This window comes from Lytechinus variegatus, chromosome 7 (genome assembly GCF_018143015.1).
Source record: "Lytechinus variegatus isolate NC3 chromosome 7, Lvar_3.0, whole genome shotgun sequence".
Taxonomy (NCBI): domain Eukaryota; kingdom Metazoa; phylum Echinodermata; class Echinoidea; order Temnopleuroida; family Toxopneustidae; genus Lytechinus; species Lytechinus variegatus.
The window spans coordinates 19,309,329-19,453,507 of record NC_054746.1 but is presented as its reverse complement, the minus strand read 5'-3'; the positions used below and the strand labels follow the sequence as shown (position 1 = coordinate 19,453,507).

General features: G+C 35.6%; 5 protein-coding genes across 6 annotated transcripts in view; 3 read left to right on the top strand and 2 right to left on the bottom strand.

The window, feature by feature from the left end:
• Positions 1-2,911, bottom strand: part of LOC121418671 (cation channel sperm-associated protein subunit gamma 1-like) — a 23,088-nt gene extending 20,177 nt beyond the window's left edge. Inside the window, exons 1-4 of the mRNA XM_041612655.1 lie at positions 2,852-2,911; positions 1,928-2,144; positions 1,008-1,148; positions 192-413 (exon numbers count right to left, since the gene is read on the bottom strand). Coding sequence (XP_041468589.1) covers positions 192-413; positions 1,008-1,148; positions 1,928-2,140 — 576 coding nt within the window. The 5' untranslated portion in view covers positions 2,141-2,144; positions 2,852-2,911. The remainder of the gene's footprint in view (positions 1-191; positions 414-1,007; positions 1,149-1,927; positions 2,145-2,851) is intronic.
• A 25,001-nt stretch (positions 2,912-27,912) lies between these two features.
• LOC121418669 (activator of 90 kDa heat shock protein ATPase homolog 1-like) lies at positions 27,913-41,871 on the top strand. Its single transcript, XM_041612651.1, has 10 exons — positions 27,913-28,078; positions 29,574-29,653; positions 30,066-30,176; positions 34,554-34,639; positions 35,669-35,789; positions 38,807-38,892; positions 39,454-39,609; positions 40,222-40,323; positions 40,610-40,661; positions 41,072-41,871. The coding sequence occupies exons 1-10, from the start codon at positions 27,999-28,001 to the stop codon at positions 41,242-41,244; spliced, it is 1,047 nt and encodes a 348-aa protein (XP_041468585.1). The 5' UTR covers positions 27,913-27,998; the 3' UTR covers positions 41,245-41,871.
• A 5,538-nt stretch (positions 41,872-47,409) lies between these two features.
• Positions 47,410-52,637, bottom strand: LOC121418668 (distal membrane-arm assembly complex protein 2-like). 2 transcript variants are annotated; one of them, XM_041612649.1, is made up of 5 exons: positions 52,553-52,637; positions 50,197-50,381; positions 49,658-49,875; positions 49,134-49,296; positions 47,410-47,984 (listed from the first exon to the last, which is right to left on the bottom strand). In XM_041612649.1, exons 1-5 carry the CDS (start codon positions 52,559-52,561, stop codon positions 47,693-47,695), a joined length of 867 nt encoding a protein of 288 aa, XP_041468583.1. In that variant the 5' UTR covers positions 52,562-52,637; the 3' UTR covers positions 47,410-47,692. The 2 variants fall into 2 exon arrangements, with proteins under 2 accessions (XP_041468583.1, XP_041468584.1); XM_041612650.1 differs by having other exon boundaries at positions 50,197-50,376.
• Positions 52,638-56,378: 3,741 nt separating this feature from the next.
• On the top strand, positions 56,379-85,093 carry LOC121418075 (Fanconi anemia group M protein-like). The gene is made up of 24 exons (XM_041611780.1): positions 56,379-56,689; positions 58,706-59,015; positions 59,598-59,716; positions 60,032-60,204; positions 61,295-61,372; positions 62,228-62,386; positions 63,615-63,746; positions 65,298-65,706; positions 66,622-66,830; positions 67,376-67,582; positions 68,264-68,519; positions 68,981-69,126; positions 69,511-72,568; positions 73,914-74,119; positions 74,768-74,906; positions 75,475-75,587; positions 76,370-76,532; positions 77,238-78,556; positions 78,888-79,065; positions 79,710-79,845; positions 82,318-82,397; positions 83,398-83,495; positions 84,391-84,485; positions 84,940-85,093. The coding sequence occupies exons 1-24, from the start codon at positions 56,569-56,571 to the stop codon at positions 85,046-85,048; spliced, it is 8,013 nt and encodes a 2,670-aa protein (XP_041467714.1). The 5' UTR covers positions 56,379-56,568; the 3' UTR covers positions 85,049-85,093.
• A 6,953-nt stretch (positions 85,094-92,046) lies between these two features.
• Positions 92,047-102,464, top strand: LOC121418666. The gene is made up of 2 exons (XM_041612648.1): positions 92,047-92,221; positions 99,621-102,464. The coding sequence occupies exon 2, from the start codon at positions 100,071-100,073 to the stop codon at positions 100,893-100,895; it is 825 nt and encodes a 274-aa protein (XP_041468582.1). The 5' UTR covers positions 92,047-92,221; positions 99,621-100,070; the 3' UTR covers positions 100,896-102,464.
• Positions 102,465-144,179: the final 41,715 nt, after the last annotated feature.

Below are 144,179 nucleotides of genomic sequence, written 5' to 3'. Positions count from 1 at the left end.
TGTGTACAGTAGATTACAAATTGAGTCATTGCTTATTTGTAATTGGCTAATGCACTACAGGATATGTTAGCAAGAAAAAAAATACCTCTCACCAATCTCTTCATTCAATTAATATTGCATGATTGTCAGTAAAAAAGAAATTACTGAAAAAACAGGAAATCTTTAAACTATTCAATGATTAGCATTTGTACCTCATATCTGATTGTGTTGTTTAATTTATACTTGAAGAAATGTGCATCGATTCCAAGAAGTTCATCATTGGACACTTCGACAAGAGCTTGTAGGTTCTCAATATCCACACTGCCATGACTGATACTAATTTCCAAAGAGATGGCAAATTCAAAAATTTCATTTTTGTCGAGGTAAATGGTAGATGGAAGTGTTTTGGTGTCCTCTGGAGTGTTTCCATATGGCTGTGAGGTAAAGAAAAACAGATATATACACATTCACATGTAGTTGGAACACACTAAACGGACAGATAAGAAATGGAAATTCTTGAATATTCCGATTTGCTAACCATAAGATGTCAATCACACAAAAGAATACAGTTCATATAATTCATTATCAATACAATAAATATGTTTCTTATCGTTGTGACAACCCTGGCTTTATCACTGCTACTCTGATCATGAGCTTGAGCATTCAAGGAACTTCTTCATACTGGGTACCCAACTACTATACCTGGAAGGAGAGTGGCAAAGGTAGACAAATGCCTTGCCAAAGGATGCGAGTGCCGTGGTGGGATTCGAACCCTAGACCTTGTAGTTCAAAGTCCAGAGACTTATCTATTGAGCATCAAACCTTTACCTTTCCGACCTTTTACCAAAGCTTTAGACAGGCTTTGGTGCTCATGGGAAAAAACTATTCATTTTTCATAGATTTCAGAGTCCTGCTTATCATGCAGGCTCTGTGATTTTAAATCAAATAATAGGCTAAATCAAGTAATAAGGCAATATTTACATGTAGGATCTACTCATTATTATCATTCTTAAGAATTTACAACTAACCTGCAAGTGGTAAGCATAAGGATCAATATGGATGCTTGATTCCATGTCTTTATTTCGAAAAAGATACTGATGAAAGTCACGATATGTGTCTGTTTCTCCATACCACCTGCGAAAGGGATTGTGGGAGACTTCAGCAATTTCCTGAAAAAAAAAAATAGAAAGATGTATTCCTCAGCAATGATTTTTTCTGAAATAATGATCAGTAAGGATAAGTTTCTTTTTAACAAGCAATACATTTGATTTTCTTTGAAATCTGACTTAACAATGAAATGGTTTTACAATTTAACTAAGAAATGGACAAATAAAGCAAGTGATAAAATTTCAAGTTCAATCATGGTTGATCCAAAAGCATAGTGATATCCAGGCAGCAGTCAAGTGATATAATGTGTTACATTGTGTTATGTGTTACAGTGGTATAAAGAATTAATATTAAAGAACCATTAGAAATTTAGCAATACAAACTGAAAAAATTTCTCATTGTGTGTCAATTTTAATGAAAAAAAATATTTATGGGAAAGTGACTACAGTTTGAACGATTACTCTTGATAACATTTATGGAGACTATAATAAGTCACAAAAAGAATAGAAATCCTGAGAAGCATAGAAAATGTGCAATATGGAGTTCTGTTTTATTGAAATCCTTTTTTCCTACAATTTCATTAGTACTCAGGTGAGTAGCATAAGGATCACTTCAATATCCAGTCATGAAATTATGATGCTCGTTACTAAGTTCACAGCATTAACAAGTTCACTAATTTTTTAAGACAATCTTTATATATTTATCTTTGTTATACATGGAATTTCTTTTTTTTAATTCAGCAATGAAAAAAAATCCCATGTTGCTTAATTGAAGATTCAAGGTGATCAATAAATACTGAAGATAATTCTTAGTCTAAATTGAGTATTGTCAGATGTCTTACATTGTCCTTGACTGTCTGAAGTTCATCTTTTTGTTCCAGCAGATGATGCACAATAACTTGGTAGATCATTAGGGATTTCTCTGTATGCCTGTTGCTCCCTGCCAACTGGGGTGCAGCGAGATAATATCTTTCTCTACGCTCAAATAGAAAGCTTCCAAGGTTTTCAAAGTTGACTTGACTGTATGGGCATTCATATTCCAATAAAGGTGACATTCTCCTGTGGGATAGGCATGAATATCAAGAATTAATTTTTCTTGACACTGTAATCTGACCACTGATTTAAGTCTGTTTTCACTTTAGTTTTTACTTCTGCTGCAGACCCATAATGAAGCATCATAAAAATTACCTGATTATCATAGTTTTATGAAAATTTCTTAATTTGTATGCAGCTGTTATGAATTATGGTTATAGCTATCTTATTTATCAACATAATCATCCATTTCATACCAATTATTTCAACTGAGTTCACCGAAAATACTATAAACCTATTTGTAGGCCTACTAATTGGGATTTTCGATCATTCGCCTTCCCCTAATTTTCAAAATGCCAAATCACTGTTCTTTGTCATTTTACAGTAATTGATGCCAAGGCCAATTTTTCAAAAAAGGATGAACTTTCAACTGGATAACTAAACACTCATTATTTCATATTTAGCAATTTTAACACATGGAATAACTAAAGCTGTCATTTTTCTTTCTTGAGGACAGAAATCAGCCATATAGGAAAAACAAATGGAAGGGTAGCAGAGTAAAAAATACATTTTTGGTAAAGTGGCTGTTTTTCTTCAACTTTTTATTTCAAACTACATTTTGTATTGAAGCTTTTAACAGGGCTCTATTGCAAAGAAGATTTTAATCTGTAATTTCAGGGATGAATCGTTATCTCATGTCTTTTTTTATGAGGGCTAAAAATGATTTTTCTCACCCCTGATCATCTCCTTCATCATGACCCTCCTCCTCTTCATGACCTCCCTCTTCTTCATGATGATCCTCCTCCTCTTCTTCCTCTTCTCCATGATGATCCTCCTCTTCTTCTTCTTCTTGTTCTTCTCCATGATGATCCTCCTCTTCTTCTTCTTCTTCCTCTCCATGATGTTCCTCCCCCTCTTCTTCTTCCTCTTCTTCCTCTCCATGATGTTCCTCCCCCTCTTCTTCTTCCTCTTCTTCTTCTCCATGATGTTCCTCCCCCTCTTCTTCTTCTTCCTCCTCTTCTTCTCCATGATGTTCCTCCTCCTCTTCTTCCTCCTCTTCTTCTCCATGATGTTCCTCCCCCTCCTCTTCCTCCTCTTCTTCTCCATGATGATCTTCCTCTTCCTCTTCTTCCTCTCCATGATGATCCTCCTCTTCTTCCTCTTCTTCTCCATGATGATCTCCCTCTTCTTCTCCTTCTTCTTCTCCATGACCACCACCATGACCTCCTCCGCCATGACCTCCTCCACCACCGTGACCTCCTCCTCCGCCCTCGTGATCATGCTGTAGCTCAACCGCAGCATACGCATACATACTGTTTGCAAGAATTTCACCAGGATCAATTCTCCTTCTCATTAGGTCCGTCTCATTTGAGCTCCTATAGGCAATGAACTATAAAATAATATGATATATAAAAGGGAAGTATATAAGAACTGTTGTGAGCAAGTTTTTAAATGCTATGATGACATATATATATACATGTACATATAAAAAAATAATCTTGGGTTCAGATTTTAAGTTGATGATACTGATATCATGCCTGTGCTATGCAGGCATGGGAAACAAAGAAACATACAATATTTTGGTGCGAGAAGGCTGTTTATAATCTCTAATCAGGTTGTTTGTTTGTTTTATTTCCGTAATCAGATTTAAAAAAATATACAATATACAAGAGAGATACATACGATAACGGAGGATCACCCAATTCAGCTGTATTTGCAAAATACTGCTGTTCTTCCTTGGGGTCCTACCTAATCAGGAAGATCTTTTGGGGCTGTTCTATGGCCTGAGGTTAAATCAACCTCCTCTGAGATCTTGCTTATGCTTATTTAATTGTAAATCATACTGTTTGCTCTTATACACTAAACAAAGCTCCTAGAATGCAGAATTTTTTCATTAAAATATTCTTTGCATCATTCTTACAACTTTGATTAAAGAAAATAACCTGTTGAAAATTAGTTTATCCATTTGATCACTTGATGAATTACTTATACAGATCTTTGTATTTAGATTTGTTTCCCTCCTTGGGGTGCCAAATTTATTGCACAAAATTTTTTAAGCATAATTGTGCTAAAATCAATGAATTTTAGCCAATGGCCATGAAACGATCATATCTTTATCCATACATGTAAGTATAGAAATATCCATTTGCATATACAAAACCATGTTTTGGAGCATCTTTGGGAAAATGTTGAGGGGTGGTTGAATCATATCCACCCTCCCCCTCCGACTTTTTAAGGTCATAAACACCTTCAATATATTTAATCTTTATGATTGTAAATGGTTATTTTGAGGTGATTAAAGGCTTTGCAAACTCACTGTACACTCATTACTAACTTTTACAGTATGAAATTAGGCAGTTAAAAGCATTTTTGAAATGAACACGTACAAATGTCCTATCTAATTATACCATATCACTGAAATACAATATAACAGGCATACATGATAATTTGCATTGACTGATTAATGCAAAATGATAATTATACATATAAATGTGTTTGACATATGAGTACAGATGAAGTTTTATTTATCAAAGTATTACTAATTATCTGATATTTCTTGATTTCCCATTCCTATATGTAATCAACAAATACTTTCAAAATATGACATCCCTTTAATAATACAAACTAAAAAATGTGGTCTTTCACTTCGGTCTCTATACTCAAGCATTTTTGCTAGTCATAAGTGATCCAGACATTTAGATTAAGTGTACATGCTTTAAACTACACTACAACAATTGTGTTTTCTGCATTCATTGAAAAATAGAAATACAAATTCACAATCGTCAGTTTAGTTTAACAATTATCATTGTGAATTTGTATTTTTTTTTCAATTAATGCAGAAATTCCTGCTTAAAAATATTACTGAAATCAAATCTTTGAGAAATATGTACCTCATAAAGAGTACCCCAGGCATCATAGTAGACAGAGATTGTGACAAACACATCATGGGAGGGGTCTGCAAGCTGTTGGCCAGTGAGTCGAAGCATTCTACCCCAGCCAGGAGACGGCCTCAGCTTCTTAAGATAAACATTGTCTCCAATCTCACCATACCAGATCTAACATTTCAATGCATGAAAACATTTTACTGATGATCAATCTTTATGTTAAATATCCTTTTTAAAAGATTATATTTCACAGGTGTCAAAGATAATCTCGAAATCTGTAGCTACTAAGCTTCTCTGATATCATCAATATTTGGTACATGCTCTTATTTCCTTGTCATGAATTTTGAATATTCTATTTACAATTTAGCTTCATTTATATATGCAATTGTACAACTGAAAACCAATTACTAGTATCAGTAATGATAAAAACAATCTAAGTTAAGAGTTTAAATTTATATTTACTCAAAAAGGGACAAACTTAATTAAATTTTGTTTTCTGCAAAAGTAAAATAGAAGATTGGAATGAAACTTATGTTTATACAAAGAACCAATCAAATAAATTTGAAAGTAAAGCAACAGTTGCTTCAAACCATCCAGTCAATTAACATTTCAATCATTTTCTTAATGACATCCCCTCCCGTCTCTCCTATCCCTTATCTGACAAATACTAGTAAATAAGGCTATACCTCCTGATCTTCATTGAGTAAAGCAAATGAAGGATCTTTGCCAACTACAAAGATTGAGATTGCAGCATCAGATGTGTATTCCAGCAGGACATATACTGTCTTTCCATTGTCAGGACTAGAAAAATGTATTGGTAAAAAAATACAAAGAAAAATAAAACTTCTAGAGAGAATTTGATCGAGAATGAATCACTACTGTACTTCTGCAACCATCAAATATGTTTAAATTCTGTATGATATACAGTAGCCAGCACAACTAAAAGAAGTTACATAAAAATTACATAAAAACAATTTTAGATAATAACATCATGCATATTTCACATGAGAAATATTTGATGAATTTGTAGTTTCTCTTGGAATATTTTGGCATGTATGATTTTTTTCAGGTAAATATATATATATATATATATATATATATATATATATATATATATATATATATATATATATGTTATATATAACTTTATTTGTTGTTAATTTATCATGATAGAATGAAAGTCAGCAATATATTTACAGATGGAATTTTACAACCTTGTAGAATCTTATTTCTGGTCATAAAATTGAAGTGTGAATGAAACTGTCCCAAAGTAATTGGAAAAAGGTTGATTATAATGCCCCTCAAAATAGGTATTTCCCATAAGATTTTGAACTGGCTACAATAATAACTTGATGCAATCCTGTCAATGGTTAATGCAAAAATGAATGTATATAGATAATAATGATAATAATAATGATGATGATAATAAATATTGATTTATTAAACGCATAACAGGAAAAGCTCTCGCTATGCGCTTTCCAGTGTAAGACATAAATATATATTAACATAGTATGAATCAAAGTAACTAAGAATGCAAACTAGCAAAAGGATAGAAATTACTGATATGAGAGACTAACTGAAAACAAATATTTTAAGAAAACAATTTCAGCTGATTTTTCATCATGATAATATGAGAGCATTAAACCTGTTGCAGTGCCACACTTTTCCCACATAATCTTGAAAAAAAACAATGAAAGTTCACTTATTTCTTTTATAACAAGGTGCCCACTACTTGATATCACTGTAACTATAGTACCATTAAATGAAAGCAGAGTAAAATAATACCTGTGTAAAATGCTGTTCCCCCAAAAGAAGAGATGCTTAGAGACATAGCCACTGAAGGTCAAGCCAGTTAGGCTTACGGTCATACAGGTACCATCATGCTCGTCATGGTGAATATCACATTTGCTCAGCCCACCAACATCAATCCATTCTCTGTCTATTCCTGACACAGCTGGAAATGAGAGTCAAGAAATTATCAATAAAAAAATGTAATGAAATGCTACATTCACTGTTCTATGATAAAAGAATGAGTTATAGGAGCTAAGATAGCAGAAAGAGATGCGTTTGAATACATCTCAGAAGATCGCAGTACCTTCAAAATGATATGATGAAAAAATATTAAAGTTATCCTGAGAGCTACATGTCGATGGTATTGAAGCATATATTCTTTTAGTACAAAATGAAATGACAATGTTTATAGTCAGTTACTTTGTATATTAGGTGATGCAAATTTTATAATCACCTTTAAATAACATTTGACGTGCAGGTCTGTAAAACTACTTGCAATATAGGGTAAGCTCTTAAACTGCATGTCTAAAACAAGGTGGTTCATGAGAGGCGAGTCTCGCCTGATTTTGTGATCAATAAAATATGCAATATGATCTCTTGACTCCAAGATGACCTTTGACCCATCATCCTCAACAACACACATATTACCCAAGGTAATAATGATGCAGAAATAGAGAAATGAGAGCAATTTGAACAAAAAGTTGACATCTTGACCCATACATGACCTTTGACCGCATCATCCTCAACAAAACAAATGTGGTATTACTCAAGGATCATTTGTATCAAGTGCGAACATAAATGATGCAGATATAAAGAAATGTGAGTAATTTAAACAAAAACTTGACGTTTTGACCCTTAGATGACATTTGACCCCATCATCTTCAAGTAATACACATTACCCAATGATCATTTTAATTAAGTGTAATGAAAATTGATACAAAAATAATGAAAAGAAAAAAGAACGAACATGATCTCTTATCATTTGAACTTTTGCCCTCTACATGACCTTTGTCCCCATTATCCTCATGGGCACACATGGGGTACCCAAGGATCTGTACCATTTGTGAACATAATTGATGCAGAAATAAAGAAATAAGACCAAGTTGAACAAAACTTTACTTTTTTACCCCTAAATGAGCTTTAACCCCACATTTTGCAACAACACACATGTGGTTTTACCCAAGGATCATTTTAAATAAGTGTGATTAAAATTGATACAGAAACAAAGAAATGAGTGTGATTTGAAAAAAACGTTTTTAAAAAGGAGGAACATAACCTCATATAATTTGACCTTTTGACCCCTAGATGACCTTTGACCCCATTATTCTCATTGGATCACATTTGGTATTATGCAAGGATTATATGTACCAAGTATGAAGATAATTGATGCAAAAATAAAAAAGAAATGAGAGCAAGTTGAACAAAACTTCAACATTATCGGACAGACCAAGGGACAAACAGACTAACAGGATCAGTGATAACTTGGCCTTTTGTCAAACCTCATTCAGGCAAGACAAAAATGAATAAACAATTTTTTTTCTAAATTCAAGAGCATCTTATTTATATCCATAGAAGAAGTCCTACATATATGGATATAATTGAAAATTTAAATTTGCTTTTTCTAGCTATTTGATATTGATACTATTTTATTTCCAAGCTAGGAATTAAACAAACCTTTCCAAAGAGAATGAAAATAAATTGATCTTACCATGTGGAATTGTAAGGTTACCATCCAATGTTCTTATCAGATTCCATTTGCCATACCCTGGAAAACACAATGATAATCAAATATTTCAATTATAGTGTTTAACCAAACACGTCTCTATATTCAAATAGATATTTTGGACAAAAGTTATACATGTATGATTTTGAAATATAAATTGAAAACAGTCTCGCCTTCACCAGGCTCAGATCGAGCCGGATTAGACACAATAGTTTTGAGAGACCGACTATCGTTCAAAAACAATATGGCCCCTAAAATGGTATTGCGTGTTATCTGGCTAGATCCGCACTTGGCCTTCACCTGAATGAGACAGTAATTAAAGATTAATAAATTGAACACATTTTTGTTTCCAAATGACACTTACCAGTCAGTTTGAGTAAATGATACTCTGTGGTCATTTCTTGTTCCACAATCTTCACCAAAACATAAGTCGACTCCATATCAATATTTCCAAATGCAGCATCAATAATAAAACAAGATGATTGACCTGATGCTGAAAAAGAAATGAAATAAACAATTGGCATATGAGAATAACATTACAAAAAGTGAAACAATGTCACAATATTTCAACTGAATAGTAATGTATCAAATCATATCAATCTATAAATAATTCTTACTTTTTAAGAATGATGGATTCATTCAATTTTGTATATATAGGATATTTTTTTGAGAAATTGCCTTGTTTTTTCCAAAAATTCATAGGTCTGAGCTGGATGATTTCAAGCTCTATTGATATTGCAGACATAAATACAGCTACAAAGTGAGGAAAATTTTTGAAGAATTTAAATAAATGCAATTCCTTCTACACACTACCAAATTTGGTTCAAGCTTTTTATATTGTAGAAAACTTAAATACATCAATGTCAAAACATTTCCACTACATGTGTACCTCCTAGTTAAATCTTAAATTTTCATGGGCTGGATTGATCTTGCTGGACTTCAATTGCCTTTTTGCCCACTTTATGCATTATGAAACTGTTTTTTGGCATATAGAGATTGCTGAAAGTATCATATGGAATGCCAGTTAATAATTCCTGCTTGCATAACACGCTTGCGGAAGTGCATGTTACAATATCACACTAATTTTCAACACAGTCTAATGCTTACAATGAAAATGACAATGTTTAAGTTTAACCGATTTCAAATAGGAGTTATCACCCTTTGATAGGCACCCTTAAAGCATATTTAGTAGTATACAAAGAATATACAGCTACTTAAGATCTAGCAAAGTGGAGTCAAACATATTTCAACCCTATATAGCCCGGGGGGGCCTAAAAGGCCCCCCCTCAACATTTTTCGCGATAATTTCTAAATGCAAAAAATAATAAGCTGAAATTTCATGACTTTTTCCTTTCACGTCTCCCGCACATTTTGCGACCCTGTTTGCGAAAATCGGGGGGGTGTACTTGCGGAGATATAGCACATATTCGTGATCAATGTCACCGAAAATGGCAATTTCCATTGACTTTTGTGTGTACAATGTATGGGTTTTACAAGAAGTGTTGTCAGATGAATGTTTTTTTCTGTTTTTTCCTCACATAAATTTCTTTTGGGCTATCACCAACTAGTCTAGATTTAAAAAACAATAAAAAATAGAGATTTCAAAACAAAGAAATACATAAGAATTTGGAAACACGGAAGGAAACAAGAATATTATCGCGAAAAATTAGCATATGCGCATAATTAATTACTATTATAATCTAATAATTTTACAATTTCAATACAGTTGAGTGAGCTGTCTTTTAGATTACATGACTGGCTACTAACATGCTTGATTCCATTGCATTTTCTCAAAAAATGGGGGGAAAACTACAAAAAAATGAAAATTCCTTGAAAAAATTTGAATATTTGCATAATTAATTAGATAAATAAAAAATGATATTAAAATATCACAAATTTGACAACGCATTCTTGTAAAATATATAATGAGACACCCACACACCAAATTTGGTCACAATCGGTCGATAAACGACCGAGATCTGAGGGGGGGGGCTAATAGGCCCCCCCGGGCTAATAGGCCCCCCCGGGCTATGCAAAATAGCCCGGGCTATATAGGGTTAAACCTTTGAGGTTATTGTGTAAGCTACATTAGGCCAGGGAGAGTGAGCTACAGATTCCAGTCTCTAAATGCATTCTCTTTCAAATGTGATGAAGATTTAAATTATTTTCATATCTACTCTAGATGTAGCTTATTTAATATCATGTATTAAATTAATAATAATACTTATTATGATTACAATGATAGACATTTATGAATATTAGTACTCAGATTTTTTTTATACAGGTGCAGAATCATTTTTTTTACAGTAGCTTTAGCACAAGCTAACATTTCTAACACTGAATAAAAGATTTCCTAAAACAATACTAATAGCTTTTTAATGTCATGTACTTGTATGTAAGATGACCCAACTGTCACAATTGTCAGCTAGCTAATGATTTTATCACACCATAATAAATTTTTGTCAAATCAAGCTCATTTTCTGAGTAAGTCTACATCTACTTTAGATAATGAGAACAAAATATTGTACAAAAAATTACAGCTTTCAAGGAAGAAAAATATCAAAAATGGCAAATCGGTAGAATATGGTTGAGGTAACATGTCATATTTCCTTATTTGGCTTTTCATAACACTAAACCTAAAGGTTACAAGAGTCCCCATGATAGGTTTAGTTCGTTCATTGAGCTCTGCAGTGCCCTACCATAAATCATACATGTATCTAGTATAAGCATAAAACAAAGAAATATCTTCATGTGCTCACTTTCATTGCATTACTATTTGTTGTTTTTTTTCCATTCTCAAATTGGCAACTTTGGAAGTATGATTCATCCTTTTTGTCCATTAATGTTACTGGATGTACACAAACATCTAAATCAAAATAGCACAATTACATAAAATCAAAAACGTTCGCAATTCAAAAAGGAAAGCTGTTCAAATAAGATGATTTCAATTCTTGCCTTGAATGGGTTAAGACAAAAATCTTGTTTGACATAGATTACACAGAACACAATTCAAAGCACAAAATATTTTGAAATTTGCCCTTTATAGTTCTGAGATTAGTTTTTGGTATTCATAAATTGACTGATAATTTTCAATAAGTTTGATTTCACCTTAATACCTGCTGAATATTCTACATTCTAGAGTACCTCAAATATCTAATTAGCCTAGATTACCAGATTTGTACAAATTATGTTTTTATCATCCATTTCAATCTTTTGATGAGGTTTTGTTGCTTGTTATTGTTTTTGCTTCTAAAAACAGAAATTAGACATTTTCTTTATGAATTTTATTGTACAATTATCTTTATCGAAATCAATAACAGTTTTTCCAAATCTCAATACATTGAAAAATATATATCTATATGATATTTTGATAAAAGTGTTTTAGAAAAATAATGCAGTGTCTTACCAATCTGATCACATGCACTGTTACCACTGGAATCTACCAGTTGTTCTAGTTGTGTAGGAGCACCTGTAGAAAAAATTGTAAAAGGATTGAAAAGTCAAATAGGCACTATGTTTGCTTACTATTGAACATGTATCTAAAATTCTTTCTTGCTAAACTTATATAATGTTGTCAATTTTTTATGTATATAATGCTCTTCTTCAGTTCAATGTAAAATGACGATGTAAATTAGAACATACAAAGAAAAAACGCCAAAAAGTATTACACATTAAAAGATACAGAGAATGTCTACTTGTGTTTTCTTACCAATAAGTTGCAATGGAAATTTTGATGTAAGGAAACAAAATACGGAGGAAGCATGAGTGAAAAAGCAGCTTGAAAGTATTTGTACTCTCTTAAAAGTGACAAGTTAATCTTTCATAAGTCTATATTCTTCTCACTAAGTCCACCTTCCTTAATCTTTTTCTCTTTTTTTTCTTCCCTACCCTTGTCTGCCCCCATTCTTTATCTTTATCATATGGTTTGATAGTGTGCAATATTGTAATTCATGTGACCTATTATATGTACTACTCCATGAATTATAATGATTGTATTTTTTAAAACTTGTAAATTGAATTGTACACTGAACGCAATTCAGGCTGCTATGTTCAATGGATGCAACCATACTACCAGTATGTTAATACTATTACTACTACATAAAGTGCTTTGAAAACATGGAACACTACTCACCAAATTCAAGATTAGAACTGTAAAGCTTTTTGCCATCGTTACCAACAGACAAAAACCTTGGTCCTTGCCTTCCATGTGAAGGCACTATCAGGTGGTGTATGCACTGATCAAGTTCGATGGGATGATAGATACCAATATCTGCCTTGCTAGTGGCATAGTGCGCTGCAAACATTTCAAAGAGTCCCCAAGAAGTACTAAGGACAATTTTGTCCGGGAAGGTGGCAGATTCTTTGATGGGTGGTCCTATGAGACAAGTTGGTGCTTCATCACCAAGGGCAACCTATAGATGATCAAAAATCAGTTTATGATAGCACTTTCATAAACTATTCATTTCCCAGTAACATTGTATTTATACCTGCAGAAAATGCTTAAAGATGAACTTTTAATCAACATCAGCATTTTTGTCTTATGAAGCAATGACAATATATCAATAATAAGAAAGCTCATATCTAATTCAGCAGTTATATGCATGAAAGATACACTGAAAAAATTGTAGAAAAAACAATCATTCAAGAGTTCAGACAACACTCTTGAATAGGTTGTGAAAATTCAACACTTCATACAGATATTTCCCCTTCCACTTAAACTATACAGGAATAGCACAATTTTTTAATACAAGCATTGTTCTTCACTTACTTCTACTACCCCGTAATGTCGGAAGAAGTCAGAGCTCTTTAGCGTGATTGGTCTCTTAACAAATCCTGCCATGGATTGTATAGGTGTGACACCTCTGACAGTGTGAACAGGAAGTATCTGGTGGATCTCATTTTCAAAAAATCCCAACCCAGATAGATCTGTATCAGCTCCAATTCTAGTCTGGACATATGAAGAGTTTTCTGACACACGCTCACTGTATCCATCTAATGTTATTGTCCGCCTGTCCAAATAGAGACATGATTATATACTAATGATTTAGTTTCAATAAATAATGTAATTAATAGTGAGAATGACCAGGCTATTGCATGTATCAAAGCTACAAATGAAGTTCAATTGATGAAAAATGGGATAAATTGTTTACAGAACAAAGCTAAACTTTGTGCTCTATAGAAAAATACAAGTTTATCATTTTTTACACAGTGCAATAGCTGTATATTTCTCTTCCTTGTCATATTTCATATTTCCCCTGTACGAACTTCAATATTACCCCCTAGAAAATTGTTTCCAATAAATTTCAAAAGTTAAAATTGTCTAGATAATGGAATTTTTGGTACCACACAGGATCATGTTACAACATTCATTTGTTTTTCATTTATGATAGTAGAATGCTCTTTGCTTGAATTTAAGTTTTTTTTCCTTATATTATATAAGTAAATATACAGTGTAACGTCTGAACCTTTAACATTCCCCATGATGTTTTACCATAATACAAATCTGAACATAAAGGAGTATGCATACATGTACATTTCAAGGAAACTTCAAATGTCTCATTAATATATGAGAACCAATTGTCCATTTATTGGAAGAAAATATTACTCTCATATCAATTTTACTTTGAGACATATTTGCTAGGGTATCAATTGAATAAAACTAGTGTCCCGTTTTTCTGTAAGAACTGAAAAAAACAATTAAATCAGAAAAGTTATAACTTGCCGAGATGTGGCGACAGCTTTGACAGAGCCTACTGTTTCTACACGGACATGTATTATCAGGTACTTGTCATTTGTCGGCAAGGGAACCAGCCAAACGGGTCTGCAAAATCCAACATCACAATCTGGATCCATGTCAACAAGGGCACCCTCAAATACATAATCAGTCCAAGTGTGGTAAGAGAGGCTCTGATCTTGTAGGGAATCAAATGATAACTTGATTCGAGGATAGGATCCAGCTGACAGTAAAGCCTCTATTGTACTCGAACTGGTTTCTCCATTACACTCAATTTGTACTCGCACAAAATATGGGTACATATGTGGCTCCACCTAGAATAGGTAAAATGATATAGAAAATATATTTACTTGAACATTTTATTTTATGTCTGTGTCAAAATGATTTTGACAGCTCATTCAAAAATGCATCTCCTTGATTTTTTTTTTTTGGGGGGGGTGAGGAAAACCTGTGCTCTGGAACATGAAAGATAAATAAATTGTACAAGTGTAACAAACTCTGTACAAAGTTTACCATTATTATGTGTATCTCCTCACATTAACACCCCCTTCAAATGTTGTGTGCTGTGATTTAGCTATCAATTACAAATGGTTTGAAAATGCTTTATGGTGAATGAAAGAACTTTTCTTTTGGGGTTTTGTCCTATATCAATAAGGAATCAGACTGTTACCTTGTAAAATTTGGCTCTTTAAACAAAGCACTGATGGCATGTTTGTAATCAAAGAATTCTTCTGAGAAGCTTAATCAACAATTTACTGAATGTATTTTGCTTGATCTTCAATTCATTCAACATACAGAAAAGCCTAGACGGGAGATTTTTTTCATAAATCCCGCAATAAATTCAAGAACTGTAACCATACAATAAATCTTCAAGTATCTTTATTGATTAGATGACATCAATACATACCTCTTCTGCTGAAAAGCTTCTTATTGTTACTTCCTGATAATCCACTACTACATGAGTTAATTTGTTTTGAACTATTGGTTCAAATATATATGGGAACTCTGATCGTACAACATCTATGTGCCAGGTGCATGATCCACAGGTGTAAGTTATCAAGGCAGCCAGGCCAGTTAAGACAGCAGTCCATTGATGAAATGGTGACATATTTGACTTTGAAGGCATTGCTCTACAACAAAGTCATCTGCAAGGTAAAAACAATTCAATTATAATCAAATCAACTGATTTCTTAGACCTTCCTATAAATACAAAGCATGTGATACAAATCAACTTGCCTGTTTCACTGGTTTGGTGAGATGTGCATACATGTATGATGTAGCTGAAAAAACATTTTTTACATCCAAGAACCAACAAATTTCAAAGCTTTTAAGGGCATTTCCATTCAAAATATTCCTCAGACTATCACTTAAATCCCAATCATTCACACTTCACTCTTGATCTTTTTTCTCCATAAATTTATGTTGTAATTGGGGTTGCATTAGGTCAAAATTACCTTTGAAACGAGGTGTTGTACCCCATTTTCCATTTGGATCTCCTAAAAACCATTTCCAAGCCCTTATCAACCGCGCTTGGCCAAGTAATCCAGGGGTTATTTCCCGCTCTCTCAATTTCACCCCCACAGGCCAGTATATGAGCATTGAGCAAAGGACGAAAAGATAAACAAAAGCTGCGCTATTACGTAAGACTTCTCTGCCTGTAGTAGGACCTTCAGAATGAAAATATTGTATTCCATATTTAATCACGTTTTCAAAGGCATATTGTATTCAGTAACCCAATGTTAGTCCATTTTCAATTTCGAACGAAGAAAATCGACCTCGGAATAAGGAAAGTAAGCGAATAAAAATGACGGCATGCTTACAGGGACCGCACTCAGCGCTGCGCATGCATCCCATCGTGTGTGGCCCCCTGCTGTGACTGTATGTGCTGGGCTGTTGTTTTATGTTCGGACCAACGTCAAGAAACAGGTGTTTTGATACTTAAATTGCTTTCTTGAGGCAGTTACGGCTGGAGAAGAGAATTGATGAGAAGGGGAACTGGGGTATAGTGTTCTCAAACGGAAGTTTTTTGTCATGGTCCTCAATACATTTACATGTCACATTCAACCTAATCACATATAGTTTGGCATATAATTTTCACATGACAATTAGCTGGATATAATTCTAGTTAATGCAATTTATTCTTAATTTATTTTATATTACATTACTTGTAGATTGAATATCTTGTTTCTAATATAATGGCATATTTAAAAAAATCAATTGGCTCTATTCTATGCAGAGCTGCCAACTTCGTGCAACTAGAATAAGGAATCATAATAGCAAAAAAGGTTGAATTTCCAGCAGAAACAGGAATTCGTTGACACAAACTTTAAACCAGACCTGCCAACCTCTGGGAACAAGACATTGTAATCTGTGATCCCCAAAATTTTATTTTGAAATATTGAACCCCAAATGACCTTTGACCTTGGACAAGTTGAACTAAAATTACTTCATCTAATCACCTTTACTTGGGTAATTTTGAAATAGAGACATATAGAGACAATTTTCCTCAATAAATACTTTTAATTTCTTTAATAAAATTCTAAGTAAAAAATTTATGACTCATAAAGAAAAAATGTAATGCCATTCAGGAAATAACTTTGTGTCAATAATTTTGCTTACCGAATTGATTAAAGCATTGTTTTATCATACAAGAGAAGCTCACAACTAAGTGCCGTACATCTGCAACACTTGAGATGTGGTGCAAGCTGCAATGCAATACCAGGAAAATGTTTCCCTTCCCTTTATGGTTGCAAAAACTTAAAGGTTGCCACCTGAAAGGCATCTACCTTACAACTTTATCAGTTCTTTTTAGTTTTATATGTAAGAGCTCAGGTAGATAATTGTACAAAATCAGTCTGAAAAAGAAAAAATCTATCTCCTTGTAACTACATTGATAAAATAACTTGACTGAATATCCTATTTTAAGATAAGATATATATGCAGTTTAATGTATATGTCTACACTCTATTGTTAATCATTGGGCAGTGGCATCCGAGTATCTTAATGATGCCATTGCCAAAAAATATGCACCATCCCATTATCTCCATTACCATAACATAGCTGGGCATTCCTTCTTGCCTTCAAAACTTGAAAACTTACCCTTTTCCTCCATAAAATTCTTATTGTAGTTTTCTACTTTTTTCTTTCAATAACTTAAAAACTTCATCTTCAGTTTTCATTATGTCATCAAACTATGATTTTAGGCAAAAAAAATAATGAATGAATTTTGCTCTGGGACGAAACCTGTTTTGCTTCAGTTCCAGTGGTAGCAGTCTGAGAGAGAAACCTAGTAATGCTAATTCTTTAAAGAACAATTCCTTCCCCCAAAAAAAGTTTATTTAAATAAAAAGAGAAAAATCCAACAAACCTAACACTTAAAATTTCATCAAAATCAAATGTAAAATAAGAAAGTTATGACATTTTTAAGTTTCACTAATTTTCACAAAACAGTTGTATGATGGTGGTCCCCAAGTCTGTGCACCTATCAATTTGAGTTAAGACTTAACATGAATTTCTTTTTAATTCACAAAATCTTTCAGTTAATAATGTTCCTTGTTATAATGAGAAAGTGTACCAAATATCTCATAAAAGTTTGAAAATATAGAATTTTCTTGGAAAAAACATTGGGCAGTCATTTTCAGATTGAAAAAAAATGGTACCTCATGTCTGCGCACCCGTTCACTTTGCACACGATTCAGAGATTTTGATGAGAAAGGTCATCACATGAATTGCCCTAAATTCATTATTTTCCCACCATTATGATTCAGATTTTTTCATGAATATGTATTGCATGTGTAAAGTCTGTGTTCATTGCGTATCTTCTTTACTAGAATTGCACTGATACGCATGTGTGCAGACAAAGGGGGACCGCGCAGACTTGGGGGAACTTGCCATATATATGCACACCATGATTGGTAATGTTAGGCAAATGAGGAAACTGATGACGTCACCCACTCACTATTTCTTTCGTATTTTATCAAATGAAATATGAAATACTTTAACATCTTGCTTAGATTTTATTAAAGTTAAAGCATTACTTTGTGTTCAGGCTGGGGGGGGGCGATTCATCAAAATTTTCATGAACATTTAAAAAAGGAAGGAGTTGTCAGACATTTTATCCGACAAGTCCCAAATTTATGACTGAGTGACAGTTGGTCACCCTGTTATATGGTATGATGGGGTGTCCAAACTTCGCAGACTTTTCAAAAATATTCATCAGGCTTAAATTTGTTCACAAAATATTCATAATTCATACAAAACCAATTAACGGCAAAATCGTAAACTATAAAATCACGGACGAAAATGTAAAGTAGGTAAAGGGGCTTTGCGGGTATAGCGATCGGCGAATGCGCACTGTGCTGGAAATCCATTCTGAAAAAGTATGACCACACTTCTCAGACCAAAGTTTTGTGGAGATTTAAACAAAAAATCAAGCTCAAAAAATGAAATATTTGTATCAAATTGACGGCAAATTGCTACAGAATCGGTTAGTACTACATTAACTCACAATTCTTATGATTTCTGCTTGCGAAATGGTGATATCGTGATACTTGTTGAGAATTATTTCTTGAAAAAACAGGCGTAAATTTGCCGATCTTTTGTAAATATTTTCATGAATACTAAACTCATCCTAAAGAAACTTACACCAAAGGGTAATTTTAGGTCGCTTTTCATGTTGATGTCAGATTTTAAGGATATTGGCTATTTTTTTAGATGACCATCCATGAAGTATGGACATGCGCAAAGTTTGGACTCAGTCTCAGGTACCGATACTAGCTAGTATAATAATAATATAAATTGTTAGGCCTACATATCATCACTTATCAGCATCAAGGAAATTTAACAGATCCAACAGCTAGTTGTCGAACAAACGCTTCCCTGCCTGGCCTGGGGACCGTTTCATCAACATTTTTTTTGTCTGACAAATTAAATTGTCTTGACTCTTGTCAATGTCAAATCTCACAAACATTTGAAACAATCATTCTTTCTAAGTTTCTTTATTATTTATTTTATTGGCTCAACTCAACAACGGCCCGAGACTAGTGTAGAGACTAGGCCCTAGGCCTAGGGTGAGACTGAACTGAAGAATGAGAGGCACTAAATGTCGGATAAAATGAGACTTGTGGATAAAACGTCTGACAAATTAAGACCTTTCATTCCTGGACTTTCCGGATTAAATGTCTGACAACTTTCATGAAACGCTCCCCTGAGCCAAGGTTATGTAGCCTAAGCTAGCCGCGGTACCGGTAATCGGTACGGTACCGGCCGGTAGGGCTACCGTACTCGGCTACGGTATTGCGCCGACGTTAGCTGAGACTACCGGTACCGGTACCGTAGTTAACGTCGTTAACGTACGGTACGGTACAACGGTTAGATCTAATTTAGATGTTGACTTGTTTGGTCTAACATTAGACTTTAAGATTATTACCGGTAGAATGCCTTAGACTAGGATCTGTGTCTGATAATTCGTGTGTGTAACTCGTGCTACAACTATATTTTATAAGATGATTTCGTCTAATAAAATGAAGGAGATCCACTTTACCTGATCACAAATTGTTGTTCCACACTATATATCGATCGCACAGTACGCATGCGCAACAACTAGCACGCGCTACAATCGATTCCATATCAATCGATCGTAAGAAAATTAAGTCGGTCACAGATCCAAGGTCAGTGTCCAAAGTTGGTGCCCCCCCCCCCATAAAAAAGGGGTAATGGTAGTAGCAATCATTTGTTTAAAAAAACCTAACGGAAAGAAAAATTAAATGTTGTTTAAATGATCCAAATCATCCATATACAGTACAAGGCCAATATATACAATCTATTAATCAGCAGTGGCGTAAGCTAGCGGGGGGGGGTTAAGGGCCCCGAGTGCCACTTTCAGGTGGGGCACAAAAAAGGGAGATCAATCGAGAGGGGCACAAATAAAGAAAAGGAAAATCAAAAAATAAAGAGAAAATGCAAAGGAATTAAGGCGCAGAAAAGGAATACCACTGAAGGAGATTATTCCTCCGTCCTATGCTATTACCATGGTAAAGCAGTTTCGAACACGTTTTAGAAAATGAATCTTGCATGTTTTTTACCCAGGGATGAATATTCGTGCCAACTATAACTCATTATAAAGGACCCCTCAAATATATATTTTTTCTGGTTTAATTCAGTGGCGTAGCTAGGATTTTTTTCATGGGGAGCACTGGAAGGTCCATGCTTTTTTCAGGGGGGCAACATTTTTTTTGTGTGTATACACTATGTCACGGCAAGGGCAGATCCGACTTTCACCAATGGGGGGTTGGGGCCCGAAATTATCTTCACCTATTTTACCCCCGATCAGTCACTTCTTAGCTTTATTCTTATAAAATAACATAAATATAAAACAATCTCATAAGCCCTGTATGAAAAGTGCGAGCGTGAAGCGCGAGCGATTTTTTTATATTTCATGTATTTTATCCTGAAAATTGAACATTCTGGGCACTTTTTGTGATCCTGTACAAGATTCGTTTACAACTAGATAATTACTGCAAACGCGAAGCTCGAGCAGACATTTTAATAAATGTTATAGCATGATAGGAAACGGACATGTTAAGGACCGTTTATACAGCTACCCATGAATACGGTACATATTTCAATAATGGCAGCGCGATTAAGCGCGAGCTAAAACATTTTGACATTTTGACCTAAAAAATTGACATTCTAAGCACTTTTTAACCATAAATGTGATAGGTATGTGTATAACAAAACAATTAATGCGAGCGCAAAGCGCGAGCGGAAGAAAATTGAGAATTTTAGATCTAAACGCGGGGCACTCTATTCATATTTTGTAAATTATGAATAGGATATGGTTAATTGGGTATCATTAATAATGTGAGTGTGAAGCGCGAGCAGATAATTATTGATATTCTGATTTGAAACTGGATAGGCATATTTTGAATACAGAACATGCAGGCTATCTCAATAAACATGCGTGCGCATATTTTAGATTTAGACCTAGAATCTGGGCATTCTGAATACATTTTTTTTAATCATGAAGATCAATAATGCGAGCGCGAGCTAAAAACATTTGAAAGTATACGATCTGAAAAGGGTAAATTTAAAAACTATTTCAAGTACTGTGTAGGAAAATTGTGAAGTGGATGTGGATCACACTTAATTAATGGCTGATGCGAGCGCGATCTGTTATCTTTTCTTTTTATTTTGATAAAGGGCATGCAGGGACAGACATTTTGTCAGCATAATTATGAAAATGGTGACTATCTTCCTATCATTCCTAAGCTTGTCGATATTTCATTCTGAAAAGACCCAATTATCATAAATTCATGAAAATGTTATTTTCCTTTTTATTTATTTATCTACTGTCTCTGCGTAATGACAGCGTGGAAGTTGTTGATTTCAAGGCTTGAAAACTAGAAATTTTGAGCATTTTGTAATTATGAATACGCATTACTAACAGTGGTTACATTTTCAACAATAAATGCGTGCGCAAATCGCGAGCTGAATATTTTTAAATAAAATGTAATAAAAAAGGCCTAGGGTTTTTTGTTTGCTTATATACACAACAAAAAAAGTAAGTCCCCCTTTGAACAAACATCAATAATTTCCGAACCAATTCGAATTATTGATATATTTTTACATGAGCGTGTAGGTAATTTTATAGGCTACCCTCTGAGTAAATGTTATGGACGTATTTTACGTCATGCTTCAGTGAGCACCGTCAGAAGGCAAAAATGTCACTTTTCAAAAGTCACAAGCCAAATATCATGACTTTGATTCCATTTTACTGGAACTAATTCCACATTCTCATCTTGAAAAATAGTCAGAAGGCTTGTAAAAGGTACTTTCTAAAGTACGATACAACTTTTTTTGCTAAATTTCATGGTTGAATAAACACAAGTCCAAATTTGCAATAATTGGATTTTTTTTACACATTTATATCACTAAGAATGAAAGAATATGATGACAGTTATTTTTGGGAAGAGTATCTTCAACAATATTCATCGTTTCACGGTTCAATGAACATTTATTAAAAACAAAAAATACGATTTTCAAATATCATAGACAAGTATTGTTTCATTTTGGTAACTGAAAATGATCTTTTCTCAACTTTTTCGTTCTGTTCACGACCATTTAACATGCTTCAATGATTCAAAGGCGTTTAATTAAACATTCACGCTTGAATAAACATGTGGAATGTGATTAGCTCTTTTTTACGTTATTGGAAAAAATGCGATTCGTAACTGTGGATATCTGTTAAAAACTTCCTTGCATAGTTCATTTGATTTGATTTTTATGAAAATCCCGATGTTTAATGCATAAGTGAGCACATAATATTCGAAAATTATGCAAATGAGAAGAAAGTTTAAAGCCTTGGCCCCACTCTGTGCCGTGTTGAATGGTTATTTTGGTGTGCGCGCCTTTTTGATAGTGTTACTCTGAAGCCATGTGCGAAGTTTCATGAAAAAACTGTTGGCAGAAGTAGCAAAAACCGTCCATGAAACAAACCCTCATATCATATTTGTGAAAATTTTGACTTCTTCTCTCATAGACTTGTGTACATTATGAGTGCATATGTTTAAGAATAAGTAAACCCTCATTCAATATGGTGGAACTTTTTTTCAAGGCTGTCTTTAGCAATGTCATTTAGAAGTAATGTTAATCAACCTATGGGCAGAATTCTGTGCAAAAATGAAATCGATATGTTTATTCATGGATGAGTGAGCACGCATCAAAGTTGGAAAATTGGTATTTACAATGTCACAGACTCATTTTAAAGGGTCATAAAGTGCATATTGAGGGCAAATTCGGTTTCAAATGTTTTTGTTTTATCATCCATCATTTCTATCACCACACACTTTTCGAACTTAAAACATTTTCATGGTTGAGCGCGAGCACATTCAAAAACTTAGGAATAAATACTCTTAATACGGCATAAATGTATTCTTTTCGTAACAATTTTTCATGATCAGTTTAATTTATGGGCAAACTTTGTGGACCCAGAATTTTAAAATGGGGGAGGGGCCTATAATCAGGGGAGCCACCAACATTTTCAAATTTTAACATGATCTATAGCAAGTTGTAAAGGATACTACAATAACCCCCTTTGATGATACGTCACAATACAGGGGCCGCGGAACGGTTTTCAAAGTGGGGGGGAGGTGGGGGGTAGCTGAGCCAAAAGTGGGAGGGTGGGGGCTGACCATGCAAAAAATCACAATCGTATGGTCATTTTTACATTTTTGTACATGCTTTTTGAAAAAAGTGGGGGGGGCTGAACCCCCCTCCCCCTGCGGCCCCTGCAATCCAATGTGCTCACTCAACAACATACGATATCAAAATTGTGTGTGGAGTGGCTAAATGATGGATAGTAAACCAGTATAACACCATAAAATTCACCTAAAAACAACTTTTGTCCAACATTGTATTTGCACAATCTGAAACACGACTCTTGTGACTTTCAAAAATGGTCATTTTTAATTCAATCTTTGATTATTCATGCATGACTAAACCGATCAATTTCATATTTCTCCAGGAGTTGCTTATAGAGTGTAGAAATCCACCTACGAAATATATCTCAAAATAATTCCATTCAAAAATTACAGCAATTTGATTTAGGGGGGACTTACTTTTTTTGTTGTGTATATATTAAATTTATAGAGTACTCACCAATCAAATGCGAGCGCGCAGCGCTAACTTATAGGCCTACTTTTGACTGTCACATCTGAAAATGGATATTTTGATAATGTTATGGAATACACGAAGACAATATAGGAACTTGGCAAATCAAATAATGCGACCACACAGTTGCGGAGTTTAAAATGTTGATATGTAGACCATATTAGCAGAAATTTTACAGAGTGCATTAAATTTTGAATGGAAAAAAATAACTAAAGCTTGATGTCCGAGATGAAATTGACTTCAAAACTTGATATTTTAAGCTCCATATCAGCCTGTTGAGAAAGATATGATTCTCATCGCAAAGGCAATTCAAGCGCGAAGCGCGAGCGAAAATTTTATTTAGTAACATGAAAGATTTTGATTTGCAAGTCTTCCCACAATATTATTTTATTCACTCGTCTTTCTCCTCTTATTTTCTTCTGTTTTTTTCCTTCTGTCTTTCCCCTTCTTTATCCTTTTTCTTTTCTTGTCTTCTTTCTCTTTTTTTTGCTCCGTCGGCCATTTTTTCTCAGGGGGGCACCTGGGGAGGGGGGGGCTCACATATTCTCAGGGGGGCACGTGCCCCCTATAGCTACACCACTGGTTTAATTGTCAAAACTTATCATCACGCACTGAAGGGAGATAAAAATCCTCTTCATTAATTTGACTTTGTATAAAGACCAGCAACGGAATCTGACGAAAAAAAAAATAGTTTTATGATATGACAATGTTATTATAGACTACTTTTCAATATCTTGTCACTGTGAGCTTTGTATCCCTGACGAAGAAGTCAGGTTTGTGTTGAAAATTTGGAGAAGACTACTTGGAAATAAACTTTGTTTTTTTGGTGTTATAAGACGGAAAATTCTAAGTCTTTTTAATCATGAACGTGATTCGTATCCAACGTAAACAATGAATGCAAGCGCTATAGGCGCGAACTGAAAATTATTGATGTTCAGACCTGAAAATGAACATGTAAAACTGAAATTATTTTTAGGAAAGAGACGATTGGTGTCTCAGTATATCGACCTATACGAGGGCGAAGCATGCATGAGCCTATTTTTTTATATCAAGATCTAAAGAATGAATATTCTAAGCACTTTTTGTAATCAATAACAGATGCGAGCGCGAAGCGCGAGCTGACCTGAAATTGGGATATTTTAGGGAGAAGGAATTTCACGATGCCTATCTCACAGATGACAAGATCCCGGATCTCATCATGTCAACATCCTTTTGAAGAGATGATCAGATGACAAGATCTTCGATCCATGAATATGTCATTTGATCATCTCTTCAAAAGGATGTAGACATGATGAGATCCGGGATCTTGTCATCTATCTCTTCTAAAAGATGTCGACATGATGAGATCCGGGATCTTGTCATCTGATCATCTCTTCTGGAAGATGTGGACATGATGAGATCCGGCATCTCGTCATCTGGTCTTTTCGCTCGTAAGATGTCGACTTCCCAAGATAATTATCTCAACATATGCATGGGTGGCACTTTTAAGCTTCCATAGAAAATCCATTCAAATCAAGCCACTGCTTCTTTAAGAGGAAATTGAAAGAATATCTTTCACTTGAGAGTAAAAAAGAAGATGCAAATGATATGTTATACGGTTGATTTAACCTGAATACTGACCTAGTTCTTTTCTCTTCTCTACCATCAGGTATTGTATTTTACATAGTTTGATTGAAGCTTCGATATGTCCTTTCTTCTATTCTTTCTATTTCTTTTATCTCTTCCTATTCTCCTCTTCGTGTTGTTATTGTCGTAACCGTTTTTGCTGTTCTTCTCCTTATTTATTTTCCTTCGTTTCTTCCGTCTCCTTCTCCTCGTCCCCACTCTTCTTCTGTACCTCCTTTTCCTTCTCCTTCTCTTTCTTTTCTTCTTCTTCGTTATATTCTTGTATATATCTTATTCATTGTCTATATATCTAATTTATTGGTAATACTAAATTCTGTTTTTTTTTCTTCATTTCTAATATGTAAATAGTATAATTATACCATTTTATTATCTTAATTCAGGACGTCGACCCCACTGGAAATAAGCTTTCGTGGGTCATCCTGTGCAAGCCTGTTGTTTTAATGCTACTGTATATATGTTATGGTGACTTGCCAAATAAAATCAATCAATCAATCTTCATTTTTTTTTTGTAATTTGTGTATAGTGATGATGGTTCTGTGAGATAACATGGTTTGAGTCGTGGTTTTAAATACCTTTTGTTTGTTTCTTATGTGTGATTGTGCAGAGGTGCGTTACATATTGCATGTTAATGTTGATGTTAAGGTGCATGAAAACAATTATAAGAAACCGCTGAAAAATCAGAAACTCACTCATCACCACGGAAAAAAGAACAGTGACTTTCAATATTGTGTCATTAACTTTTGAATTTTGTTGTAGGACATAAGCCTGTTTATCGATCAAGTCAATTGCTGCTCTCCTTCAGACAAAATTAGATGCACTACTTATGTTGGCAGGGAGGGGTGGCAGGGGTATCGTAGACAGCAAAAAAAAAGGTCATGAAAAACACACGAGAATCGAAAATCAATCAACATCATAGGTAAACTTCTCCCAATGCTTATCCAGTCTATTCTTGAATAAATCACTGAACAAGCAGTAACTACATCTTCTGGGAGACTGTTCCACACATCTATCACTTCTTGGTTAGCAAAGAAAAGACGTGAATGCTACAGTTTCTTAAGAATTCAAATTAAAAATTTTATCGATATAAAATCCTGACAATGGAAGGATCATCATCAAAACAAATAAACAGGGGCACGGAAGTGGTGAATGAAGCCTCCCCCCCCCCAACAATAGTGTTCAAAACGTAAAAATGACAATCAGATTGTGTTGTTTTTTTTTGCACTATATCCCCCCCCCCTTAATTATTCCAAGCCCATGCATCTATCAAAACCGTTTCGCGGTCCCTAAGATAGAATTCGTTGTTCCTTTGGCATGTTTGGGCGCTTTTGTTTGTGTGGGTTTTTTTTGTAAGATTGTGTTGTTGATAGGAAGTTACTGCATGCACATCTACCAAACAGACTCCAGATTGACCAAAGCTACAACGTTACATCGAATGGCATACCCCGGTGGGAAGTTGCTGTCCTCTTTTGCCTCTTTGTTTCACTAGCGGTATCGTGACTTCTGGTATGTTCACTCGGGTGTTCACTATGCTATTTTTTCTAGATTAAGTTTTGTACATTGATCGTAATTATTGAAATGTTTCAATCATATCATACCACTGACTGTTAGATACTACTCCAGAGTTGGGATTTTAACTGGGACTAATTTTGTTGCCCTTCTATATACTTCTATGTGAATTCTGAAACTACTTAAAATCCCTCTTTATTATTTATATCAAAAAGCTTCAGCTCGCACTTCGCGCTGGAAGCCCGGCTCGAAGTAATCATAGAGATATGGTACACCGGGATGGTATATACACCAGTATAACTCAAACTAAGATATGGTCATCAATCATCGATGGTATACGAAAGTGAACCACTCTATGCACTGTACCATGTGCAGTAATTGAGAACCGTGTGTGTGTGTGTGTGTGTGTTTGAGTTTTGTCAGACGTGTCTCAATCAGATATGATTATTTACGTCTGGGACCGACCTTTAACGTCACCATCCGAAAGACGTGACCAGGGCTCGAACCTCGAACCTCTGCATCAATTTGTAACTTCCCCACATAGCTTGGATTACAGGCGCACGCCACAACGCCCACAACCCTTGCGTCATTATTTTAGTCTACATTACAGACAGTTTTCTTAAATTTTCGATTGAACTAAAAGTCAAACCTTACATTTTTGAAAATGTGATTACGTATAAACATAGATGAACGTAATGAAATATATGTAATATCATAATAGAACAAAATTAAAGGGTTAGCAATATATTGTAAAAATATGAAAAAGAAAGTAAAAATAAGTGTTTGATTAAATAAGACTACCGGTATTAAAGTATAACAATTCTAGCATTTTCTGATATACGTACGTACGTACACGTACGTACACACGCGTAGCTGTAGATTTCGATATCTCACCTCATTCTCACTCCTCGATATATACAAAGAAAAGTCATATATTTTCCTTATAAATGGCTAAGTGGGGACAAGGAGATCCTCGATGGATTGTGGAGGAACGAGCAGATGCTACAAACGTCAATAATTGGCATTGGTAAGTGGGATTACACGCTTTTTTTTCGAACGTAGTCATTGGCAGTCGTACTCGTACTAGAACTTAGTTAGAACTTGGTACCGCAGCACTCATTGGGAGATTAAAGTGCCGGGCCTGTCGGGCTGGGTTGCCTTGACCTTGTGGTGTCCGCCTCGTAACTTGCGTTTGCGTGTGATTGTGTTTGTCAGGGGCGCTACGCCATGTCCGCAGTCGTTTCATCATGGAAAATAGTATACTAGTAACTTCGTGGAATTTCCTGGATTCCAGGGGCCGATTGCACGAAAGGGTCTTTCCAAGGACCGTCTTTCGTGTCGCCCATCTTTTATCATACGCTATAAGCGGGGTGTTTCTGAAATTTATGATAAAGAATAAGATTCGTTAGCTTGCTTTTAAATCAGATTTTATTTTTATACAATTTCATGATATATCACATCATTTTATAAATATATATTTTGTTTATTTTAACGGACGAATGAAATATGTTTGCAGATGATTTATTTAAAATGAGTTTCACATGGCGCATCATAAAAGATGGGCGACACGAAAGATGGTCCTTGCCAAGACCCTTTCATGCAATCGGCCCCATGTAACACTAACAGCACTATGTTTGTCATGTGTTTCGTTCACGAATCAACAGCCCCTGGCCCTTTATTCAACAGATTCATTCTACATGTAAACAAGGTCTAGAAAGGCATTTCCCCATCTGGCAGATTGCATATGCAATCAAATCATTGCATTCTTTTCTTTAATTATTTATATTGCAATGAATCAATTGAAATGATGATTGCTGATTGATCCATTGTACATTTGTTTCCCTCAAATTAACCGTTGCTAGTTTCAGTTTCTCTTTATATTCTTTACTGACCTGGATGGAGGTAAAGGTGTGTGGGAAGGAAGACCTGTGGGTCATGGTAATTTAGTTAACCTTTTCCAAACCCAGACAGCTCCTTCATCTCTTTTCCAGGTCCCTTGTACTATGTCATGTATGTCCTATTGTTTATATAATTTGTATTGTACTATAATTTATGTATTGTAAAATGCCGAATAAATAATAATAATAATATAGATTAAAGTTTATTTTAGGAATTGTGAGAACATTGCTGAGTGATTTTCTAGATCTTTTTGCATCCATCATCTCACCTTTTTTTCATGGAAAACAATCGCACAGTCGTTACATGCCAACTGCCAGCCAGACAATTGAAACCATGCAGCTTTTTTTTTCAATCATCTCAGTATCCGCCCATTTACATTACTTTCCATGACAAATGCCAAGGTGGCAGCAGATTTGAATTTCCTTTGGTCTTGCATTTTGCAAAGGAAATGAAGGTTTTTTTTAATGTCATGTTTTCATAACATGCAGAATAATATTTATGGTATTGCAACAAATAAATTTTACCATCTGATCTATGGATAATTTGTTATAGAGTAAAAATATTATTAAAAAAACCTTATATTGCATTATTCTTTGATGTTGTCCATACTTTTTTATGAACAGGACAGAAAGAGATGCATCAAAGTGGTCAAAAGAGAAATTGACTGAACTATTAACAAATATCAAGGTGGAAGATGAAAGGGGTAAGTTGTAATTTCTTAGAGAAATTTGATTCATTTCACAATGAGGTCCTTTGCTTTATATGCATCAAGCCCATTTGTTTTTGCCTTTTTTTCTCACATGGAATGCACACAACTCTCAGAATTTAATTGGAAATCATCTTGAAATTACAGTAATGGAAGGACAAGGTAGATTTGAGCAGGTGAATTAAATGGAATTTTAAAGTAATTATGAGGACTTATGAAAATATTGTGTGTTTGACTATTTTGTGGAGCCATTGAGTCACTAATTGAGTTATGGTCAGCCCCCCACTTTCAAACCATTCTTTGGCCCCTGTGATTTAGTTTTGCCGAGCGAAAGTATTTTTTATATTAGATGTTTGGGATTTCCAAAATTCTTATCCTTGTTTTGGATTTGATTTTTGTTTCTTTTTAGGTCAGTGTGAGATTTATGAAGTGAAGGAGATGAATGGTGAAGCCTCTGCCAGCAATCGGAAGGCAAAACTGATCTTCTTTTATGAATGGGATGTTAAGTTGAAATGGAAAGGTGGGTTTGAGCAGTATCCATAACCTTATTACCTTTTTTGTCTTGTTTTCTGCTATAAAGGGTTGATATATTACTCCTTTTTTGTGTGTTTTTTTTGATGATTGCTGCCACAGCATGAAAAACCTGATAATCGATGTAATAATGCCTCCTGCACCTCTCCTATCAGAGGAGATATCTACACAGTATATGAAGTGCCCCATCTACACGTACATTGAAGAACTACATGGAGAGCTTTGCAAAAATAAATATGTATGCGTCAAATTTTTACACGATTGAAAATTCCTGGTCTTTTTGCATTGTTTTGTTGTATTGGTTTCTGCATTGCTCTTTAATGACTTCAAAAGAAAAATCAAGTATCAGTGAATTTATTCATTTTTCCTTAATCAAAGTGAAAAGTATCTCATCCAAAGGAACATTATTTCATTTGCATTGGAACGAAAAGTATAATTTGTCCTCTTTATATCCATTCTTTAGGTTTATTTGTTCATATAAAAGACAGAAATCTTAACCTTCATTATGAAATAAACTAAAAAATAGATGGAAAAATTATAGTGGAAGGCGGGGTAAGTTGAGCATAGGGGCAAGTTGAGCCACCAGCCCCAGGCCAATAATGAATGAGTCAGACATTGTGGTGGTGTCATGTATTGATGACCCATAGCATAACCCTTAACCCCACCACCACATTGTTTTCCACTTTGAAACAAAAAGTAGTTTTTTAGAGGGAAAAGTATGAATTTCAGTCAAAAAAGTAAAAAGGAGTGTGAAATAGATAAGTGCTTTATTCACACACACGTCTTTAAATATAGTAAAGACATGATAACAACATTGTTAGTCCAGGTATGGATCTTCATTCTTGTCATAGTCTTTTATATGATGGATGCATAATAAATGTGTGGATACAAAATTATCGCACTAAGTTCGGACTGGGGTAAGTTGAGCCAAACAGCATGGGGCAAGTTGAGCCATGGTAATTCTTATGGTAATGTATCTTAAAAAACAAACAAACCATAAAAATCGATTGAAATACAGGCTGAAAGGAGCAAATTTACATGACTGCTTTTTTCCTTTTAAAGGATGTTAGTATTTATAGAGATTTAGCAAGTGAAAAGACTTTAAACAAAAAATTGACATGCTGGTTCTCCCCCCATACATTTTGTACGTAGTTTTTGTGGCTCAACTTACCCCAGACGGTGGCACAACTTACCCCATATATGGGGCAAGTTGAGCCATTTGACATCGGTTTTTTCAAAGGTCACGATGACTTTCAGTGTGGGGGTAGAAAGTTATATGTAGGTGAAAAACATTTCCCAAGAATCAAATTTAAAGGCAAGGTACTTATTTCTACAATTGTACAAGTCATATCAATTCTAACATGCAAAATGCAAAAAGTGTCACAACTTACCCCGCCTTCCCCCTATAGAATACAGTAGTTACTATTTCAAGTCTAATAGTATAGCATAAGATGCAGAAAGATATATTAATTATTAGCGTCATTAAAAAAATACTAATGGAGCTTTGCAAGAAACTCGCAATCAATTGATAGTCAATTTAGTATCCCAAATCAATTGCAAGTCTTGCAATTATTAGCAGTCTAATATTCAGTTTCTGGTCAGCTTTTTGATAAAGAAAATTGAAATTAATTGGCTTTAGGGCAATTCCACGATAACACCGTGACATTTTGGAACACCTATTTACTCATTAAATGTGGAATACCAACAAACTATTTATCTTTTGAAAAAAATTGGATTATGTAACTATGACTCTAATCACAAGTAACCTACAACAACAACAAAAATCTTTAACTTCATGCTAATTAATGAATTATGCATAATTAATTTACAACTGTAACACCGTGACTCAAAATGGACATGCATTTTCTCGTACTTTATTCATTTAATAAACTCTGTGAAGTTACTGAACATTTTAAAAAGAGATTATGTTGTTGAGATAAAGTAGAGACTTGACAGTAATAACTAAGTAGTTTATAGAAAAATAATCAATAAACATGACAATGATGATACATATTATAAACAAATGCACTGTAACACCGTGACTGTAACACCGTGACTTCTGAACTGCATGTACAAAACGTATGTAGAATTTTCACATCATTCTTCCTTAACCTATAGTAATCTAAAAGGTATCATTGAGCAATCTTTTATCAATAAAATTTATGTCATACATCAGAGTACATGTAATTAATGAGGATGAAAAATCTAGTTAAAAATTTCACTAACAAAAACAACAAAAAATAAAACTATATACACTGTAACACTGTGACGGTTCTTGTAGGCCCCCATGTTTCATTCATAAGATACGGGAAAAGTTTTACTCAAAAAAGTTATGAACTCTCTCTAATGCAGAAAAACTTTAATGTAAATATGCAGATTAATTGAAATACAATTTTACAAGAAGACAAAGAAAAAAAGCTTAATAGAAACACTCAGCAAACTGATATATACTTTTAATTGCAACTTTATGGTAATTATGCATGTACATGTACGTATACAAAGATAAGTTGAGCCCATAACGATTACAGGAAGAAAAATTAACACACAGCATCTACAGACTTGCATGTAGATATTCGCTCAATTTCCAAGATGTTATAGAAATTTGTAAGATTTCTTGAAGTCCTTTTTAGTTTGCTTCCTGGATTGGCATTGCAAAGTGGTACTGCTCTCTGTTATCCATAACAGGTGCTGGCAACTTTCTCACTATTTGTTTTTCTTCAACCCAACCATACTTGTCAGTGACATCCTTTGCAACAAAAAGAGTACCCCTTTCATCACTCTTATGATAGTGTATGACATGAAATTCACCGTCTTGGATATCAATCAATTGTGCCACATATTTGAGCGATTTCTGCCGAGTACCTTCATACTGCACCAAGATGCAGTCTCCGATCTTGATTGCATCCTCAGATGGTGGTGCATCAGTCATTCTTGCGTTGATGTATCCAAACCCGGGGGGGGGGGCCACTTCCATTTACGAGTGGATACCATGCGCGACCATGGGGTCTCGAAAAGCACCCTAAACACGTAATTTCCATATTCTGAAAATGCACCCCTTAACAAGTATTGGCGTATGAAACCCTACCCTTAACAAGTATAGGAAACAAATCGATACTCTTGGCAAATATTCCTGAAATGAACCCCTAAACAAGTACAGGAATGTTTTATTGTTACGGGTCCTTCGGTCGTCGGCTTTACCTTATTTGGTTTAGTACGACCCCACCTTTTACGCCTCGCGCAAAACGGACTCTAAACACGAAGTGTTGGGGCAAAAAGGACATCCTTTATAAAACATGTTAATTTTGTTTTATCATCCCCGCAAAATCGACCCTTAACGCGTAATTTTCCTAGCGAAATAGATACCCTTTTTTCATAATTTTCGTGTTTTTGACACCCTTATCACGTTACGTACGTAACGTGCCCTATCGTCGCGCATGGTATCCACTCGTCAGTGTAAGTGCCCCCCCCCCCAGAATCCAAACCCGCAATAAAAGCATGGGTTTCATCTCTTCTTGTGATTTTCTCCATGGTCTCTTTGTTTATACCTTTCCTGGAAACAGTCAAGCCTCCATCCCAACTGACAGAAATCAGCTGGTCACTTCAACAAACATCATTTGGCAGGAACCTACTATGCTTTCTGTGCAATAGCAATGTAGGTCACGGTGTTATAGTCACGGTGTTACAGTTATTGTAACACCGTGACATGATTTAAGTAACTTTTAATTAATTAACAAACTGACTAATTAACTTGTAAGTACTTGTATATGATAGTTATATGTGAGAATGATTTGGGCACTAAAAGATTTTTATATTGTTTGTGTAGTTTTCATAAAATTTAAAAAACATCAGTTTTTACTGTAACACCGTGACATTATTTATCATGAGAGTTTAAATGTTCGCTGAAGCATAACGCAAAGAAAATTTTGAACTTTGGTGAACCTGTTATGAAATTCAGCCCTAAAACTCAGAAAAACACATTTAGATTTTTATGAATCTTTCAATGGAACACTTGCTACACATATTTAATTTTAATGCATTTTTCACACATTTAAACAAAATTAATTATGCTAATTTAATTTGCATATTTGGCATCTTAAGGACCAAATTTTTCGTTATTATGGACAGAATTGAAAAATTCAGTCTTTTAGCTTTAATATGATACCAAACTTGTTCAGGTTTGACCATTTCTAAAATTTGATGGTCATGTCCACTTAATCATGGAATTGCCCTTTAGTAAACTTGATCCATCAATTTTATACAATGAAAATTGCAATTGGTTGCAAATATTTTCTTACCACACCCCATTAGAAAACTTGAACAGATGATCAGGTATAAATGTTTCTTGTCTGTCTGTTGTTATTGATAGGTACTCTGAAGGATTGCACCACTGAATTAGAAGGGACCATCTCGATGCCAAATCTCAGTGATGAAAATGGAGTTGATGATGTTAATGTATGTATTTATCGAACATGAAGAGGTTTTCTTTGTGTGTTTTATTAAACTGAAGAAAACCCCACAGTGCATACTTTTCTTTATGAAAAGTGAAGTACATGTATTTCTCTGGCCAGCCAGAGTTAAAGCCATTATTTTGGTTTATAACATAAGTGGTATATACATGTATTTACTTCATTTTGAGTCTTCTCTCCTTGTAGAAAGAAACATCAGTGAATTATACTCTTTATATACAGTTAGAAAATCTTAAATAAATTTAATTCAATGGATTTATTTAGAATTATGAATAGAATTTCATCACAGTATCTGTAATTCTATTTCTGTCACTATCCATGTGTATCTTCAGTGTTCATGATGTATTCTTGTGGTTTGTATTGTGAGATAATAGAATGTGGCAATCCTGCGTGCATAAGTCTTGAAATTTCAATCTTATTTTTTGTTAAATCATTTTATATTTCCATTTATGTTGGTCATGGCCATGCCATGTAAACTAGTTTCATGTAATCATGCAGAAATGAATGATGGAATTGAAATAAGACTTGACTGGGTTGCTTTCGCATGCTGTCCCAGTTTTTGTATGTCATCTTCTTTATCATACATCCTGGTATGATATTGCATTTAAAGCTTAGTGGAGGTAGTTGCAGCAAAACACTGATTTCGTGAGAAAGTCTGTAAACCAAGGTTAAGTAATATTATATCATTGTGGATCTAGATCTGGTATAAACTGAACTTTGTGAAATCATGAAATCTAAGTTGAAAAACGATCACACTGAAGATCGCAAACACAGATAGGCACACGTGGGACAGTGTATATTATTATTGCTGGAATAAAGATCCGACGTAAGTGCCTGAATCCACGCTTATTTTGTTTATTTCTCAGCAATTACACAATTTATTCCAGAATCCTTTACCACATATTTTTTATTCACTCTAGACACTTGGATGGTCATTATATTGGATTCTGTAAAAAGTCATTTCAGATCATTACCACAACTGGCATTTATCTTTAACTTGTAATTCTTTCTACAGATTGACATTTCAACAAACACTGCAACACCAGAATCAAACACACTGAGAGAGGTTATGAAGAGCAAAGGAATCCCAGTCCTTCGACAGAAAATAGGAGACTACACAAAGGCACTGAAAAAAGGTAATACTCAAAGGGAATTTTGGCAACAGAATACTGAATACATTTGAATTATTTTGAAATACAAGGTTTTGTTGCCCTGACAGTAATGTGTGTTCTGAATTTACAATTATAATTTCCTCTTGCTCTAGGAGTAATAAGCTATACAGTGCGTCCCAGAATAAACGAAACCGAGATTTAGCGATCATTTATCATAACTTAATCATAAATAGAATAGACAAATGACCTACCAATTTAAAGCTTAGAATCTCCTCTTTCATCTGATATTTCTTAGGTTATTTTTTAGTCACGCATGAGTGAGCAAAAACAATTTGAAGAAAGGATACCAAAAACTCATTTGGTGGGGGGTATCTGGGTTTCAAAAAGAAAACCACATTTCTGAAAAGTTCAATATCTGCTCTTTAATTTGGTACCTCAATTACAGAAAATGGTCAAGAAATAAGAAAGTTCTGGTCATTTGAAATAAGGCTTGTATTTCCATAATTTCATGAGATAAATGTGTTTTCACCGGTTTCCCACAGAAGCTTTCGCATGGTGAACAAAAGATTTAATGCATGGCTGATCGTCAACAAAACGGAATATCGAGTGAGTTTGAAAGCCAGCCTGGAGAACCTCTTCATTTTATGAAATTATTGAAATTCAAGCCTTATTTCAAATGACCAGAACTTTGTTATTTCTTGATCATTTTCTGTAATTTAGGTATCAAATTAAAGAGGAGATATTGAACTTTTCAAAAATGTGGTTTTCTCTTTGAAACCCAGATACCCCCCGCCAAATGAGTTTTTGATATCCATTCTTCAAATTGTATTTGCTCACTCATGCGTGAATGAGAAATAATCTAAGTAATATGAGTTGAAAGAGGAGATTCTAAGCTATAAATTGGTAGGTCATTTGTCTATTTTATTATGATTATATAATGATAAATGATCGCTAAATCTCGGTTTCGTTTTTTCTGGGACGCACTGTATATCACTGTTATCGCTTCCCTTCCTATGCTATGAACAATTCCAAATAAACTAGTTTTCTGTCTCGCCTGCATAGCAGAGCGAGACTATAGGCGCTGCTTTTCCGATGGCAGCAGCATTGTCAACATCCTAAAGTTAAGTTTTTTTTAAAATGATATCATAACTTGAAACTTGGACGTCACATGACCACGGTCAATGGTCATTTAGGGTCAGTGAACCTAGACCATGTTGGGGAATCAATATCGAAATCTTAACCTAAGATTAAGATTTTGAAATGTCATAACTTAGAAAGTAAATGGACCTAGTTTATGAATCATACGTAAGGGTAATGAAGTATTACTGAACATCCTGCCCGAGTTTTAGGTCACATGACCAAGGTCAAAGGTCATTTAGTGTCAGTGAACTGTTGAGGGTATTTGTTAAATTTCCATCATAACTTTTTAAAATTATGGAGCTAGTTATAAAACTTGGACATAAGAGTAATCAAGTATCACTGAACATCCTTTGCAAATTTCAGGTCAAATGACCAAGGTTAACCCTAAATAGACTGGGCTATTTCGACGCCTAAGAAGACGGGGGGGGGGGGCTGATTCAGCCCCCCCCCCCTTATGATCTCGGCCGTTGATCGCGATTGTGACGAAAATTGGCACGCGTGTTACCCATGGCATTTTCTACAAAACTTTAATATCAAATTCTGCGAAAAATCTCATGTGTCATTAATTATGCTAATTTCTGCGTAAAATCATTAGTTTGCTCTAATTAATAAAAGAATGCCCATAAAGTGCTAATTTTTGTTTCACATACTCTAGATAGGCATCTGATCAAATTTATTTTTAAAAAATTTCAACATCAAATTTTTTTTCTTATGTATTCTATTGTTTTATATATTTTTTATGTATTTCTTTGTTATACGACTTTTTGTTTTATATTGTTTTTTCAATGGAAATTGTCGGGGACATTATTTTGACCATAAAAAAGATAAAATTAATTGATTTTAAGCAGCAAAAGGAAAAATACTGATACATTTATGAATTTTGGCTAAAAACACTATTTGCATTGGATTTGTACACAAATTCACGTTTTTTAGTAATTTTGGGTCTGCATGCACTTATGAAATGTTGCGTAATTTCGGAACCGCGAACCCGGGGGTCACAATTTTGGTCTCAAAAGTTGCAAGAGACTTGAAAGTAAAGAGTCAGTGAGCCACGCGGTCAAAAAATTTCAAGCGGCGGATTTATCACGAAAAATGGCGAGGGGGCCCCCCCCCCCCCGCCTTTTTAGGGTTAAAGGTCATTTAGTATCAATGAACATTGGCCATATTGAGGATATTTGTTGAATTACCATCAAAACTTTGAAAGTTTATGGATCTATATTCATAAAACTTGGACATAAGAGTAATCAAGTATCACTGAACATCCTGTGCGAGTTTCAGGTCACATGACCATGGTCAAAGGTCATTTAAGGTCGATGAACTTGGCCAAGTTGTAGGTAATTGTTGAATTGCCATCATTACTTTGAAAGTTTTATATGGATATAGTTGATTAAATGTGGACATACAGGTAATCCAGTATCATTGCTCATCTTGCACAAGTCATAGGTCACTTGATCAAGGTCAAATATCATTTAGGGTCAATGAACGTAGTAGCATATTATGGTATTTTTGTATAGATAATGATTTTATAGTCATTTTCGAAGTCAGTGCTGCTGCTATATTGAATGCAGATGAGACTGCCAGAGGTGCTCCACTTGTTTCCCACATGATTATTAATTTAACCTGCCATATTTCTTTATTCATTTCTTTTTAGTTACGTGATATTAATATATGACCCTTCCTAATTTTCCCATTTCCCTAGCAGAGGACCTTCTGTATTCATCATGAAAAGGTTGCCTTTTTTACTTGTTTGAACAAAAATTAGTACTTTATCTATCTCACTCTCATTCTTTCCCCTCTCTCACTCTTACCCCTCCATCAATCTCCCCATCTCCTCACACTGTCTCTCCCATCCCTCCTCACTTTTCATGTTTTTTTTCCTTATTCTCAATATGATCATGTAGAATTCAGTCAAGGGATGATCCTACCATCGAAAGCCCAGGACAGCTCACCAGTCAATACCATTGATGCCAAGAAATCATCATTACCAGTATGGGTTTTCTCATTATATTTCTTATCTAATAATTCATCAAGAATTTAAGAAATCCTTATTGAAAGAATACAAGTAATTGAATCTAAACTTCATTTTGTGGCGTACACCTGTGGTCCCACTGTGTCTGGTATAAACCAATTTAAACCTATTTTTAATTTTGGTAATACCCTCCAAAAATAGCTGTCACTATTTCAATTCATTACTAGTTCATTTGAATATGTACTCCATAAAAGCAATTAAAATGTTGAGGATATGAAATAAACATTTGCTTTTTATTCAATAAATTTAATTTGTTTGGGTTCCCAGTCACAATATCTACATATTTTGTTTATTGTATAAACCACTTTTAATCATGAAAGGGGCTGGAAATGATCATGCTGATAAACTTTGTCATTGGCTTTCTGAGCTCCAGGAATACTAAATGTGTATATTTTGTGTTCCAAGGCCCCATTTAAAAAAAAAAGAGAGAGAAAAAACATTACAGAAAGAACTGAATTTGTTACCATAACAACAGCTAGAAACAATAAAAAACATTTCCCTTTTTCATTTTAATTACAGGAGCCGATACCAGTAAAGAAAACAGACAATGACACAAGTGCATCACAGATGAAAGGGCTCAACCTAGGGGTTAAAATAGATACACGTAAACTGGAATTATCAGAAGAATTCAAATGTGAATCTGCTATGCTCTATTTGGCATTCACTGAAGTAGATGTAAGTACATGTACATGAAAGTATTTTTTTCAAACTGAACCATGTAAGTGCATTTTTTTTTGCTCTATGCCGGCTAAGAGCTTTCCAATTTTTTAATCAAACAGATATGGTCCTAATATAATATAATATGAAAATATAATAATATGGTTTTGAAGAAATTTCACGATATATAGAGCTTCTTAATCAATGTATCTCAAACTCTGAGAGAAAATTGTGTATTGCCTTTTTTTTAATATTTGACATTTTAATAGACGTTTGAAACATAAATGGATTGGGTATGGCAATTTAAAGTAATAAAACCTTTCACCATGAAATAGTTCATTATTATCATTGGATGATACCGTGATACCATGTACCGTGATATCAAGAGGAGTAAACAGAAGAAATTCAAGTGCTTCAAACTGTTGGTTTGTGTAATTTGGCTTTTATAGATATATATGTCTGATATGATGAATAACATTTGGCAATGACCCTTGCTTTGAACCCATTGTGGAGATAATCCCTCAACCAATTTTCTGGATGGATTAACCTAGTTTACTGAAAATGAAAATCCTATAGAAATGACGGAATTCAATAGTCACCTGGTTGATCACTGTTTCTCCTTATTTGTAGCGGTTGCAAGCCTTCACTCAAGCCAAAGCTACATTGAACGCCGAAGCTGGAGGAAAATTCACCATGTTAGATGGCAACATCTCGGGAGAGTTTGTTTCATTAGTAAGTAAATTTAAAAAATAATTGTTCCATTGTACTCGCCTTCTTAATAATACACAATTGATGAAACATTTGGGCACACTTTATAATTAGTCTCATACATATATTTTTTAATGTGACTTTCAGCAGGAAGGAGTCGATTTATGATTTTGGTGACAGTGCCATATAAACCATCTTTCAAAATAACTTTGAGAAAGTTTCTCCACCTTTCAAAATCATGACAAAAACTAAGTTTGATTATTGAATGTACATGTGCTTTATTTTTTACAATCTTTTCTCATCATTATAGGAACCCCATTCCAAGATTGTCATGAAATGGAGATTCAAGTCATGGGATGAAGGTAAGAACTGTGCAGTTAGTTCAGTCAACATTTCAATGACCAAGTTCTAAACTGGTAAAATGGCTTCACAAACTGGCTGGACAAACCTTGACTTCCAGGGGTTAAAATATTTTGTAGAAAATAAAACGGTTCCATGACATTTGCTCCAGCGACAATTGCTCCGCTGTGAATTCTACACACTAATGGAATAACCATTATTAACCCTGGATTTAACACTACACCCTATCCTAACCTCACCCTGTATCAGACGAGATAAAGCCCGGAGCAATTGTCACCAGAGCAAACGTCGTGTTACCAATAAAACTTGAGGTCTTGTGAAACTTGTGACACAAGTCTACAATTTAACTTGTACATTATTTTTTTCTGATTTAAAACAATGTGTGAATTGAATTTATCTTCTATCAATACAGGACACCACTCGCTGGTGACGCTACAGTTCAATCAGAAAGCCGACTGCACTGAACTCCTGCTCACTCAAAAGGGCATTCCCAAAGCAGACTATGAGCGCACAAGGCACGGCTGGCATACCGTCTTCTTCCAGAGGATAAAAGGCACCTTTGGTTATGGCGCCTCGCTCTTCTGACGTCAGAGCGGTGGCTGGACACTTGCGGATGCTTTTTCATGGCGAACATTGAGTACAGTGCCCCTGTGTGTTCTAGCCCTGTTCCTCTTTAAGAGATATGCCCTTGATCCTCGACGATGAGCTAATTCTGTGCCATGATGAAGATCGCTTCAAAAACATTTGGATCGTGGAGGATGATTGTCCCATTTTTACCCTGTAAATCTTTGCCTGGATTATGCAAGTGCTGTCGTACAAATTGTGATTTTGATTGGACAGCTGTGCTTATTTATATAAAAACTATTGAATTTGCTAGTGTCATTATTTCTACTGTATTATGTGCACATAAAAATGCCATTTTGTTTCTTAACAAAGTAGAGATCCTCATTGATTCATTTTCTTTGGGACTGAACTTGAATTGTGAATGTTGTGACTGTGAAGAAAAAAGGGGCCAATGCAGTTGTCAAGAGTGATTTTTTTTAATAACAAAAAATTATGGAATTGCCGATAACTTTGTCTCCATTAACAGTGCTATACATGAACATGAGATATGAATTGGCAATGCAAGATGCAATTTCTAGTCAGAAATATGTAAAGTAGATGTTTGTTATTCCTCATTCAGTGTGTGAATAAGTTTAATTTGATGATTAAAGGTCAAGTCCACCTCAGAAAAATGTTGATTTGAATCAATAGAGAAAAATCAGACAAGTACAATGCTGAAAATTTCATCAAAATCGGATGTAAAATAAGAAAGTTATGACATTTCAAAGTTTTGCTTATTTTTAACAAAATAGTTTATATGAAGGAGCCAGTTACATCCAAATGAGAGAGTCGATGATGTCACTCACTATTTCTTTTGTTTTTTATTGTTTGAATTATATAATATTTCAATTTTTACGAATTTGACGATTAGGACCTCCTTGCCTGAAGCACAAAATGTTAAGATAATGGAATTCCACGTGTTCAGGGAGGAATGAAACTTCATTTCACATGACAATGAGAAAATAAAAATATTTCATATTGTATATAATGAAATACAAAAGAAATAGTGAGTGATGTCATCACTTTCTCAAACCGACCGAGATGTTTTGTGAAATGAAGCGAAACTTTAAAATGCCATTACTTTCTCATTTTACATCCCGATTTTGATGAAATTTTCAGTGTTATGTTTGTTGAATTTTTCTCTTTTCATTCAAATCAAGTTTTTGTTGGGGTGGACTAGTCCTTTAAGGTATTTTTCCAAATATCAGCCAAAAGCTCCGATATGGTTTGAATAATCTAAGATGAAATACCACCAAATTTTTTAAATAGCAAATATTATTTGTAGCCACTTGCTAAAACAATGCTAATCAGTCCTAAAACTGAAACAAGTACCATTATTTCCAATGTTAATTACATGAAATAAAGAAGTCAAAATTGAAAAAGGTGTTACATTTATTTTAATACTCCCTGATTTTGGAAGTTTAAATTGATTGATATATCTGGTATTCTTAATCTAATTTATTTAACATCTTGGTTGGTGCTGAATATCTATTAAATGCATGTTTGTATTGAACCTATCCCTCAGGTTTATTTGCATGTTTTCAAACACATACCTCGATATTAAAGTGTGATGAGAAACCTAGAGAACCAAAATTTCTCTACTGCATTATTATTCCATTATGCTATACAGTTATTTGTATATTTATTTTTCTGTAGACACTCCCTTCTTTTAAAGGAATGAAGCAAATTTTCATTTAAAATCATTGAAACTGTCAAATTTTTTTTTATTTGAGAAAGAAATGTTCAAAAGTCTACTTAAGATAAATATTTATTGTATGTACCTCACAACTGTAAGTAATAAATTATATATTTATACTTGTGATGCAGTAACATGGGCATTTTAAGGTACATCTTGTCTTGTCTACACAACATTCATGTTGATGGCACGTATAATAGATTTACTAGAAACGTATTGGCAATGTTAATGTAGCTTCTTTTGCATGACAGTTTTGAACCCCTTGACCCTTACCGGCCACAGCCCGGAGACAATAAACCGAACTGAAAATAATTTCTAGGAACCAAGGAATTATATCAAATATACTGGACAATAATAAATTAACATATTAACTCAAAGGTTATCCTGAAAACCATTGATTTTAACTTGTGCAGTAAGTAGAAAGTCAGTCACAAACATTCTTTCGAAAGGTCTATTGATCTATTAAAACAATGAACAAAATGCAATTTACAAAAGTCATAATATTGAGGAATTTGTACCTGTCACAAAATTAAAATTGAAGAAATTCAAACCTCTCTTAGCCTCTATTGGAAATTTATGAAACCTTGAAATCTATTTTTCTGCTTTTATTAGAACCAACTTGGCATTCTTCCTCATAATTGTGATAAGTTATTATGGCCATAAGGCAATTCATTATTACTCATTTGATTCCTCTATCATTACCCAGGATATATTCCCACTAGAATGATAAATAATCATCTGCTACTCTTAAAGAAATTCATACCGCAATATTTGCCTCCAAATAACTGTAGTCTGAAGCAGTCCTGTTTAATAAATATTGATCAAATGACAATCATTTTTAAAACCAATGTAAACAATATATCAAGTATGGATAATAAATTTTCTTGAAGTTAATTTCTCCTTTAAATTGCTGCACAACTAAATCATGAACTTGTATCCATCTATTCAAGCCTTTTGTTTATCAAGAAATTATGTATCGAGAGAACAGAAAATAGACCCATAACAATAAACTTGATAGACTAATGAAAATCATTACCTGTTACTTGATCGTAAAATAGCAGCACGTATACAAGTAGAATTTGATTGTCAAATGAATTTCTCATCGATGTATTTGTACAATATTTATGGAGATCATCAAATTACAAGTCCGAAAAAGCTAAATGGATTCTATTGTAACATGACAGTGTTGACTGTATGTCTCAATAAATAAAACACTAAAAATGAAAATTGAATGTGCAATGCCTATCACACTACTTTGGTTAGTGTATTTTATATGTTTTAGTGGTTGTTTTGGTTTAATCCCAGATCCTATCAATACATTTGCTTATTTGGTCTAATTCTGTCTTCTGCCTGATGCATCACATCCCACAGTCTAATCCAGTGTTTTAACTTCTGCACTTAGAGGCTCACCTTGGCTTTCGTAATTTTGAAGGTCAATTTTTTTTTAAGTCCACCTCAAAAAATCTTAAATAATATGACAAGAAGAAGAAACTGTGTGGTTATTGTCTGCACAACCACATGATACGTGTACCTTTTATTTGTACATGTATGCACTTGTTCTACCAGCAGATGCTGATTGTAAGTCACCAGCATGGCTAACTCCACTTGGGGGTGTTTTACAAAGATTAAGTATGACTTGAGAGTCGCACTTAAATGTCTATTTGCATGCGGTATAAAAGACATGACTGCACTGATCAGATCATGCCCAGAGAACGCATACTACTGCATATTAATAAGATTGCGTGTTGCATATCTTATATGCGTTAGTATTTAAATGCGACTTTAAGTCATACTTAAATCTTTGTGAAACACCCCCAAGGTCTACTATGCAGAGCTGCCAAATGGTACGGATTTTCAGTATTTAGTACTGAAAAATGAGAAGAATACTGATGGTTTCATGCAAAATACTGATTTCTCAAGTTTCAGTTTTATGTGTTGTCCTATGGTATTTCTTTGAAAATACTGATTTTCAGCTTTAAAAATACTAAAATGTTCTTGTTCAGGTTGGCAGCTCTGACTATGAATTGGATCCAATTGGCACTCGGTGCAGCCATCAGTTCAACTAACTGTCGTTTAGTATATTGCCCAGATAGTTTAATCTCCACTTTGTCTATTAACTTTGTACTTTGGCAAATGAAATTTGGATCATAAAACAGCTTACCTAATAATGTAGGCTATTAAAGTGGAGTAAACCAAGAGGATATTGGACAAAGTGATGAAGCCAAACTGGAAATCAGACAAAATGGTGAAGTAGCAAATAGATCAAATGGTCAGATGAATTGGGTATAGCATGGACCTATGAGAACTGGACATTCATCAGTTACTTAATGATTTCATGAACATGTGACTGTCATTGTCATCTTAATTCTCTTTATGTTTATCTTTTGTGATCCCATCATTGTCGCTGTCAATTAGGGCATGAATTAACAAAAGCTTTCTGTGATTAGACATCAATATTGCACAAATTGTATGTGCAGAATATAAATCACTTAAATCCTGGAAAATCAATGTGCAGTTCTGGTTTGCAAAAATCAATGTGCAGTTCTGGTTTGCAAATAGTAAACTTAGTTCTGTGTTTTATTTTGGAAAACGTATATAGACTGCTGTTCCAAATCTGAAGCATGTTGATTGAAAGGCATATCCTGATACAGTACATCAGCCAACAAATGCCAAGATGAGGAAAATGTTTCCTTTGTTAACCCTTACCTAACTAGGCCGGGCTTTTTTGGCTGTTCTGTGGCTGGGGGGTGATTCAACCACCCCCTCCCCCTCTCCGTCCTGAGATCTCGGCCGCCGATCGCATGAGCGCCGCAAAAAATTGCACGTTAGTGTACGATGTAATCTACAAGGCTGTATGGTAGAATTTCCCCAAAAAATGAGATTTTATTCTATATGAATTAATTATGTTAATTTATGCATAAATCGCACTTTTTGCTCTAATTTACTAAATAAAGATCCTAGAATGCTAATTTTTGGTAAAAATATTCTTTGTAGCATTCTTAACAATTGCAATTGAAAGAAACTTTGGTTGGAAATCATTTTCTTATGTATTTTATTTTTTTTATGAATTTCTTATGTATTTATTTGTTTTTCAACCTTTTGTTTTTCTTTGTTTTTTCACCAGATTTATTGCACAACCTTTTTGAAACATAATTATGCTAAAATCAATTGATTTCAGCTGTTTAAAGTAAAATAATCATATCTTTATGAATAGAATGAGAAAACTCAATTTGCATTGACTTTGTACACAAAATCATGTTTTGGAACAATTTTTGGTCCGACATGCACTTAGCAAAATGTTGCGTAATTTCGGAACCGCGTACCCGGGCGTTGTAAGTTTGGTCTCAAAAGATGCGCAAGACTTAAAAGTATAAACTCTGTGAGTGGCGCAGTCAAAAAGATTCGCGCGGCAGAATGATCACAGAAAATATTGAGGGGGGGGTTGATTCAACTCCCCCGGCCTGTTTAGGGTTAAAGATCAGATACACCTAGGTAGCCGCTATTGTCGAAACACCTGCATGTTCTCATTAATATGCACATAATCAGGATATGGCGACTATTACTGCATCAAAAGCATGCTTGTGTTTGTCATCCATTTCTTATAGGTCCATGGTTGTAGGATTTGACTGGGATGAAACCAAACAGAAGTAGATAAAGTGCGTGTAGACCAATTGTAGAAATTGACCTTTACATTATTTACACCCACCCTCCCCCCGGTACTGTTCTGAATTTCGAGAGATTTTCTTTTTATAACCTCATAATAACCTGTATTGATTTCCTTTGGGGGTAAACTTAAACTTATTTGATGTGACAATGGTCTAGTTGAATACATGATTGGTCACATAACGAAAAATAATTCTTATTCTTCAGTTGCAACAAATATATTTGGCTAACCCCATGGTTCTCATTATCCTACATGCTGTGGAAATATTCACCCCATAATACACATCACAAGTGTCTTGAGAAAAATGTAAAATAATCCATGAGGATATTAGACTAAGTGGACCACAAGACAATAAGATCAGATTGAAGATAGGCCAATTGGGATTAACCAAATCATGTCCAATGATCCACCCGAACAACAAGCTAATTTGAATAAACAAATTAAGAGCATAACACTGAAAATTCTGACAATTGGATGTAAAATATGGCATTTTTCAAGTTTCACTCTGTGAACTTGTGATCCCAAGATCTAATCGTCAGTAGTGCCACTATGCATACATGATTCAAGTGCAGACCAATTGCTGTAATTCGTGATCCCTCCCCCTATATGCATACATGAATCAAATTTAAAGTTGACATGTAAAATTTGTATAAATTAGTAATCATAATACAGAGCAATTTAAAAGAAAATCATGACCATTAACCTGGAGATAACAGATTATCATCCATCCTTATATATGTAATCCCAGTTTGAAGTTCGTCCATCAAGCAGTTTTTGCGTTACTGTGAGAACAAATCTGGATAGACGGACAGGTAATAAGTACCTTTGGTACAATGAAAAATAATTCAAAGAAACTCAAAGTCATTGCCGAGAGTTATTTGTTCAGAATTCTGGCTAGTTCACTGATTCATCTCCAATATGAAGATGATTTGCATAAAACTGCAATTCATCTGTCACTTTAAATAGAGGGCAACTAGGCTTCAATTGCACTGATATGTTATTCTCATTAATCAGAACCCGAATCAAAATGTCACATTTCCTCCTGAGATCACTTCCTTATATATATTTTTTCATCTTTTATTTGAAATCCCAGGGTGCACTGGACTATCCTCGGCATGATCTCCATCCTTGATCCTATTCCTCAAATCTCCGAGATCATCTTGCAAGTTGTGATTAAGGCCAGCTTGTCTTCTATGATCTTCAATTATCTTGGCTCCTTTTCTTGCTTCCTCCACATATTTGTCCACTTGTTTGGTGACAAGGCTGATGCGTAACCGTGGTAACACGTCTTCCAGCATCACAGCAACAAGAGGCGCAAATTTGACTTTTGGCATATTGTTCATGTTTAACCTCTCCAGATTCCTAGAAAAAGTAATTCAAAACTTTGAAGAGTAACAAAAGGGAAAAATAATCTACATACAAAGTGTCCTTTTAAGAATGTGAATGATTTTATTTTCAAAAAAAGATCTAAAGTAAACAAAACAGTATCTTTTAAGATGGAAAATCTAACTGACCTCTTAAAGGTAAATGCTAGTTTTGGTAACAATATCAAATGAGTTCGTACAGAATCCAATGAAATGGCCATCAAAATGTCTGTGTAAATAAAACGCATGTGCCAAAGGATTCTGGAAGAAACTGTGTAATTGCTGAGAAATCAGCAAATAAGCACAGGATTCGGGTAGAGCATCGGGCCCAACATTTGAAGCAATAATTATACACTGTCCCATGTGCATCTGTGTTGGGGATCTTTAGTCTGAACATATTTCAGCGTAGATTTCAAGATTTCACAAAGTTCAGTTTATGTAACTGTACCAGATCTAGATCCTCGATGATATACTGACAATTAAGCCTTGTTTTACAGACTTTCTCATGAAATCAGTGTTTACTGCAACTACTGGAATTTCTCTTTAATATGTGATATGTCATACTTTCAGTATTTACAAAGAGAAACTAGTTTGGGAAATCAGCCCTGTTTGAATATAAAAAAATGGCAGAAACTGAATTTCAATTGATAGGGTTCAGTCCATCCACCCTAGCATCAAGTTGGTTTTGACAAAACCAGAAAAATTAATAAAGAGCTTGTGAAAAATCCATCTAAGAATAATAGTTATGAATTGTCAAAGTTTTGATTTTTATTATGTGAGCAGCTGTCTCATGTAATATGCAATATAACTTAAATTCCCACTTTGAAATTCATGACTGTAAAATGTTAGAGAAGGAACTGTAATTAAAATAATGAGATCAGTCTGTATATTCAATAAAAAAATAAAATAATCATTTTTTTATAGAAAGTTTAATTATACAGAATATGCATCACATGACGGATGGGGGAGATACTTGAATGTGACATCACAAAATCAAACCTACAAAATCTACACCCGAGTTGAATATTATTTGATAGATTTTCACCAAAACTTCATTCACACAATTCTCTTGTTTTTATACAGTGGTAAATTTCCCCCAACAAATTCATTTTGATGCGAAAACATAAATATGTAAAAAGAAAAATACCTTAGTTTGTGGAGTGTTGCTATCCCATTCTCTGTAACTTGCTCACAATTGTTAATATTGAGATGGGTTAGGGTATCTCTTAGATGGACAAGGCTGGCAAGGCAGTGGTCATCTACCATAGCACATCCTTCAAGGCTTAGGTATTTTACTGCAGATAATTTGACTGTAACACAATGAAAAGGAAAAATGTTTTGCAATGGTGTCATTAGCAGTTGTTCAATTGACCTTTGATAAGTGGAATCTACTGAGAATTTCAAAGCTTTTGACTAAGGATATGTTTTCTGTTGAACAAAACTCAACATCATGTTTTGACGTTATTGTAATTTTGCCGTTCAATGGTAACATCAATAAATTCCCTTACTTTTATTGTATGTTAAGCATAAATACAACTTTCCTGTCTCCACTGGATAATCATTATAAACAGGTTTTACTTTATCACAATTTGGTTTTCATGGAAAGATTATACATTGTGCATGATTTGAAATTATCTTGAAACTTAAGTAAGACAAATGCAAATGTCTTACCAACATCGGCCATGCTAAACTGGTCAAGGTCGGTGTCCATTGCATCAATGGCTACCACAGACTGACCCTCCAGTTCATCAAGTGGTAGTGACCCTCTCTTGATGTCCTGCTTGGTGTACCAATTTCCATTTGTAAACTGGACTCTGGCTCCCATTTTTACTAGCATATGGCCCACACCAACCTCAAGTCCAAACTTTTTGATGGTATCAAATGATTCCCTGGGTAGATAAAGCAAAAACTTAAGAATGTTATAAGAAGCCCTGCATTGTCCAAAAGCAGAATGTGACATTCTGATTAAAGTACAATTTTAGATATAGCGAATTGTGATTTTGAATATTCATCATTCTTTTATTCATTGACTGTATCTCATTAAACTTGCACTAAAATGTTATCAAAAACGCTTTCAAACATTTCTACTGCCATCTATAATGGTTAAAGAAATGTTGATGCAGTTTCATTCTCATTCTAATTGGTTATACTATTTCTAACTACTGCTACCACCACTATCACAACCACTACTATTTATTAAAAGATCTTACATTTTGACCTGTTCAGACCATGCACGCTGTATTCTCTTCTTTGCAAAGTACCAGATTGACATGTTCCTGCATTGATCTCTTCTCGTTCCTGTCATCATGGCTAGCTGAAGAATAGCACACCGAGGTGACCTCCATACTACAGCATGCCGTCTGAAGATACAGACACAGCCATGACCTATTCTGGACTAGGATATAAATTTTTTGAAGAAGTTTCAAAATGAACATTTGTATTGAACATTGAAAAAAGTGTAATAATGTAAGATGACACTCAAAACCAAACAAGTGTAGGCATATTGGGACTCATGATAGCAGACATCGCAGTGATTATCTCTTATCACTTCACGATCATCATTTAATATTGACCATTGTTTGATGATAGGTCCTCATGTTAGACTTTGTAGCAACTTGAAATGTCCACTCAAACCAATACTATACGAACCTCTCATTTGAGTGACTGCACTTTATATTCTATTGAATATATATGTATCAAAATTATCGATTAAAATTTCCACTAATATAATCTGACATTACTTGGAATAGCTTAATTCTAATGATGTTCATATTTCTATCAACAAATATATTACCAATATTCATCTGTACAACCAAGATTAGTTCATATTTTATTGAAACATAATATTGAATATAATTAAAGCCTTCTTGACTTCTAACATTAAGCATTTTACAGGTAAATTTGTCATATTCACAAAGTAATGATAAAACATGAAAAATTATGGTTACTTTTTTATTTTATTGGATGCACTGTAGTGTAGGTAGACTAATTTGGTTAAGACTTTTTTTTAGTTCCAGCGTAAATACAATTCAGCCTGTGTCTTAATTTGACTTTGACTTTTATGAAATGGGAAAACGAATTCACACTAGACCGAAAGCTGCAGTGCAGTTTGTTTTGTCGGTTATTCTGCTGGATTACACCTTACTTCACTACACCTCCATAGACTGAAATCATTCTTCTACACTGTATGTAGACCCATACCCCAAAATTAATTCTTAATACATATGTTTCATCTTTATTAATCAAAAGAAGTTAATACATTCAACCCAGGTCCATGGCATAGGACTATAACAATATAATCGTTATGTCATTGGCAGGGTGTAATACATATACAATACATACATGACATACATACAATAATAAAGATGCATACATGAAATATAAAATGACACTTTTAAAGATCTAAATTCTAATTTGAATAAGAGAGTATGCATTAATTCTATAACAATAACGGTATATAATGATATTTCAACATACTAAGAATTGTGTATGTTCTTCGTTAAACGATGATAATACTTAATATAATACATGCTTAATATATGTTTCTTAAATACTTAATTTAATACATCACTAAATTTAATACATCACTGTTGCCAGTGATTGAGTCGGTGAAGCCGAAGGCGTCACCGTCTGTGACAGGACAGTGAGTGATTTTCCCGGGGGGGCCACTTCCATTCACGAGTGGATACCATGCGCGACCATGGGGTCTCGAAAAGCACCCTAAACACGTAATTTTCATATTCTTAAAATGCACCCCTTAACAAGTATTGGTGTGTGAAACCCATCCCTTAACAAGTATTGGAAACAAAACTCTTGGCAAATATTCCCTGAAATGAACCCCTAAACAAGTACAGGAATGTTTTATTGTTTATACGGGTCCTTTGGTCGTCGGCTTTATCCTATTTAGTTTAGTACGACCCAACCGTCTACACCTCGCGCAAATCGGACTCTAAACACGAAGTGTTGAGGCAAAAAGGACATCCTTTATAAAACATTTTAATTTTGTTTTATCATCCCCGCAAATTCGACCCTAAACACGTAATTTTCCTGGCGAAATAGATACCCTTTTTTCATTATTTTTGTGCTTTTGACACCCTTATCACGTTACGTACGTAACGTGCCCTATCGTGAAAAAGACATCCTTTTTACGTGTTTTTTTGGTCGCGCATGGTATCCACTCGTCAATGTAAGTGGCCCCCCCGGGGTGATTTTTCATCTAAATAATCTGGTAACCATATCCTGGTAAATGATCAAACACCCTTTTATATATTAATTTACCTTGGAAGTACGTGAAATGGCTATATTTAACAACTCTCAGATATAACATAGCCTTACTAAGCAATCCAACTGATTCATCCAGTCCATTCACATCACAATCGAGAACGAATTTCATATGAAGTCAACTAACACCAAAAACTATATGTGGGGCAACCGACCCGCAACGGGCAGAAGTAGCAGAAGTCATCATAGACAGTTAGAATACCTATTCGTTTACGATACAATCATTTCTAGTTGTAAAACCAAAATATTAACCAGCTCACTAAAGTTTCAAGTGTATTCACTTACCATATTCATAATTTGCGTTGACTTTTATGTCGTTCCTTTCCTCCCTTCCTCCGAGAACATGCACCATACGAGGTATCGTTAAATCGTCAAATGAAAAATGAAAACACCGCCGCCCCTACCATATGCAACCCCCCCCCCCCGTGGTCATGGGTGGCAAGGGCCCCTCCACAGGGGCAGATCCAGGATTTTCCAAAGGGGGGGTAATTTTCTTTTTATGAAAATTCGACAAGGAAATAAAAAGTTCTTACTTTCAAGGGGGGCACACTAGGGTAAATTTACATTACAAATTTTGATTATGGCTCTCAAGGGAGGGGGGGGTACGGGTCGGCGGTGACCCCCTGGACATTGAGCCCAGCCCATTCAAAGAACCGAGCTCTATGGCCTACATTTCCACTTAGGAGAATTGGGTGGGGAACATGCATGCCCCATGTGGCTGCAAAAAAAGAAGGGGGAGGTCGACGGAATGATAGTAAAAAACAAAAAAAAGTTGATTTTAATAATAACTTGAGAGAAAATCCAACGAGCATAACATCGAAAATTTCATCAAAATCGGATGTAAAATAAGAAAGTCATGACATTTTAAGTTTCGCTTAATTTCACTTTAACATTTATATGCACATCCTGATCGGTATGTAAATGAGGGGACTGATGACATCACTCGAACTCACTATATCTTTTGTATATTATTATATGAAATACAAATATTCTAATTTTTCCTCATTGTCCTGTTTATTCCTCCCTGAACGTGTAGTAGTACCATTGTTATAACATATTATAGTTCAGTTATGTTTATCCTTAATGTCAAATTAGTAACAATTGAAATATTGTACAATTCAAACAATAAAAAAGAAAGAAATGGTCAGTGATGGACATCATCGACTTTCTCATCTGCATGTCACTGAGTTGTGCAAACTATTTTATGTAAAATAAGCGAAACTTTGAAATGTCATAACTTTCTTATTTTACATCGGGCCATATCCGATTTTTCTGCATTTTCAGCATTATGCATGTTTGATTTTTCTTTATTGATTCAAATAAACATTTTCCTGGGGTGGACTTGACCTTTAACTGCTTGGCTGGAGCACTGTTTGTAGTATTTGAATTCCTGATCCCTAGACTCACGGGCCTACATGCAACCATATTATGAACTTCTTTAATCTTAATATGTTCAGAACTTTATAATGTTTATGTATTATTGTATCTGGATGTCTAGGCCTAGTATAACAATATGGGAGGACTGGTGATGTATGTTCATTGTTGATAATACAAATCTCTCTTAATTCAGGAAACCGACGAATTGACGCCGATGATTCCATAATTAAAGTAAGGAAATTAATTATAATAGACGCCCTATACGAGGTGAGCATATTGATGGGATAGGATATTTTCTAATTTGCAATTGGTGTCAAAATATTTTATTATATTTTTTTCGACTTAAGATACGTTTTCCAAGTGAGCCTTTACTCGGGCTTTTCATAACATATCTAGTTTACTGGACCCCATAAAAAATATATCATCTGGCTAGGAGGCAAGCGCGAATCTCATTACTGGAAACCCCACCCCAATTTAGTTAGTGAATTAATTTGCTTTTTGGGGAACTTTTAAAACTTTTCCCAAACTTAAATTCACCAAGCAAAATGCAAAATGATTTCATCAAATCTGAAAAAACTCAAGTTATTGAATTTTCAACTTAAGCAATATTTTGTAAAAACTGATGTGCATCATAGTTCTTCATTAATATTCATCAGGTGGGCTGATGATGTCACATATCCCTTTTCCTTTTTATTTATATTACGTGAAATTATAATCATTTCATATTGTTTTGTACAAGTTTGAATGGTGCGTCTTTCTTTTGATGAAATAAGCTGCAGCATATTGAATATCGAATGCATTAAATGCATCCCTAGCTGGGTTATATATAGATATATATATATATATATATATATATATATATATATATATATATATATATATATATATAATTGATATATAAATATAAAGAATGAAGGAGATAATTAACGTACTCGATAAAAACAAAAAAACAAAATATCATGGGCCAAAGCAGACGAGTTAAAGATAACAAAATAACACGATCTGCCTCATGGATTATCTCGTGTGTCTTTTAATCACTTTGCTTTCAGCAATAAACAGGGCATCCAGTAATAAACAAACTTCCTTGCACATTTTTCATGGCAGTAATCTTTTGTTTGATTAATGACAATGAGTAAAGATGATCATAAGAGAAATGTCATTTGTCGGAATCGGATGTCTAGTTATTATCTTGGTCATGACAGTCCTGCTAAACATGATCTAGAATAACTAGTATTCCTTATTTTACTAGTATAGTAGTATACTCTTTTAAAAGTAGCGATATTGTTAATGATCAAACGAATGAATCAACAACTAAAGAAATAAACAAATAAACAGCCAAATAACTAAAAAAATATCAATTACAATTATAGTAATACGGGTAAAATAAAAAAAGCTCAACATTATATTTCTTATCCACGTGCAGTTATGCGGACACTAAAATGATAAGCACACTCTGTTTAAATTTACCATGATTACAAAGGCTTGATTGAATTAAGTATGGAAATGAAATAAACCTCACCGGGTTGTCGGAAGTAAACTGTATAGATAATTTTTATCGCGTAAATGCGCGAGATGATTATGTTTTTTGTCAAAGGTCCGACAATGAACACGCTGAGGGTCGAGTTAGGCTTGTTCTGTGATCTTAGACCATAAATTAATCTTATCCATGGATTGATTCAATCTGCCTTCGTGAATTAAGGCATGTCTATATATTGGATGATTCTACCTTCTTTGAAAAGCGCAAAGTACTCTGAAAAAATTAGTGAAATAGTTCACTCTTTAAGGAGTGAATATATGAAAGGGTGAATATTGAGTAAAAAAACCTCGGATATCACTGAGGCCATCCAAAATTTGCACTTTCATTCCAAAATCATTCATTTACTAATTCGCTCCTTAGAGACTGAAAATTTTCACCTTTCCTTTGCAAAGTAGGGGTTGAGGACATGGCCAGCAGGGAAAAGGGTCAGTGTATGTGTATAGGTAATTTCTTATTAATTCGTTTGAACAGTGTTAATGTGTTATGAAAGCAATTGCTCTGAAAGGGAGTGAGTAAGCGACACTTTCTTAAATCTGTAATGAAATATTTTTATTTTTTATATTTTATATTTTTTTATTTTATTTTTGCAAATACATAATTATTATAAGGAAATGTACTTGGTGAAACTCTGAATAACGATCCTCAAATGTATATGACGACGCAAGACAGTTGTTATTACTTAAAACTTGCAAGTTGTAAATGCATATAAGATGATTGACTCTGAATAAAAGTCCAATTTTGATCATGTTTGTCATTGCTGTACGTTATGATTATTACTGCTATTATTATTGATTGATTTTAACTAGCATTCATTGCTTTATTACTGTATAGTTTTGCTTCTTCCCCCACAGAAACCTGGGGGGGATGATTGTACACACCATCCCCCCACCTAAAATTCTGGGGGGATGCATCCCCCATCCCCCCCCCCCGCGCTATCTACGCCCCTGGTTGTTAGCCTGAAACTAGGCTTATAACCCCTTTAATTAAAGGACCTGCCTGCCTCGATCACTAAGGCCCTGTCATTTCCCATTCCCTTCTTCGTAAATATTCTTCTTCTTTTTTTTTACTGGAGATGGGTGATGGTGGTAATGGTGTTGGTGGTAGGGGGGCACTGGAAAATAGGGGGGAATGGAACTGGTAGCATCCATACCCCCTCCCCCGTACTATAGACTAGCGCTTAATTGGGGCTGAGGTTGCGCTATACCGAGAAGTTAGAAGCGCCATTGTTGAATTTGATGTGAACTTACGAGGCGTGTTTTTGTTCATAACTTCATGTTTATGTATTTACTTGATCTCGTTTTCATCTTCATTATGTATTAAAACTAATTTCACTTAATATCTTTGTCTTCCAAGTGTTTCTTCGAAAATAGTGGGATAGTTGGTGACGATGAACAGGAAAACGAGTGCGACCACTGCAGGCTGCAAGAGCAGCAAGCAAACAACTTTATTTCAGAACTGGAGTACGGATCAAAATGTCAGAGAAAATGAAGGATTGCTGTCAAAAACAAGTAAATTTACAATAATTCCGTGTATTATGAATCATTCAATAGAATTGCACTAATGAAAAATTGTTTAATTCCTTTAAATTTTAGAAATTTGTGTAATGGTAACGGTATAGATAAGCTGGCCTAAGCATGCTAGGCTAAGGCTAAGCCAGCAAGGACAGGTAACTCTATAGACTACGGTAATACAACGGTAAGGCCCGTTCTGCCCACCCCGCGCCTCCGGCCGGGGCAGTTCGCACTAACGGCAGGGGGTTGGTGGCTGCTGGTCGCGATCGACGGCTGTCTCATCAGTGTTTCTATTCTACCTCTCCGAAATGCAGGGAAATTTTCCTTCCCAGGAAAGGTCCTATAGGGGAGATGAAGTTGGCTCTCGAGCTCTCAAGTCAAGGTTTATCTAGCCAACAAGGTTAAATGTGTGTAATGGCTAAATTGTAAATATAAATGATTCAAAATAATGGGTGTCCAAACTTCGCACACTTCAAAAATATTCATCAGGCCTACATTTTTTCACAAAGTATTCATAATTTATACAAAACCAATTCAAGAAATAGTTACCACATTGACGGCAAGATCGTAAACTATAAAATCAGAGACGAACATGTAAAGTAGGTCAAGGGGTTTCGTCGGTATCACAATCTCAAAATTCCATTCCAATCGGCGAATGCGCGCTGTGCTGGAAAACCGTTCAGAAAAAGTGTGACCTAACTTCGCAGACCAAAGTTTTTGTTGGGATTTTAAAAAAAAATCAAGCTTAAAAAGTGAAATATTTATATCAGATTGATGGTAAAATGCTATAGAATCGGTTAGTACCAGATTTAACTCACCTTTTTGATGATTTTCTGCTTGCAAAGTGGTGATATCGTGATGCTTGTTGAGAATATCACATTTCTTCCAAACGGGCGCTAATGGTGACAAATTTGCTGATCTTTTGTCAATATTTTCATGAATGCTGAAATCATCCTGAAGAAACTTACATCAAAGGGAAATTTTTGATCGCTTTTCACGTTGGTTATGTCAGATTTTAAGGATATTGGCTACTTTATGAGATAATGGCTGTCCGCAAGTATGGACATGCGCGAAGTTTGGACTCACTGCTATACTTGGCAAGTTCCCCCAAAAGTCTCCGCTAGCCAGGGTTCTTCTAACAGTTAAAGATTACAAATCATTTACTAACGTATGCTAACTCCTTGAAGCCAAGAATTCCTTCCCATTCATCTGCGTATACCGCCAAAAAACCTAAAATTTTCGCCCACGAGATTTGTACTTCTGAAAGATCTAGCCCTAAATCATGTAAATGGGATACAACTTAATTTCCAACATTTCTACGCTATCAATTTCATTTTTAAGCAATAATTCATTTAAAACATGAGAAAAATATGAAAAGACAGTCCTCTCTCTGAGAGACTTGCTTGATGTTTACGCCACCATCTTGTTTCCTATTGTTCTTGCCCTACCTTACAGACGCATGCGTCCGTAACTATGTTATTCTAAGCCAACTGAAGAAATGCAAACGGGGTAGATTCATTTTAAAAATGAGAAAAATATGAAAAGACAGTCCTCTCTCTGAGAGACTTGCTTGATGTTTACGCCACCATCTTGTTTCCTATTGTTCTTCCCCTACGTTACAGACGCATGCGTCCGTAACTATGTTATTCTAAGCCAACTGAAGAAATGCAAGCGGGGTAGAGTTAGAGCCCCCCCCCCCCGGTGGCATTATTTTTGTATAAAGTTTATTCAGTTTAGTCAGCAGGGCAGTACTCTGCCATTTGTCATGGTTGGTGGTGGTTCATGCTAAAGCATGTCTCTAAATTGGACAGGGACAGACAACTGTTGAACTTCATGGACTTTCCAAGTTTGACCAGTTAAAAAAGGATAGTTGGATTCCTGTAAAATTAATTTCTTGATTGTTATTACAACTGGAAATGGATAATATTTGATTAGCTTGTTAATAACATTGACTATAATGTATTCACCATGATGAAGAATAGAGATTCAATGATTACCCTTTGCTCTTTCTAGATCAACAAAACGAGATGGATGAGCAGTTTGATGAGGAAACCCTTCTTGCAGCGTGCGAAGAGTGGGAGATGGAAGAACTGGGCAATGGCTCCACCACTGGACCTCATCCGCCGGAGGCTACACCCCTTGAGGATCTACCTGGGTTTGATGTCTCTGCTGGTCACATTTACATCTACCCTATCAACTACCCCCTCAGGGATTATCAGTTTAATATTGTTCGCCAGGCCCTCTTCAAGAACACTCTGGTGACATTACCCACCGGCTTAGGCAAGACATTCATAGCTGCTGTTGTCATGTATAACTTCTATCGGTCAGTATATTTTGTAACAATTAATTTCTTTTTCATGCTCATTCTTTTATTATTTTTGTATTTTCCTATATTTTTCCCCTTGTCATTTGGATATTTTGTTCTTAATTCTTCTTGCATTAATAATGTTTCATTGTAGTATGAACTATTGTTTTATAACTTATTTATTTATTTTTTTTATGTACTAGCTAGGTCATATGCAGGAACTGTTTCTTGGGGGCAAGAATATGTTACATGTATATATTTAAGGAATACACAAACAAAAGGGTTCCCCCCCCCCCCCGACTTTGATTTTTAGGAGCCTCCACAACTTCCATCCCTCCTGAATATAGTATTAGGGTGCAACATTCTCACAGACATTTTCAATGTAGAGTAAGCCTGATGTGAAGAGTTTGCATCCTTCTCACATGGGAGGGGGAAAGTGGCATGTCATACACTTTGCTGCACTTCATCCACCAGGTTTAGTGAATAAGAACAAAAATTCAAAGTTTTGACATTTTGATACCCTGGTCATCATGCTGAGACTGCCCTGTGATAATAATTCAATTTCACTTTCAAAATTCATGCTTTCTCTTCCAATGTCAGGTGGTATCCGAGAGGGAAGATTGTGTTCATGGCTCCAACCAAGCCATTGGTCTTCCAGCAGATTGAAGCCTGTTTTAACATCATGGGTATACCGCAAGAAGACATGGCAGAAATGACTGGTAAGTCTGTTTCTACCCATTGTCCATTCCCATTTCTTAACGTATCCTCCTTCATATTTTTATCTCCTGCTTATCTCCTTCTCTTTCTTTTTTTTTCTCTTACTTTCGCTTCCACATGTCTGTATAAATCAGGGACCCTTTGCCGAAAGAGTTGCAATCAAACAGAACACCACATATCAAACATAATTTGATTTTCATCCTACCTGAGGTGCTCATTTTGGATTTGCATTGAATAGTTTGACTTACAAGTTTTGAAATGTAAAACTTTCACAAAAATAGTCCTAACCACACCGTCTCATTTTTCAACTTTTACAGGGAACATGCATCCACCTGAAAGGAAGAAAAGTTGGCAGCGGCAGAGGGTGTTCTTCTTGACCCCACAGGTCATGACCAATGACCTTAGTAGAAGGGCATGTCCTGCGACAGAAGTGAAGTGTGTAGTCGTAGATGAGGCCCACAAAGCTCTTGGTAATCAAGCTTACTGCCAGGTAATTGGGAAGTCTGCATTGTCCAATCGCAAAGTGACAATGGCCAGTCGGCATCTTTGTTGCATCCAAAGACTGGCAAACAACCGATCGGGAGTGCTTTATCAAAGGTGCATCTGATTGCAAACCTTTGTTTAGCAGGTTCCATATTGTCAGATTCTTGGCAATAGAGTACCAAAGTGTGACGTCAGTTGCCATGGTGTCATGGCAGGCTGGTTCTAAACAGAGTCGCAGCTGACGATCGAGGTACACATTTGTATTTGCAAATGACTTTGGCTTGTCTGAAAAATAGGTTGCAAGCGATAAAATTCCGATAGCAGCCATTTTCTCCTATAGAAAACACAAGCTTTCATTCGGCGGGTCCATTTGTTTAGAACCCGGCCGCCATGACACCATGGCAACTGACGTCATCGCTTCGGTACTCTATATTGACTGGGAGACCAGTGGTATTCATTTCACTTTTTTTTCAAGTACAAGTACAAAAGCAGGTATTGATTTTTTGTTTGAGACTCGACACCAACAAACAATATTTTACTGGAAATGTGAATTGAGGTTGGTGTTTGGCTTGACGGAAGATGTGAACATATGGCATATTTCATGTAGTTCCTATTGAAAGCTGGGATTGGAAGTGGTTTGGTGAACGGAATTTGGTATCACAGATGATATTGACAGATTGTGTTTCATTTCCTAGTCACCAATACTAGCACCATAAAATGAGGGGGGGGGTCAGTTTTAAAATTTTTATGTTGCTGGTAACATTTGCGATCTCATGATTACAAATAAAATGAAATAGCTTGACTGTTAAAAAATAGTACTATAATCATCAGCTTTCAGATTGTTAATTATATGAAGAAAAAGATGGGATTCTTTTCATTTGGCAAAGGGATTTTATATTTTAAAACACAATGCAGAAGAGTGAGTTTCTACTTTCTAACTGCATTCTATTTATTCCTAGGTCTTACTTTTAAATGTTAACAGAACAAATAGATATGGACAAGTGGAATAATAGTACCATTTCAAATAAGTACAAAATGCAAGAAATTAATTTATTTTCTTTTTCCATTCTTTTGTCTCATTTGCTCTCATCTTTAAGGTTATACGTGAATTATCAAAGTATACCAATCAGTTCAGAGTGCTGGCTCTTAGTGCAACACCGGGTGGTGACATTAAGGTAAGTTGAAATAGCATGTTGACAATGTGCAGTGTGCACAATTTTGGCCTCTAACTCCAATGAATTTCAAAAGTACCAGAATGAGGGGTGGGGGGGTGAAACATCCCCCCCTTGAGATCTCGGCTGCCAATCGCGCAAACACTGAAAGTTGGCATGGTAATAGTGTGAGATGTAATTTACAAGGCTGTGTGGTTAATATTTCCAAAATATCTTAATATGAATTAATTATGCTAATTTGTGCATAAATCATACTTATTGCTCTTATTCACAGCAAAAAGCTCATAGAATGCTAATTTCCGGTGCAAATATTCTATATACCATTGCTAACAAATGACAAGAAAATTCTGGTTTGAAAATGAATTTCTTATGTATTTCTTTGTTTTTTACCTCTTGTTTTTCTATGTTTTTTCGCCAAATTTATAGAATAACCTATTCGAAGCATTATTATGCTACAATCAAATAATTTCAGCTGATGAAAGTAAAAATAATCATATCTTTATGATTGGCAGTAGAGATGAATGCTCCCCAGGGAGTTGAGAAGGTGCATACATTGTACGCGGGCATGCAAGGATCCAGTGACCGTGGTAATATGTCCGTAAAGCGCTTAGAGACGTCGGTTCGATGTATTAAAAGCTATATAAATGTGGAATATTATTATATTATTTTGTCAAATGGGGGTTGATTCAACAATCAACCAAAAATAGCCTGGTTTGGGTAGGGTTAAATGGAGTGCTGAGTACAATTAAAATTAAAACATTTTGATTGATTGCCTATATTTTTATTAAAACTTTGTCATTTTATACTTCTTCTTAACAAATGAAAAATGAATCTTTGATAATTCCCTTGTTGTTACAGGCAGTCAATGAGGTCCTAACCAATCTTCTAATATCTCACATTGAGATTCGATCTGAGGATTCTATAGATATCAGGCAGTATGTCCATGAACGGAAGGTGGAGAAAATAGTCGTGCCCATTGGTGATGAACTCAAGCAGGTCAAAGAACAGTATCTACAGGTAAATGCCATGACCATTCACTCTTATTTCCACTATGCATAGGGTTAGTGAAGTGTGGGAAAATAGTTGTGCCTATTTATGATGAACTCGAGCACAGTATCTATGACAATCACTCTAATTTCAACCAAAGAACATAGGGCTAAAGAAGTATGGGAAAGGAGTTGTGCCTATTGGTGATGAACTCAAGCAGGTCAAAGAACAGTATCTACAGGTAAATGCCATGATCAATCACTCCTCTCATTTCACGTGAAGTAGATTGTGTTAGGAAAGTGTGGGAAAGTAGTTGCTCCTAGCCAATAAATTCAGGCAAGTCAAATGCCTTTATCAATCACTCATCTTATAGAGTATATAGGGTTAGGGAAGTGTGAGAAAGTAGTTGTTACTTGAGGCAATGAGTTCAAGCAGGTAAAAGAACATTATTTATAGGTAAATTAATGCAACCATTCTATCACCCCCTCTCCCTAATGATCAGACTGTTATCCAGAGGAATGGAATTACCTGTACCTCCAAAAAAATTCTTCACTCCTATAATATGACAGGTCAAGGTAAATTCTCTCCCTCTTATTCCATCAAGGTATTCAGAAACAAAATTCAGAGGATAGAGCAGCCTTGAATCTGAAATTAATGGGCATGTTGATTTTATCGATATGAAATGTAGGCAAGCATGAAATATATATTCAGGCAGAGTGCGACATTTACAGAACTTATGTAACTGCTGCATGAGCACCACCATTTGTATACTTTCTGTGGCTTAGAGACTCTCTCCCAGAGGCAGAAATCAGTAATAAGTCGGGTGTAAAACAATAACATCAGCAGAGATGATCTGATTTTCTTGGATAACAGTCTGGGTGACAGGAAAATTTCAACTCCTTAAAGGTGTCAGTTATGCACAATTATTTTTAACGCTTCAGTGTGCTGTGATGAAAGCATGCTTTATTTATTGGATTTTTTTTTCAAATTAAAAGCCTAGTTAATGTATGAAAAATGCATTAATCATTGTTTCAGACTGCAGGTTCAAACCACATTGTAAATTTTGGTTAAAATGACTTGACCCTACTAGAACTTGTATCAAGTCTTACATTCTTGCTCCACACTTATTCTGCCATTTTATTTGTATTCAAATTTATATTTTATTTTGTATTTGTTTGAAGTGCTAAATTAATAAATGAATAAATGGATTTCATAATCCAGCATATTGCCTAAAATGAAGTCATTGTTCTTTTCATAGATCTTGAAGGTGTTTGTAAATAGGTTGGTGAGATGTCGTGTCCTTTTCTGTCGTGACCCTGAGAACCTGACAAAGTTCCAGATTCTGAAATCAAGAGAACAGTTCAGGCAGGATCCTCCACCAGAGATAACAGTAAGTCGTTCATCCTGTCCTTTAAATGACATATTATTGCCCCTTTAAACTGCATGGAAGAGAACACAATTTTCAACCTAAAGGACACTGCCTACTGGAAACAAAAACATTCTATTCTTGGCCCTCTGTGTCATTAATCAATATTGTAGTGGCTAATTAGGTCTGTTTCAAATTTGACCATGGATGTCTCCTGATATTTTCTGGCTGTGGCGGCTTTTTAACCACTTGATCAAAGTCAGTAGAGGAGAGATCTCTTTTAGCTGGCCAATAGAACTTTTCTTTACTGTAACTTGCTTTCCTAAGCAAATCTACTTCAAAGTCACCAGTAATACTAGTGTTAATTAACACATAGTGGCATGACTACCCTATTCCCTTCCTGTGATTCTTTAATGAAAGTGCATACATTTTTTACAAGCAGTAAAAGTCAGTAAATGAAAACACTGCAATTTATTTTACCCAAATGCTGTCAGCTAACTAGGGAACTAAAACTTAATACATCTCTACACTTTAATGACAAAAAATCCATTTACTCCTTGTATCTATAATAAACTGAACAATCATGTTATATGGTACATACGTGTATGAAATATCCCTCAGAAAAAACTAAAGACCACATGATGATCAGTATCCACATGTTCAAATATTGACATAATTAAAATAAGAAAAAGGAGCACAGTATGAACAACCTGGTAGATGAAAATAATCTCCTTGGAGATCCTGATCTTCATATGCATCTTCAGTAATTACCAAACCATCAAACCACAAATTGTTATCTATGTGAGACAGCATGGATGAACATCTGCCAATTTCATTTTACTTTGGAATGGGGATTCCCCCAACTGTAGGAATGCCTTTCCCACCATCGACATCAATTAAATAAAAACTGTCACTTTTTTCAGTATCTACAACCGACTTTCGTACCATATTTAATGGTGCAACCACTTCTTGCCTCAACCTGTAAGAAACAATCACCCTTCTGTTGCCCCTGTATAATAGCTGGAAAGTATGGGGCTGTAGTGTGCTGCCTCTAAGACGCATCGCCCATGGGCCCGGTCACGGCAATGGAGTAGCGCTGCTTTGATGCAGTAACATACATTTTCTTAAGTATGTGGGACTACACATTCACCCAAGTCAGAACAAACTCGAAATTATCACGAAATAGAACAATCGAGCTCCCTGTCGAATGGATTGGTTAGAATTCCCTTGGTGCCTGGATTCACTCTGCATCAAATTACCTAGGTTCAGATCCCGACATGTGCACATATTTACTATTGTACAACACATCTTCAGCAGTAAAACTTAAAATTGCAATGTCATTCATAAATGTTATAAAAATCTTATATATTGTGAATCTTGAAAATTTGTTTGGTATAAGCATAAAATGATGAATGGTTTCTCATCCTTATTGTGTGCTTTTGTAGTTTCTATTTAGATATTTTTCATATGAAGCACTGCTTCATGTAACACTAAATCCGTTGATATAGAGTTTGCTTGGTTGTGTAATTGGGTATTTTGTTTACATGAATAATTCTCCATTCTTTTTACCATGAGGCTGCAAGGAGAGGTCCAGTTGAAGGTGACTTTGCCATCTGCATGAGCCTGTACCATGGCTTTGAGCTTCTACTCCAGCATGGTCAGCGCTCCCTCTACAGCTTCCTTCAAAACATCGTAGACGGCACAAAGGCCAACGCGAGGACGCGCTCCGAGCTCATGAGAAATTCCGACTTCTCCAACCTCGTTGAGATGCTGGAGGCCAAGTACGCTGGCTCCATGATGAACTCCAGTCATAATATAAGTCATAACTCAAGCCATAACTCCAGTGGGCTTTTTACATCCATGGTGTCCCCATCGCTAAGGGCAACAGGGTCAAAAGTTGAAGAGGAGGAGTATGTCATGAGCCACCCCAAGATGACCAAGCTGAAGGAAGTTGTTTTAGAACACTTTGAAAAATTCACATCAGGTAAAGAATTATAGTATATTTACTAATTTAAAATCATAGATTTCATTACGTCAAACCCCCGTTTGGAGAAAGACCGCAGTTCAGACTGAAAACTGCGGTATTAGACCCCAAATTGTGTTTGAGATCATTTCCAAGCCCTGGGGGCCATTTCATAAAGCTGTTCGTTAGTTAAGAATGACTTTAAAAACGACTGGTGATCATCGCCAATGGTGATCACCAGTCGCTCTTAACTTACGAACAGCTTTATGAAACACCCGCCTGATCAACCCCGCTTGGCCAGGTAATCCCCGCTGTCTCAATTTCACCTCCACAGGCCAGATTATGAGCGTTGAGCCAGGGATGAAATGATAAACAACAGCTGTGCTATTACGTAAGACTTCTCTGCCTGTAGTAGGACCTTTGGAATGAAATTATTGTATTCGATATTTAATCACGTTTTCAAAGGCATATTGTATTCAGAAATTCAATGTTAGTCCATTTTCAATTTCGAACGAAGAAAATCGACCTCGAAATAAGGAAAGTAAGTGAATAAAAAATGGCGGCATGCTTTGCCGGGACCGCGCTCGGGCTGTTGTGTTATCTTCGGACCGAGGTCAAGAAACAGGTGTTTTGATACTTACTTGGGGCAGTAGGGTTTGTCGTACTTGGAGAAGAGAATTGATTGAGAAAAACAATGGAGTAGGTCCATGGAAAAACTAGGGTATAGTGTTCTCAAACGGAGGTTTTCATCATGAATGCTCTTTTGTGAGTTAGAGAAATAAAAGAAGAAAGAAGAGAAGCCATTTGTAAAGAAAAAGTACTGTAAAATTATTGGCTATCTATGGTAAACAAAATTATTCAGACCACTTGTATAGATTTTCAGATTATTCATATGCTCCACCGTCTTCAATTCTTGTTATGCTTTCATGGATCTAGGCAACCAAATGCAGGCAGGTCCATCAACCAGTAGGGCTTCTAATAAACCCAGCACCAGGGTAATGATATTTGCTCAGTATCGTGACAGTGTTCAGGAGATTACTCAGATGCTCAACCGTCATCAACCCACAGTGCGATGTATGAGCTTCATAGGGCAGGCATCGGCAGGGAAGAATACTAAGGGATTTTCACAGAAAGAACAAATCAGGGTACCGTATATGCTGTGACATCAACAGAATATTTAATTGTTTTGTCTCAAGTTTGAAATTGACAACAAAAAGTTTTCATAATTTTCTTGCTTTTGATTTAAAGTTTATGATTTTCAGGAAGTGAACAGTTTTCATAATTTTTTAAGGAGAAAAATTGTGAAAAGTCAACCTCAGCAAGCTAATCTGCTTGTCAATTACACATACTGCAATAGACTAGGCCCCTGTTTTATGAAGCTTTTCATTGGCAAGGTACAAGCTATTGTTGTGAGCTGATAAATATCTGTCATTTGATTGGTCAAATGCTTTCCAGAAAAAGTATTGATAATTATATTTTTTTAAACAAGGCCCCACAAATGACTCACAATGATTCCAATAACTAATGCTTTTCACATTGAGATGTCTCACATTCTTAGCATTTTAGCTTCTTTATTTCTCTCATTCCTTATATTGTTAAATATTGATTCATAGTGTTTTTTTTTGATGATCTGATTTTTGTACTTGCCATCAACATTATATGTTAATTTCCTCTCTGCTGTGTCCTCCAGGTGGTCAATGAATTCAAGAATGGTGGTTACAACACCTTGGTCTCCACATGTGTTGGAGAGGAAGGTTTAGACATTGGTGATGTTGATCTCATTGTCTGTTTTGATGCTCATAAGAGCCCTATAAGACTAGTCCAGAGGATGGGTAGGACAGGGAGGAAACGACAAGGCAGGATTGTCATGCTAGTGACAGAAGGGAAAGAATCTGCAGTAAGTTCACTACAACTTCACTATTTCATATTGTATTTTATTCTTCAAATTCTTCACAATTGTGATGCTGATGAAAAAAAGAAGTTGTTCTCCGTCACTTTCATCCATATCCATATTTTATTGTTTGAAATAGACATCAGAAATGAAATACTCAGAAAATTTGTTTTTCCCAATTGATTGTAGGCGCGGCACCCGCTGAGCAGTGCCAGGCTCTATCCCTTTTATCATTGAACGCCAAACAGGGTAGCAGCAACTCCCATCTTTTATTGTCTTTTCGTCTGACATGGCCAGTGTTTGAACTCACGACCTCCCGGTTGGGAGATGGATGCTCTACCAAATGAGCCAACACACTGGTTTATGTCATCAAAGACAAAAAAATCTTGTATGTCTTGTGCTATTTGTGTGCAAATGAATAGTAAATGGAAATGAGAAAAGTTTCTCAATTCTCTGTACGTTTAAACGAAGTCCCATTTAAGTGTTTAGAATGTCCATTTCTCATTCCTTGAAGTACAATTACCTTCGAGAACAAAACATTTCAAATCTCCACAGGCACAAATGTTTCAGGTTCTTAATAAGTTGGGAACTGAGCTATGTGGGCTGGGGTCTATGGACAAAGACTGGTGGAACATAATCAACCATTTTCTAACGTGTTAACAACAACTCTTCCATTCTCTCCTGCAGATCTATGATCGTAGCCAGTACAGCAAGAAGGGGATCCACAGGGCCTTGCAGGGCAACAGCAAGTCCCTTCACCTCTTTCCTGCTAGTCCCAGGATGGTCCCAAGAGGGCTCAATCCCACTGCTCATAAGATGAACATCAAGGTAGGGGAGTATCAAAGCAAGCACAAGACAAAGATGGCCGCTCCTCCTTCCAGCGTCGCTGCCAGTAAGAGGAAATCCAGTATGGGAGGAGACATCTCAAGATTCCTACAAGGAAGTAAGAAGATTCTATTCCACATTATCTCAATAATGTTCAAATCATCTCATAGTGAATTTGTTTCTTCTTTTTTAAGAGATTCAAAATTTTTACCTTTGAAATTAACTGAAGTGATGATGATTTCACTCACTACATGGGGGCTCCTATAAAAATTGTGTTTTCCATGTAATGATGTGAATACTGCAACCCTTACAGTAAGCTTCAGGTGGGCAAAGCAGCCCCATTTTTCTTAATTGCCTCCAAAGCACTGTTCAAAAAAGGAGAATTTTGAGGGCAGCAAGGTAGGTGAGGTGGATATCCTACGTAATTTGCCTTGTCACCCTAGGCTAATGTAATGGCTGGCTGGAACACTGTTTTCCTTTTTATCATTTCTGAATCCCATAAAAATTTTCTGTTTGCATCATAAAACACTGAGGAATTATTGATGTTGTATTGATCTTTGTTTTTCTTATGTCTTGCAGCCAAACCTGACCCTGCAGACGATGTATTTCTGACATATGAAGAGCTTGTATTCTGGAACCTTCATTATAAAGTCGATCAAGGGGAGCAGCTTAAAGCACCTCAGGAATCTAAATTCCTCTCCCTCAACAAGCTAGCAGCTAAAGAGGTGAATTTTAATTTGATGTTGTAATCTGCCTTCAATTTTCTAGGAAAGAATTAAGAATGTTATAACAGTATTTGTAGATTAGTAATAGTCCATGATGAGGATATGAACATGTTTCCCATATGCAAAGTGTTGATTATGAGGATATATATGGATTTATTGCCCAAGTATGATATGTAGATCTTAATATAATGCAGTCTTTGTTCTAGTTCTTCCCGCATCCTTGTTTATTGTAGTCTCACTTATACAAGGTAAGATATGCTGTATTATAGCCAAAATATAACCTATTAATCTAGGCCCACTCTTCTTTTCTATTTTTGACAAACTATATGGTTCACACGTACTGTTTTCACAATTTCACCAAATGTCACACCTTTCTTCCCACAGGTTTCCCTGCCAAATGACAAGGAGCTTTCACTAAATTCCTATGCAGAATGGCAAACCAACAAGCAACCGACCCACAAGGTTTCCCACTCAAGACGCTGTGCAGTCTTTGTGGAGATGATGGAATTCTTTGAGATACAGGGTCACACCGAAGACGAGGATATCTATGGGGCTGAAATGGCAATGTACTTGGATGAAGGGGATGTGCTGAGACCAAATGATAAAGAAATTAAAGGAAAGGAAGGAATCCTGAAATACTGTTCTCAGGAAAATAAGAAACAGAAGGAAACAGACATTGTTATCATAGATGAAGATGAAGGAGATGGTGATCACAAGGAGAGAACTAGGAAAATAAAGAAAAAGGTGAAAGTTCGGAAAAGAGCGAAGAGTACGTCCTCGGAAATGGAAAATCTTGGTTGTGATGATGGTCTTCCTGCTGTGGATCTCTTCAGTGAACCCAGTGAAAAACAAGATGGATACTCTGAAAATACAGAGAAGCACAAAGGCAAGTCAGTTGCAAAGAGGGGCAGAAAGTCTGATGATGGGAGCAGTAGTGACGGAAAGGTTGGAAGGACTAAAAGGGGTAAGAGCCCAAGAGGTGGACAAGAAAGCAGACTGAAAAGAAAGACGATTCCACTACCATGCGATTCAGATGAGAATGATTTTGATACAGACAGGAAAAGTGTGACCCCTCCAAGACCTGTTGTTGCAAATGCTGAGGGCGAAGTTAAACAACAGAAATCAGCCAACACAGAGGAGGGAATGACCGATTCAGATCATGGTGCTCTCAATGATGAACCTATGGACACTGCCAGTGATGATAACCAGGTTAAACCTTGTGCAGCTTCCCCAAGCAGTCCGTCCAAGAATCAACAAGAGCATGCCAAAGGTGACACTTCTTTGAATACTTCTGAGATCTTTCTCTCTTGCTCCCAAGTCTTCAGGGCACCTGAGGTTCCCTCAGGTTCTTCCAAAAGAGACAAACGTACATCTGAAAGGTCAAATGGTGAGGGAGAAGCTGACCTGATGCCACCCCCTCCACCTTCCCTCTCTGGTCTTGATCTTCTAGACGATATTGATCTGTCATTCAATGCCTCACAACTTGCCAGAGAGGACAACTGGACAAAGAGTTCACCAAAAAGAGATTCTCATCGACCTGAGATAGATATTGCTCTGGATGAGCCAGTGATTGTTCCACCTTTACCTCTAAGAGGAAAAGAAACCATGATATTTGAAAAGAATGGAGAAGAGCTAAACACGAGGATTAACCTTGTTACAAGTGAAACGTTTTCCAAAACAGTGCAAAATGATAATGGTCTTGATATTAGCAGTACAGCGACATGTCACATAAATCATGACATGGATGATGAGTTTGGAAAAATTTTGGATTCTGACTCTGATGAAGTAGATGAAGCTGTCTCAAACTTTGAAAATGGAAAAATCAATCAGGAGGAAGCTGATGTACCTTTTCTCAAATCTCCAGTCCTAAATAAGCACTCACTCATGAAGTGTGTCCAGGTGCAACAGAGTGTTGATGATATTGATCATGAAGAGGAGACAAAAAATATCACAGATGAGCTTGTGGATGCATGGGAAAATTTTGAGGGGGACATCTTTGACGATGACGACAATGATGCAATCTTTGACAGGGAACCTGTTTCTAATCATTTAACCAAATCCCCAATCCTATCAACAAATGTTAAGAAAGTTGTGGGTAGGAAAGGGGATGTCAAGAATGACACCTCCGCCAGTCATGCATATGAAGAAAATTCTGAAGACACAGACCAGAGGAATGGATTCAAAGTTTCTACAGCATCTCACAATATTAAACCATGGACTGACATAAATTATGGAATGACAGAGAGGCCTGGGATGGAAATAAAACATAAAGAAGAGATCAGCGGTGCTGTGCTTTGCAGTTCCAGCAATCAACGTCAGAATATCCAACCACAGCTGGAACATGAAATTACAGACGAAAATGAGATCAAACATACGCAACAACCTAAGTTTGATCTTGATTTTGATTTTGGTGACTTTTTCGACATGGATGATGAGGCCTTTGATGAGATTGGCATTGTTCCTCCTTCACCTCAGGTCAGCCAGAAAAGATCAGGCTTCATGGCAATGTCCCAGGCATCCCAATCAAGAATAAGACCAGAGAGAGATGCAAAAGCAAGTCACACAGATACAGATGGATCCAAGGTGGATATCATTGAAGAGCAAGAAGCTAAGCTTAAAAATAATCCAAACACTCAAAATCAAGTTATTCCAATGAGAAACTGTGGTCTTTCTGCTTTAGAATCATCAAAACCATCTAAGATAGAAGCCAAGACATCTTCCCTGAGTAGATTTAAGCGTAACCTGATGCATCCTGTCAACACCAATGATTCCAAAGTGGTAATGTCATTGGCACAACCAGAGAAAATGGAGACTGCTGATTTTGTTGGAAACGTCTACAAAGATACAGTATCAAGAGTTGCACATCCTCCTGCAGCCTCTACTCCAGTGATGTCAGATGTTGAAAGGGATGGTAGGCATCAGGGTAGTACAGTGTCACCTATTGGACATTCTGTTCATAGAGACATTTCACCTGTAGAAACTCCTAACTCACATCTGCAGAAGGCCAAACCCTTAGGTAGCCTCCGCAGCCGGCTCAGAATTAAGAGAAAGGATGGTTCAGGACCAAAGCAGAGTGAAGGATCGTCTATCCAAGATCTGTCTTCCAGACCTACAGCTCTTCCTGGCAAGAGAAAGAGTTCACCTCTTGTTGACGAAGGACATTTTGAAGATCCTGTGTTATCAAACCCTCTGAAGAAACCAAAGACTTCTCTGAAGGAAGAGACCGGTCTGTCACCTGATGGAATAGAAGGGCATGTCATCAAACCATCCCTGGGACTCGAGAGTGGGAAGATGGAAGAAAAAGATGACATTAACTTTCTTCTTGAAGGCATTGATTGGGAAGATTCATTCCTAGCTGACAATAAACCTACAATACCTGATAGAGTGAATGATGGAATTGATAATAAAAGAGATTCTACAGACTCTACAACATCAAAGAAAGGTAAGACTAACATCATCCTTTAATAACCCAATTAAATTTTCAGACTGAAAAGTAAATTAACTAAATGAATTTTTAATGAAGGTGCCTTTAAATGATAAAAAAAACTAGAGAATCATTGTAATATATCTGAAAAGTATATTATAACTGTATGTTTAAAAGCTCACATCAGTTTTAAAATAATTATGATAACTAACTTTTAATGAAGTAAATGCTTAAAGTTAAAAAAATATCATATTTGACAGTTGTAGAGGCATGAAGTTGGACCATGCACAGTCTAGAATCCTACATAGGGGAAGGCGGGGTAAGTTGAGCATAGGGGCAAGTTGAGCCACCACCCCCAGGCTAATAATGAATGAGTCAGATATCGTGGTGGTGTTATATATTGATGACCCATTAAATAACCTTTAACCCCACCACTTTGTTTTCAATTTAAAAAAAAAAGTAATTTTTTAGAGGGAAAAATACCAATTTCAGTCAAAAAAGTAAAACAGGGTGTAAAATAGATAAGTGCTTTTTACCCACACATGTCTTTGACTATATTATAGAAATAAGAGCAATATTGTTAGTCCAATATGGATTCTCATTCTTGTCATAATCTTTCACATGATGAATGCATAAGAAATGTGTGGATATGAAAATATCGCAATAAGTTTGGACTGGGGCAATTTAAGCCAAATCAACATGGGGCAAGTTGAGCCATGGTAATTCTTATGGTGATTTATAATAAAAAAAAATTAAAAATGTAAAAGCCATTGATATGCAGGCAGAAAGGAGCTAATTCACATGACATTTCTTTTACTTTTAGAAGATGCTAGTATTTATAGAGAATTAGCAAGTGAAAATACTTTAAATGAAAAAATTGACATCCTGGTTCTTCCCGCATACATTTTGTACATAGCTTTTGTGGCTCAACTTACCCCACAGATGGTGCAAGTTGAGCCATTTGACATCATTTTTTTTCAAAGGTCACGATGACTTTCAGTGTGGGGGTAGAAAGTTACTTATAGGTGAAAAAGATTTCCCAAGAATCAAATTTAAATGCAAGGTACTTATTTCTGCAATATTACTAGTCATATCAATTGTAACATGCAAAATGCAAAAAGTGTCACAACTTACCCCGCCTTACCCCACTGATTCTCATTCTCATCTTTAAATGCATGTATGCCTATTCAGATAGTGAAAGTACTGATCACCCCCTTCATGAAGAAAACTCACAGCTCTAGCATTTTTGGAAGTCATGTAATGTACTGTACATCTGACAGTGAAAGGGGCATTGATTTTGAATGCACGCAATCAGTGATATATATGTGGTTTTCACACACTGCTTTTTTTTTTCTCATTAAAGGCACACATAGTCATCATTCTTCTGATGACACTAATCTCTCCCACCATCTCAAAGACAATGATGAAGACAGTGATGACAGTCAAGATGTCATTGGTAGAGTCACCAAGAAGAAAAGAGCAGTGGTGCTGACCTCCCCAGACACTCCGATGGCTTTCAAGACGTCACTTAGGTCGCGTCTAGCTGCGAAAGCATCAATTGTCAAAGAGGTAAACTGTCTTTATGAGAACATGAATGCTAAACCCACTCTGTCCTCAGGTTATTAAGTTTCTTTTTTACGTGCCTTAAACCCTTCTCACACTATATGCAAAGTACTGTAACCCAATTTTGCAATTTGAAATGGATTTACCATTGATACACATGTACCCCTAAATTCATTGAGGGTATGATGATCATACTGAGAGACAATCAAATGGCATCATAAGCCTTCTTGGTGATCTTTGAAGGATTGCATTATGATATACAGATAACATAGAAGCGGTTTACACCATGCGGTGAGTCCTGAAAAGGACTGTTAATATGGTGGAATGAATATAATTTGAAGAAAAATTAAAATGAAAGAAATTTGGTCTGATTTGAGGGAAAGAAATAGATGACAGAGTAGCATTTTCTTTTATGTGATAAAATGAAACCCTTTAAATGATCAACATATTTGTAAGTCTGTCTCATTTCTCTCTCCATTCTTCACTTTATCAAAGTGCTGAAGCCGTGATAACTTGAGAGCATAAACATAATATGAAAGAGAAAAAAGAGACAAATATGAGGTTATCTCCAATTTGTAGGGGGATCGTTCATCGGACATACATATTTTATGGACTTGAGAATCGAATTTCTTGTCTGTTGTTTCCTACATCCAGAAGAGTGTCCATGTGCTGTCTGATGAGTCGTCTGATGATTCCTCCTTCATCATTCAACCTAAGAAAAGGAAAGCAAAGAAGATACTAGATATGAGTAGTACCATTATCATCCCTGAAGGAGACGATGATGACTTTGAAGGTATGCTGCTCATTGTAGGAAAAATGATTATGTCCAACAGAAGGTATTGTAATTGCATCAAGGGATCATTGAATGAAAGGACTGGTTAGATTTGTTTCCATAGTAACTGTCAGACACGCTTCTGAGCCAGTCAAAATCAAAGGAAAATTGTCAGATCTCTCATCTTTTCACATGACAAGTGTTGATGAAATACTCTCCAGGGCATAATTTTGTTTGTCTTCTTCAAGCTGGAGTATTCTGGTGCTATAATAACTCACAACTTATTTTTTTATTTTTTTTTTTTTTTTGCTAAACGACATATTACTGTTTCTGTTTTTCTTGATGTTTGCTCAAATTTCAATATATATATTTTTGTGAATGTTACTATACACTAATGGAACACTTATTTCTATATTGGAGATGCTAATGAATTCAATTTAATCAAATTCAATTAAAGATGGTTGGTTTCAAAGTCATAAGTTCAAACGTGAACAAAAAGTTTAAATGCATAAGTCTATAAACATAAGTATTATTTATGATTTCTCCAGTTCGAGATATTCATGTCAAATTTCTGTAAATTTCATTTTAGATCCCATGAAGCAGGCCAAGTTGGTAAAAAATATTGAAAGAGAACAGCAGAGAGATAATGTTCTACTCAAGCAAAGACTCGAAAAGAAAGAAAAGAGAAATAAGCACAAGAAGGTAGATATTAACTTTTTTCTTTGTAAATTAAGTTATATGATATCTCTGTCAGAAGTATGAGAGTCTAAAACATTTACAATGTTTTATATCTGTTCTACATGTTTATACAAAATAATTGTTAAAGTGTACATTGCAATGTTAAAACAGCAAAAAATAATTTATTCATGATGATATGCAAGGATCACACATTCACATGTCATCATTATTTGAAAAATAGATCAATTGAAATCAAAGAAGCAGGAATAATTGTAACAATAAATCAGACTATGAAACAATGGCATGCAAACAAAAGCAATGTATACAAAACAGTATCAGTTAAGAAATATATAAAACATGAAATATAGTAGCATATTTTCATGTCATTGTCATGTGAAATGAAGTTTCATTCCTCCCTGAACACATGGAATTCCATTATTTTAACATTTTGTGCTTCAGGCAAGGAGGTCCTAATCGTCAAATTCGTAAAAATTGAAATATTGCATAATTCAAACAGTAAAAAACAAAAGAAATAGTGAGTGAGTAACATCATCGACTCTCTCATTTGGATGTAACTGGCTCGTTCATATAACTATTTTGTTGAAAATAAGCGAAACTTTGAAATGTCATAACTTTATTATTTTACATCCGATTTTGATGAAATTTTCAGCATTGTGCTTGTCTGATTTTTTCTCTATTGATTCAAATCAACATTTTTCTGGGGTGGACTTGACCTTTAATGTTAAGAGAGGTCATGTAGCACAGTTATGGCATGGTGCATTTATGTAATTATTACCTATTTGCAGTCATCAAACCACCGTCGTAAAGCGGCACATTTCCTTGACGAGGAGGCAGAGGTGTCGGAAGATGAAGAATGCTCATCTGATGAGGAAGGCTCAGACCTTGATAACTCTTTGGAAGGCTTCATCAACAATGCGTCTCAATCAAGTCAAACAACATGCCCAAGAGGTTGGTCATTCTATAACTCAGCATAAAAAATTATCAAAAGTAGCATGTTGTGTTGAGATAAACTAAAAAAAAACATTTTGAAGATTTTCTTCAAGAAATATAGAGGTGTTGCCAAAAGTATGAGATTAATTGATGACTGTTTAGTACCAGAAGTAGTGATCAAGGTTTTGAATTCCAGTGGATATTTGGTGCATCTTCATCTCTCAGTTCTTCCTCTCTGACTATTCACCTGATAATCAAATGCATTTCTCAAGTCATGATTATTATCCCCCCTCAACACATGTCTGTGTGTAATTGAATGTTTGCCAAGTTTCCATCATGTGTGCTTTTTCACAAAATCTAGGTTTCCTTTGTAGCTTAGATTATTTAAAAATTTGTTATAATATCTTTAAAACATTTAAATACTTAAATAGCACTTTATAAATTGTATCACTTGAATTTGAATTGCATAGACCCTTCAACTGTCAGCTGATATGGTTTTCTGTTATTTATAGGGAAGCAAGTAGTAGTACTTATTCTCAATTATGAAAATGCTAATGATATTGACCGACCACTATGTTGGTTTCATAAAATATGTTTTTATTAAAGTGTATTATGACCTGTAACTCTTGCAGATAAAGTATAAGTTCTTTTTCAGGCACAGTGTGTAGCAATGTTGTTGACATGAGTAGCATCCCAGTATTCATTTGTTCTTTAACTTAACAGATATGCATGCCATCTACATGAAATCTGTCAAAAGCCCTCCAGTACCTGGTCCAGTTGGCCGCTTCAAGATGGTCCAGCATCATTCCCCAGACCTCGATGTCTTCTCACAGGTCCCACAGCAAGATGCCACTTACATGGAGGACAGCTTTGTCGTCCAAGGAGATGATGAGGAGGATCATGGTTTGAGAGAAGACATCAGTTTGCTTGCTATGGACAACACCATCAACCTGGATAATATCATTGATGGAGGATCTAGGAGGGCTGGAGGAAGGAGGTTGAGGAATAAGGGTGGGGAGAGCAAAGCAGCGAGGATATTGAGGGCAGGGAGGGCTGCTGTGTTGAAATCGGACTCTTCGCTGTCGGATGTGGAAGAGGCGGTGGAGGAGGATGATTTGATGGACTGGGAGATTGAGTTAGATTTTGAAGCTAGGAAAAAGACCCAGAAAAAGAACCATGCTATTCATCAAGCTTCAGGAAGAGGAAGACCGCTTGGAAATCACAGGGGACTAGGAAATCGGATGGAGTCCTCAAAACCTTCTGGTGGGGAGTGGATTAGAAAGCATAAAACACAATCCCAACCATTTCAGGTCAATCCTAAGAATGTTCAAGGTGAAATGGATGGGCTGAAGAAAGTACAAGGTGAAATTGAAAAGGAAAAGTCGCCTCTCAAGACAAACTATGCCCTGATGAATTCAGGTCGGACCAAAGATAGCTTGATTAGTTCTGACAAAGTATCATCAAAACCATGTACATTTGTTGCCCCTCAGCCCGCTACAGCCAGTAGCAGCAGTAGTTCTCTGATGGACTCTCCCAAAACATTGGCTCAGAAAGAGAAGGAGGAGAGGTTGAGACGACAGAAGCAAAAACAGGCGGAATTCCAGCAGAAGATGCAGCAAAAGCAAGCGCAGACTTCATCTCAGGCAGTGATCAGTCCTGTCAAAAGAACATTATCTTTGTCATCAGGGAGTCATAAGAAGGAGGAGGTCACGACTGAAAAGACCTCAGCTAATCGGACACTGTCTTTTGCAACTCCCGGTTCTAACCCCAGAGCTGCTTTTCCAAACTCTGAGGGATTCAAAGTTCCTGGGTCATCAGAAGGCAGTTTGAACACTAAGACTGACTCTGCAAATAGCGACACTTCAAGTAAGGGTGCAAGCACTGTTTTCACCAGCCAAAATATTAGTTTACCACCAGACAGGTCTACAACTGTAGTCTCAGCATCAAATAAAATCAACAACTTGACACTGATGGACAATTCTGTGGCCAATGCTACAATGTCTTCAACCATTGTGAACAGTTCTGCACTCAGCAGCCCTCGAGTAAGTATACGTGTTCTTTTCTTTCAGTTTGACAAAAATGCTTGTTTACTTGTGGAATTATCAGAATGTAAAAATGTTCATGAATAAAAATCTTCGCATGTGTAATGATGTAAAGAGGATGTTGATAAAGTTGTGAACTTATAAAAATCAGTGTCGTCAAACAGCTTTCAGAGAAGAATATTGAGTGAAAGGAGATACCTTTTTTACTGATTAAAATTGATAAGACCCCCCCCCCATAAAATGATATTACTTATACTTCAACCATTGTTACAGTGAATCAAATTTAATATTTATTTAATTTGCAACTGTTTTGATTTCTCCCCTATCTCAGTCAGCCACTGGTCAAGCACCTTTGGTCATCCTAGTGGACAGCAAGGAATTGTCCAGTTCTCCTCACATAGTATCAACATTGACCATTACCTATGGACTCAATCCTATCGTTAGTCAGCTGCAGGGGTGTGATTATGTAACCAGTACCCGTATGGGGGTGGAGAAACGTACCCTTAGTGGTAAATGAAGAGAATCTCGTGTTATTGTTTACCCTTTGTATTACATATCTCTATACTATTATTTTATACACTAACTAATATAAACTTGATCGGTATGATATTTTTGGGGTGTGTTATGCATGTTTGATAGCACAAACAATGTCCAATATAGTAATAACCATAAACCAGAGAATGGAATCATCTTTTATTTTCATTCAAGCAACTGACTTGTTTGAGCATGCCATTCTTATGTTTTCCTTCTTTCACCAGGCAAAGTCATTTTCAATTTTTGTCTCTCCCCAAGAAATGAATTATATTTATTCACACCTATTTGATTTTTTGTTTGATTACTGGAACTAAATATTAGCTCTATCATTATTCTTTTTATTCATTTTAAAGGAAAGTTAAGAAGATTGAAATTTAAACGATTTCCTTTTTATCTTCAAATTTGTTAGGTATTGAAAATTTTATTGTTGCATCAATTTTTTAGACTTTTTTTTTAGACAATTAGATTTCAATTAAAAATTCATAGAGACCTGTCCCCCATTTGAAATATACTTCAATTATGGTACCTTTGCAATAGAAAGTAATTTAATGGAAATCATTGTGTAACTGCAAAACTGTTCAACGTGTTAATTTTGTCTGTCCTATGTTCTTAATTCCAGAATTTGCGAATGGGGCCAACAGGCAGAAGCTGTTGGATAGAGTACGTCACATGTGCGAGCTGTTTGATAGACCTTGTCTGATCATTGAGAAAGATAGAGATAAGAACAAAGATAAAAGACAACCACCAAAGACACTGTAAGTCAAAGCACATATCTTCATGTAGTGTACTTCAATTTGGACGTGCCATGATCGAGTTGTCTTAGGCACCAGGGCCCCCGTCTTGCAAAGAGTTACGATTGATCCAATCAAACGTAACTCTATGGAAATCCATCAGTGTCATAATTTTTTTCTACAGGAAATTTGCAAAATGTCCTTTGTAAACAAAGGAGAACATACCAAATTGTAAAGAAATCAATGAATTTATGAATATACATTCATATCTAGAATTTTTTTGGGAAAACATGTATTTGATATGTTGGCCTTCCATAGTTGCGATAGATTGGATCAATCACAACTCTTTGTAAGACGGGCCCCAGGATAGTGCTTTATGAAAGTACTTGTCGTATGTTTTATCCAAAGAGTCTGTTTTATATGGCTGTTACCACAGTACCAATCAGACACTTTTTTCCTCTCGGCCAACCAAAACCAATGAAAGTTGTCAGATCTTACAACTTGTTGGATGACAAATGCTGATGAAATGCTCCCCTGATGTTTAGACACATTGGCCAGTATTCTGAAGTCAGGTTTAACTTAGACCACGGTCGGGAGGCAGCGTAGCTCAGTCGGTTAGAGCGCTTGTTCCGGATAAGATCGTAGATCTCAATGTGCGTGGGTTCGAGTCCCGCAGCATGCCGGAAGACGTCTAACAAAAAAATCTGATGCTAGCGTTGTGTGTTAGCGTGCCTCACCACTGTGTTCAGTGCGGGTGTGAATGCAGTTGGAAAACACTCCGTCCTTCATAAAGGACGCAAATGTTGGTCCCGTGTATAGGAGAGTCACAACTTATGCATGTTAAAACCAATACACTATTCGTCAAAGAGTAGGGTGTTCACCCGGTGTATTGCACCTGCCGGTCCCCGGTACTACAATACTGCAAGAATCTTCAGGATTGAAGGAGGCAGCCAGTGTAGCTTAAAACCTTGAAACCTTGAAACTCTGTGCTACAATTATGCGAAGCCAAAAGTGTCAAAGTTTTTATTATATTGTTGTTTCTTATGTTTACTGTGCTCTTTCCTAATTCATGGTGAAGACAATCATCTTTTTATACTTCCTAGACAATTCTGAATGATTTGAGAGCCGAATGAGCTGAAACAAGATATCTCTACTGTTAGTGATTTATGTATAAATTGGCTATCCATACTTAAACCACGACTTTAAACCTGAGGTTAAGTTAAACCCGACTTCAGAATGCGGGTCATGAAATTCTATAGGGATGATCAGAACCCAGCAATGGCAATTGAAGATGTATAAGTGAGTGAGGTATTGTATCTACTATATCTGTGGGATGATGATGTTGAAGATCAGTCCCACATGTGAAATAATCACATCTGATTGATACAAATATTAAAAAATGAAATCATTATGATGTCATGAGTTTATTGTACAACGCTTACTTAGCTTGTTGCACGCAAGCAAATAGGAGACTAAATATCAAACACTACAAATAGCGATTAGGCATGAGTGCGATGGTGCGAGATTTCGCATGAGGTGAAAGAAAGATGCTTTATTCAACTCGGCTAACGCCTCGTTGAATAGAGTGTTTCTTTCTTCACAGAATGCGAAATCTCGCACCATTGCACGAATAAGAATATTCGCTATTTGTGTTGTACAACACCTCGGACTTGAGCGAAAATATCGGGGAAAAGGGAGGTTTTTTTTTTGCAGTATCTATGAAAAGGGAGCAAAAAAATTGAAAGCAAAAAGCAAATCCTACAAGCGCACATGACCTCGGGCAGCATTGCGCATGTAGCCAGCAAGCTATGCGCGTATTTAACCTTCATTTACTGAGCGCAATGAATTGAATCATATTGTGACGTCACCTCCCAAAGCCGTGCAACGGTACATTTTGGATCGTACGTCTTTTGTGCTACGGTACGAATGTTTGACATTCAGCCTCCCATTTGCTAGCGTACAACAAGCTAAGTAGGCGTTGTACACGCCTCGTTGAATAGAGCATCTTTCTTTCACCTCATGCGAAATCTCGCACCATCGCACTCATGCCTATTCGCTATTTGTATACTGTTGCTGCACACGACGTACCATCCAAAATGTACCGTCGCACGGCTTTAGGAGGTGATGTCACAATACCATTCAATTCATTGCGCTCAATGAAAAATGAAGGTGAAATACGTGTATAGCCTGCTGGCTAAATGCGCAATGCTGCCCGAGGTCATGTGCACTTGTTGGATTTCGATATTTGCTTCCAATATTTTTGCTCCCTTTTCATAAATTATTGCTGGGGAAAACTTTTTTTTTTTTTTCATATTTTCACAAATAGCAAATATTCTGATTTGTACAATGATGCGAGAGTTCGCATTTGATTTGTAATTGATATTTCAGTATTTGGAAGTCAACACGAAAACTCTTTTCTGGAATAGTTTGAGCAAACCACCGCTGAGCTTTTATATCTGCAAACTAACTCCCCCTTGTCATCTTATGTTGATACAGAATCAGAACAAAGTATTTGGATTCTACTTTGGCTTCCCTGACTAAGACTCATGTCAAAGTACTCTTCTCCGATTCAACAGGTTAGTAGATTCTTGGATTAATCCATTTAGGAAAAATAATTTTTTTGTAAACTTTTTTGATCACTCTTATTTTTCAAATTGGCAGCATTTACAGTTGTTTAATTTTTACATTGTCCCTTTTTCAATTTATGGTATTAGAAATACATTGAAATTGTCTTTTACAAATTTGTGAAAGCATGTGAAAATAATGAGTTTGAGGATTCTATCATATTTCCAATGTAGATATTGAAGTGATTATTTTCATACATATTTTAACCAAGCAATGAAATGCTCTTGTTTTTTTCTTCTGATCTATTCATGATTTTAAAGTTTTCGAATCAAAGTTTATAAGGCCAAATCACAAAATGCGGTCAATTCTCTGATTTGGTTGAGCAAGTTCCTTCATGACATTCACCTGGAACTTTGTCTGACACTTAATATTTTGGTGAAATGTGAAAATATTTTTTTTTTACTATTACCATTTTGTCATCATTAGTATTATAATCAATTAATACCCGTATCAGACATCTGAGCTGTTCATTTACAAAACATTATTGCCCTAGATTTTCTGAATATTGGGAGAGGATAGGTATGTTATTTGTATTTTGCTTGGTCTCAGTGCACGTATTGTCTTTGCATGCAGAGACGACGCAAAATTTGTATTTTCCCTGTTCTCACATCCGGGCATTTAAGGATGCGTAGAAAGATGATAGGTGTTTACAAATACGCCATAATGGTAAAGTGCAGAGCCTAGCCCCTGATACATGCATGACACAGCAGAACTCTATTCTTAGAAGAAAATCTCAATTTTCATGATTTTTTGCTTTAGGTATCTGATTTAGATGATAATAAAAATATTGACAGGCTCTTTGTTTTTTTGGGGAACATCAAACGTATTGCTCTACAGACAATACATCTGTTGCAGGCAATATATTTGATGTTCCAGTCTAGGCCAGTCAATCTTATATACTTGTAATTATTCTTATCATCATTATAATAATATTCATAATCATCTCTGCAGAGGAAACTGCTCAAATCTTAGCTGACTTGACCAAGATTGAAAGTAGAAAAGGAGCTGCTATCCCAGCCATCTTGGACATGGATTCTACCTCTGAACAGGTGAGAACATCAGAGTATTCCAGGTGTTGAGAAACTGAATAATGCCTTTCACTTGATGGTTATATCGAGATTTATGTAACAAATCAATCAGTAATACATGCAGATTATGAAAACCATAAAATATCTTAACGTGATTCAAACCCTGATTTCGTCACACTACAATAGATTTGCGTATCATTTTTCTGAAAAGTAATTTCCTTGTCCTTGTTAGAACCATCTGGTGTTTCAATTTTTAGCATTCTGTCTTAAATACTATTATCTTATCTGGATAGTCAGTATAGATAGACCTTATCTGGATTATCGAACTTATTCCGGTTTTGCTTGAAATCGAGTACACTAAGCTCTGCTTATATATGGGGGGTATTATCTTGGCCAACATGCTGTTTATATCTATTTAATTATAATTGAAAGGTAATTCATTTTACTTGGCAGACAACGCTAAAGAAGTATTTACTGGTTTGGCAAGAACATACATACCAAGGTACTTGTAAATGCTCACAGTTGTGCGTAAAGTCACGTGCAATGTACAAACAGCTTTATGAAACGCCATCAAAGGAAAGAATGAAAGGGCAGAGTGAAAACAGAGTTTCTTTTGTAATGAAACCTTGCTTATGCAGGGTCCTTGTATAGTCCATGAAAATGCTCTCTGTCTGCTATTCAAGCTTTTGCTAATCCTATCTTTATTCCACTTAGAAATAATAGCAAGCTCAAAATACATTTTTAAACATTTACTAAGGCCCTGTTACATAAAAAGATACAGCAATGAAACATTTCCATCTAATGGTAACTACCATGGAAGTTACCTTTGAATATTAACAAATTTGCCATGATATAATTTTCTAAATAATAGGTCTCAATCCTGAAAATAACCTAATTCTTGAACCACTTCATTTAGGTGTTGAAGTTCTACCAGTCTATACCTGGAGTGAGTTATGTAACAGCACTCAGTCTCATGCATCATTATCCGTCTGTTGCAGAGCTCCTTTCAACGTATGTATCTCCAATATTTGTAGTAAATATTGTTCAAAGTAATGTTTACATTTAATGTTTCAATTGTAAATATTTTTCAAAGTAATGTTTACAAAATCTTTTCTTATTTTTCTGAAAATATGATAACAATAGTTTGAATATTATTACTTGCAAAATATTGCTACTGACTTCCATGATTATGATGATAGTAATAGTTTGAATATTATACATAATGATTACAATATAATAATAATGATGAAAATAAATATTAATTATTATGCAAACATTATGTGAAATCTTGGTTTACAAAGAAGTGCCCTTTTCATAGAAATTCTCAGTGGTTTCATGAACACTGGTCCATATCTCGATCCATTTGATACATTTATGTTGTAATTTGTCATGAAACTACCTTACTTCACCACGTCTCAGTGTATTATAAATCTGTAAATGTTCTTCATTTGTCTTGTTATGATAGATGTGAATCCGTATTGCAGTCCAGGATTAAGGTGTCATCCGTTCGAGCCAAGCAAATCATGGCATACATCAACCACAGCTTTGATGAACAAATGACAGGGTCAAGGTGACCTCTGACCTTTGATCATAACCAGGTTCTCCTGCTATGATGTACAGGTGACATGTGATCATGGTCGTTAAAGCTACTGCTTCGATGAAGAGATGAAAATGTTGAGACAGCATGTTACTGTTCACCATGGCTTCCTGACCACCAGTCTACCACCGAGATGAATAAATTGTCAATGGTCATCCGAACCCTTGTATGTGTGGTACAAACCCATTTCAGAGAAAATTGACTGCAAAGTTCACAACAATCTAAATAGATGGTTGGAAAGACCAAGACAATTGCTTGACATTGGTATCCTTATTTTTACACAAAACTACGAAAAACTATGAAAAATATCACAAAAGAGCTACATGCATGTAATTTCGGTTTGAGCATCCATCCGTCCGTCCGTCACAAACATTATGACTCATAATTCCCCATCTGTAAGCCACTTTTCAACCAAACTTAGATGGTAGATAAATTTAGGGAACCTGCATGTTATGCTGCAGTTAGAGGTCATATGTTAAGGTCAAAGGTCATTTTCAAGTCGTGTTAAAGTTTACATGCAAGACTCTCTTATGACACATAACTCTGCAACCATAAATCACTTTTCAACCAAACTTAGATGGTAGATGTTCTTAGGGGACCTTCATGTTATTGCGTTCAGAGGTCACATGGTTTTTGAGGTCAACATTAAAGTTTACATGCAAGACTCTTATGACAAATGTTATTGCATGATCCCAGTTATTTCACAATGAACTTTTGTACAATTCTGTTGCATGCCCTTGCAAATCGTGATATTTCAGGTCATTTTCACAAGTGGGCGAGACACAACAACGCTTATGCCTTGTTTGTCAAAATCAGCTCAGATGAATGTTATGGAAATATGCAAATTGATCATGGATTCAGCACCCTCATTTTACAATATTTGTTTTAGAAACAATCATGTGGATTTTGAAAGAAAAAAAGTTGAAATAATTGTTTTTAATTGTTTATGAAATAATTTCAGAACAAGAATGGCTGAGGTAGAGGTAAAGTAAGGGGTTTCATCTTTTGTCTTATGCACTCAAATTACCAATCTCAGAGACAATATACCATACCAATTTCCAACAACATCATGTCAAGACCAAACCTAATTACATAGTTCCTGGATCCTCACTCAGGATGCATCATTTTGATCATGTAGTTTTGTGATAGCCTGTTAGAATTATGAATAACTTTCTACTATTTAATTCCTCTGTACCACAATATTTTCCTTTTTTTCAGCTTTTACAGAATTTTACTTTTATGAATAAAAAATACAACCCAATAAGAAATATTAAGAAGGTTGCCTATATAAATAAATGAAGACCTGATTTATATTTTCTACAACTCACATTGTCATTCTTAACTTTTATCACTCACAAATAATCTTTGCAACCATGTCATCAAGGTTTATAGCCATGTGCCAAAATATGACAATATTTGTAGGGCATGTCCATGGAAGTGTTGTAAATGGTTCTTATTTTATGTTATTTGACGATTGGTTTAAAAGTTAAAATTAATGACTAATCCTTGATTTGATTTAATTATGCTTTTTTATATTTATATGACAATGAATTACCTTGATCAAAATTTCTTTAAGTCCATACAAAGGTATGGTAGAGGGTCAGTAATGTGAATAAACTTGAGTATCACCTAACATTCCATTATTACAAGCTTCTAGTAGTCAATGGATGTGACAGACTTTAAATTTGGCCTTCTTTCATCCGTTTGAGTTTGAATTTGTCAGTCATCTCACCCTCTCTGCAATCTTTTGTTTCATTATAAATAACCCACACAGTACTTATTTAAAGTTTTAGTAATTGCATAACAGACAGTTAGAGACAAAGATTATATCTTGAAATTTTCTGCCAGTTCCATGCTTGTTAAGGGTTTTATAGAAGCAAAACATAGATGGGCCATTCTTTGCAATTATGTGACCAAAATTATGAGAAATCTTGACAGTGAAGTCACACCGTGACCCACTTCTTTTGACCTCTGACCTTGAACATGCATATTGTTGTCACAAAGAAATATTTCCAAATGATAGTGACCAAACATGTTTCGGTCAGATAAACATCGAATTGCTAAATCTATAAACTTTTGAGATTTATAACAACTTAAAATCAAGATTTCTTATAATTTTGGTCACACATGTGACCAAGAATGGCCCAGATATGCAGATATTCTTTTTTGATCAGTTACCCAATCAAAATGAATTTTGATATAAAATCTGTAAATTTAACCAATTTAGCACATTTTTAGTTTATATCCTTCTCATCATATTTGTTTTAGGGCATATGTGTTTATGTGATCTAGTGTACAAATAATGCACGTAAACACGTGCATGCAGGGTCAAATGATGAACAATGTGAGAGAAGAGCCAATGAATATACTGCATCGAGGTCCGCAAGACCATGTGCGGTATATCCATTTGGTGAGCACAAGAATGCGTGCATTGTTTGTTTTATACATCCTCCTCCCCCCCCCCCCCCCCCCCCGTGTTACTGAGTTGCCCCGAATGCTATATTTGATCTAAATTCTAGATAATTCCAGACCTCGCACTATCCTGCACTCTGACGTCAGGGTGCTGGATAGTGCATTTGGTATGACGTCAGAGTGCAGAATAGTGCATTTTGGATGCCATAGTGCAATTCGCTGAATATCATGTGGTCCGATTTGGACCAATCAGATTACAGAACATTCTTGGAAGTTGTATGATAAAGAATTGCACTTTTTAGGTGATATAGGCTTCAAGACGAGAGTATATATCATTTTATATGAAATGAAATATGAGTTGTGTGCAGCCACAGTTCAACAACTAATTTCATATACTTCTGTTTCTTTAGTGGAATCAGAAATCTTGATAAGTGTAGTATGATGATGTGAATAAGATGGGATAGATTAAAACAAATTTATTTGCCTTCTTTAGTTTATATCCAATTAGAATGTTTAAAGAAAAGTAAGAAGTAAATTAAAGGCTCCAAATACAGTAAAAAGTAAATTGTGTTCAGAAAAGCACCCCCTTTTTTTGGGGGGGACATTTTTGTTAAATTGTTTTTACATTGTATACCAAAGGTAAGCCCTTTTATGTCAATGTTATTTTCATTTGTCGAAATTACGAAGCGATCAGATGTCATGTGGTTATATTTATTTGTTTTGCTTGTTTGTCATTTATTTTGTATTGTTCGGTATTCAGTTCTTCCCCTCATGTCATTCAGTGTGTGCTACTAAAAAGAATGTGCAATTTTCATATTAGTATCAAAATATGATGAACTCATGTAAAGCAATAAAAAGATATGCCTTATATGAAAAAAGATGTAACTGGAATATTTCATTTTGTGCAAAAGTCTGTACATACCACTATTTTCATGATATGTGCATGAACTCCAGAGAACCTTTTCTAGTTTTGACGTGCATTCTGATTTTCATCCCTTCTATGAATAGTCTGACGATGAAACATTAAGCTTGGCATTTGCTGTCAATCTTGATTCTGGTGTAAAACTTCTGGCTCGGGGTGGCTGTGACCAGGGTGCCATGGGCTTTTTTGTAGGACGAATAGTGACGATGGTGATGACGCTAGTAATGACGGTATTGGTGATGATGATGATGATGGTGGTGATAGTGGTGGTGGTACTGGTCATGATTGTGGTAATGGACTTAATGAATAGTGATGACAATGGTGATGGTGAAAAGAGTGGTGGTTATAAGGGGATGGTGGTGAAATCACCAGAGCAGATTGTTAGTGGCGTATCTAAAGGATGGGGGGGGGGTTATGTCGGTCTGTCTTGTATAACACGCAAGGAAAGTTGGACTAATATGCAAGAATTAGCTATGGGGGAGGGAGAGCAGGGGCCGAAATATTTTTATCCACATTTCCTCCGGTCGGCACTCGAAAAGCTTTTTTATTTATTTTTTTTTTTTTTGGGGGGGGGGGGTTGAGCGTAGTTGGATCCGCCTCTTTCTTACGTTTTTCCCTTCTAATCTATCTGGTAATTGGCACAAGATGAATGAATATCCTTATGTAAACATGGGGGACCATGGCCTTCAAAAGGTTTCACGACGAAGATAAAAGGAGACGGAAAGACTGAAATATTAGTTTAGTTTTTTAATTTTATGTTATAATCTATAAAAATAGATCTTTGTATTGAAAAGGTCAACATTTTTGCTCCATCCATCGTATCTGACCCCTCATATTTTTTTCCATTATGCCACTGAAAGGAGACAAGGGCTTTTAGGCTCCTAGATTGAAAATGTGGAAAAAAATAACCACAAGATTAATCTTGACAAACTCTTTCTTTTTGCCTCTTTCTATTTTCTTACGCTCTCCCTTTTCTAATTCCTTTCCATTCTTTTCTATTCATAAACTCTCCTTCTCTCTTTCCCTTCTCTTGTTTATCTTTTTCTTTGATCTGCCATGTTTCATCTATCCCTTTTCATTCTTCTTTCCTTCCCCTTCATTTTTTTCTGTCTTTCTTTGTTCTCTCTCTTTCCCCTTTCCTTTCTTTTCCTTCCCTTATTCTCTGATCTCATTTCCTTTCTCTCTTCTCTTTTTCTCTCTCTTTTCTCCTTTCCCTTGTCTCAACTCTCTCCTCTCTCTCAGGCCCCTTTGCCTCCCATGGATCCGCGTCCGCGTCTGTAACAACTGGAAATGGACCATTTTGGCTTGTCACTGCATATCGGAGGGAACCGGGGACGACGTGAAACAAAAGTGCGCAAAAAGTCATTTTGGGCAATTTCAGATTTTTTTTTCATGCGCAGCTGAAAGACAACACTTTAAAGAATACTTCAGTAAAATATTTCATTCAGGAATGCGCATAAAGGTTGTTAATTTCCTATGAGTACCTGAAATCGTAAAATGTGACATTTTGCAAAATACAACACGGAATATAATTTTGGCGCACTTTCAACTCGTTCTGGCTGACTGTGCGGCGTCGCGATATTCCGATGGGATATTTTTTTATATTATTATTATTATTTATTTATCTATCTTTTTTTGACAAAGCACTAATCAACCTTCATGTAAAATCATGTACATGTTCACAAGGGTTAAGTACTGAAGTGATACAAACACCATACAGTACAATTATGATCCCCATTAGAGGCGGATCCAAGATTTTCAAAGGGGGGGGGGCACACTTGGGTACAAACAGCATATTTACATTACAAATTTTTAATATGCCTCTCAAGGGGGGGGGGGCACCGGCCGGATGTGCCTCCTGGATCCGCCAGTGATCCCCATCCATGTGTAATAATGACCAATAAAAAAAATGAATGGTACATGGCTGTCTGCAACAGCAATGCACAAAGATCACTATAAAGCCAACGTTACTGTTTTCAATCAATGAACTTTTCGATGTAATGATGTGAATGGGGAGTTAGTATTAGTATTAGAGACCATACACGAACCATCTTATCAGTGGCACGTGTTCAATTATTTGACTCGAATTGTCAACACGAGCAGAAACTGGAGGAATATTGATAAGGAATGTTCTAATAACGCGCCTGAGCGATGTTGATGGAGGTCGTCGATATTGTCAAAAGTAGGACATGAGACCCGCTGCACAAAAAACATAACATTAATTGTACTAACTGTCAAAGTAGGTGGGTTAACAAAATCGAACAGCCAGTTCTGATTTTAAAAGGACATTCAAGGAGGAGGGAGAAAATAAGAAGATAGAAAGAGAGAGAAAAATAGAGAGAGAGGGGGGGGAGGGGGTGGTTTGGACGGGGGCGTGCGGCCATGTTGTAGGTCCATGGTGCGGCTGAAGGTTCAAAACCCATACCCATATTTTCGGGTCATCTTGGCTAAAAAGGTACCCATTATTAGGGATTTATTACAGGGGCGGATCCAGAATTTTCCAAAGTGAGGGGGCACATTTTCCTCTGAAAATTATGACAGGCCAAAAAAAAGTTATCACCCAAAACGTAAGGTCATTTCGTTTTTGCTTCTAAGACATTGGAGAAGAATATGGACCCATGTTTAAGGCCAGAATCTACAAATTGAGGCGATGTTTAGGGATTTCCAGCATAAAACCATACCCCATGTTTAGGGATTTCTTCCATAAAAAACGACCCATTCCGAGGTATATCACCGTATCGGGAGAGGGAGAGTGAATAGGGGGGGGGGGGGCGGTTGGTTGCGATTTGTCTTGATTACTTTTAATTATTCTCCTTCACTGGGTTCTTATCTGAATCAACTTAAAGCGATCAATAAGAATCAATACAATCAATACATCTCTATATTATATCTAGGAAGGCTATACGCCTCAATGCCTGCAGCCCTGCAGGCGCAGAGATATGCTTGATGGCCGTTATACAGCATCAACTTACAATCGTCTCATATTCCAATGCGAAGACATCATTTGAGTCCAGTAATAAACTGTTTCTAAATCACTCTTCATCAAACTGTGTGCTCGACCTTTTGACGTCTTTTTAAGGCACGTATTCAACCAATTATTCGAATTATATAATGTTACCAAATTATAGATCATGTCAGATTATGACGTGAAATTCGCGGGTAGGCCTACCCACATATTTTTTAAAAATAATTTTATTGATGTCACGATAAAAAAGTATACCATTAATTGTTGGTTCAATCTAACGTATTTAGTTTTTGTTATTTTCAATTGTTTTATCTTTGGCATATATGTTTAGTTTTACTTTCCATTTGGTGTTTTATGAACAACCAGCTCTAAACAACGAATTTGCCCATTTATTTTGCTCAAAGGCTGACTCTCCACTTCTTTCGCTCCCTCGGGTTTTTTTTCTGAATCTTTTTCGTCCATCCTAGGGGATCGAGGTAAGATAAAATACCAGCATAAATATGATGACTTCCTCCACGATATTAGTTTGGGCAAATGTGATTGGTCAAAAGTTTGTAAAAAGGGGCGTGGAAACCTGTTTATATAAAAGATTTCCGGGTTTTCTGACGTAGAATCTCGATTGCGCAAGCTGAAGTCACATGTGCAACACAGTGATGTTGTTTACACACACATATCGCGAGCAAAACTGGAAATCCTCACTGCATGCTTCGCAACTAGCAACAATCCAGAGCTCAGATGAACGTATTCTCCATTGGGAAATTTAAAGCCACTTTTGTCTTTGAATGATGATCATTGGATTCTAAAAGTACTCCGAACAATCAAAGGTTGAGATGAATATTTCTTGATTAACGGTATGTAAGCTTATCTTTCTAAATTTGTAAGCTAATGTACTAATTTTCCATAATTGTTGCCGGGAATTGTGATGAGTCGAGCCGCGAGAGCTGTCGTGGTACTAGTCAACAGGAGTCTCGGGTCAGAGCGGGGAGAGTTTATGGGTAGCTGATCGCAAAAGAACGGGGGATGTGCGGAAGGCACCTGCCACTGGCTCTTGTCCAACTTGTGATGAATGTATTTACACAATACTAGTCGCCTCTGTGTGAATTCAGAAACTTTTTACAGGAAGTTTTTCCTGTCATGGCAGTAACCTATTGTGATTAAAAGAAGAGTTTTAATATTGGCAAATATCAAAACTTGTCACTATGTTGTGTGTTTAACTGTTTTTTTTAAATAAGCAAAATTCAAAATGTCATAACTTATTCTTATTTTATATCTGATATTATTGAAATTTCCATTGTTATGCCTGTATATTTTCTATTTTGATCCAAACCACATTTTGTTGGGGGTGGACTTGACCTTTGACAATTCATTCTCATAAGTGGCTATGAATAAAAGTCGTGCCAGAATTCACTACAATGATATTCTAGATCATGGGCTACATAAACCAGCCTCAAGGCCACTGTTCTTTTATGAAATGACAGCATTTTCACAAATGAAGTGATTGCTTTGCTGTGAGGTCATCGTTGCATAAAATATTCTACAAAGTAAGCTGCAGTTACATTGTATAAGCTGCTAAAATAGTATTACTTGATTGGTGTGAGAAAACAGTGAGATTATTGATTACGCTACTGTTATAAGCTGCTGAAATAGTTAAATTTGATTGGTTGCAATTTTATTGGCTGAGAATTTTTCTAATTGATATATATGATAATAATGTTAATAGATGTGGTTTATGAGGCCCCGGACCCAATCTGTAGAATGCTCAATGTGCATTGAAAGAAGTATGAATACAGGAAGAAGCATGGGATATGTGCTCTTCAGGAAATAGGTGAATGATATTGATAAGATTTTGAGTGTACATGTCACAACAGTTGAGAAGAACTAGTAGTATGGATAGTCTATTCACTTTATTTTGAATTACACTATGTTTAAAGGTTAAATGGTTTATATGGCAAACTGTTAGGATCAGTAGGTTTCCAGTCATTCTTTCCACTAATTTGAATACCAGAACCATTTGAAGGGTTTTAGCAGAGAACTCAGGCTAGGGGTGTACTGTACTCTTGTACCAAACTCATCTGCAAACTCCTTAGCACAGAACAGTTTTTTTCTTCCCTTGCAAATTATAGCACTATTACAGTCAATGAAAGGGGGAAAAAGAAATAGAGAGAAATTAATAGATATTTGACAATAAGGAAACTATGTATTGAATCGCAGTAGGTTGCAGCAATGGGATTTCTGCATTGTCGGTGAGCAATTAAACTTAATTTCACATTTTAATGAGGAGCAATGTTTCATATTTCATTAAATGAATAAAAAAAAAATAATGGGTTAATTATGTCATTGATGCTTGTAAATTGAGCAAATTCTTGAAGATATTTAATCAGCACTACTCGTGCATTTTTATTCAACAAATTTATGATTTATTTTGTTTGTGTTTAAAACTATATATTGTACAATCTTATTTTGATTATTTTCTCTTGCCAAATTTACTTTAATAGTTGAAACAAGGATTTATCCCATTTATCATTCAAGTTGCTTTTGAACAAAGTCAGTGACAAAATGTCCTACTTACATGTTCTTAGTAAACACTATTTTCTTTGAATTGTTTCATCATTTCTTTCCCACTACCATGGCAATAGTGGATTAACTGTAACAAAGCAAGATAAAGTTGTATATTTTTGTCTACTCACCATTTACTCTTCGGCTTAGATGACTCGAAGTCTAGATGTTTTCCTGACAGTGCATAAGTCAGAGGCAATTTACACCTTTAGTGGAGATACACTGTACAGCTGTTATTCAGTTTCAATGAAACAAAATCAAGAGAGGAAATGTAGGTGTCTGATATTTTTGTATCTGTTTTGTTATTTTGTGTATGACAATGCTGTTTTGGACTTAATCACGTCTTGGGTGGATTTAATGAAATGTAGTTGGTATTCAGATGAAAATTAATATGAAAATGTGAGGAAACTTGTAATTGTAAAGGAAGTGTAGTCAACATGACAGCATTTGCTATACTAATAGACATTTTTGACCACTCAAAGAACCTAGAGAACATTTTCAAGTATTGTAAAGTTGTTAATGTAAATATTGAATAGTTTGAACATTTTGAGTGCAATAGTATATGATACCGAAGCACTTGGTAAAACCTTGCATAGTGCCATTGTTCTTCCCAATCTTATTATTATATTTCCAGAATAACAGTGATTGGATCATTAACATCACATGAGTTTAAAGGTAAATGCTAGTTTTGGTAACGATATCAAAATGAGTTCGTACAGAATCCAATGAAATGACCACCAAAGTGTCTGTTTGTATAAATAAAACGTATGTGCCAAATGAATCTGGAAGAAATTGTGTAATTGCTGAGAAATCAGCAAATAAGCACAGGATTCGGGTAGAGCGTCGGGCCCGACATTCAAAGCAATAATTATACACAGTCCCACGTGCTCTGTGTTGGGGATCTTCAGTCTGAACATTTTTCAGCGTAGATTTCAAGATTTCACAAAGTTCAGTTTATGTAACTGTACCAGATCTAGATCCTCGATGTTATACTGACAATTAAGCCTTGTTTTACAGACTTTCTCATGAAATCAGTGTTTACTGCAACTACTGGAATTTCTCTTTAAGGGGAGATATGATTAAAGATAGATGTTCAGTTGTTTGAAGACTTTATGAAGATTGCTTGATTGCTCAAAGGAAATTCACCCCAATCACATATTCAACATAAAACATACTTGAAGCAGGATATAAGAAGCATAAAAAATGTCTCTCTGAAATAGGTTAAAGTTTGAATTGCATGGGCTTTGTTGAATGAATGTTGTGAACATTCTTTCACACATCCTTTGGGAAAAATCATATTGGCATTGTTTATGAATATCTGCTTTAATTGATCAATATGAAAATGTTTTCACATGGAGAGCAAAATCATCATTTAGAGATCATGTCTCAGTGTCAGTATAGGCCTAGGGGATTGCTGCATTCAACCGATATTCTTTGTTGCTGTTAAATCATGGAAGATCTTTAGTTCAACCCAAGGTAGAGTTCTAAAATCATTTTTGTTTATTATTGAAATAATAAGAAAAAGTGAATAGGAAATGACCATGCATTTTGAAAGGATTTTCTTATAACCTTGGGCATTCAGGTGAATACAATGGAAATACCTATCATAATTTCACAATGGGCTTTTCCATATCTCTCTAGTCAAGCTTTTCAGCATGAGCATATTGATGGGGGCAGGGGAAGGGCAGAGTGCCCCCCCCCCCCCCGACAGAATTTTCCTGTTTTAGTTTTCAGAAAAGTTTTGAAAGGAGTGACAAACTTATGCTTCCTGAAATGAGGGTGACCTCTGACCTATTTTGCTTCTGGAATTGGCAGTGACATTTGTGAGCTTTCTTTTTTTAGCTTTCAATTTTTTTATTTTTTATTTTTATTATTTTATTTTGGGGGGAAAAGGCTTTCTGACAAGATTTTCAAGGTATACCACTGCTCTGCAGTCTGCACTACAGTACCCATTTATCTGACTTGAAGAGGGAGAGAACTTGTGTTGATTGAAAAGCCACTTGAATGCTATCCAGCAGTTACTACAGTTGTGTTTTGTGTTGTATATAGTACTTTGTGATGTATGCTTATGTTTCTAATATTGTAATAATTGATTAAGCACATCATTTTATTCATATATCCACAAAAGTTAGCCAAATCAAAAACTGAGAATATAGGTGGAAGTGTTTGGTGCGTCTACCCGAGTCCCAAATTGAGATAATGTTCAATGCTCATAAGTGTAGGGATTTACACAAGGATTTCTCTGCCCTAATGGATAGATATCCACATGCATCATTTGAAAACTTCTCTGGATCATGAAATTAGTCCATAGGTATCAACCGTCGTGTTTGTTAAAATACAGATCCAACTTGGGTGAATAAGTGTCTTTAGCATTGTGTGACCCAAAGGCCAAATATTGCAATTTTACTCTTGTGTGAAAACACTCAAATTTGTGAAACATGTTGTGAACATTCTTTCCAATATGCCTGGGAATGTAACCTTGACATTGTAAAAAATAACCCTCTCTATTCCATCTCTCTCTTCTCTTCTCTGTCTCCCTCCATCCTCTTTCAAATCAATAAATACTAGCTGCTTTTATTTTGCGTGGGAGGATGAAAAATGTCATGATTTCTCCTTTTGGAAGGGTGGTATGATATGGTATTAATGTTATTATGCATTCACTCTGTGGAAAAATCAGTTTCTATAGCAACGGACTTTTTAGACTTACTGAGCAGTCAATTTTATTTGATCATAAAACACCAACCTGTGTGTTTTTACTTATTTCAATGCAGTATTATAAACTAGAAATGGAAATCAGATATTTTCTTCCAGTAGGAAGGATGCCATTTTTTGTGTTTCTAGCCTTTTTGGGTGTTCAGGATATATTACCTCGTCCTCCACTACATGTTATGTGGTCTCTTTCATTTTCAAGCTGATGGAGTGAAAACAACCTAATGTCCAAGAGAATGGAAAAGATAGAGTGAATGGCTTATGTGTTAGAATATAGAGAGGGATGTGTGTATGTAGGTTGGGGGTGGATTGCATTTTGGGATTGGAAAATGAAAAATAAAACTAATAAAGAGAAAGAGCGTTCAAGTAAAAGGGAGGAGATAGAAACAGAGAGAGGGGAGAGGGGGCAGGAGAGATGCCTACAGTGAAAAAGAAAAAAATTGAAGAGAGACTGAAAGAGGTGATGGACTATCTGAGCTTGAAGGGAGAGAGGGGGTGGGCAGGCTAACATTTAAAGGGGAATGAAACCTTTGGAACAAATAGGCTTGTGTAGAAACAGACAAATCAAAGAATAAGAATAAAGAAAGTTTGAGAAAAATCAGACAAATAGTGAGAAAGTTATGAGCATTTGAATATTGCAATCACTAATGCTATGGTGATCCTCACATTGGCAATGCGACAAGGATGTGTGATGTCACTGATGAACAACTTTCCCTTTGGTGGACTATAAAATACCCTCAAAATGTCTCTTTTTGCTTTTACTTATGATGATACAAACTCCTTATCCATGATGTATTCTTAAAAAATATGTATTACATGCCCTCATGTAAACAGAACACATGATTTATGGATAGATGTGATAAAAGAGGCAATTCTAGTGAAATATATACTAAAGTAATGGGGAGAGTTGTTCACAAGTGACATCACACATCTTTGTCGCATTGCCAATTTGCTATCTCCATAGCATTAGTGATCGCAATATTCAAATGCTCATAACTTTCTCATTATTTGTCCGATTTTTCTCAAACTTTCGTTGATCTGTTTCTTTGATTTTTCTGTTTTCACACAAGCTATCTTGTTCCAATGGTTTCATTCTCCTTTAAAGAGAAATTCCAGTAGTTGCAGTAAACATTGATTTCATGAGAAAGTCTGTAAAACAAGGCTTAATTGTCAGTATATCATCAAGGATCTAGATCTGGTACAGTTACACAAACTGAACTTTGTGAAATCTACGCTGAAAAATGTTCAGACTGAAGATCCCCAACACAGATAAGCGCACATGGGAGTGTTGGGACAGTGTATAATTATTGCTTCGAATGTCAGGCTCGACGCTCTACCCGAATCCTGTGCTTATTTGCTGATTTCTCAGCAATTACACAATTTCTTCCAGAATCCTTTGGCACTTAAGTTTTATTTACCGGTATACAAACAGACACTTTGGTGGTCATTTCATTGGATTCTGTACAAACTCATTTTGATTTCGTTACCAAAACTAGCATTTACCTTTTAATTCAAGAACAGAGCAAGAGGTAGTAAGGGCGAAGGAAAGAAAGAGATGGCGGTGTGAAGGACACAGTGAAGGCAAATACTAATTGCGAGTTTGTGATAGAGAGAGAGAGAGAAAGAAAGCTTGAGGTTAAGAGAAGGCGGTTTCAAACCGCCTCGATCACAAGAATCCCCGTTAAATTACGGGAACTTTTTAAGGCTAAAAAATACCCGTTAATTATTCCTGCATTCACACCGCCCCGAAACACATCCTTCGGGATAAGTTCCCGAAGTTACGAGCATGCGCAGTGTGGTCTGATAAGCAGGCAAGGCGGGAGATTCAAAATCTCTAGCCCAGCAGCCACCCACGCCGCCGCGCCCAACGACACGCTGGGATAAAAGTTCCCGTAATTTGCTTTCACATCGCCAAAATACCTGCGACCTTGGAAAAATCCCCACGAAAGTTCTCGTAATTTCGCCAAGTACCTACTATTTAGCGGGTATTTTCTTTCGGGGAGATTACGCGTAGTTTGCTTTCACATTACCAAAATACCTGGTATTTTCTGATCGGGGTAAATTTCCCGATCAGAGAATACCTGGAACTGGCGAACTTCGAGGCGGTCTGAAACCACCTAGTGATGGAAAGAGAGATGAACAGTAAGTAAGTGAGACCTAACATGTTAGAGGTGTGACCCACATAATGGGTATAGATGGTTCATTAGCAGGTGTACTTATGATTAGCCATGAGGCCCTGAGATCCAATTCCTTTAATTAGGATACAAATGACTTAATGCACAAGCTCTTGGCACTGCTGTGGGTAACAACTTCCCTTTAATACTCTAAATTCAAATATTTGCATGTACCTCTCCAAATAATGAATGTGTGCCTCTACAATATGCAAGCCCATACACAAATATGTATTGGAGAAGTAACAGGAGATTGGAATGATTGTCTCATTTCGTACACCTCCACTCATGGTTAAAACCTGTATGCTTTTCTTGAAGGTAAGGATTTATAGGCATTTATTAAAACAGACAGGATAATAATGATAATGATGATGATGAATATTAAAAAGTCTTAACTATAAATACATGTGTATAATTTTTTTTCAAATCCAAATTTGATTCATTAGGAAATGATTTGATACTTGGAAATGCTGACATTTTATGTCATTTGTTATGATGAAGAATGTCTTTAAAAATCTATAATTATAATTGTTTTTTTAATCCACATTTGATTAATTAGGAAATGATTTGATGCTTGGAAATGCTGATGTTTCACATTCCTTGTCAAATTTACCTCATCAGCTTCTCGCACTGGTACAATGTATTTTTTTATTAATAACTGACATGTGTCTTAATTGCCTTTGACATTTAGTTGATTTATATTCATGAATAAATACCTGGAGTGCTAGGCATACAAGTATTCTCTTTGACTTTTATTTCCAGTGACGATTTATTCATTTTGATACAGCATCTTTGATTTGTTTGTTCTCTGCAGGTTCCTGAACTCTTCATCGTATTTGGCTGATGATGAAGATACACACGGAGTAGAATGGATACTGACAGGTAAGAGGTTGCCACGCAAGTCGGCCGTCGTTTGAGTCGGAGGAGTGCAAAGGGGATTAATACTTCTCTCTCTTTCTGTCACAAGAATACTCTTGAGATCTCACCCCTGTGGTTGTGAGTCGGTCGAAGCAAAAAGCATGTCATAGTTTGCCACCACCGTCTTGGCTCAGCGCTTGGTACAAGCATGTGTCTGCACTTCCTTGGATCATTTGTGACTCAAGTCTGAAGGAGGATCCTGGATGTTTGATGTCACAAGGCTAACTTTTTTTTTGCAGTGGCAAGCAGCTGCTATTCTAGCGTTTGATTGCGCTCCTAATGCTCTAGCTACCCGCCAATGAATTTGCGTTGAGCAGTTCCTAATTAAATCAATTTAAGTGTCAACATGGTTGCGCTGGAAACGTCACATCCCTTTGTTTTTGTACTCATGTGGAAACTATTAACTTATTTTGTGGACACTGGACAGGGTTTTGAAGTGGTCGAGCGGGATTATGAAATACCAATTAGTGCGGATACATTCTTGCATGGACCTCTTGTTGATTGGGGTATGAATGATTACCTGGAAATAGGCCAGAGAGCTGATGGGATCGAAAGTCGCTCATTGTTAACATTTGATATTGGCCAGTTCATGTTGGAAAGCCAGTGGGGCCAGGAAGATAGATATCCAAACATAAACCAAAGCACAATCCTCAGAACTTCCCTCAGTCTTAGCTGCACCAACATCGAAAATGCCGGAAGTACCGATCCTTTCGAACGAAACTTTCAAGACACCCTCCATGTTGGCCGTCTCTTGGTTCCATGGGAGGAGGACGTAGCAACTTCTGTTGTGCGTGCAAATGGTGGTCAGTTTTGGGAAGTGGAAAATGTGGGAACAGATGGAACTGATGCAACGGCTTCGGTTGCAAGTGCCTCTGTAGATATCACCTATGCAGCCTGCCAGGAAGGCGCGTCTGTTTCATTTGATATTACAGATACGCTCTTGTCATGGATCAACGGGTCAAGTCCTAACTACGGTCTTGTGATTTGGGCCGAGGATGCCATGCTTACAAGAAAGTGGATCAAGTTTGTATCTAGTGGTAGCCACGATGTCGTCAATCATCCAGTACTTGCGGTTACCATTCAAGATACACTAGTCACAACACCAGGTGAGTACTCATTTCAAAACAATATATTTGTAAACTTCCATAAAATAAATATTCGTCCAAGTTGAAGCAAATTTTTAGACCAAATTATGCGAAACAAGTTCTTTTTTCCCATAAAGTCGAACAGGTTTTTATGGTCTCAAAAATTTGACTCAGCTAAATTACCTGTATATTACAGATATATTTGGATGTACTTGGTACAGCTTTTCAGTGCACCAAGACTGAGTACAATAGATTCTTGTTTCTTTCAGAGAGGATTTCTTATGTGCATTGTATTGAAATTCCATAATTTGTATTGCTGATGGAATTGTAAAACAATCATTTGACTTTGTAGGCATACAAAAGTAAATGCAGAACATGCTTGCAGTTATCAAGGGTGTATTTATCACTGAGAATTTTACTTGGTAATCAACTACAACTTTAATCAGATTCATTTATGGTCAGTGTGCCCCATATCCAAATAGTTCTAAGAATACTGGCCCTGATGACCGAAAAAGGACAAAAATAAGACTTATCTGTCAGCTCAACATACAATCCAACGAAAGTTGAATGAATGAATGACCAAACATACAGTATATATAATATACATTTATCACTGTAAAGTACATTAACATAAGTTTAAATATAACAACATTGATGGTCTTTAGGACACCGAGATAAGCGAGGCTAGTGAGAGGGGCCCTGTCTAAATGAAGATTCTGGGTGCAATCATAGCTGAAGAAACAAGCACAAAATCTGGAATTCAGTGGCATAATGGGCCAGTGCCAACTGACTAATTATTACAAGAAAAGAAAGTTCAATATAATTCATATACATTCTTATCTATATGTGTGCAATTACAAAATACAATTCATTGCAATATTACACTACATTGAACATCATTCTGCTGTTACTGGCTTACCACTATATAACCAATTTGTCAATGATTTCCTTTAAATGACCTACACCAAATGAGAGAAGGGGCCCGTTTCATGAAGAGTTACAACTGTTGTAACTTTGCCATTATGGCAACTACCATGGCAACAGGGCTCAGCAGCCAATCAAAATCTAGGTTACCATTGTAGTTGTCATAATGGCAACGTTACAACAGTTCTCTTTATGAAAAAGGTCCCAAGGTCTGATCCAATCCATCTTATCACCTGCATGTAGCAGACCTTGTCATAATTATTCTGAATTTAGAGAAAAATCATCTGAATTTCAATCATCCTCAGTGCTTCTTTTAATTTATGATTTTCCTATTTTCTTAATACTGCACACCCTTGTGAAAAATAAATTGTTTTGTCTGTTCGGATGGTTGGAGGTACATTTCTCCAAAACAGTATATATTTAATAACTTTTTATCCTTGATATGTAGGCTAATCACCATTTGGTCTGATTGTTTTCAATATGACCTAGTCTTTAATGGATCCATTGAAGTTTCAATTTGTCTATAACTTTCCAGTAGTTCTATGTACAGATTCTATGTTTGTTTAAGGCCCATTGAATTGTTTGCAATGTTCCAGATAGTTATTATTCAATCATATAAATCATGAAAATCAGAAGACTTACACTTGTTGTGACAGAAATAGACTTTTAACCCTTTGAACCCGACAGGCCGGAATACCGGCCTACCAGTGAACGCACATATACCCGAGCCTACAGCCTTCAAAATGTCAGGTGATCTTTTAAAAATGACGTCATCTTTCTAGTACGTATACGTGTGTAGGAATATGTAGTCAATAATTTCAGTCAAGATTGGCAATGATTTCAGAAGGATTTCACACAAAAAATTGCCAAAATATGCCACTTTTCTGCGGTTGCTCGTGTCATATGTGCGGCTATACACTGCGTAATATGAGGCGAGTCACATGCTTACTATGGGGAAACAATTGATATATCTGACTTTGGTAAAAACAGTGATTTTGAGCCCAAAACAGACACTAAAGTTGATATTTCTGTTTGTAGATTAGGTCTACGAGAAGGTAAACAACTTCAGCCGGCTCGGTCCGGGTACTAGTGGGGGAAGATGCCGTTGGGTGACTTGGGTCTCGAATCATAGGAGTTTGTGAATGTGGTCGATATATGCAAATAATTCAGGGTATAGGTCACCGCCACCCCTAATAATTTAGGGTTCAAAGGGTTAAGTAATATGACATTGCGTGCAGATGAACCATATCATGGCTGGGAGATCTCATGATATTTCATCATGCATGAATATATGCATATGTATCTATCTGGATGGAGAAATTCAGCAATTATCATGTTATAAAGTTTTTGCACTTTCAAAAGCAAGTCAGGGTCGGTGAGAAGCAGGGAATTCAGAGATAGCTGTCAACTAGTTTGTGTTTCCTGAGGAGATAAGTGATTCAGATTTGATCTTTTAATTAGCACTCTCGTTCGGGTTTCTCACTGCTCTAATGAGAGTCTGAAGTGCCAAATACACAGTGGAGTAATCACAACCAACAGACAAATGTCAAACTTAAAGTGGCTTCAGTCGATTAGCGTCCTTGTTAGGTCAAGTCCTGACCCAATTTCTCCCAGGTTTTATGAATGGTCCCCTAACTATCCTATATTTGTTTGCCACTCAACTGTTTCTCTTCTGAAGTGTGCACTAATTGACTTTGAGGATTATGAAGGCTTTCAGAACAAATCTATCTTGATAGCATTCTGTCATGTCTCGTACTTTTGTTACTACTAACTATATCTGTGGATTAATGTCAGTTATTTTTTATGCAATTATATTGTCATACATTAGCATATAAACTAAAGAAGAAAAAATCTTGCTTCGTGCATCACTTTCAAATTTCCATTATGTCTAAGTTTGATTATTCATTCTTTTAATTTTGAAACATCATTTGTGCTTTGATAAGGAGAAAATGTGATAGTCAGAAATATAATTGCATAATGCTTAGGAAATACTAATAATTGCACTTTAACAAGCATTAATAAAACATTTTATGCTTATGAAATACCAATAACTGCACTTTAACAATCATTGATAAAACATTTTATATATGCTTATGAAATACCAATAACTGCACTTTAACAAGCATTGATAAAACATTTTATATCACCTTTGATCAGTTTTCATAAGGATTATGAAGAGTTTTGTGTCAGTGGCTTGTTGGAGACGTATGTAGATTGAGGTTTAACTCTTAAAGTCAAACGCAGTATGATCTTTAACATCTCAGAAATATGCATTTTTTTTACCAAAATTTAATTTTGAGTTATTTTCATAATTATATATGCAATGTTTTCTACTATGGCCCCACATCACATCAAGCTAGTTCAGAATCCTAGTAGTTCAAATAACAGCATCAAAGCTCTTATACTGAAATTCAGTTTCACCAAAGTCCTTGTCAAGTGATTCATACTTGCCATCTTGGTAATCACAATTGAAAGAAACGATCAAGGAGTAATCCTTAAGAGCTATGTAGGATTTTCTATGAACATGTACTTCATTCGATAAAGTGAGGTATCACATGAAATGATGAAAATGTCAAATTTTGTACAGTTGTACATCTGGATTTGGGAACATCTGGAAGGGAAAAGGCAATTAAGATTAATGTATCTGTTGAGTGGGTGTTAAGTTGGACACTGACAAGTTTTGTCCATGCTGTTAACAATTTTGTTAAAATGATTTTAAAAATGATATCAATGAATTCCATATTGAAGCATGAATTGCCACTAAATATAAATAATGCAAAACTCGAAATAACATTTATAAATAATGAAGTAGATATTTCATCATGTAATAAATAATTGTTATTAAGAGATATAATGGAAAACTTGAATATTATTTATAAATAATGTCCAACTGGAAAATTATTTATGAATAAAGAAATGTAAAATGTCATCATTGTATTGTATTGTATGGTATTTTATTCATTTAATCACGGTTAAAAAGCCTGCTTTCCAGGCTTTCAGCTAGAAGCTGCTTTTCAGCAAGGCCGTGGCAATTAACAAGTGATTAATATGAATAACATTTCTAAAGCAACGACAAACCTATAATAAATACTAAAAAATAAAAATTATTCATTTATAAATAATAATTGCTTGTAAATAATGGTGCACTAAAAACAAAATATTTATAAATAATGAAGTACAAAATTTCATTATTTAAATTTGAGTAATGGAAAACTAAAAAATTATCTATGAATAAAGAATTATAAACTGTCATTATTTACAAATAATCATTATTTAGAAATAATGGCTAAGTTAATTGAAATGATTTATGAATAAAGAAGTATGCTATGTCTTTATTTATATAAATAGGGATAACATATCATTAACATATAATGGAAAAGTGAATTACAATTATTTATGAATAATGAAGTATGTTGTGTCATTATTTACATAAATAATGAAAATAAAGAAAGTTCATCATTGATATATAAAGGAATATTGATTGCTATAAAACAATGAAGTATTACTTTTAACTATCTATATAAATAAAGAAAATTGCTATATAATATTAATTATCTATGTAAATTATATGTTAATTTTTGATCAGATCAATGATTATATAACAAATAATTGGTCTATATAATTTTGGTACAAATGGTTTCTCATATAATCCTAGATCCACTGCTCTGTACAGCAACATGTATTTTGTACATACATGTAAGCATAAGAATAATACAATATTTATGGATCTAAACATTGATTTTCACGTTCATTGATATGCCATAGAATTTATGATTTTGATTTGAATTACAGAAATGTAAAAACGAAATACAGTATGAGAAATGAATAATTTTCACAATTTAGTGATCAATCAGTGATCCTCCAATCATGTAGATGTGTATAAACATTATTATAAACATATTTTACATTTTTTAATTAAATCAATCTTTATGACTTCATTTTGGGGTGCAGCGCAAATGATGTGGAAGCTTGTATGTAATATTCAAGAGCAGAGTTGATGAAGTAAGCGTGATTAATTATAAATTACCTTTATTTTTTGTGTTTAATCTTGTATCCACCTAGCATTCATCTATTAGATCAATTGGTTGTTAGGATTATAAGATTTGACATAAAACCTTTGCAGATTTTGTAAATATTAGTGTTAAATTATAAATTTATAGCTTTTTACTGTATTGAAAGCTTGAATAGTGGCTGATTAAAGTGGGTGCAAAGCCATTAGGAACCCACCCCCACACTCTTTAAGACTGATTGATGGCTTATATACAAGAATTATTGCTCACCTGCACTTCTCTCATATTGTCCCGCTTGTTTAACTTTGCTTATGTATAACTACCACTTCTAAAAAATGTTCTTACCTTTTCATACTTGATCTACGTTCTGCAAATTTTTAGAATCACATATATGACTATTTGTGTATTTAAAGTTTTACTTTTTCTTCAATTTGATTAAACTGAAAAAGAAAAATTATTTTAAAGATATAAATTGAAAGTTGAAGCAAATGTGGTCATTGCAATAGCTTGCAATAAAATAAGGGTTTATTATCAGATGCAACCATACAGATTTCACCATTATGGACACTTTCAAGAGCTCTGGGGAGATTTAATTTCCATCTATTCCTAACCTTTGGTTAATATCCTACCAGCTACTCAAACTTCCAAACCCACGCATCAATGAAAGTGTTAGTGCAAGGCGACACATCTGAGTGTTTACTTGAAATCCTCTCAGAATTTTTTTGATGCAGGGGAAATGCTTTAATCATCTGTCCATCAACCGTCATAAAGTCAAAGTTATTTTCTTCCCATTTCATTGCCTTTCTATTCATTTTAATTCCAATTTGTGCTTGGCTGTTTGCTTTATGACAGGGTACTTCTGTTGAATTAGTAATAATTTGTTTTAACTTTTTAAAATTATAAGTCAGTTACCTACAGGCACAGTATAATATGCTTGTAATATGATTCCCTCGTGATTTACCGGTTGAAATTCATTAGTACAATGAATGCATCGAAGGCCTATAAAGGCGACTGCACACCTTAGGATTGGTCTGCGACCCGATTTCAGAATAAAATGTAGTAGAATTTGATGCTAACATTGAGACTTGGAATATCTTACTGTGTAATGTTCTATTAAAATCATTGTACGAATACCTGTGTTCAAATCTGTGACTATGATATCATCCTTCTTAGAATAAAAGCGAATTTGATATCTAGTTGTAATGACGTCATAGCAGTCGTGCGATTGGCTACAATTTGAAACTAATTTGGCCTATACTCCAAAATAAAAGCTTGCAATCTTTCAAAATGGTTATATCAGTGTTCTTTCAATTAATTTTAACCTCAAATAAAATGATATGTTCCATTCCTATTTTCAGAAAATGAGCAAAATGCGATTTGTTCCAAAATTGGATCACAAACAGCTGTAAGGTGTGCGGTGGCCTAAAGAATCATGATTTAGCAAGGAAATGGAACATGGGAAGGAAGGTGTGGGGCCGTGGGGGAATAGATACAAATGGCTTTTGTAAAAGAATATGAAATGGCAAATGAAAGGTCGTCATTGACATATTTTGCTCTCGGTATGTCTTTGTTATTGAGTTTTTCCAAAATAAATTGAATTGGAAGTTTAGAAAATGTGGGAAAGAGATTTACTGTTGGAGTTGTAAACTTTGAAATTGTAATAACTTTATTGCTTGTATAGATTTGCAATATTTTCAACTCAGAACATGCTTCCTCTATCCAAGATTTGTCCCATGAACAATTTGTAGGTCTTGGGCTGATATACAGGAGATGCCATAAAACCCACGCATTAAAAATTGCTTACAAGAGTTTCCATGGCAACCAAAGGAAACAGCAGCTGATGTGTATTTTACGTTTGTGATGTTATGCTTGGGTCAGAGACCTGAGAAAATGAAAGTTGAAAACTGTCAGAATGTTAGGATGAGGATGACATTATTGTTTGGGTAATTGGTTGGTTTTTCACAAGAAGTGACTATTATTATGGTAATACCAATGTCTGTACCAATATGAATTATTACATTGATCAGCGAAATGAAAACAAACTCTCAAAAATCCAAAGGAAGCTCATTGAACAGGATCATCTTTAGACCATTTCACATTGATCTAATGATGAACTTTAACATTGATTCACTGCTGAGTTCTCAAAGGGTTGTTGTCTCTTTTAAAGTCTCTTGATTCACCATATTTTGTAGGAAGGAGGATTCAGCCATGAGAGGATTTGGATGAATCCTGCATTTCTGTTCATTTAAGGACCTGTGGTCTGAATGTTACAGGTGCATATCAAGTAGTTCTGAGATCAATCCTAATCCAGATTTGATTTGCTTTTGAAAGTGATACAAACTACTTGGCAAGGGATAGGGAAAAAAAGGTTAAAACATAGAATTTGTATTCAAAACAAACATTGACCTTTAGAAAAGCATATGGTCTCTACTAGTGGTTCTGACTCTTGGCTTTCATTGTGTGGGTTATGGGGGTAGAATCCCAGCCTCGGTATTAGTTTTCTTCAGCAAGGAATTCTCCCATATTGTTCTGCACTCAACCCAGGTGGAGTAACTGGGTACCTGGTAAGGATGTTCATTCCTTAATAGACTTGTGCAGCGGGTGGACAGGCAGGCAAAAATTTATAATGCCAGTACTCATCTTGGGTTCTCTCCAGAGTGGATATGAGTTCTTTATACATGTGCATTTTTTTATTGTCATTATTATTCAATTAAGCTCATAATTAATGTTATTAAATCAAAATATAAAATTTGCTATATAGTACAGTCCTACACTTTGAAAGAGTGGGGGGGGGGGGGGCGGAACTGATTATGCAAGAAATCATAATCAGATGGTCATTTTACCACCCCTTCTCCCCACCCCCCTAGTTCTGCTGGTTCTGTTGATAGTGTGGACATTCTAAAAACTAGCTCATAATCATATAATTAGAGCATCACCTCGCAACTGTTCATGTGCACTATGATTTAATGAATAAGGCTTTCATGTACGTAGCAAGCATTATTATAAATATGGATGAGTCAGAAATGTCTTATTTGAAGATATTTGAAAAAACCTTGGATTGGGGCCCAGTATTTCTTCTTCTACAGGATGCCCTGCCTGTCAGCTTCAAGTAATTAGGATTCTTACTAGGGAAGCTGATGCTTCAGTTTCAGAGTCATTCAAAGTTTTGTGATGTGTACTGTACAATCCAGAATTAAATGTTCACTAGAAATATTGTGATAGAGATACATGTACACTGGGTATGTTATGAAAATAATTGAGAAGGGTAAAAGTGAGATTAATGAATTGACATATTAAAGAGGAAAGGTAATGTTTTTGTACGTAAAAGATCTAGAGAGAGAAAGTGATTGTGGAGGAATTGAAGAGTTGGATGACTGATGAGGGGTTTCATTTTTATATTGCATGAGAGATAGAGAATGGGGAGGTGATGGTGGGGTAGAGCGGGAGGGGGTAGGGTTGTGGGAATAGGGAGTAAAAAGGAAGAGTTCATGAATTGTCTGGGCAACCTGAAGGAATAGCAGGATATTATTCGAGGAGTATCAGGCTGATCACTATCTGATGTATGGATCAATGTGATGAAAATCTTGTGTGTTCAATCCCTAGATGTCAAAGGAAAGATAATTTTACCAAATACAAATTTACAGAATAAATGTGAGCTAGTCACCAGCCTAGTGAGTCCACTAAAACTATAATATAATCAGATTATCTGGTATTGATAGAGGTTATAAAGTCATATCAGATTATTGTGGATGGAACAGGAAGAAATTAACATTTTGTCTGAAGCATCAGGGACTTAAGTCATAGGATTTTCATCTGAAGTTTGTGAGTAGCACTACATGTAAGTTTTACATTGATTTCCAAGTCTGGAAACTGGTAACAATTGATCACTACACAATATTTTGCTCGAGTCTCTTCTGAAATCTTTGCAGAATATTGCTAAGGTATAAATTCTTAAGTTAAGGCTTTAATGGATCAATTGCAGAGACTGAAACAGACAAAAACAACAACAGTTATTGATCATTTACATCACTGAACAGGTTAAATAAAGATCCATCAAATTATTGGACAAAAGTAGATTCTGCTTTGTTGAATAACAGAAGTTTCTTCCATTAAAGGTACATGTAGAATGCATTTTTGTGTGAAAAGTTCGATTCAAAATGACAAAATTAAATGTAGTATGGAGTTTTTACCCATTACTAGACATTGTTATCTCATTTCAGATGATACCCAATTTGCAGGCACAAACACTGGGTTGCCCCAATAAATAGGAGTTAATCTGTCAGACTACTATATAGTCCAGTCAATCTAGCCAGAATAGGGGGGTGACCCGCCACTAATTGCAACACTTGATTTTCCACTGCAATGCTTTCCAGGAAGGTCCCCTTAACAACATACTAAAAGTCCCAAAAAATCCAAGCAGTGGAAATTTATGAAATTTGCATATTATGCAAATTAGCCATAAAAAATTAGAAAAATAAGGAAAATAGTCCAAAGATTACAAATTAAGCGTCCAAAACAATTTAATTTGAGCGAAAAGTAATGATAAATAACTGTATTCAATGTTTTTATTCAAAAGCGCAAACAAATCTACCTAATTTGCATATTATGCAAATAAGCATCCTTATATGGAAATATTTCAAGATATTGTAATTGTTCTCATATAGACTGCTTGAAAACATTTGATTTATGTAGACATTTATATGCTACTATCACTTAGCATGAGAATTCATCACAATGCCTGAAAATTAATTTGCATATTATGCAAATTAGCCATTAAAAATAGGAAATAAGGAAAATAATCCAAAGATTACATTATTAAATGTCAAAAGCAATTAATTTGAACAAAATGTTAATGATGAATAAATAAGTACAATGTTTTTCTTTTAAAAAGCTAGCAAATCTGCCTCATTTACATATTATGCAAATAGGTATCCATATATGGAAAATGTCAAGATATTTTGATTTTCTCACATTGACTGTTGTTCAAATCATTATGCTGCTATCACTAAGCATGCATATTTATCCTAATATAATTTGTATTTAAGGGAAATACTGGAAATGTGCTCTTCACGTCCTAAAGCCATGTTGTTAGTCTGAAAAGATGATGCGATTGGCGAGAACAAAGCACATTATTTGAAATTGGTGAGTAGTTTCTTAGAGCTGACATCCCTTTTATGGATGAGAACGGTAGAAGGGAGGCCAAGAAAAGCAAACTTATGGCAGGTGAGATCTGATGAGTAGTCTCATTAAGAAGTGTAACAGAGATTCCATCTGGCCTAGTAGCTTCATGCAGATTGTTTTCTTTAACAATTTCTTCAGTAGTTTGGCTACACCCGCTTGACTCTGGCCATGTCTGGGTCACAACAGGGTTCCAGGACTTGCAGAGCAGCGTCATCATCATGATCAGTGGTAAATACTAAGACTAAAAAATTTTTAGTCTTCCAATGTAGTCATAGCTCATGATATTAAGGGCTTCCAACATGCAAGTTGTTACAGCCTGGATCATTGCCAATCCGGTTAACAAATTATGTACTATAGGCTTGTCTACAAACCATTCTATGGTCCTCCTTCATGCATTGTAGCTATTCTGAGCTTCACCTTACTGATGCTCAACATGCGCAAGCCTTCCTATAAAACTTTTCTTACGACACAATTTATGTCCAGTGTCTCATTGAGGCAACTTGTGTCGGAAGAAGACAAGGGTAATAGTTTGGTTCCTGTCAAAGTCCTCTTGATTGACATTCAATCTCCTATGCTCGACTTGTCGGATTTCAGTACAGAGAGTTGTATGATTGTCCAAAGTACATCTCCATGACACTATGAAATTCAGCATTCCTCCAGAAGACATCCTTAGTCGTACCATAATTTCTGAAAGGTTTAGTCCTCTGTATACCCTCACGGTATACCAATGAGTAACACAAAGTGGCAAACGAATCATGGAATGGGTACACACTCTTTAATCAATGTTGGATGGTATTTGATAGTGATGTTAAAGGTGTTCCGTTATGTTGTGTCCTCTTGTTGGAAAGGCAATAATCTGGCTTAGTCCTTCATCTGTTAACGTCTACTTGGTTGTTCATTGTCTCACTGAGGAATTTCCATTTGCCATAACTATCAGGAAATTGATATTATTTGCATACGATTTGCTTAGAAACTATAGCTACAATATATGGAGATAGTTGCCATCCTTAGGAGATTCATCAAAGAGGAAAGAACAGAAAACGGATGCTTCATCCTGAAGCAGCAACTGGATTCAGCAAGGACGTCTAATCATGATTCCTGTATCTGAAAAGATGTCTATATACACTTTAAGCCTTTATCATGACTTTATGAATGGCTTTCATGTCGCTCGTATGGGCATATGCTCATTGGTATTTATAAACCATGCCCAGGGATCTCGTGATCCAAGGAAGTTACTCATATTCACCACCAAGACAAGTGGTGTGCTACAAGGACCAAATATTCAAAGCTAACGAGCTTTTATTTGTACTGGGTGTGACATCTTGTACTGATCACTTGACAATCAAGGAGCATGCTAGCGTGGACTATACTAGCAAGAAACGCAAAGACTCTACCAAGTCAAGGAGAGAGCAGGACTTGGGTAGAAATATGAAGCATTCAAACAGTAAGACCCATGTAGAACTGACTCATCATTGCACAATATGAGTGGGGTATCTGCTCCGGTGGTAACTGCTCATGAAAAAAGTCAATATCAACCAAGCAAGGTCATCAAGGTTACATATATATAATCTACGTGGAATTTTAGAGGAAAATATCACAAGTTTTCTTGATTATTTATAACATGCCGGATGCTTATTTGCATAATATGTACATTCCACTTCAGATATTAAGCTGATAATTAATGTACTAGGCATTCTTAGTAGTCATATATTGATCTAGATTCACAGAGGGGAGACCTTTGAAGGGCCTTTCAAAGACCAAAAATTGGCAAGGTCTTATACAGCAGTCTCCAAGATCACTGAATTTTGTCATCTCTGTGGAATGGCTCAGAAAGACCCCTCGAAGAACTCTGAAAGACACCTGTCCTATAGAGATCTTTCAATGGTCTTTCAGAGATGTCTATGCATCAAGTGATCCTTCAGAATTCTTTCCATAGACTTTGCCTGGTCTTTCAATTATCTTTTCATGATTTTTCAATGATCTCTCATGAGTCTTACAGTAATCTCTGAAAAAATCTCGAGAGACTGCCGAAAGATCATAAAAGACTAATAAGAACTTTGAAAGTTCATTGAAAGGCCAGCAAAAACAATTTTCCTGTAAGACCGCTGAAAGACTGTTTTGAACCGTTTCAAAAAGTTTTGGACTCACGAGGACCACAAAGACCATTGAAAGATCTATCAGGAATCGTGAAAGACATCAGAGATCTTTAAAAGTTCGTTGAAAGATCAAGCAAGTTTTATGGTCTTACAGCAGTCTTTCAGAGCTCTTCGTCTCTTTGGAATGAGGGTTTAACTGTTTGTATGAGAAAAATACAAATTTCTGGGTTGTTTTTTTCATACAAGGATGCTCATAATGATATATGCAAGTGATGTAGATTTATTTACATTTTATTTATTTGAAGAATTATTAAATTTGTAAAGGTTATCATGAACTTCCATTCAATTTATATTGTTTTCCGCACTTGATTTCCAAATTTGGGAATATTTTCCTCATTTGCAAATTTTTATGACTAATTTTCCTAAAAATGCAAATTTTGTGATTTTCCTATGCTTGTCTATTTAATGGCTTTTAATATGGTGTTAACTTCCTGTAACTTAAGGCATTGCCATATTCAAATTTCAATAGATAATCTACTTGCATTTTTTTAGGAATGTATCACCAGTGTGTTTTCTTAAATATTTATTACATACTTATTTGCATAATATGCAAATGACACTACAGAAACTAAGCTTAATATAAATCTATTCAACGTCCTTAGTGATAGCAGCATGTAAATTTCAACATTATTGAAATTTTCAAGCAGTCAATGAGAGAAAACTCACAATATCTTGACAAGTTTCCATATAAGGATGCTTATTTGCATAGTATGCAAATGATGTAGACTTTTTTGCACTTTTTATTAAAAACATTGATTTAAGTTATTTATCATGAATTTTCGCTCAAATAAAATTGTTTTGGAGACTTAATTTGTAATTTTTTGACTATTTTCCTTATTTTTCTAACTTTTTATGCCTAATTTGCATAATATGCAAATTTCATAAATTTCCAGTGCTTGGATTTTTTGGGGATTTTAGTATGTTGTTCAGGGGACCTTCCTGGAAAGCATTGCAGTGGAATATCCAGTGTTGCAATTAGTGGTGGGTCAACCCCTATATTGACTGGACTAATAGGGAAACGGGACTTTGTGTATACTTAGGGTGTGTTTATGCTTCCATTGCGAGGACAGAATCAGCGATTTCAAACGTCGATTCAAAACGCCGATCGTAAACGTGATTCTGGGAGTGCTGTTTATGCTTAACTTTTCAGAGCAAATCATGATCTCCAGCTGGCTTCGCATCGTAAAGCGAGGTCAAATTGGGCGCCCCTTTTTTCGAAAGTTTTTTTTCCGATTGTTGTTATTACGTGGAGATAACATGGAGCAATACGACTGTATTTGCCCGCGGATTTTCATCTCACCGGAAGCATGTACCAAATGACGTCATTTAAACACGTTTACGATCGTGGTTCTGTTTATACTTCCCCAGAAAGCCTGATTCTGGTCAAACGACGTTTACAAACGCACCTTTTTGTGAGTTTACGATCGGCGTTTTGAAACAGCGTTTAAATGAAAGTAAGCATGGATGCAACCGTGTTTTGGACTAATCACGTTTGGAAACGCTGATTCTGGCCTGAAAAGTGGAAGCATAAACACGACCTTAGATTCAATTTGAAGGCCCACTTGTTGATTATCGTGTCTGTTATGGTCCGTGATTGCGGACTATAGATGATAATATGAGAATAGTTTGATTTCAAATTTATCAATCCATGAGCAAGAGAACATGTTCGTCATCTGCCCCATCGTGTAGGACATGCACTCTCCGTTGATATCAGATGAGGACAACATCCAGAAGTAATATATCTGTCTGGAACCTTTACTAAATTGGAAGCTAGTGGAGTGGTGAAGGGAATGATAAGTTGGTCGTTAGGCTTTCATCCCTTAATTTGATTTGAAGGATCATTGATTTAGTGCCATGGATAGTGCACTTCATACAATGGGCATGAAGGGGTGGGGATAACCCAATAGAACTTACATGATACTGAAATAACTTCCCTTTCTTAAAGGGATGGTCCGGGCTGAAAATATGTATATCTAAATAAATAGAGTAAATTTCACAGAGCAAAATGCTGAAAATTTCATCAAAATCGGATAACAAATAGCAAAGTTATTGAAGTCTAGCAATATTTTGTGAAAAAAATTTATATGCACATCGCCATGAATATTCATTAGGCATGATGTAATGCATTCTATTGAATTAAATATGTAGAATTTGCATGATTTTTAATTAAAACATAGTGAAATAAAATCAGATTCTTCCCACAAATAACGTAAGTGATGAAAAAGCATTAGCTGTAGATACTAGAAATAATTCTGATTAGAGTCCTTTCTTGTAAAGTTTACATGTGAAATTAATTCCCTATTCCATAGAAGTAGAATTTGAGGTCAAATATGAAGATTTTTTAATGTCATTATTCGATCTACATTTGAGATAAAAAAAACATATCTTTATTGAGGTTCAATGATGGACAAGAAATGTACCGTACCATCTTTGACTATTCAGATATTCCTGTCTTTTTCTGAAAATGCTTTTTAGTTTAATGGCTCCTCGATGGTGGTCTGAGAGCTGGCAGGTGCGAACATGAAATCTACTAATAATTAACAACTTCATCACCCTTTCAGCCCCCCATCCCCCTGTGAACTAAAAGCAATGTATGGAACACCATGCGATTGCTGTAATGTCTCAGAATTTATGGAGTCTTACATTTTTGTCAAAATCCCCCAGTGGTGCTGACGATATTGTAGCTCAGAAGCATGGAATAGTTTCCTTCAATGTGGTAGATAAAAAGAAGACTGGTTATGTATGGAACACCATGCAGTTGCTCTCATTTCTCTAAATTTATAGCGTCGTGAAAATTTTGTCAAATCCCCCATCAGTACTTAGCTTTAAGAGAAGCATGGAATATGTTGCAGGAATTGGTTCTTCTCCATCAGCCACAATTGGCAAGTAATTTTCTGTGATTTCAGAAATGGCAAATCATTCCATATTATTTATACACTTAAGACACAGATTCATCCGTATAGTTACATGTTTCTTCTTTTTTTTGGGGGGGGAGTGGGGTGAAATAGTCCTCTATTTGGTGTTTCACAAATGAAGATGTAATCAGGCTTTAATTTGGATCCTATTCAAACAAGGCCAAAATAAGTGTGCCTTATCAACCCAAGGTCACATTCCATGTTCAAGCCTAGAATGTTGTTTCTTCCATATTGAGATTAATATCAATTCAGATTAAAGGGATGGTCCGGGCTGAAAGTATTCATAACTTAATAAATAGAGTAGCATTCACTGAGCAAAATGCCGAAAATTTCATCAAAATCAGACAACAAATAACCGAGTTATTGAATTTTAAAGTTTAGCAATATTTTGTGAAAACAGTTGTCATGAATATTCATTAGGTGGGCTGATGATGTCACATCCCCACTTGTTCTTTTATATTATTTGAAAATAGGTTTATTCAAATTTCTTTCTCCAAGAACTAGAAAAATTGGATTGACAACTGATTTAGTGCATTAGATATTTATTGCTACACCTTATTTCATTTTAAGGGAGACATATTATTCACACAAGAATGAAATAATGAAAAAAATATTATTTTATGTAATAACATAAGAAAACGGAAAGTGGAGATGTGACATCATCAGCCCAACTAATGAATATTCATGATGACTGTTTTCACAAAATATTGCTAAACTTTAAACTTCAATAACTTTATTATTTGTTATCCGATTTTGATGAAATTTTCAGCATTTTGCTCAGTGAATTCTACTCTATGGATTCAGCCCGGACCATCTCTTTAATGGAGCGATTCCCCCATCCCCTCCTCAGATCATATATCAATCATTTGTCAAACTGTGATTTGTTTGAAATTATGTTTGATTGTTTCAATAAAACTTCATTATGTGTAAATATTGAGATTGAGCAAGTCTAGACTGATTGAGAACCTACCCTATGGTTGATGAGAAATTAATGCCAATTGATGTTAATGTTTTAGAAGTGTGGTTATTAGTTTATGTTAGTATTGCATTTTCTTTTGATTTAAATAGTCAAAATTTTATTTCCACAAGAATTGTTTAAGTTGTTCAATGAAATATAACATCAGCATTGCATGTTTAAATATGTAGCTTACACAAAGAGAGATAATTCAAATCATACATTTCAAAAACTAAAGGGTGGAAGGGGTAAATCGCAATTTAAAAGGGTCAAGGAGTGACAGTGTTTTTTTAATAAGGGTAAAAAATGCTGTTACTTCTCAGCCCTTTTCAAACTTTTTTGCCTTTTGTGTTTTTAAAGTGTTTGTTTATCATTAGGAATTTAGTTGTTGGCTATTCAGGAAATTTAAAGTAGTCTAATTCATACGGTATGCAGAATGCGTAATAATTGTTCAGAAATAAATTGTAATGAATCAAATTAATATAAATTTGTATTTTATTTTTCACTTTCATGTAGACAGGTAGAGAAGGGAGCAATTAGATATAATCTACATATCTATAATACATACAATAAAATAACACTCATGTAGTTGCTGTCTTCATTAATTAGCTGTTTTCCTAATTATCATATTAAGATCATTCAGCTATTTGTGAGTGATAGGTATGTGTCATTTCAACATGATATTCACAGTTTTCACAGATTCCACAATTTTTTAATCCCTTTAATAAGTCAGACCTTCTAACATGTAAATGTATAGCCACCCAAATTAAAATCGAAATGAAGCAAAGAGGTTTACCTTGTATTACGCTGGCTATGTTCACATGACATCCTTATCGTATTAAGTTTTCAGTGTAATAATAATATTCAGTTCCTGTATTACACAATGCCATATTCGGAAGGAAAATATTTGATTTCCGTAAATGGCTAGCATTTCTTGAAAATGTAAGGTCTTTGATACAGATTTTAATCTAACAAAATCTGTGATTTCTAAGATTTTGTGGGGCAGGTAGAACTTTTTCCATAATTTTGGTACCATAACACAATGAATATTTATGAAATCTTGACCATCAAATGTCTTGTATTTTACAAATACTTTATCTGAGAAAACATCCTGTGATCATGAATGAAGAAATTTCTAAATGGGATTGATAGTGACATCTCAGCTATACTTTAATATTTATATGAAAATAGTTCAATGCACATTCAAAGTTTACTATTAAAATCAGAGCAACTGCAAGTAAATCACTTAATTGTGGTTAATTTTTTTTCTTCAAATGTAACGATGAGATATTTTTGTTCTATCCTGTATCATCCCAAACCAAACTGATTTCTATATGATAAGCTCCCATGTTAACATAACAAACATAACATAAATAACTGAAATATATTGGAAAGTAATTGGTATTCATGTGAACACAGCTATCATAATGTGTTACAGCGTAGGCAGATGTATAACCCTCCTCGGTAATCAGCGCTATCAAATTATGAAATGTATTAGAGGTCACGGCGGCATGTTGACATAAAGATGATTGTATACTTCCTGTATTAACAGGGGGGAGAAAAGGTTCTGCTCCTTAGATCAATGACAGATTCAGAATAAATGTTTTATTTGTAGCAAGTGGTATTAAAGTATTGTCGTGTTAAGATGTTTTACATGTACGTGATGGTGATTCAAATATGGGTGTTCTGATGTGACGGTTACTGATGAAAATAGACGTTGACACATAAAAGGGGTCAGTAATTGATAAGACTTGGGATTTCACTTGAGTAATTGTCTGCATTTGATTTGTGGATTGAAGAGCAATTGATAGCATTTCAGTAATTACATGTATGCATCGTAATGTTATTATTGATTCATTTTTTTGGATATTAGTATATTATTACTCAAATTGCTGTTGAAATTGAGAATAGACAGATGTAATAGATGATGCATATTTTTGTGTGACACTGCATGATGACAGATAGGATTTCTAAAATTCCTTTCTTTCTAAGTCTTTGTAACCAAGTCCTCCTATACCCTTTGGTAGAAAATCCTGTATAATAAAAATGAAAGCGAGTGGAATTTCGGGGTGGGGATGGGATGAGAAGTTTTCTTAAATCCCTATGAAGTTTATCATCCTAAGTTTGATTAAGAAGGTTGACATCCAATTCAATGTTTTGTTAATTTATTGTCTATCATTTTGATTTAAAGTATTTCATAATCAATCTCATGTTAGCTCCAATCTAGACAGAGGAGCAATTCATACGAAGATCTGGCATGGTATCAGATAAGAGTTGAATGAATTGGGGGACTAGAAAATACCTCTTGAAAGTGACTTGAATTTACCCGCAACCTTTACGATTCTGATAATGTAAACACAAACATAATGTGCATAATAACACCACCAATCAAATTGCAGCATACAGATAAATTTTACACTGTGAAAAAATGTTAGGGGAGACCGGGGTTAGTCGGAACATGGGGTAAGTTGAAACATTGTAATTTTCTTTAACGCCTGTATTAAATTTATGCAATGCCCTTTTTACACAGGATTTTCTTAACCCCGGACTATCGCTAACCCCGTACTATCCTTAACCCCGTACTATTTTTTTTCCTTTTCACACATGCCAAATTGTTATTGCTAACCCAGGATAAGGAATGCTTGCTTTTCACACACGAAACTCGCTAACCCCGGACTAGTGGTTTTTGTCGATCATTCGTAGTATACTTCACTCATACACTTTTTACACATGCTACAATTTCCTTAACCCCGTACTATAGGTGGGGCCAAATTGCCATTTAGCCCCACCTATAGTACGGGGTTAAGTTTTACACTAGCGATCTTAACCCTGTACTATCGCTCTTAGTACCGCAATTGGTGGGATAACCCTGCTTTTTTGCAGGGCCAAATAATCCCGTACTATAGGTGGGGTTAGCCCACTTTGCAAAAATGCTGTGTAAAAAGAAAGTGGGCTAAGCTTAACCCTGTACTATAGGTGGGGCTAAATGGCAATTTAGCCCCACCTATAGTACGGGGTTAAGGAAATTTTAGCCTGTGTAAAAAGGGTACAATACTGCCCTCAATTTATTGTTATTGATACTACAACTGTGTATTAATAGCAATGAACTGAGGGCAGTATTGCATAAATTTACTTTACAGGTATTAAAGAAAATTACAATGTTTCAACTTTCCCCATGTTCCAACTAATCCCGGTCTCCCCTACTCTTCAATAAAATACTGTATGTCAGTTCACTTTTGCACTCACACACACAAAAATATATATATGCAACATAAAAAAAACTATCATTCAAATTTTGTCAATGCTTCAAGCTCCTATTTGAAAGTTCAAACTATTCTTGGACTTTGATCACCAGGGGGAAAGTGATCAATCAAAGCACACCTGAGACCTCAATCTAATTATCAAGCCAAAAGAAAGAAAGAAAGGAAGAAAAAATCATGAAATTGAATTTCTAGGCTGCTCTCCAAGCAATGCCTCTGGTTGATCCTACGTGATGTACCCTACATTCACAGTCCAAAGGGTAGGGAATTCCATGTATTCTCCCCCAGTCTTGTATTCTTGACAGCTCTTTCCCTCTTGTTTTAAGGAGTTCATTAAGAAATTTTGGAGGAGAGAGCATCCTTGGGTGCGGAAGTATGGGGGTACAGCTGTTTTCATGTGTAACATGTAAGGTGTTTGCAATGTAAAGTACAGATGTCATGCCATTCATACCTATATCTTATGTATAACATGAATTCTCTCTGTCAGAACCCCGGAGACAGGTGTCATCAAGTAGCATTAAAAAAAAGAAGATAAGGTGGTGCTGCACCAGCCCGAGTTTGCTTAATCTCAAGATTTTAGCCCGATCGGCCCTCTTCGCGAATCTCGAGATTCATGAAACCCCACTTCCACCAGCGTAAGAAGAACAATTCATTCTTGAGCGAGTTATCGATGCATTATCGTCTGACCCCATGAATAAATAATCCTGAGTGCATCTGCACCTGCGAATAATTTGTAAATAGCGCACTATTTTGAAAAAATCTTAAGTTGAATTAATAGGATTCTAATCTTGATATTAATCCAGCGAACTATCGGATGATTGCGTCTCTATTACAAATAATCTTGAGATTGTTCAGATCGGGATAATTTGCCGGATCAGAAATAGCGTGATTATTTGAAATCTTGAGAGACCACTTCTTCCCTTCAGATACCAGAACTAATGTGAGTCCAGCGATGTCCAAAAATGCATTACAATTCTGTCAGTGATTTTTTATGATTAATATTCCCTTGGCCAATCAGATGCATGGATTTCAGTAGCTTATAGCATTTACATGTACTTTGATTTTCACTAGGTGGTTTCAAACCACCTCGAAGTTCGTCAGTTGCAGGTATTCTCTGATCGGGAAATTTACCCCGATCAGAAAATACCAGGTATTTTGGTAATGTGAAAGCAAACTACGCGTAATTTCCCTGAAAGAAAATAACCGCTAAATAGTAGGTACTTGGCGAAATTACGAGAACTTTCGCAGGGATTTTTCCAAGTCGCAGGTATTTTGGCAATGTGAAAGCAATTTAAAGGAACTTCTAGGCCAGCGTGTAGTTGGGCGCGGGCGCCGTGGGTGGCTGCTGGGCTAGTGATTTTGAATCTCGCGCCTTGCCTGCTTATCAGACCATACTGCGCATACTTGTAACTTCAGGAACTTATCCCGAAGGATATGTTTTGGGGCGATATGAATGCAGGAATAATTAATGGGTATTTTTTAGCCTTGAAAAGCTCTCGTAATTTAACAGGGATTCTTATGATCGAGGCGGTTTGAAACCACCTACTGATATCTTTTCTCGAAATACTTTTCAGAATCTCTAAAGAAATAGGAAGATGAGTCAGAAATAACCAAGCATTTTTACTTACAGATATTTTTACTCAGTACTTTTCCAGTACTAGTATACATGTAACCTATGGTCTACATGCTTCCTAATAATATTTTCTCTTGGAGAGAAAATAATTCATAACATATATCAGAATGATAATGACTTTGTACCCAAAGGGCAATTGATATTTTCTCTTGGAGAGAAAATAATTCATAACTTCTATTTCAGAAAGATAATGACTTCTATTAGTCATTATGATTAGAACTGTCGCATCGTTCATCCATAAAATGGCAATAACCAAGCAATACTTGTCACAATGTTATTGTAGCTTGGTTGTAAATTATCCACAGATGTGGAACGTTATAAAACATATTCTATGTCATTTTATATGTAGATCCATTTATTGTTAAAAGGAAAACAAACACAGATTAATAATTGGTATTTATACCAGTGGGTAACTAACAAAGGTATTGTTGATATTTGCCGTTGATTATAAAATTTTGAACATGGTTATATATTTATAGTTATGCTTGCTTAGTTTATGAATATGATTATGAATTATTAATTAAGTCATTATACTATGTGCATGTAGGTCTTCCCATTAGCAATGCGACCAAGATCTGTGGTGCCATATATTTATACAACTTCCCTATTTACCTAACCTAAATTTATTTAAAATCAGATTAATTACTTTGTGATTTTATTTCAACAAACTCTTTTTACAGACTTGTATTTAAATTCCTTCATGGCAGAGATATGGCATGACTCCTGCATATGAACATGCCTTCAGATTCCACAATTAATGTCCATGAATGTACAAACGGAGATCATTGACGTTGAAACCACTATCATCTCTGACGTAAGATGCCTCCATCCATTAATACAAGAGCAAAGATGTTCTTCATTTTGTTGCGGCTCCTGTAATCTTCCAATCCTTTTACAATTTGGCAATTTTTGTCCAACGGCCGCAGGGCTGAGGTTTACTTTGCTTGACATGATTCAGCGCGTCTTCTGCCATTATAAGATATCATTATGATGAGCTTTGGTAAGAGATCCATTAGGAAATCAATATCTTGAGCATTTTCATATCTCCATTTTCCTGTTCCTGTTTTTCAACCTCCTTTTTTTCTCATTTTGTATTCATCAAAAGCCCACAGTCAGGAGTGGTCCGGGGATTTGATCGAACCCCCTAAATTTGTCAAAACAAGAGAAAGTAGGAGAAGGAAAGAAAAGAAAAGAAAAAATGAACACCCTAAATGAAAATGTTTTAAGTCATGTTTCCTCTTCTCTTGCTGTCTCTATCACTCAGCTCTTAAAATCTTTCACTTTATCTCTCTCCCCTTTGCTCCTTTATTTCTTTGTTTTTGCTTTACTTATATGCCTGAAATTTCTTATTAATTTATATCCCTCTTTCTCTTTCTTTCCTGTTTTCCCTTCCTTCCTCAATTCATCTCTCTCCTAGCCTTCACTACTCTCTTTCGTCCTCATAGAAATCGATTATTTTTAGATTTTTATAGACTGAGATGAGATTTTGGTCATTATTCTTCAATTTTTTCAATTTACATCGTTATTGTCTTGCCCACCAGAGGTGAAGGCAAGACTTAGGGATCCAAATGTCGTCCGTCCATCGTCCGTCCGTCACAAACCTGTAATGACACATAACTCCACAACCGTAAGTCGCTTTTCAACCAAACTGTGATGGTAGATGGACTTAGGGGACCTGCATCATATGCTGCAGTCGGAGGTCACATGGTAAGGTCAAAGGTCATTTTCAGGTCAACGTTAAAATTTACATGCAACACTATCTTATGAGACCTAACTCCGCAACCGTAAGTCGCTTTTCAACCAAACTTGGATGGTAGATAGACTTGGGGGACCTGTATGTTATGCTGCAGTCAGAGGTCACATGATAAGGTCAAAGGTCATTTTCAGGTCAATGTTAAAGTTTACATGCAAGACTCTCTTATGACACCTAACTCCGCAACCTTAGGTCACTTTTCAACCAAACTTGGATGGTAGATGGACTTAGGGGACCTGCATGATATGCTGCAGTCGGAGGTCACATGGTTAGGTCAAAGTTTATTTTGAGGTCAACGTTAACGTTTACATGCAAGACTCTCTTATGACACCTAACTCCGCAAAAGTAAGTTACTTTTAAACAGAACTTGGATGGTAGATGTACTTAGGCAACCTGCATGTTATGCTGCATTCGGAGGTCACATGGTAATGTCAAAGGTCATTTTCAGGTCAACAGTAAAGTTTGCGTGCAAGGCTCTTATGACAAGTGTTATTCCATCACAATGAAGTTTCGATAGAATTCTCTTGCGTGCCCTCGCAAATCACAATATTTCTGGTTATTTTCATAAGTGGGCGAGACACAAAATTGCTTTTGCCTTGTTTTTTATTGATTTCTGTACTAGAGTAGGATGCAATGAAGTGATAATTGTCCTCTTAACAAGCCTTCAAAAAATATTTCCATGGAAATTGTGTCTTGGGAAAAGAATACTTTCTTGCATTAATTGAGGTCATTATGTATGTGTAATTGTGTAATGGCCTTTATGTATGTGTGGGTGATCGCTTTGATATTGAGTGGTTATTAAAAATGATCCCCCGTTATGTAACATTTGATTCCTCGTCTACTTTATTATCTAATTATGGAAACTCAATGTCAGTTGAACTGATGTAATGGAGCTAAGAAAACCTTGGAAACATAATTCCCATCAAGACATTTACAAGTCGCTTGCTTTTAATGATGTCAGAAAGGGGGGCTCTCGTTCTAGGAAATTAGACATATTAATGTAATGAAAGTTGCAGTGAACCATATTGTGAATGAATGATGAAGGATTTATTATAGACTGTATTATACATGTAGTTGAATATTAGGCCTTGATGGCTCTTAGATATTCTTAAAATCTTGTTCCAAACTATTTTTTTTTACTTCAGGGACAGCAGTGTGCAGCATTCAGCTCGTCAATGACCCCCAACAAAGCTATCGCATATTTCAATAGATTATAATACTGTGTTAGCATAGCCACTGTTGTGATTTCCTTTAATGATTAATTCAGTGACCTTTATGAAAATTGTAAACTAAGGTAGAATTTGCTGGACAAGTGTTCGAGTAAATACTCCAAATCCATTTTAAGCAGTGTGCCTATGTAATTATATAGGCCTATATCCCTCTAGGGTCGGAAGCAGAAGGGTGTTTAGGCCTGTAAGCAGAAATCGAGGAAGCATTTTATGTAGTTTCACCCGTTCTTATTTAGGATAAAAATTTTGTTTTTTTTTTCTTAAATTGTATTTCTCAACCTTTTCTTCTCATTCCTTCTCTTCTTTATCTAGCCTTCATCTTAATCAACAAATTTTCTTATTCATTTCTCCCCTTCTTTTTATAGTTTATTATCATTACTTTATAAATACTATCATTAAGTATTATTTTTATGAATTTATTTCTGTTATTAGTTTTATTATTACCATTATTTTTATATTGATCATCATTACTTTCTTCTCATGATTTATATTTTCATCATAATCCTCATCATCATCATCATTGTTTTTATCAGATTTGTCAATTTTGGCATTAACATGACAGCATGAATATTTGTTAATAGTAGTAGATATCATGCAGTAGTAGTCTCAGCAGGAGTATAGTGATCATTGATTTTTTTTTTCTACTTTCCAACAATTGTGTAAAATCAAATTGATCATCAAATTTGCTGTAAATATGCCTCTTAGTCTTGTATGGTTCAGGTTGCTAATTACTTACAAGAATATGCCTTCTTTGTTAAATGATACAAAACAAAATAACCAAGGTCTTAGTTTTCTATTTTTACTTAAAGGAGTTTACTAACATTTTGAATTTTAATAAGAAGTTTTTTCATCCACATGCATGGCAAGTGGTTGTTGAAGCTTAAAGAGAGCAATTGAAAAACAATTTCAATATCAAAGTAATTATCTCTTGCATTGATGCAAGTGAAATCTCTATTACTGACTGGTAGGGAGATAAATCTTTTTCCAATAATTAGAACAATAATAGGAGATTACATACACTTGATTGGTTGTACGTGACTGGAAATATCTGATTTATTAGATATCTGATAGATTGTAATCTGGGACCCTATGATAAATCAAAATTTCAATTTCTTCAAGTGTGTATTATATTTTCAGGTAAATGATATATGTTTGCAATATTTTTGTTTCTCTTTTGTCTCATAAAAATGCGAACAGTAATGACATAATTATACAAAGATAAATCTAAGATTCAAACATAGGGAGAGGGCAAGAGAGAAAGGGAGAGAGTGAGCGAGGAGGTATAGGAGTATATAGTCTGCAAGGACAGACTAAAAAATTTGATACTTTAACAAATCATACCATGTCTAGAGAGAAGACTAACCTCCACACCCTCTGTCTTTGTCAGCAGCCATGTGGTGCATGAGGAACATGTAGTCTCATACCTTCAGACTGCATTATGCACTACATGAAAACAGGAGGTCTTTGCGTGCAGATTAGTAAGTGAGAGTTAAGAAGCTTCTGCCTCCTTCATCATTGTTGCATTGATCAACATGATGTGAAGTGAAAGTATCACAGTACAGCTTATTTACATAATACACAATGTATTGCAGTTACAATCAAATAAATACTTTGTTTGCAAGACCTTTCTTGTTGCTTCCCCTTCTCACAAGCAAATATTTACCGGAATAACATTTCTGAATTAAAAAGGCTCGACCTCGTCGAATAGAATGAAGGGAATAATGTAGAAGAAATCACTCTAAAAACGATGCATCACTCATAGCTCACTTGCAATTTTAATTGTTGAGATGTGCTATGTTCCAAAATTAGATTATCATGTTAATACATCTATTGAAGTGGTATTATTAGTTTTCACTTCAATTAAGAGGGCGGTCCAATTTATGAGATGCCATACAGGCAAAATGAAAAATATGAGACTGGTAATATTAAAGTTACGACAAGCACAGAGATGAGGAAGTAAGGCATATCAATACTCATTTTATTTATCTTTACTAATTTTGTTTCGTTTAAGTTCAATTATCTTCCTGTTGTTTCATTCATACCAGGTCAATTTGATATCAATCAAATAATATCCTTCAGTTTGTTGTTTGCACAATACATACAAGATTTTACCCTTTCATAAGGTGGTTTCAAACCACCTCAATCACAATAATCCCTGTTAAAATTATGAGAACTTTTTCAGGCTAAAAAGTACCCGTTAATTATTTTTGAATTCATACTGCCCCAAAACATACTCTTAGGGATAAGTTCCTAAATCCACGAGCATGCGCAGTACAGGTATATGGTCTGATTAGAAAGCTCGGCAAGAGATTCAAAATCGCTAGCTCAGCAGCCACCCACGTTGCCCGCGCCCAACTACACGCTGGGCTGAAAATTCCTGTAATTTGCTTTCACACTGCCAAAATACCTGCAACCTTAGAAAAATCCTAGCGACAGTTCTCATGATTTTGACAAGTACCTACTATTTAGCAGGTATTTTCTTTCTGGGAGATTACGTGTAACTTGCTTTCACACTGCCAAAATTACCTGGTATTTTCTGATCGGAGTAAATTTCCAGATCAGAAAATACCTGGAACTGACAAACTTTGAGGCGGTCTAAAACCACCTCTAGTGATGCTTCCCTATTTCAAAAATGTCAATCATAGAATTAGTCATTGGTAAAAAAAGAAATTATGGCAGGTACCAGCCAGAAAGAATGAAAATGATGCCTGCACAAAAAATGGAGTGTCCAAAATGTGGTGTCCGGGATGTCAGATTAAGGGTGCGTTTATTCGACACTTTTTTACCCTAGAATCATGATTAGAATCATGATTCAAATCACGATTCTGCAGAATCACGATTGTGTTTAGTCGAAAGTGGAAATAAACGTCTTTCAAATCACAAACATGAAACACGAAAAAAGGAGCGTTTTGAAAGACGTTTCTGTAGAATCACGAACGAAAAAGGTCGTATAAACGATATCGTGATTTGAATCATGATTCTATGACGTCATTGTGTCGTGCTTCTTCCGGGTTCGACTCAAAGGCGCGCGCTGTGTTTCGTGCAGGTTAATTTTCGTGTAGCAGTACTGCCAGTGTACGTGTACTAGTACCGGTATATGCCAATTGTCACGTGCATTTAATAGGAATTATCATTCTGTGTATTGTACCCCCGGGGTTGTACTGTAGCGTCATTTGTATAGTTCATTGTTTTCATCATTCATGTCTTCAAGTTATATTTGGACTAACGACGAACTCAAGGCTCTGCTTGTGCTTTGGGCTCAGCCTGATAGCACATGCCCCGGGCACAAGCATCCCTTACCGGGATTCACAGAAATTGAATACAAGTAAACAAAAACTATACGAGGTACAATACACGGAATTCTGGAAGTAAAAGATTTATTTTTCGGAAGCCGAGTAAACGTTGCACTTGCACAAACGATCGCGCGTTAGCTCCGGCGGCAGCAAAAATCTAGCAGTCGACGTACGTGAATTTAGAAACACGCGCGAAAATGTTGACCTATGCTTCCTGGGTCAAACTGCCCACTGTGATGCGCACTGGATCGGCCCGAATTCAGGGAGAAACAGCGTTAGAAAGATGATCGTATAAACGCTGATTCTGTCGGATCGTGATTCATGTTGCTGTTTTGAATCATGATTCAAATCGTGATTCAAATCATGATTCTGGGTTGAGGTCGCATAAACGCAGCTAAGTGGGGTCCGGTATGTCAGATTGAGTGGGGTCTCATATGTCAGATAAAGTGGGGTCATGCTTTGGAAACACCTTCATGCAACACATATTTTGATAAGATTCACAAGATTATAATCCAGATGCCTCGACATTATATTCTTTTGCCTTTTTTCTTATCAGCTCTTTCGTGTTCATATTTTGATCCAATCGGCAAGATTTATAAGAAAAAAGCTCTGTCGACAGACTATTGATTTCCTCTCCTAGAGCATATATAAACATTAAGTGTTCAAACACAAGAACTAACATGGCCTGCGTGTTTGCCAGGTAGAATTGAAAATGAAATTTACTCTTGTCTGAAGTCAGGAAGAGGCATTTTGTGTATACTCTTACTTATGATAATTACAAAAATAGATTTAAACAGCTGATGTTCAATTGATAACCTTGTAGATATTGCTGGTATTTTGAATGAAGTGTCAGAATTCAATTTTCGTAGAAAAGATAATTATTTTGAGGCCCTATTCGTTTAAACTCGCATTATCAGTAACAAATATGAGAATTCAATGACAAATTCATTGTTAACTAACTAAATTGCATTATTTCACTAGCTTACAACAACAGCTTTTTACATGTAAGTTGCTATTAATAACTAATCCTATGAATAGTATCCCACCGCTGCCACGTGTTTTGAAGACCCTCAAAGAGAATCAATTATACAATCCATGTGATCCCATTAGTTTTATCTAGATTACTTCAAAGTGTTCTGGATGTTGATGAGCAAGTATTGCCCTTTTTACACAGGATTTTCTTAACCCCGGACTATCGCTAACCCCGTACTATCCTTAACCCCGTACTATTTTTTTCCTTTTCACACATGCCAAATTGTTATTGCTAACCCCGGATAAGGAATGCTTGCTTTTTACACACGAAACTCGCTAACCCCGGACTAGTGGATTTTGTCGATCATTCGTAGTACAAGTACTTCACTCGTACACTTTTTACACACGCTACAATTTCCTTAACCCCGTACTATTTAGCCCCACCTATAGTACGGGGTTAAGCTTAGCCCACTTTCGTTTTACACATGCGATCTTAACCCCGTACTATTGCTCTTAGCACCGCAATTGGTGGGATAACCCTGCTTTTTTGCAGGGCCAAATAATCCCGTACTATAGGTGGGGTTAGCCCACTTTGCAAAAACGCTGTGTAAAACGAAAGTGGGCTAAGCTTAACCCCGTACTATAGGTGGGGCTAAATTGCCATTTAGCCCCACCAATAGTACGGGGTTAAGGAAATTTTAGCCTGTCTAAAAAGGGTATAAGACTTGTAATGAGGCAGGGGAGCATTTTTCATGGACCAATTTGCTCTCAGCCAATCGGAATCAAGGATTTGCAGTAGCTTATAACAATCAGTAAACATGTTTCATGAAATGCTCCCCAGTTGTTGCCTTGCCGATCTTTCATCAGACTGTGGCTGTGCTAAATCAACCCTCATTTAGCCAAGCATTACAGGTTCACAAAAACTTTTCTTTCGGAGAGATTACACATAATTTGCTTTCACATTGCCAATATTACCTGATATTTTCTGATCGGGGTACATTTCCCGATCAGAAAATATCTGGAACTTTGAGGCGGTCTGAAACCACCTATGGAGTTAAAAAAAAGGATGGTTGTACTTTGAATATTACTTGTTCATCAGAAGGGTGAATGCATAGGCTTGCAGTTGAAGCTGCAGCCTGCAGATACCTGTATTACATAATCCAGACATTATCATGTAACATCTGGGGTTATGATGTAGTATATATTTCAGTTGTACTTTTTAAACTGATAATTGGCTTGGCATTTGATATTTCCCTCTCAGTCTTTCATCCCCTGTGTAGGGAAGTGCTCTTTCATTTCCCTTATTGTGACAATGCAATCAATCAACCCCCTCCCCTTATGAAATTTGAAGTGGATGTTTTTTGCGAATCTCTTTTAAAAAAAGTGAAAGTAATAAAATTTCATTGAGCAAGATAAAACATTGATTTGTTTTTCCATGTAGACCTTGGCGGTTTTATATTTCATTCTATTGTTAGCATGAAGGAAACAGATGCAAGTTATTTATACCTGACTTATACAACAGTATTGTATAACAATGCAGTAATAACAGAAATTACATCAGCCCTGTAAATATTAATTTCCTGTAAGTATCATATATTCAGGAATAGGGCCTACAGTGGTTGGGGCATGCAAACGCTTAAATTCTTCTGGCAAATGATGCCAGGTTAAGCATTGATATTGTGCCTCATCCAACTTTCAACCTCAAGTCTTTTGATTTTTCATGAATTTAACATATTCAAGACTGGCTTTTTATATGGTATGCTTCCAGTTCGTCTAATGATAATTCGTTTGATTGCCAACTCTTCTGCTATCATTTGGTCTACCATCAGTCCATCTACTCACCACATGGTCTACTTTCATTTAGTCTAATGCCATTTCGTGTAATAACCAGTTGGTCCAATAGCCATTAAGTCCATATACCATTTGGTCTAATTAAGTGTTAATTGTGCAAAATGAATGAAAAGAAAATGGGTATTAGGCCAAATGGTTATTAGAAAAAATGGTGTTAGACGAACTGGTGATTAGACAAATTGAAGATTGGACCAAATGGTTGTTAGAGGAAATGGACCCCAAACCAGTGTGTAGGGTGGCCCAGTCTCCACTCTCCAGTGGGTTAAACTTCTTATTGAACTTTTCTATGCCCCCAATGGAAGTGATGACCCCAAACCCCCCCCCCCCCCATACCGCAACTGATTCCTGTGAGATGAAAGAAGGTGGTTTCAGACCGCCTCGAAGTTCGCCAGTTCCAGGTATTCTCTGATCGGGAAATTTACCCTGATCAGAAAATACCAGGTATTTTGGTAATGTGAAAGCAAACTACGCGTAATCTCCCCGAAAGAAAATACCCGCTAAATAGTAGGTACATGTACTTGGCGACATTACGAGAACTTTCGTGGGGATTTTTCCAAGGTCGCAGGTATTTTGGCAATGTGAAAGCAAATTACGGGAACTTTTCTCCCAGCGTGTCGTTGGGCGCGGCGGCGTGGGTGGCTGCTGGGCTAGTGATTTTGAATCTCCCGCCTTGCCTGCTATCAGACCACACTGCGCATGCTTGTTACTTCGGGAACTTATCCCGAAGGATGTGTTTCGGGGCGGTGTGAATGCAGGAATAATTAATGGGTATTTTTTAGCCTTAAAAAGTTCTTGTAATTTAACGGGGATTCTTGTGATCGAGGCGGTTTGAAACCACCTACTGATATCTTTTTATGAAATACTTTCCAGATTCTCTTAATAAGAGACACCCATTATCACTCTGTTTTTGTACTTCTCTTGTAAATGATCCTAACATCAATGATAACACAAGAAAGTTTCACTTCTCAGTTCCAGAACTTTTTTAATAGGATGCATTTCATTGTTTTTAAAATGGAATAAACATGATAAAAGGTTTATGGATCAATTTTCATGCACCCAGGTCTTATCACTGCATAATCCACATATGATATGATAGGATATGATATCAAAGATGTTATTTTCTTAATTTGACATTAAGCTAATAATTAAATAAACTTTGATTGTTCTTCATTATTGAATAACAAGTACATTAACATGATAGTAGCACCCCCCCCCCCAAAAAAAGGGAAGTGGAGTTTTGTATAAGGGAAGTCTACATGATATCTTGATAATAAAAGGACAACATGAGAAGGCACAAGAACAGGTCAATGCCATTTTAAGGTAAGCATAGGCCTATTTACTTTAAAAAATGTTTGTTTAAAATAATCGAACGGAAAGTGAATTGATATATATTTCTGGTGTATGCTTACAAAGAATTTTGATAAATTTGAAATGATCTTTACCTTTTTATTTCCTCTTAAATTTCCATTTATTGAAGTCTTACTCCTCACTTTCAGTTTCATTTATATAAGGCCTATTAAGTATGTTCATAATTCATCAGTTTTATTCACCTTCTACTTTGAAATTTTAAGCTGTTTCAGGAGTAGAGATAGGCCTACATGCACATGTAGTTTCCCTTAAATCTAAACGTACATACCGTGTTTACACATTGACTCGGCTCGGGTGTTGAATCCGCGAGCCGGGTTGAACACTGCGAAGAAGGGATCAGAGATCGCGTTTATACGTACATATAAAAAGGTGAGTTCAACACGGCTCGCGGATCTCGAACGGAAGAAGAATTATGACGTCGCAAATTAAACGCGGGAAATTCACCGCCGGAATCGAATCTTGTCCGTGCGAACAACAACAATGCCAAAAGTGAAAGCGCGCGCAGTGACCTGGTCAAGAGAGTTCGACATGGCTTTCTGTTTACACAAGAAAAAATTGCCGAGTCTGACTCGGCTCGCGGGTTGAAACCTACGATTTTGGCGGATCAAAAAAGCCGTGTTCGACACGGCTCGCGGATCACACTGATCGCGTTTACACAGCATAAAATTGCCGTGTTGAGCACGGCTCGCGTGTCGAACCCCCGAGCCGTGTCACTGTGTAAACACGGTAATAATGTACCTTCAGTCCTTTGGGAAATCAAGGTATGCTAGACCCAAGACAATGATTTGATTTATGATGACTGTTTGGAGATGTGAAATATCTCTCATCTATGATCCTATAACCTTCTTTCCCTTGACATTTAAAGTGGGCGGAACAAAAACCCTACCTCTCCGTTGCTCTTGATTTGTGAGCGGATTAAATAGAAGTAAGAACTGTGTTTTGTACAATGTCCCCGTCTTTTATATAAAAAAATATTTTGGAGATGCAAAATTAAGCCATAGGCCTATGCTGAGCGTCCATGAGACAAGAAAAGGGTTTCCCCAAAATTTTCCTCATAGATTTTGTATTGTCATTCAATTTTCTGGTTCATTACCTATAAAAATGATTCTTTATTTATCTCTACAATCAGCATTAAGGAGGAACATTGATTATGATTCAAGATTTGTTAAAGGAGAAAATTTAGTCGAAGTGAATGAAAAAAATTATATTTTAGCATTCAAAGTTATGCTTTTTCCCTCCCCAGTGATTGAATATAGCTTCGCAATGTCACAAGTCCATTTTCCTTCTCTGTCTTATTTTTCTGTGTGAAATTACAAATTTTCTGTACATCAACTCCAATAATGTAAAACATATAGTAAGGTTTTTACATTAAACTTGTTGATTATAATCTTAAGATATTTTGAAACAAAGGAAGGAATTTTATTCATATCAAAGAAAAAAATCTTTCAGATTTCATATTGAATATTAGATATACACATTGAAGTAGACTTAATGGAATCATGAGTTCTATTATTTACATATATTATTGTTATTATTTGTAACAAACATATGCCAATAAAGCAATGCATCATGTACCCTGACTACTCCACATTGATTCATTCTTCGCCATGGAAACCTGAGAAGTTAGTCATTTGAAATTTTAAAAAATTATGAAATTTTAAGTGCTTTATAAAGTAATAAAGCACAGTGTGCCATTTGTTCAGCTAGACCCTACCCCCATGTGTGAAAGACCTTTTGAAGCCCCTGGATTGTATCTTTTTTTTATTGGTAAGATATTGACAACCAAGATTCTCCCGAGAGTTCCCAGGTTAAGCAGTTTAATGTGATGAGATTTCCGGTGAAGTCGGTCCCTCTACTGAATACAATGGTCTGACCCCAGTCAGAGTTCAAGTTTCCCTTACAATTCTCTTCTACCTGAAAAAAAATAAACTTTCACTTGTCAAAGATAAGAGATTACAAAGTTCAAAGTCCTTTGATATTGCCCAAAATGTATTTCTTGAAACCTGAGAGAGAACAGAGGGCATAGCAGATTGTTTTGTCTTAATAGCGTTGATTAGATATATGTTGTTAAACTTTCTGTAAGAATTGATGAAGAAGTTTTCAGTGAAAGAGATTTCATACATTTATTTATGGATATCCATGGTTTATTTGGCTTAAATATATACAAGTATTGAATATAAGATGTGCCTCCAATGGCGTTTTCATTGTAAACATAAGTGTTTTCACAAAATCTTTGATTTTTGATGTCTACACTATCGTCAAACTGATTTATTAGAGTAAACTCTTAAAGGATTTTCAAATTTCATCACTTTAGAAAATTGTTCTAATGTGCCAAAATTCTAATTGAGGAACAGGGAGGTCGTGGAAAGGAAAACAGATCTCGGATATTGGGGTATTGTACAGTTTCCTGAAAATATCAGAACATATCCCAAAGAGGAAAGTATTATCGGAAATGTGGATCAATAGAGGAAGTCTGACATGATTGGTCTGTAATATGGATAGATTGAATGGGTGGGATAGGTAGGGTGCATAAACCACAGACCCCCAGGTCTCTGTGACAAAGGGTGTTTAACATGAAGTTGTTTTTATGCTTGACTGAATAAATGACTGGAATATGAACTACTGAAATATTAAACCAAAGTGTTTGTCAAAGATTTGACAGATTTTGAAATTAAATCGTTATTTTGAATTGTTGCAAAGTATAGATTTTAAAGAAAAAAAATTATATTTATACAATAAGTTTGGTCAATGCCCTTACCCCATCCCCTCCAGTTTCTAAATTCTCTAGTTCCCTTGGACTGGAATCAATTGGTTAACATTTGCAACATCAAGTTTGATATTAAGAAGGACCCTATGATAGTCAAAGTTCTAAATGTCAGTGAACTTTCTGCAAAAAGCACTGTCACAATAACTTCCAGTGGATTTGAGGAAGAATCTCCAAATAATACCTCAGGAATGTTTTAAAAACTATTGCCACAAGCCTCATGTCAAATTAATTTTTTTTTTCTGAGGTGAAATTTTTAATTAACTGTTTATAAAATTACTCCAATCACATTACACCCGTGTCTTCCAATGGAAAAAGCTCAAGTCATACCATAGTTGCATAGCATGGTCCAAAATCAGACAATCAGTGCTGCTTGGATTTTCTGTATACCACACATGTACTTTGATATGATCTTGTTTGTTTTAAAGCATGCATACCACTGGCAACTCTGTTTGAGGTTCCATCAGTTTGGCCGGAAATGTCTCTCATCTTTGGCAAACAGCATGCAAGACAGACATTCACCTCTCAGTACTGTTGGCATAAATATGGCAGCTACTTGTACTGCAATTATATGAAGTGCCAAATCATCATCTGGCAATTGACAAGGTGTTTGAAGACCCTCTTCATTTGAAAATTTGGTCATCCATGTGTTATTCCTTGTACAATAACTGGGAGAGAGAGGGGGGGGGGTAATGAACAAATCCCAAATTCAGATATAAAACTCTATTTTCATTTACCTGAATTCAAGATTTCTGGAAACTTTTTTAACATCTGAAAATAAATTTGACACCTCCTTTGGCAAGTTTAAATCTCTTAAAACAAATGAAAAAGAAAACTCCTCTTTTGTGTTTTGTGCAAGGAGCTATGTCCATTCAAATTAAGCGTATAATTATATTTTCACTTGTTTTTGTGGGTTGAACTGAATACTTAATTACTCATTTTCACAAGTTGCAGTAGATTTGATAATGCAAAGTTGTTGCTTTTTTCACCTAGAGTTTTCAATAACAAGGTTATGGTAAATTTGCCGTCAGCAAACTTGAAAAATTAAAAATGAGTGTTTTAAAATGGTGCCAATGATTTTCACGTGTTTCCTGTCTCAATGATCTAAGATTACCATTTACTTGTACACATTTTTCTGTCCGTGCAATGTATAGATGACTGGCATCCTCTTTGTACATTCTATGTGTAAGACTATCTGGACATCTGACCATTGGTGTAAATGTCATTGCATGAGATATGATCAGTACAGTAAATGACACAGTGCATAAAGGATAAGTCTTCACACTGATATTTGAAATCATAACCTTCTGAAAAGTCCCTCTCATGAACTGGAAATTCTCTTCTAATTCTTGCCAATTGTTATTTTATAATGCCAAAACAAATATTGATTTTCTCTTCAACCTTTCTCATGTTTTGCATTAGTAACCAGAGCATTTGAGTTTGTAATTCAGGCTAGAACATGTTCAAGCAACATATTGCTCATTAGTATTTAGATGTAGGGTTTTAGAGGCGCAGATAATTTTTAACGTGCATGCCTATGAAAGCCATACAATATTGAAAATATTGGACGAAATGAATTGAGCTGCCAGGATGTGTGGTAAAGGAGGGGAGTGAGATTGCGTCAATTTATTGAATTCAAATGCACTTGCACTATACGCTAGCGCATCTGTACAGAGATTTCTTTTTTTTATAATGACAATGCTTAGACACCATGCTCATGATTTACAGGATTGCCATAAATGATGGTTAGTAAGAACATGTTTTTTTTTACTGTGTTAATTCATGTTTAGCTTTTGGGAGGCATCTAAACAATAATAATAATATTGGATGACCAATTTTCGTGGAATGCATAGGAATATTGTTACTCGCTGAAGAACAAAATTTCTTCGCATCTCACTAAAGGCCATCCAATATTCCATAAATATATGTACAGAAATGTTCACACATGGCTTGGTTAATTAGTAGCAGTATGCCATATTCTCTTTGAAATAAGAGGAAAATTTAGGATTAGAACAAGGTGGCATGCATGCTTAACAATCTCAATTTACAGTTCATAGCATGCTTTGTATAGTATTAAAAAATGAAATTGCCCCTGAGAATTGCTGAAGCGGATTGCGAATGTGGCTTAATTAGGGTCATTTGGTTTCATGAATAGTAATGGGTCTAGAATGAGGTTGAGTCAGAGGAATGATAGATGCTAAATGTGATCTTAAATAAACATGAAATCAGTCTTCTGACTACAGACTGTCTCGGGTAGATGTGAAAACAGCCTTCCATTTTCTACTTTAAGGTTAAGTACTTCTTTTCAGGGGAGCATTTTTCATGAAACAAATGGTAAGTGACATTCACTAACTTATTATATGAGCTACTACAACGTTGAGCGTTATGGCCCAGTGGATTAGTCTCCAGACTTTGAAACAGAGGGTTGGGGGTTCAAATCCCAGACATGGCGTAATTTATCCACATTGTGCTGCACTCGACCCAGGTGAGGTGTATGGGAACCCGGTAGGATTTATTCCTTGAACGCATTGGTGCCTATTGATTTTGCCGGCTCAGCTACAGTCTGGATGATAAAATGATATCAAAGCGCAGTTGAGTATATGCACATAGTAACTGCACTATAAAATGGACATATCATTATTATTATTATTATTATTATTATTACTACAAATCTTGCATCTGATTGGCTGAGGGCCAATTAGTGGGTGAAGATAACTGACAAATCTGTACATGAAACGCTTTCCTCATTACATGGATTTTCAACTTAGACAAAACTAATCAATAATCAATCAGTGAATAACCATGGATTTATGAAAATTTCTTCTGGAACTTGCCCTAGAATACCTGATGATATGTTATGCACATAGGCCTATAATACACCTGCCTGAGGTGGATCTGGTAGTTACCAGTGTTACATTCCTAAAGTGAAGGAAATCACATTACCAGAATTCAACTGTATCTTTAAGAATGATGTATGATTCCGAATAGCAGCTTGAGTATGTTTCAACAGACCTTGTTTGGTGAATAAACATTGCAGTATATGAATGTTACCAGCTCTGTCTCCCATTCACATCACAGTCATACTCTTTAAGTCTTTAAAAGAAAGTAATGATAAGAAACTTTTTTTCTATTGTAGTGGCTTAAATGTCTCGTAAAATTTAATTTCCGAGTTTAATGGATTGTTGTAATCCATTTCCTCAAACCAAATATTCTTTTAAACCCTGTTTCATAAAATGTGTTATCAGTTAATGACAAGTTGCAAACTGCTGTTATACACTATTAAAATTTATCATTAAATTGGCTGAGACCAATTTTGTCAGCTACTTGATTAACATGTTTTTTTCATTGGCCTGAGTATTGTTTCATTAAAGTTCTTATAACAAACTTTCTGTCCTCATATTGTTGCATATGATATGTTGATTTTTCTCATAATTTGTCAATTTTCCTGTCATATTTTGTCAAATTTTTCTCATTTTTTGTTGATAATAGGTTATATCAAATGAGACCCAGATGTGCTCCCAGATCAATAGTAATATCATGGTAACATTGTTGACCAGTCAGTTAAAGGCATGATTTGGAGATTCCATTGATGAAAATAAAAGTTACCTGTAATGATTTATTTGAGTTTAATTTTAGTTAAGTTTGAAGCATAATTAAACTTGTTTTTAATTGACTATATTTAGAGAGTGACTGTTCTCAAGACTGTAGACTTGTGATCATGTTCTAGGGCCAGTTAGAGAAATATATGCATTGAAAAGCAACTAAAAAACCAAGCTCAACTCTCTATGACCATGATTACACACATTTAATTGGTTGAAGTCAAGTTGTGTTTGATTTTGGAATTGTGTTTGATCATATATCTCTTAATATAACAGACCCGGGAAAGCATCCTGTAACCTAAGAAAGGATCATACCCATTAAGAAATCTGCCTCTGTGTTTTGCAGAGCGTAATGTGGTTGGAGAATGAGAAGTGAGTTATTAGCAGTTTGATCAATAATGGCAGAAAGAGGCTAAAATGTACTTGAAATTGTAAGCAGTATGAACGCATATGGGTAGAAAAGGAATGGGAGTTGATAAAAGAGGAGGAGGATAATGAAAGCAAAGGAGAGAAAGATTTTTAGATCTTTAAGGGTGTGTTTATGCTTCCATTGCGAGGACAGAATCAGCGTTTTCAAACGTCGATTCAAAACGCCGATCGTAAATGTGGTTCTGGGAGTGCTGTTTATGCTTACTTTTCAGAGGCGAAATCACGATCTCCAGCTGGCTTTACAGGAAAGCGAGGTCAAATTGAGCGTGCCTTTTTTCGAAAGTTTTTTTTCCGAGTGTTGTTATTACGTGGAGATAACATGGAGCAATGCGACTGTATTTGCCCGCGGATTTTCATCTCACCGGAAGCATGTACCAAATGATGTCATTTAAACACGTTTAAGATCATGGTTCCGTTTATACTTCCCCAGAAAGCCTGATTCTGGTCAAACGACGTTTACAAACGCACCTTTTTGTGAGTTTAGGAACGGCGTTTTGAAACAGCGTTTAAATGAAAGTAACCATGGACGCAACCGTGTTTTGGACTAATCACGTTTAGAAACGCTGATTCTGGCCTGAAAAGTGGAAGCATAAACATGGCCTTAGATTTTTTAAAGGTGCATGCAGAGGAAAAGGAGTAGAAGAGGTAGGAGGAGGGGAGGGGGAGAAGAAGATGGAGATTATGGTGTTGATGATGCAAAAGAAGAACAACATTATGAATAGGAGGGAGAAGGAGAAGAATGTAGAAGAGGGGAAAGAGCAGGATGAGGACGTGAAGAGGTGACATAGGAAGGATATGTGGAGGATAGATGCCACAAAGTATAATTATGTAAATTGTAAACAATTTGCAAGTTCAGAATATTACTTACACAGTATTAGTTTGCATTTAAGATGGCTGTAAATGTAGATCCATATATTTTTTGAGAAAAAAATGATTAAAAAAGAACCCCAAAGAAACAAACAAAATTGAATTCCTGAAACGACATCAAAGTTGAAATATTCATTGCACTTTATGAAATTCTTTAACAGCTAAGATCTCAAATATTTAGTCCCCTATCTTCCAAGCATTGGAGGTGGAAGTAATTAATAAGATAAGTGATTGTATCAGCATTGATTTCTGTGCATCCAGATATAACCCCTTGCCCTTTATCAAGGCTACTACTATTCCAGGTTTGCTGTGTCAGTTAGTATTGATTTCTATATGAAAGATAGGTCAGAGAGGGTTTGTATGTCTCCACTACTATTCTATGCAGACAGAATGTTCATATATTTACTTTTCTATTCATGATTTTTTCTTATTATGATTTAGAATTTATTGATTTATTGACATATTACTTTATTAATTTGTTTCATTATTTGTTTATTCATTTATATGTTTATTATAGATTCAGTTTTATTTGTTTGATTTATTTGATTGTTCTCATTTATTGACTTATGCCTTTGTTTTGTGCAAAAAGAAGTATTTGTTTTTCCATTTAAAGTGCATCCATTCATGGGATTTCCTTAGGCCATGAATTAGTTCATCCAACTGCATCATATCATCATCTTGTCTCTATCTGTATTCTGTAAACAACGCACCTGCCTCCCTATGAGAGTGCTTTGTATACAGAATCCACCATTCGATATGAATTAAAAGACGGCTAATCCTGTTTCTATTGATGAATGAAGCAAGGCTCTCACCTTGCATAACAAACCTTGGCCAAGAATGAAAAAAGCCTGACCTTGTTTGGCTAAAAAGGAAGAGATGCCTGCATTAAGATGTTTAAAGGGAGGATGTTGTGAAGTGAAGTTTGTATTTACACAAGCAGAAAATGATAGGAATAAGCGTAAGTCAACAAAAAATTGGAGCAGTATTTTGATTTGAATTAAATTTCCAAATACCTTTCATATGAAAAATGAAATGCATGTGTTGAAGGGAAGTTCGCCATGGTGTTAAGTTTGTTTTGAACTAGAAATGACGGGAACAGGATTAAAACAGTAGAAACTTTAATGAACATTTGATTTGAATTTGTGATTTAGAAATTCCGAAATTCTGTAAATTGCATTTGATATCCTGCTCACAACCTATCATGGCCTATCTTTGCTGAAAACAAAAATCAGAAGTTTCCACCCTTTTTGGTTGTCTTTTAACATCCTGAATGAAATTATTTCTGTTTCCATTTGAGAGAAAAACTTGAAAATTGGAGAATTAAGTTCATGACCTAATTTTTGATATCTACATATTCATCCGAATTGAATTCAAATAAATACCGTCGCCTCTAATATTTACTCTGTGGACAATAGTATATGCACATGGAGCTACAATGCATACCAGACATAATAACTGTAGGTCTGATGTGACATTATCCATTAGGGATCAAAAGGTTCAATTGTTAGTCATAAATTTATTTGCCATACAGAGGAGGGATCACCCTTTTGATGGCCATTTGTTCCAACGTGATGATATGTTTCTATTTTTTTTTACAGATGTCCTTGTATTATGGTATCACGCTCGGTGTCTGTCCGTCCGTCTGTCTGTCCGTTCACTTTTCCTTGTAAACATGATAACTTCAGTTTGACTAAACCTAGGCTCATATCATTTGGTGTGTAGGATACTAGCATGGATCCCAGGAAACCTATTGATTTTGAGGTCAAAAGGTCAAAGGTCAAGTTCTTAGTGACATATTTTCATCTTATCCTTCTGCAGTCCTTGTAAACGTGATAACTTCTGTTGAACTTAATCTAGGCTCATATAACTTGGTTTGTATAATAATAGCATAGATCCCAGCAATTCTATCAATTTTGAGGTCAGAAGGTCAAAGGTAAAGTCGCCACCTTCCACTTTTCTTGCTTGACTAATAACTCCATTTTCCGTGTTACAGGCAGGTGTATTATATGCTCGCCTTAGCGACACTCTTGTTAATTAGTTTATTTGGTTTAAAACAGATGGATGTATTAGTGTTTCTCCTGTTAGAGTACATTTATGAGGAGGGCGAGGTGGAGTGGGGAGCAAGGGGGGGGGGTCATGACTATTTCCACTTAAAGAACCAGACCGGACCCAAAAATGAAATTGACAAATTATATACCAATCGAAAGCTTATAAGCTACTAAATACAGCATTGTGAGCTTTATTCATTTTCACCCTTCCCAGCTGAGTATTTTGCTTAAGAATATTCTAATCATCGGGCTTCGAACCCGGCTTAGAAAATAGGCTTTATTGTGCTTTTCAAATGCCTCGAGACCGTGACGTCACATTGTGTAAGAAGCGTCGCGATTCCATAGGTTTGTACACAGAAAAACTGGGTGATTTTTTTGCTTTCCAGATTACGCATTTTATTTTATTCACTTCCATCACAGAGTGATATCACATATATTTTTTTCTACATGCTTAAATTATGAAATCTACAGTTTTGAACTAGTTTTTGCCATATTTTATTTCCTGCTTATTTGGCGTAGATTTCAAATCTATCTGCATTCAGATTATGTATCACAACTTTTCCTGACATAGCAATTTAGGCCCAATAAGAGCCAAACAAAGAAGTCACAAAAAAGGCAGTGAATAGTTGTAGGTTTCCATCAATTTCAACAGTGAATAATTGTGAGTGCCATTTTCATCTGAAAACGAAAAAAAAATTGGATTCATAATATAGAAATGGAAGAAAATACCCAATGCTTTTGTACACAAACCTATTGAATCGCGACCCTTCACACACAACATGACGTCATCCTTTCCAGGCGACGTGGGGTGCTCAATCGAAGCGTACTTTGGAGGAGCAGTTTCTTTGATTTTTATCTAATATTTCTAAAAAAATGGAAGGAGATGTATAGAATATTTTTGGTATATTTGTATTGTATGAATCATTGCCTTTCTTTTAATATATCATTGTTTTTACACCGGTGAGGGTCTTTAACTCAAAGCCTACTACATTTAGCCATATTACTTCTAGTATGACCCTAAACCTGTACACTCATTCTCCAGCAATGGAATGTCAGAGCTCACTTATGCTGCTGGTTCCTGTAACAAAAGATACAACCAATTGTACTCTAGTTTTTTTATTTCAAAACGTTCAATAACAAGCATTGAAGGAGTAAAAAGCACACATAAAATTATTGGAATTCTAGTTGTGTCATGCGCATGCATATTACACTATGTCGTAACTGCAAAAGCTACCCCTTTAACAAAAGTTTGTATCGTCCTACTTGTGTACACATGGTTTGTGTGCACCTGGCCCCTCCCTTCTGGGAGTAAATGTCTTTATGATCCATTCTTTTTTGTCTCGCCCACCAGAGGTGAAGGCGAGACTTAGGGATCCAAATGTCGTCCGTCGTCCGTCCGTCACAAACCTGTAATGACACATAACTCCACAACCGTACGTCGCTTTTCAACCAAACTTGGATGGTAGATGGACTTGGGGAACGTGCATGTTTTGCTGCAGTCGGAGGTCACATGGTAAGGTCAAAGGTCATTTTCAGGTCAACATTAAAGTTTACATGCAAGACTCTCTTATGACACCTAACTCCACAACCGTATGTCGCTTTTCAACCAAACTTGGATGGTAGATGGCCTTGGAGGACCTGAATGTTATGCTGCAGTTTGAGGTCATATGGTAAGGTCAAAGGTCATTTTCAGGTCAACGTTAAAGTTTACATGCAAGACTCTCTTATGACACCTAACTCCGCAACCGTATGTCGCTTTTCAACCAAACTTGGATGATAGATGGACTTGGGGGACCTGCATGTTATGCTGCAGTCGGAGGTCACATGATAAGGTCAAAGGTCATTTTCAGGTTGAACGTTAAAGTTTACATGCAGGACACCTAACTCCACCTAACTCCGTAACCGTATGTCGCTTTTCAACCAAACTTGGATGGTAGATGGACTTGGGGGACGTGCATGTTTGCAGTCGGAGGTCACATGGTTAGATCGAAGGTCATTTTGAGGTCAACGTTAAAGTTTACATGCAAGACACTCTTATGACACCTAACTCTGCAACCGTAAGTTAACTTTTCAACAAAACTTGGATGGTAGATGCACTTAGGCGACCTGCATGTTATGCTGCAGTCAGAGGTTACATGGTAAGGTCAAAGGTCATTTTGGGAT

What these genes read in the sequence shown, in the direction of transcription:
- LOC121418075 (XM_041611780.1), top strand. Translation starts at nt 56,569, where the DNA reads ATGAACAGGAAAACGAGTGCGACCACTGCAGGCTGCAAGAGCAGCAAG. An exon ending in CAGAAGGGAAAGAATCTGCA is followed by an intron (nt 67,583 to 68,263) that starts GTAAGTTCACTA and finishes TCTCTCCTGCAG; the next exon opens with ATCTATGATCGTAGCCAGTA. An exon ending in CTGCACTCAGCAGCCCTCGA is followed by an intron (nt 78,557 to 78,887) that starts GTAAGTATACGT and finishes CCCCTATCTCAG; the next exon opens with TCAGCCACTGGTCAAGCACC.
- LOC121418669 (XM_041612651.1), top strand. Translation starts at nt 27,999, where the DNA reads ATGGCTAAGTGGGGACAAGGAGATCCTCGATGGATTGTGGAGGAACGA. An exon ending in TGTTAAGTTGAAATGGAAAG is followed by an intron (nt 30,177 to 34,553) that starts GTGGGTTTGAGC and finishes TGTTATTGATAG; the next exon opens with GTACTCTGAAGGATTGCACC. An exon ending in CACAAAGGCACTGAAAAAAG is followed by an intron (nt 35,790 to 38,806) that starts GTAATACTCAAA and finishes ATGATCATGTAG; the next exon opens with AATTCAGTCAAGGGATGATC.
- LOC121418666 (XM_041612648.1), top strand. Translation starts at nt 100,071, where the DNA reads ATGGTTGCGCTGGAAACGTCACATCCCTTTGTTTTTGTACTCATGTGG.
- LOC121418668 (XM_041612649.1), bottom strand. An exon ending in GTTTAGCATGGCCGATGTTG is followed by an intron (nt 49,297 to 49,657) that starts GTAAGACATTTG and finishes ATTGTGTTACAG; the next exon opens with TCAAATTATCTGCAGTAAAA. An exon ending in GCAACACTCCACAAACTAAG is followed by an intron (nt 47,985 to 49,133) that starts GTATTTTTCTTT and finishes TACTTTTTCTAG; the next exon opens with GAATCTGGAGAGGTTAAACA.